At 37.8% G+C, this 144,179-nt stretch overlaps 3 protein-coding genes and 2 long non-coding RNA genes across 5 annotated transcripts in view; 3 read left to right on the forward strand and 2 right to left on the reverse strand.

Annotated features, from left to right (window-relative positions):
- The window catches only part of LOC115439290 (uncharacterized), a 5,214-nt gene extending 4,069 nt beyond the window's left edge, over positions 1 to 1,145 (reverse strand). The window contains exon 1 of the long non-coding RNA XR_003938237.1: positions 776 to 1,145. This is a non-coding gene — a long non-coding RNA (uncharacterized LOC115439290). The remainder of the gene's footprint in view (positions 1 to 775) is intronic.
- Positions 1,146 to 12,813: 11,668 nt separating this feature from the next.
- On the forward strand, positions 12,814 to 14,991 carry LOC115439292 (uncharacterized). The gene is made up of 3 exons (XR_003938239.1): positions 12,814 to 12,850; positions 13,548 to 14,669; positions 14,765 to 14,991. It is a non-coding gene; the product is annotated as an uncharacterized LOC115439292 (long non-coding RNA).
- Positions 14,992 to 46,884: 31,893 nt separating this feature from the next.
- LOC115410451 (NLR family CARD domain-containing protein 3-like) lies at positions 46,885 to 87,394 on the forward strand. Its single transcript, XM_030122107.1, has 14 exons — positions 46,885 to 46,951; positions 52,040 to 52,325; positions 54,727 to 55,118; positions 57,125 to 57,208; positions 57,306 to 57,524; positions 57,617 to 57,639; positions 60,139 to 60,257; positions 60,345 to 60,452; positions 78,137 to 79,913; positions 81,692 to 81,853; positions 83,375 to 83,548; positions 84,496 to 84,663; positions 86,134 to 86,180; positions 86,880 to 87,394. The coding sequence occupies exons 2-14, from the start codon at positions 52,058 to 52,060 to the stop codon at positions 87,392 to 87,394; spliced, it is 4,056 nt and encodes a 1,351-aa protein (XP_029977967.1). The 5' UTR covers positions 46,885 to 46,951; positions 52,040 to 52,057.
- Positions 87,395 to 91,748: 4,354 nt separating this feature from the next.
- Positions 91,749 to 114,452, reverse strand: LOC115439275 (protein transport protein Sec24C-like). Its single transcript, XM_030163094.1, has 18 exons — positions 113,974 to 114,452; positions 111,161 to 111,269; positions 108,236 to 108,363; positions 106,595 to 106,733; positions 104,795 to 104,910; positions 102,852 to 102,976; positions 101,335 to 101,526; positions 101,169 to 101,262; positions 99,763 to 99,879; positions 99,447 to 99,617; positions 99,034 to 99,130; positions 97,954 to 98,099; positions 96,253 to 96,391; positions 95,561 to 95,679; positions 94,769 to 94,948; positions 94,453 to 94,638; positions 93,539 to 93,628; positions 91,749 to 92,303 (listed from the first exon to the last, which is right to left on the reverse strand). The coding sequence occupies exons 1-18, from the start codon at positions 114,106 to 114,108 to the stop codon at positions 92,163 to 92,165; spliced, it is 2,424 nt and encodes an 807-aa protein (XP_030018954.1). The 5' UTR covers positions 114,109 to 114,452; the 3' UTR covers positions 91,749 to 92,162.
- A 29,132-nt stretch (positions 114,453 to 143,584) lies between these two features.
- LOC115410452 (NLR family CARD domain-containing protein 3-like) overlaps positions 143,585 to 144,179 on the forward strand; it is a 21,562-nt gene continuing 20,967 nt past the window's right edge. Inside the window, 1 exon segment of the mRNA XM_030122109.1 lies at positions 143,585 to 143,657. Coding sequence (XP_029977969.1) covers positions 143,585 to 143,657 — 73 coding nt within the window.

The raw sequence follows: 144,179 nt of genomic DNA on the forward strand, positions 1-144,179 counted from the left end.
AAACCCTGCCTTTGTGTACGGTCCGCCAAGAGGTGGTCCACCTACAGGGAGCTGCAGTTTCTTTCAACATCTCACCAGCTCATGCACCTAAGACCAGATATAACATCGACCATGCATTCACAGCTGATGAGCTGAGTCTGTCCGAACATAGCTATCCTGTTAAGTTACTCATGCGCAGACACCCTCATCTGCAAGAACTTCCTCTCCCATTGGTGGACAAAGTTCAACCCTTACTCCTCATTGGATCGGATTATCCACATCTACTCATTCCTAAACAACCAGTCCGATCTGGCCCCCCTGGGAGTCCCTTAGCAGTGTGCACCGCTTTAGGATGGGCGTTGCAAGGCCCAGCCAATCTCAGTCAATTTCCTGATGACCACTCACACTGCTACTTTGTTACATCCCCCACTTCAGAGCTACAGCGACATGTAGAGCGTCTTTGGGAAGTTGACATACTCCCCTATGCTAATACTAAATATATCAACCTTTGGGAATAAATGACTCCTGAACCAACTCTCTGACCGGAGTTTCTCTTCAGTGACATCCTATCTGATCTGAACTAGCCATCCAGAGTTCCATACTCTTTCACAATAATAATAATAATAACGAACGAAAAAAAAGCTTAACATAGATGAAAATGTCCTCAAACTGTGCTCAGTTCTCTCCACAGTTCATGTGTTCATCTGTAGTCCACATCTCTAATATATATGCTTTAAATGTCTAATAATGAACCGGTTCCTGGATCTGAACAGGATTAAATTCATGTATTTCTGACCTCCTGGGTCCGGAAATAAGTCTTCATCGGCTGATGAATCCTGGTGTTTGTCAGTTGTGTTCTTGTCAGTGCCATGTTAACACACATCTGCTCCCTCCACCGGAGATTCCTCCGCTGGTAAACATCTGCCTGTCTCACTGCTCGGTTCAACTCCAAGTGTCGGTCTTCGCGATACTCCAGAAGAGTGTCATCGTGTAGGATCCGTGTATGGTCACATGGATGGTTTAAGTAGTCAAGCAGAAAACTGGATCATTCTCCTCTTCCTGGTGTAGCAGCGCGAGGAGCGAGACTTTATAGCAAACCAACTTTGTCACTATTAACCACTCCCACAAGCTCATATGACTGAACCGTATGGGCGGGCACAAGTACAGGTTTGGCATCACTGCAGTTGGAAACATCAGTGGACTGGTCAGGAGAAGGAACAAGAGTAAGTTCTTTCACTGTTATCAGTACTGTAGTACACAGTGTGACATCTTTTTTCTTCTTCTGTTGAACTTATCACCTTCAATATTTTTGGAGTGTTCTGTTTAAATTTGCAGTTTGTTTTTTCCTTTTGTTCATCTTTATATTTTATTCCTACTTGTGTTTGACCTAAAGTTTATCATCATCATCATCTTTCTGTTGGATCTGTCAGAATCAGCTGTTTTGTGGTCAAATAACCTGGTCCTACTGTACATTCATCCCTTTTCTCTTGCACTTTTTTGGGACCAGAAAGTTGTGGATACATCAGTGTCAGATTTACCCAAGATGAACCATGACATGAAGTCAGCAGAAGGTAAGTGTTTTATATCACCACACTGAACTATTTCATGTCAGTAGATTTAGAAGGTAACGTTATAGAAGCCAATAATGTATTAACAACCGAAAATGTAATAAATTTGGCATTTTTAAAATGTAACAGGTCAATAACGTAATAAAAAATCCTGATCCGATAACATAATAACTTACATTATTGGCCTAGAAAAAAAAATTCTTTGCAAGTGTAAGAACTGAGCCAACAACCTAAAAATATATTAATATCACTGTATTTAAGATTCATTTATTAGATATAACTGTGATCATCTCTCTCTCTCTCATATGAAATATGTGTGACATGTAACTTACTCTTGAAGACAGTAACTTACAGCAGTGGTGTGAACATTTTGAGAAAGTCAGGTCCATGGCCCTGTTGAAGAAAGTCAATCACACACCAGTGCCATGTAAGTCCTTCTCTCAGAATGTTCATACCATAAATAACCACTAGAAGGCAGTGGTGTGATACTTTCTTTAACAGGGCCATGGAACTCACTTTCTCAAAATGTTCACACCACTGCTGTACAACAACATTATCTTCAAGAGTGAGTTACATGTCATACATGTTTCATATGAGTGTGTGTGGGGGGGGGGGCACAGACAGACAGAGAGAGAGAGAGAGAGACAGAGGCAGTATGCATTTTCAAAGTTATATCCAATAATAAAAAGTTAAATACAGTGATATTAGTATATTATTACGTTATTGGCTCAGTTATTACATTTGCAAATTTTTTTTTTTTTTTTACCAGGCCAATGACATAATACGTTTTTATGTTATCAGTTCAGGACTTTTATTACGTTATTGGCTTATTACATTTTTAAAATGGCAGATTTATAACATTATTGGTTGTTATTACATTATTGGCTTCTACAAACGTTGATACTTGACGGTTTTTTTCAGGGAACTCCAAGGCCGAGGTTAAAACCACGGATTATCAATCCCAGATGAATAACACTGCAGTGAATGGATCAACTGTGGTTGCTCCCCACGTCAGAGACTCTCAAATTGGCAACTTCAACATCAACGTCAACTTACACGTCACAATTCAAGGTGAGACTGATGGAAGTGGAAATAATACTGAGTATTTAGTCCTCCACAAATTCTGGTCCATCATTAAATCCATCAGAGCCAGGAATCCCAGAGTTGACCTTTGACCCATTGGGCTCCATGGATTGCTTTTGTCCCATAGAGGTTAATCAGTGAATGTTCATGGTTCCATCCAGTCCATCTAGAGCACTACACTGTCAACATGCAGGCTTACTGCTGCTCCTCCAGCATCATTCTTCATGTATCCATATAGTTGTGATAGTGTTTATTCTATAGTTCCATAGATGGTACAGGTTTATAGTATTTGTACTAACAGGTGCAGTAGTAGTATATCCACTGGTAGTACTAGTATTTGGAGTAGTACTAGTAACAGTTATGGACATTTGTTCTAGTTATTGGTAGTTATACTAGTAACAGCAGTTCTAGTTCAGTTTACTGTGCATCCATGTGCCCCCCCCCCCCCCCTCTTAACCCTTTAACTGGTCCTGTCAGTGGTCCATCCTCCACAGTCGGGTCTACTCCAGGTTTCTACCTGTTCAAGGTAGTTTTTCCTTCCACTGTCACAAGTGTTTACTCCTGGAGGATTCTGTTGGTTCTGTGAATTGGTTTCAGAGTCTGGTTTAGACCAGCTCTAAATGGAAAGTGTCATCAGATAACTTTGGTTTGGATTTGGTGTGATATAAATAAAATGAGTTTTGCTTTAGCAGTAGTGTTTGTGTGTTTGTTTCAGGTGGTAGTTTCTTTCTACCGTCCTCTGAATGACCCCTGTCTGCGTTCCCACAGGAGGTGTGTGGGGTTCAGAACGACCAGAATGGATGACTGGACAACAGTGACCAGTTTCTGCTCAGGTTGAAGGAGCTCCTGAAAACACTTGACGTCCGAATAATATCAGCGACAAAGACCTTCAAGATGAAACTTCAATCACTGTTCAACTCAGATCCTCAGTGAAACAGTCACAGAACCAAATAAATGTCTGTAATCTTCCAACACTGTGTATCATTGTGTTTTAGGATGTAACAGGTTTTATGAACACAAAATAATCCACAACATGTGTAACCAATAACCTGAGGGTGGAAATAATGGCAGAGTCCGACCGTCACAGATCTGGCACTTTTCAAAAGTTGCTGGTGACCTAAACTACACTGCACCTAAAAAAACAATTGAGACACTCTTATTATTTTGTTTTACTACTAAATTATTGTCAGTTTGTGTTTTTTTCATTCTCACTGATCTTTGACCCTGTTTTTTCATTGTTCTATGGTGTGTGCTGCTGACCTCTGGACCAGGTCGTCCTTGTAATAGAGATCATTTTATCTGGTTAAATAAAGGTTCACATTAGTGATGGGACAAATGAACTGAGGCTTCGATGTGCGTCTGGAACAAAAGTGGGCGTGTCCAATGAAGACTCGACTCGAGGGTTGAATTGCTGATGAGAAAATCCTGTGACCGACGACAAACATCCAGAGCCTCCTGCTGTTGGATTTCATCTGTACAGGCCATTCTTGACTTCTAACCTGAAACAGAACAAAATAAAGGGAAAAAAGTGCAAGACACAAGGAATGATTCTAATGTAGGACTAGATTATTTGACCACAAAACAGCTGATTCTGACAGATACATCAGAAAGATGATGATGATGAACTGTATGTCAAACAGAAGTAGGAATAAAATATAAAGGTGAACAAAAGGCAAAAACAAACTGCAAATTTAAACGGAACACTCCAAAATATTGAAGACAAAAAGTTCAACAGAAGAAGAAAAAAGATGTCACACCATGTACAACTATTTCATTGTGTCTTCAACAACAGTTCATGTCCTAAACAGGAGGAAGCTGAGCTTATATTGTCCAACCCCAAATGTATACGACTAATGTATGCAATCCATAAAAAACAATAAGTTATTTATTCAAATAGTGAAAAACAGAACCAATGATAACATACTATCAATAACTATTCTGTTATGCCCCGCCCACTGGTACCAACGGACCCACCCAGAGGAAAAAGTCTGCGCATGTCTGTGGATGAGGCCTTTAGTCTGGCACTGACACCCAGTATCCAGGTAGAACCAGGTCTAAGTCAGACCAGAGTCATATTCAGCATTAGGTACAAAGGCCAGCTGGTCATTTGGTCCTGGAACCAACTCAAAAAGTACTGATTCTGATAAAACCTCTAAATAAGATTTATCCCCTTGTCATTTACTTAAATTAATACATTTACTGGAATTGAAACCACTTCAAACCAAACTGAATGTCTTAGATTTGATTGAATGTTACGACGGTATATTAGGACCACATAGGACAAAGAAAAACACCTGGCACTACAAGAATAAAGCTGGAGTATTTCCAGAATAAAGCCAGAATATTATGACAGTAAAGTGGTAGTTAAAAAAAATTATAATCTAACGAAAATAATGTACTTTTATGAGATTAAAGTCGTAATATTTTTAAAAAATAAATTCGCAATAGTGTGATAAAAAGTCATAATTTAGAAACTGTAAGACACAAAAGAGGCAGTTTGGTCCAAATCTGTTTGGTTCTTTATGATAAAACTAGTTCTCCATTCAGTGGGTACGGCTTCATTTTGGTCAAATTTCGGGTTTTATCTCATATTTTACGACTTTATTCTGTAGTGACAAGTGTTTTTTATTTTCTTCTGTGGCCCTAATTCACCGTCTTAGAACAGAATGACACTTGAACTGAAGAGGAAAAAGTGTTGAATGTTGTATTAGTTGTAACAGTTGTTCTATTGCACTGGGAGGTTCCACTGTATGTATGTGTGGACATATGAGCCACATCAACTAATCAACCATCAAATCCACTGGACTAATGTTTACACTGGGATCAGTTTGGATAAGAACAGACTGGAGACAAATATGTGAATACGAGCCTTAATAGTACGGAGGGAGTCCGACCGAACACATTCAACACATTCACTATAAAATAATAATAATAATAATAATAATAATAATAATAATAATGCCTAATGATGCATATAAGTTATTCACTCCTTTGGCAAAGTTCAAGAAAAAAAAGAGTACTTTAAGTTTAAATTATTCAGAAATATTGAATTGAGATGGTAGATTTTTAAATTTATTTTTAAATTTTTTAAATTGGTAATTATTATGGTGTGAATGCTCGATGCTATACACATTTAAATTGATGTAAATAGTGTATTAATTGATAAGGATAGACTAAAAAATAAGCTTTTTCTTCTAGCCTATTCCTTTTTTGGTTTTTATGTTTATTACGATTGATGTACTGAGTACAATGATTGATGTAAAACCAAAATAAATTCATTCATTCATTTACTTCTGTGAGTGTTTCAGTGAGTACCTGAGTTGAACGGTGCTTTAAGTATCATTTTAAGGATCTTTATCATTATCTCTGACCTTGTTCGGACATCAAGTGTTTTCAGGCGCTCCTTCAACATGAGCAGAAATAGATCATCGTTGTCCAGTCGTCCATTCTGGTCGTTCTGAACCCTACACACCTCCTGTGGGAACCCAGACAGGGGTCCTTCAGAGGACGGTAGAAAGAAACTACCACCTGAAACAAACGAACAAACAAACACGTTAATAAACAACCACTACGACTAAATCAAAACTCATTTTATTTATATTACACCAAATCATAACATAACAAAATATTTCCACTACCATCAGTCTCACCTTGAACTGTGATGTTGTTGTTGATGTTGAAGTTGCCGATTTGACAGTCCCTGATGTGGGGAGAAATCACAGTTGATGCATTCATTGCTGTGTTATTCGTCTGGGATTGATAGTCCATGGTCTTACTACAGCCCTTGGAGTTCACTGAAAAAAAAAAAAAAGTCAGATTAGATTATTTGACCACAAAACAGCTGATTCTGACAGATACAACAGAAAGATGACGATGAACTTTAGGTCAAACAGAAATAGGAATAAAATATGAAGGTGAACAAAAGGAAAAAACAAACTGCAAATTTAAACAGAACACTCCAAAAATGTTGAAGGCAGTGAGTTCAACAAAAGAAGAAAAAAGATGTCACACCGTGTTCTACGGTACTTACTTTGATGCAAGAACTGCCATGCTCCCATTTTCATCTGCCGCTTTTTATACTATTGGAGGCAGGGAACTGGCATATGGCATATTGTAAATTTCATATTGACACATATTGCATATTTGCATATTGGCATATTGCAAATCTGCCATCAGTGTCTGCAGAGCACCCTAGAGTGAATCCCTAGACGTCTGAACGCGGAAGCAGCGTGAGAAAGTAGTTCTTATATTCTACACAAATATTAACTACAGATTTAACTTTTTAATTTTTTTTATAACTGATGACAGATTCTGTGTCATAAATGTTTTAATATTTCTTGTGAAAGCGGACTTGTGATGGATATTTTGATGTGAAGATTGATTCTAAAAAACACACGTCAAGACTCACTTCAGAACTGGGGGGGGGGGATGAATTAATGTATCGCATGAGCAACCATGAACATGTGAATGTATACAAATGTGTCCACAGACAGTGACTATGAGAATGACCTTTATTGGCTCCAAAACAACACTAACATGCAGAGAAAACACCGCTGCCTCAGAAGATGATCTGAACTCTTGTACAAAATGCTACATTTCTGTAGAAAGTGTAAAGTGTGGTTCTTTCATTCAGATGACCGACTGTTAGTTCAATGTTCTGTTCAGTGTTTGTCCCTATAAAACAATAATGGTAAAAATAAATATAAAATAATTATTTGGGCATAAAATAAGACATTTCAGAAGTTGAACACTATGGCTGATACTTTTCAGTCCTCCTCATGTGGGGCATATTTTTCAGAGGAATCTGTGAAAGCCTTTCTTAACAGGTCAGATGTTCAGTCCACTGAGCTGTAGCTTTGGTGGTGTTGAACTGCAGAAAACACAGAGTCTGCAGCAGGAACAGCAGCACTCCTGGTTTCACGAATAAAAAAAATCCCTCGCCGCCGTTTTTGAGCAGTTTTTTTGCAGATGCCGGACACATGAGCTGTGCGGATGCTAAACAAGGAAGTTGCTCTATTGGGGCAAGTAGTGCTCGCTGCAGAACCAAAAAGGTGGAGCTGTACCAGTGTTAACCCCACCCACCACCAGAGTCAGCCACACCCACCAGCTCCGAAGCGGCATTTCAGAAAGCACAATTAGGGGACACACTCACTGCCAGGCCCGGACTGGCTAATCGGGAGGACCGGGACAATTCCCGGTGGGCCGCGAGGGCTGGAGTTCACTTAAAAAAAGTAAATAAATAAATAAATAAATGCTATTATTTATTTATTTATTTTTTTTTTTTTTGGGGGGGGGGGCTCACTCATAGCACTGGGTTGATCATATAAACCACATAAACTGCGAATGCAGCACATAAACTTCAAAAATGCAACACATAAACCACATAAACTGCAAATGCAACACATAAACCACATAAACTGCAAATGCAAAACATAAACCACATAAACTGCAAATGCAAAACATAAACTGCAAATGCAAAACATAAACTGCAAATGCAAAACATAAACCACATAAACTGCAAATGCAAAACATAAACTGCAAATGCAAAACATAAACTGCAAATGCAAAACATAAACCACATAAACTGCAAATGCAAAACATAAACTGCAAATGCAAAACATAAACCACATAAACTGCAAATGCAAAACATAAACTGCAAATGCAAAACATAAACTGCAAATGCAAAACATAAACTGCAAATGCAAAACATAAACTGCAAATGCAAAACATAAACCACATAAACTGCAAATGCAAAACATAAACTGCAAATGCAAAACATAAACTGCAAAACATAAACTGCAAATGCAAAACATAAACTGCAAATGCAAAACATAAACCACATAAACTGCAAATGCAAAACATAAACTGCAAATGCAAAACATAAACCACATAAACTGCAAATGCAAAACATAAACTGCAAATGCAAAACATAAACTGCAAATGCAAAACATAAACCACATAAACTGCAAATGCAAAACATAAACTGCAAATGCAAAACATAAACTGCAAATGCAAAACATAAACTGCAAATGCAAAACATAAACCACATAAACTGCAAATGCAAAACATAAACCACATAAACTGCAAATGCAAAACATAAACCACATAAACTGCAAATGCAAAACATAAACTGCAAATGCAAAACATAAACCACATAAACTGCAAATGCAAAACATAAACCACATAAACTGCAAATGCAAAACATAAACCACATAAACTGCAAATGCAAAACATAAACTGCAAATGCAAAACATAAACCACATAAACTGCAAATGCAAAACATAAACCACATAAACTGCAAATGCAAAACATAAACCACATAAACTGCAAATGCAAAACATAAACTGCAAATGCAAAACATAAACCACATAAACTGCAAATGCAAAACATAAACCACATAAACTGCAAATGCAAAACATAAACTGCAAATGCAAAACATAAACCACATAAACTGCAAATGCTGTTCCTGGGCCACCACCCCCTCTACTAGCAAGCTGACGCAGATGCACTGTAACGGAATCTGTCCTTACATACAGTGAGTAGCTCTATACTGTAGCTGTGGAGCATATATGATCTGTGCTCTGTAGGCTGTGGATGCTCAGCTGTGTTTGCTGTTTGAAACATGGAGAATAGAAAGAGCAAGGGTGGTGTGGAGAAGGCAAGAATTAAAAAGAGGAAAGCTCTGGAAGCAAACGCAGCCAAATGGGACAAAATCTGCAACTTTTTCACTAAAACGACCTCCCGGTTGGAAACAACTAATGAGGACGATGAACCGGGTAAAGCACCTTTAAAGTTAATTATAGTCGGTGAATCATGTGGCATTGTGGCGTGGAACACAACGTTATGTAATTTAAATAATAGTATGATGCGAGGCCACAGAACTGGGAAACTTTGTCTTGTAGCTCCTCAGAGTCTGAAAGCAGATCCAGCAGCAGACACCAGCCATGAGCCCACAAGTCCAGAGTGGACAGGTAGGACTGCTCAGAGAGGGAAGAGGATTAGAAGAAATAGACTCCAATGAAGAGTATGGTGTAGGCCTGTTCAGTATGAAAGGTATCTGAGATGATTCAGCACTACATGAATGAAACTGACACCAAGGCTTTGAAAATGGAAGATTTGTGCTGAGAATTCTGAGCATTTTTAAAATATGCTTTAGTGTCAGAAGCAGAGCCAGTAGTGATGAGGGGATTGTTCCTGTCAGGATGGAAGGAAAAGGTGAGCTGTTGGAACAGACTGTGTGAACAAGCATTAGTTCCACTAAAACCACTTTCTAGACCCAAACAATAGTCCTGACTTATTTTAGTTTTTATTATTAAAAGTGAGACAGTGAATACACAAAGCCCACAACTGAAAGGCAATAGTATAAAGTTATATTAAATAAACCTGCATATTTAGCCAGTGTAAATATCTTAATTGGTTCAGTAAGTCCAAATGTCTGTAGATATTATTTTTTATTGTGATCCAGGTGCAGGTGAGTCTAGAGAAACAGGAGGAAGTGTGAAAGGGAGAGCAGAGTCTACTGATGACAGAGGAGCAGCTCAGCAGCACAACCCTGAACCACTAGGCACCAGGGCCGTGCAGAGAGCTATAAAGGGGCAGGGGCTCAAACTTCCAAAAGGGCACATGAAAACGAACAACCACCAATCACAATGTTCGCATTTAGCAACAAGCAACATTATTAATCCACAGCAAGTCAAAGATTGACCAAATGGTCCAGATCAATGTCCTCAGTCCTGGGTGTGTCCTCCTGAGCCCTAACACAGGCTGTGCACCTTCTGCACACACTCTGGATGAACCTCCTGATCCTATCTGGGGGATGTTGTCCCACTCTTCCTGAAGGGCCTGGATGAACATCTGGCAGTTGCCAGGATCTGAACGCCTAGCATACACGGATCTACCAAGAATATCCCACAGATGTTCAATGGGATTGAGATCTTTGACTTGCTGTGGATTAATAATGTTGTTTGTTGCTAAATGTGAACTTTGTTGAACTCCCCTTTGTCATATTTTACATTATCCTCTGGATACTCATCCACTGTTTTGTTGTTTGTTGTATTTTGTTATTTAATTCAATGTTTGTTTGTTTGTTTGTTTGTTTTAAGAACAAGAAAGAATTTCTTTTCATATTTAATAAAATGGTGTGAAATGGCATCACATAGAATATGTGATAAGTTTCTTTTGATGTTCAGTTTCTATATAAGTGGAAATAAAGATGTAATGTGTAGAAGTTTTGTGTGTTAATACCCTGCACAAATCTAAATCTTACCAGGTGTATTTTTCTCATTTCTAGTCCAAATATCTCATCACACTTAAAATAAGACAAAATCAGCTAAAGAGGAACTTTTCAGTGAGATATAAGAACTTGGTTTTAGACAACAGATCTGGAAAATCTGATTTCAAGAAATCTTAGTAAGATAATTTTCACTTGTTCCACTGGCAGATTTTTTTGCTTAATTCAAGATTTTTTTTTGCTCAATTCACCAAAAAAATCTCCCAATGGAACAAGTCAAAATTATCTCTGTAAGATTTCTTGAAATAAGATTTTCTAGATCTATTGTCTAAAAATAAGTTCTTTTATCTCCCTTACAAGTTCCTCTGTAGGTGATTCTGTCTTATTTTAAGTGTGATAAGATAGTTTGACTAGTAAATGAGAATAATACACAAGATTTGGATTTTTGCAGTGTAAGTCCAAGACAAATTCTTAAAAACAGATGTTAAATTATGTATATATGTATGTATATATTTGAGGCGAACACAGATATTACGATAATCGATCCAGCAGTTTCTGAAACAAAACCAGAAATGTCAAAGTGTTGGCCCTGATGACCGAGTCGGGGGATTTTACATAAGTTTTATGACTCTTGTACACCAAAAGGGCCGGATTTAGGTATTGGATGAGATGAAGACTTGGATGCGTTTTCTTTTTATGCAATTTTATATCGGTTTAGCAGAATTTAATTACTTCAGCACATTTTAACCCATTCAGACCCAGTGGTACTTTTATGGCAGCTTCTAAATGATTTTTTTCTCTCTTTTTAACATTTCTCATGTGATTTATCACCATTTATTATAATAAACACCTCTGTGTTTTGCATTTTTCAGTGTAAATCACTTCCTTTACCCTATATTTAATTCACTGATCATGTAGCTGTTCATGAAATCTTAGAGTAAACTTAAAGGTATTTTGCAAAAACAGAGAAAACTGAAGATAAAGGGACTGTTTCAGCAAGTGAGGACTATTACCATGTGTTACAATTTTGCAGTTAAAACTCCACAGTTTATGGAAGTCCAACAGAAGCAGATGTGTGTGAGTGCTTCAGCAGGACTCAGACTCAGGTGGACACCCAGCTGTTAGAGTGTGCTAGTCTGGGAGCTAATGCCATGATGTGACCATGATATTGAATTATTTAGTCACCATCGGTTTTTGGCCCCAAAACTAGAGTTGTTGAAGAATAGGACCAGGACCAAAAGGGAAAAGTCAATGTTTTGGGCAGATAGTGGGTGGACTCTCACGTGCCTCGAATCGCGGCTCTCCCCTCCTCCTCATTCATTCTCCAGACCGCATGACGCGCGCGCGCGTGCGCGGTGTGACAGATGAAAGGGCACCATGACCAGGTCCAGTGACAGCCACTCTTAACAGTTATTATCATTGATCAAAATTTTAGTCACGAAAATTTTAGTCATACAGTTTTTTGCGCAAAAAAAAAAAACCCGAATAAAAAGGGCACTTGTAGGCAGAGGATCAAAGCGGCAGGGGCTCAAGCACCCCCCCCCCCCCCCCCCCGGCCCCCTGCTTTGCACGTGCCAGCTAGGCACAAATGAGACAGATGAAGAGGAGTCTGCTCAATCCAAGTATCATTCGTTCATTCGTTTTTCAATTTAAAACCAAAAATGAAAAAACAAAAAAACGACTTGTTTTTTTGCTTTTCATTTTCAAAACCAGAATGAAAAACGGATAACGGTTCGTTTTTCCATTTCCCGATTTTGTGCTCAAATGAAAAATGGAAAAAACGGATAACAACCGTTTCATCCGATTTTGCTATTTTCAATATAGTTAAGTTGCCTGACCCGGAAGTAGTCGTTATCAGGGAAAAATAAACAAACGGAATCGTGGCCGGTGTCCTGTCTACCTGTCGAGTTGAGCTACTGACCCCTAAACGTTTTCACAGTTTAAATGCCCATCGATTTGTGCTCCCCCAGGCAGAAGTGAGTCATATTTTGTAAGTATATTTCTTTTATAGTGCCTTTTGAGCAGTAAGCACGGAAGCAATTATGTGCATGTGCACGAAAGATAGACGTAGAATATTGACGTGAGATGATGATAGCGTAAGGAAGTTCTCATTGTATATTAGAGTTAAGTACGTGGGTCAGGTGGGTGTTAACGGTGTTAAGATTATTGTTTAAGTTAGTTCAACAGACGCCAATAATGGTAGCCTACCATTTACCATGTCTAAATCTGTGTTAACAATTCCTGTAAGCAATTACATGTGCACGAAGGATAGACGTAGAATACTGAAGTGAGATGATAATAGCGTAAGGAAGTTCTCATTGTATGATATTAGCCTTAAGTACGTGGGTCACCTCGGTGTTAATGGCGTTTAGATAATTGTCTGTTAGTTCAACGAACGAGAACAATGGTAGCCTACTAGTTAACTGACTAAATCTATGTGAACAGTTCCCTTCACTACCCACACTTGTGTGAATTCAGTTATAATTCCATACACGCTGAGGACGAGTAGGCTAGGTTTGGAAAACCAAAGAAATGCCTGACTGTACAAATACCTCCATACCTAGTTCCCCAGTCTGTCTTATTTGTCATTTATCATACACAAATCTCTAACTTGTGTGGGTGTACGTGTATTAAAATGGCTGAATGTGGCTTTTTACAAAAAATGTGTTTTGTTGTGTGTTCTCTAGTTTTTCCATTTGTGAAGGCTCATAGGTATGGAACAGAGGTGACAGGAGAATCTACATGACCTGTCTGAGAGGAAACACCCAGACAGGTCAAAGAAATCTCAAAAATTAAGCTGAAGGAGATATGCTGAGAGGTTTAGACTAAGGGTGAGTCGGCAAAGGTGTATTCAAATATATCTATGTTTTGGTAAAATGTCTTTGTTTATATGTACTTTATGAATGTTCAGTGCAGGACAGCTCTTCTATGGGAACACAAAGATGATCCAGTCCCCCACAGAAGCCAGATCACTGGCTGGCTGATGACATAAGTGACAATTCAAACAAAGTATTACCAAACCACAATGTGTTTTTTTCCCTATTACTGATTTTTTGTGTGTGTGTTTGTTTTTGTAATAAAGGTAATTGATGCATACATTCATATCCTTGCTGAAAAACAGCAGGCAAATGCTGGATGTAAAACTATATTGTTCTCAATGCATGTGTACTTAATACACTATACACTCAGTACACACGAACTAACACACACTTAATGTTTTTTAACAGGAATCCATTCATCAGCTCTGTGCTGTGGTAGCTGGAAGTTTGTTTTCCAGAAGATTTCGGCCTCTTAGAAAAGCAATCTTTTTGTTTGTTTTTATCTAGCCATATCACCTAACACCAGTAACCTGAATTAACAATAATTTGATATGAAACCCATTCTTCAGATGAAATTTCCAGTGTTAAAAAGATGGATTTGTCCTGTAAATGTAGGTGCTCACTGGATTTTAGTGGTTTTCTTCTATTTTCCTCAGACCTATTTCTGATATATATATGCATTTCAGTTGACCTGATGCAACAGAAGTAAATTTTCATAAAAGGCTTTGCTACACAAATATGTCATAGTGTGATGGAATAACAAATACAGTCATCATTTATAGATTGTCACCATGTCACAGAGGACACTGCTACTTGTTGATCCAGACAAGTATATTCTGTATTTCGTATGCTTGTTATGCTTTTTAAACAATAATTAGGAATTTCTTGAGGATGGTGGGCCATGAAGTCCAAGGAGATAAATGGACTTTAAAAACTGTTCACCACAACAAGCAGCAAGATGCCAGTAGCTGTGGGATTTAGGTGTTAAAGGTAAAGATTTTAATTCAGACTGTTTGTAGTAAACTTTTTTTTCCCTTATGTTAGCCAGTCATATGTAACTGAATGCCTAAAATGCCATTTTGCAGTTTGCAGAAGGGTTTCTCAACAATGGAGACATCGCAAGCATCCAGACACATCCTGCAGAGGTTTTAAAGGCTCAATGGGAAGCAGCATGTGCCCTCCTACAGGTGGGAGGTCTGTGGAAAGAAACATGAAGCCACCACGGATGGGATAAATACGGACACCGAATTTCCCTCACAAGATCAAAATAGTGAATATAGTGTATATATCAAATAAAGTTGACTTGATTTGAATGTAATGTTTCTTCTGTTGTCCCATGTTCAATGTGTCGAGTATCACAAAGGTGAGGTGTGTTACCTGTAGTAGTAGCTGTATTTAATAGAAGTTATAAGTGTCTAAATGAGCTACTTTTACCCATATTCATATGAATAAGTAAATAATGATGTTTCTATAGTAGGAGCTTTATTTAATAGAAGTTATAAGCTTGTCTAAATGAGCTACCTTTACCCACATTCATATGAATAAGTAAATAGTGGTGTTTATATAGTAGGAGCTTTATTTAATAGAAATTATAAGTGTCTAAATGAACTACCATCACCCATATTCATATGAATAAGTAAATAATGGTGTTTATATAGTAGGAGCTTTATTTAATAGAAGTTATAAGCCTGTCTAAATGAGCTACCTTTACCCATATTCAAATGAATAAGTAAATAATGGTGTTTATATAGTAGGAGCTTTATTTAATAGAAGTTATAAGCCTGTCTAAATGAACTACCTTTACTTATATTCATATGAATAAGTAAATAATGGTGTTTATATAGTAGGAGCTTAATTTAATAGAAGTTATAAGCCTGCATAAATATGTTACCTGTAGTGGGAGCTTTATTTGATAGAAGTTATAGGCCTGTCAAAATGAGCTTCCTCTACCCATATTCATACGAATAAGTAAATTATGGTGTTTTTCTGCAGTAGAAGCATTATTTCATTTTCAAATAGGCGTGTCGAAACATAAGGTCGCATGTTTTGACGGGGTAGCGTCAATTGCTAGACGTCGCTGTCGATATAAGCTACTGGTAGCTGCTCGAAGGAGCAGGATGGCTTGATACGTACGCGAAGCGGGGAGCACAGCTCGGTTCTGAGTTTTGTAAGCGAAACCAGTTCCATGTTCCTCAAAGGGAACTGATTCCGACATCCTTAAAACGGAACGGGTTCCTTAAACGGAGCTCCAGTCTGGATCAGCCACTACTGGCCCACTGACTGAGAAACTCAGAGCCGAATTTTTATTTCGTCATAGTACAGTATAAAATTAGTTTTTAAAAATTGGCTCTGTGTTTCCTAATTAACGAGATACTGTTTTCTAAAAAAAAAAAAAAAAAAAAAAAAAAAAAAAAAAAAAAAAAAGAAATTCAAAATTGTTTATTTTTCCCAAGTAACGACTACTTCCGGGTCAGACAACTTAACTATATTGAAAATAGCAAAATCGGATGAAACGGTTGTTATCCGTTTTTTCCATTTTTCATTTGAGCACAAAATCGGGAAATGGAAAAACGAACCGTTATCCGTTTTTCATTCTGGTTTTGAAAATGAAAAACACAAAAACAAGTCGTTTTTTTGTTTTTTCATTTTTGGTTTTAAATTGAAAAACGACTGAACGAATGATACTTGGATTCCTGCTGGTATTTGTGGTTCCTCTGCTCGCCCTCAACCACAGGATATACATCCTCGTCAAACCCCTAATATCACTACACCAAAAGTTGTCAGTAGCAAAGATGGAACAAACCCCTAAGTGGCTGACTTACTGTGAAAAAAATCAGTCTCTCTACTGCTCAGTTTGTCTCAGGCTTTGCAGAACAGTGTGTAGACCTAACATGATTTTTAATAATAATTGGTCGTGATCTAAAGTGGGCCGGTCTGAGGTATGAAACTCCAGGGCTGAAAATGAGTAGTTTCAGTTCGGCCCTGTTCACGAACAAACTTACGTCTGCACTATTAGCCTGACTCCCATTCTATAACCAACAAACAGATGTACTTCATGCCTGGCTTCAAAGTCCGTATAGTCGTATGATGCGGTAGCCTTTGTAAACTTCTCTGTACCAACAGAACAGTGGCAGCGGTACCACAGCCACCGGAAGTGCCACAGACTACAGCGGCGCCTCAGGCACCGGTGCCGCAGGTCACAGTGAGATCTCGTCCCTACTGGTTTGTTTTGGGGCAAATAAAGGTCATTATCATAGTCACTATGTCTGTGGACACAGACCGCTGAAGTTCTGAAGTGAATCTAGACGTGTGTTGTTTTTAGAATCAATCTTCACATCAAAATATCCATCACAAGTCCGCTTTCACAAGAAATATTAAAACATTCATGACACAGAATCTGTCATCAGTTCTAAAAAAAGTCCAGAGTTAAATCTCAGTGTAGAATATGTGTAGGCCATAAGAACTACCTTCCCACACTGCTTCCGCGCTCCGTGTGGGTGGAGCTGTTCACTCTAGCAGGTGCTCGGTGCAGACATATCGAACTAACCCTAAAGTCAGCAATTCACTTTTCGCCACTTCCACTATGAAATACATCCAGCGCTTGTGGTCGCGAGAGCTCAATCGCTTTTTTCGCTGACCGCAGTGTAAAAAGCGGCTGAAAGAAAAAAGAGCGACAGTTGAAGTTCTTTAAGTACTGTTGTTCACGGTGTGACATCTTTTTTCTTCTTTTGTTGAACTTATTGTCTTCAATATTTTTGGAGTGTTCCGTTTAAATTTGCAGTTTGTTTATTCCTTTTGTTCACCTTCATATTTTATTCCTACTTCCGTTTGACAAAGTTTATCATCATCGTATTTCTGGTGTATCAGTCAGAATCAGCTGTTTTATGGTCAAATAACCTAGTCCTGAAAAGACACATCATATCACAACTGTACAAAAGTCTCCAGAACTTTAACAAACACTCAACAAGATTCTAACAAGATCAACAGACCTCCTCTGTCTGTGTTTTTTACGACGGCGGATTAGAGCCACATAAGGACAAAAAAACACTTGTCACTACGAGAATAAAGTCATTATTTAACGAAAATAAATTCGTAATTTAGGCAAGGCAAGGCAAGTTTATTTGTATAGCACATTTCAGCAACAAGGCAATTCAAGGTGCTTCACACAGGACATTGAAATAAAACACATTTAAAACATTATTAAAAAAAATAAAATAAAAATAAATAAATAAATAAATAAATAAATAAAAATAAAAATAAAAATAAAATAGAATAAAATAAAATAAAATAAAAATAAAAACACACACATATCAAAGTAAAAGTTGCAGTGCAGAATTTAACGAAAATAAATTCGTTATTTAACGAGAATAAATTCATTATTTAACGAGAATAAAGTCGTTATATTTCGAGAATAAAGTCATAATATAATGAGCAGTTGTACCTACTCATTGATGTAGAACTGTGAACTGTTCAGTTCTTCTTTCATTTGGGGGGTTCGGCACAAAGGCCAAATACTGAGTCTGTCCTCCACCAACACATTCGTTTAAGGACTTTGAAGACAGTTTGCACACATTTGGGTCTGTTGTCAGAACTGAACTGAGTTGTAGTAAATTTCCTCTTTTGTGGAGGACAAACTGCTGCAGTGTTCATCTGCAGGACTATCAGTGGAAACAGCAGAACTAAACACAGAGGGTTTGTGTTTCTGAACAAACTGTGAGGATTCTGCTGTGAGTTTTTGAGTCCAACAGAAGGGAAAGGTGCTGCTTCACTTGTTGCCTTCGCTGTAGAACCGGGAACTGTCGAATTTTCAAAATATTACGAGTTTAATCTCATAAAAGTACGACTTTATTATCGTTAAATAATGAGTTAAAAAAAACAAAACAAAACAAAAAAACTACTACTTTATTCTCGTTAAATAACGACTTTATTGTCGTAGTGACAAGCGTTTTGTTTTTTTTTTTTGTGTGTGTGCCCTAATACCCCGCCGTAGTTTTTAAACCCCTTCTTCAAACCCATCTTTTCTCCTTGGCTTTGAAACCATGTGAGATGTTTGAAGGTACTATCTTTATCAGGCACGTGCATACATAGGGCCCAAAGGGGGTTTGAGCCCGTGCCCTTTTTGCATCGTCGAAAAAGTGCCTTTTTTACTTTTAAAAGAAAATGGCTGTATAAAAACGCCACGGTTATCTACCGTACGCATTTCCTTGTCATAGCGCGTACGTGTGTTGAGTCTGATGACGCTTCTCTGTCCGCTGTCTCAGAGGCGGGGCTTCTCTATGCTACACAGACAGACAGACAGACAGACAGACAGACAGACAGACAGACAGAGAGAGAGAGAGAGAGAGAGAGAGAGGAGAGAGAGAGAGAGAGAGAGAGAGAGAGAGAGAGAGAGAGAGAGAGAGAGAGAGAGAGAGAGAGAGAGAGAGAGAGAGAGAGAGAGAGAGAGAGAGAGAGAGAGAGAGAGAGAGAGAGAGAGAGAGAGAGAGAGAGAGAGAGAGAGAGAGAGAGAGAGAAGCCGCGGTCACATCTCCACTGTGTAGTTCCTGCACAGATGAGACAGGACAGTGGATAGACATCAACCTTTGTGGCTTATCAAGCCCCCCCCTCTCTAAAATTACTTGAATGTATTGAATCACAGAAACAAGAGGAATCATTCACTCCACTTGATTTTACTGACAATTTACATTTGTTTCCAGATATTCAGTTTCTTGTGCCTCTGCTGCTGTGAATGTTTCTACAGTAGGAACAGGAAACTCCAACAGCAGTCACAGTAGGACTGTTTAATGTGTAGCCTGGACTATGTTTTTTTTTAATGAAAGCTGCATTAATGTGCACCTTGGGAAAAATATCATATTAGCCTTATCTTACCAGTTTGGAAGTTATGACTCGATTTTGGGGAGTCAGGAAATTGTTGTAGTTTATTGTGTAGCTATCTCAGGTCTCAGACTGTGTTAGCTATGCTATACCAACAACAAATCATTGAGATCCACATGTAGACTGCAGTCCTGTAGGCATGCAGGCTGAACTACAGACTAAACAGGACTGTTATTCTAGTATTTATTTCTATATTTTTGTCAGTGTTCAATGTTTCACAGTTGAATGTTCATGTGGTACAATCTTTATCTTCAACAATATATACCCTGATAATAAGCCAATGTTTTACTGCTTTTTACAATTGCAGCTGAATCGCATGTCCTCCAAACCTCAGTATTATGATACATTTTGACAACAATTCGTTGACACAAGAGAAACAGCAATTGCATCACTCACAGCTACACAATATACACAGCTATGTTGTTTTTGTTGTTGTTATCTATGGCTACTTTATTAATTTTACATTAAGCCACATATTGTGTTAAGGCCTGAAAAAAAATTTGGCGCATACATACTGCCCTTTTGTGACTTTGAGCCCCTGCCCCTCTATAATCCTGTGCACGTCCCTGATCTTTATTCTATTGTTTTTATTTGGTAGTGGTTTATTGTTCTTATTTATCCATTTTATTTATTTTGTTGTTTTTAATTGTGTGGCTTTTTAATCTACTCTTGTATTTTATTCTTTTTTGGGGATTTATTTATTCTTCTGTATAGCACTTTTTTCTTTTTTGTACAGTTTCTATGTCTTTAAATCTATTCTGTATTTTATTCTTCTGTTTTTGGTTTTAATGATTCTTCTGTACAGCACTTTGGTCCACTGCGGGGTTTTTAAAGTGCTTTACAAATAAAGTTGGATTGGATTGGATAAATGAGAAAAAGAGGCAAGCTTAACAATAACGGACAAAGAGTGGTAAAACATCTGCCAGTTTCAATGAAAGAGTACAAAATCTCACTCATGGAAATAATTCTATTGGAAAAATGTAACTGTTTTTTTTTTTTTTTGTTACCCTTAGCCATAAGTCACACTACACAAATGGGAATTCACAGTGCTGGAGGAACTGTGGCTGCCACACTGCACATCATTACCACATATTCTGGGAATGCCTTAAATTAACCATTATTGGACAGAATTACATAAAGCCATAGAAGTCATTGTTAATACCCATCTACCCTTTGATTTCAAAACCATTTATTTGGGATACATTTCCCCAGAGGTTAAAAACCTAAATAGATGCTTCTTCAGCATATTACTAGCTGCAGGAAAAAAAAAAAGCAAGAACTAAACGATGGATGACACAAGAAGAACAGACAATAAATAATTGGAATGACAAAACCATGGGAATTTATACAGGGTGGGGAAGCAAAATTTACAAAGAACATTTAGTTGTTTTTTCTCAGTAGGCACTACGTCAATTGTTTTGAAACCAAACATATACTGATGTCATAATCATACCTAACACTATTATCCATACCTTTTCACAAACTTTTGCCCATATGAGTAATCAGGAAAGCAAACGTCAAAGAGTGTGTGATTTGCTGAATGCACTCGTCACACCAAAGGAGATTTCAAAAATAGTTGGAGTGTCCATAAAGACTGTTTATAATGGAAAGAAGAGAATGACTATGAGCGAAACTATTACCAGAAAGTCTGGAAGATACTATTAAAGAAGAATGGGAGAAGTTGTTACCCCAATATTTGAGGAACACTTGCGCAAGTTTCAGGAAGCGTGTGAAGGCAGTTATTGAGAAAGAAGGAGGACAAATAGAAGAAAAACATTTTCTATTATGTCCATTTTCTTGTGGCAAAGAAATTCTCATGACTTTCAATAAACTAATTGGTCATACACTGTCTTTCAATCCCTGCCTCAAAATATTGTAAATTTTGCTTCCCCACCCTGTAGGATGGAAGGAATAACCTTCACTGTAAATTTGAAGATGGATTCTTTTGTGCAACACTGGGAAAGATGGGTGAGATATGTGAGGCCTTTGAGACTCGATTTTGCTGAGATGAATGCATGAATATGGACTCAAAATCCTCTGACTGAAGGAAATATATTTTTGTGTTTTTATTTATTTTTATCTTGACATTGATTCTTCACCCTGAAATCCTGTATGCCAAGAAAATAATGAGCTGCTGTAAATGTTTTTTTTTTTCCATCTACTCTCTGGATGTATATAGTTTATGTATCTGTCTGATTTTTCAATGTTTGTAAAAACCTAAATTCTTTCAATAAAAAGGAAATTAAAAAACAAACAAACAAGGAGCCAAGTCCTACTTTATAATAATCTCGCACTTTTTGCCTTTATTTTGTGCTGAACCACTGTGTCATCACTAGTATGGCATCCTCTCTTTCAGGCTCGGTACAAATGTCTGTGTAAGTTTAGTTTATAGTATAGTTTAATAAAGAGCTTAGCAACAGGTAAACTGAGAAATACTGTTTTAAATAAATCCAGTGAGGAGACCGACAGCGGTACATCTAACCTCCTCGGAGCATCATGTGACCCCCAATTTCACTTGTTCTGAGTCCCCTTTTTCCTCAGATTTAGTGATTTTATATTCCACACCTCTTTTTTTTTGCAGTGTACCATCTGTCTTTGACTTCCCTTCTCATTTACAAAAGGTATAAATGCCATTTGGCTAAATAATCCAAGTCTGTGATTCATATATTTTTGTAAGTATTTGATAACTACTTCATGCCACACATTTCTAAACTTTTTCTTGTCTGCATGTTTAGGAATAAAGTACAGTACGCTTCCTGATGCTTAAAACTTTTCTTAATTTTTGTATTATGTTTCTTACCTTTTAGCATTTAGCACCATGAAGGACCACAAAAGCTTGGAGGAAACCTGAAGAGAAGTGGACTTACTTCAGCATCTGAATGACCGTCAGGCAAATGTTGTATTTGCACAGAATTCATGACAGCCTCAAACCTGCATCACAGTTGTTTTTTAGTACGATGAGTGGCACAAAACAATTGTGTGTGTCTAAAATGATTGTAGACGCACTCAAATACACATGAGCATACATTTAAACCTACTTTAGTCGTAGAGTGGAGAGTCTGGAGCAGGAGAAGAGGAGCAGCATAATCTGGGAGCGAAGGCCTTCTTGAGGATCTGAGGGAGAAGAACCTCAATGAAGAGCTGAAGGACAGACTGGGAAGTTACTCTGGTCAAATGGAAATACTTATTTGAATATTTCATACAGGTGTTTAATGTTTACACTCTGCTAGACTCCTTCTTCCTTATTATTTAAAGGGGTCTTACTAGTCAGTTTGTGCTAACTTTATTTCAAACTTGTTTGTGTGATATCCATGCACTTTTGTGATTTTCATATGTTTTGAAAATGTTTGTCGGTAAAACTTAACTTACTGTGAATTATGCATTCATTCGTTCATTTATTAAAATTAACTTTTCTACTACACACAATAGGTACAATCTCAACCTAAAAAGTAGGCACGCAAGTATAAAAATAAAACTGCATAAAGAAAATAGCAGTTTTGAAAAAGTCTGGAATTTTTATTTGGAAAAAGAGCAAGCACCTTGTAGGGGGATTCTTTATGTTCTTGCGCTTATATTAAATATTTGAAAGTTATAATACTACAACTACTACTACTATTACTACTACTAATAATAATAATAATAATAATATGGCAGTGATGATAGCAATATTAATTATGATTGTGGTTGTAATATTAGTACCAATATTATTTATGATAGTGATAATAATAGCATTTTGATGATAATTATAATGATAATCAAACGCAATACAGAAGTGGAAAAAAATGATTCGACCATCAAAAGTCATCAAAAATAATGGTTATGCAATCCAGTACTAACCCCTGTGTGTATCATGTGACTAAAATAGACAAAAGAAAACATGGAATGAATAAAAGCACTGCTTTTGTCAGTACAATGCCATAGATACTGATGTAAGAACTGAAGTGATTTTGGTTATTATAAAGAAAACATGTTAAATGCATAGATATCAGCTCTGAAATTAAACTACTATGAGCTATTTTTGTTGATATATTTGTCCAAACAAATGTAGCTTTAGTTGGACCAGGCATTAAAATGAACAAGAAACTGAAGAAAACTAGGGTGGTCTAATAATTTTTTCCACGACTGTATATACCTTTAAAGCTACACCATATGATGTGGCATTTTGACACTTTTCTTTTTTCATCTTAAAATGCTCCTAATAAGCATGTGTCAAACTAAAATGTAAAAGAAATCCACTAGGTATTGAAACTCAAAAATGTTTAATTCTCACATATTGCTCATATTTCTGATAAAATTCTGACCAATCATTTTGAAATGAAATAATGAAATAATTGGCTGAACCTGACTGAGCCTCCTGTCAATCATCCATTACCGCCGTCCCACATCCTATATGTGTACCTCTGAATCTGACACTTCACTCGCACTGCTTTGACCACAGTCTCCTCTCTAGGATGTGAATGGATAGAACTGAAAAGCACATGTGGAAAGAAAAACACAGATTTATTAACAGAAACAACAACCAAGGGGAACAAACAGGAGTCCGGTGAATGAAGGATGGAGATAAAAGTCCGGAGGGCTGATGTACTGGACTGAACAGACAGGTCTGCACAAAGCTCAGCTTCCCAGGATGGTGGTTTAATGATTCATACAGGTGCATGTACTTGGTGTTACACAGTGTAGAGTACATAAATGCATGGACTCTGAAACCTCAAATGTCCTTGCCTGGGCACCAGCTGATGAGGAACAGTGAAGACACTGACCCAGCGCTGCACAGACCACACCTTAAATACAGGGTCTACTGATGGAACAGGAGCAGCAGAGGGTCATAGAGATGTGACGTTCACGAACAAATCAAATCTTTTGAACGGCTCTTTGAAATGAACAATGGGAACCGAGTCTCTGCAAAGAGCCACTCATTTTTTTTCATCCTTGGCCCGTTTCCCCTCACTGAGGATGGGAACCGTTACGTCCTAGCGGCCATGGACTATTTTACTAAGTGGCCGGAGGCGTATGCGGTTCCTGACCAGAGTGCCACAACCACAGCTGAGAGACTGGTGTGCGAGATGTTCTGCCGATTCAGTGTGCCTGAGGAGCTGCACAGTGATCAGGGGCGGAACTTTGAAGCGCAGGTGTTCACTGAGGTCTGCAAGCGCATGGGGGTGACGAAGACCCAGACAACCCCCCTTCACCCCCAGAGTGACGGACTGGTGGAGCGCTTCAACCGGACATTGTCCACACAGTTGGCCATCGTGGTTGAGCGACATCAGCGCGATTGGGACCGTCACCTGCCCCTGATCATGATGGCGTACCGATCGGCAGTACAAGAGAGCACTGGGTGTACACCAGCCGCTCTCATGTTTGGGAGGGAGCTTCGGACTCCTGTGGACTTAGCCTTTGGCCGACCCCCTAGCACCGACCTTCCTGAACAGCCTGGCATGGAGTACCTACACAGCCTTCGGCAGCGGCTGGCGGAGGCTCATGACTTTGCCCGTCGGCGCCAGGATCAGGCTGGGGGGAAACAGAAACGGGCTTACGACGTCTACTGCCGGGGCAGCCCCTTCTTGCCTGGGGAGAAAGTGTGGGTCTACAACCCCGCCCGGAAGAAAGGGGTTTCACCTAAACTGGCTAGTAAGTGGGTGGGCCCCTGTGAGGTGCTGGGGCAGCTCTCCGATGTGGTATACCGGGTGAGGATGTCTGCCCGAGGTCGGGTGGTGGTGCTACACCAGGACCGTCTGGCACCCTATCAGCCCCATGTAAAATCAGGCGAAAGTGATAACGTTCTCGTCTCACCCGGGGCCTCTTCTTCCCCCGCAAATTCACCCTGCCCTGCAGATGATGAGATGAACAGTGGGGGGGAAGGGCCTGTGCGAATAAGGACTGGGCAGCGGCAGAGGCTGCCTCCCCGTCGCTATGTGGACTATGTGTTGAGCTTGTAGTCGCTGGGACGGGCGACACGCTGGTGGGGGCAATGTAGCGACTTGGGATTGTGATGTTAAAAACGGACTGTTCCACTTTAAGAGATGTCCCAGAATGCACTGATATTTAGGGAAGTGTGCGGGAGTTTGTTTTGTTTTTGTTAGATGTTACCGACTGCGTGCGTGTGTTCTTACCTGCCGACCAGTCTCCTACATGTGCTTTTTCTGATTCCGCCATGAGTTTAAGTGTTATCTACCGTTGTTCTAACTAGTTAATACGGCCGTGGAATGCTGTACGTTTGCAGAACCCATGTTTGTGAAGGAATAATTAAAAAGAAACAGTAAGAACGAGAAAATCTGTCCTACCTTTCTCTGTGTTGCTGGCTTCGCCACAATATATATATACACGAGGGCTATTCAATAAGTTCATGGCCTCACCCAGAACAGAACAACACAGACTGATAATTTATATTTTATTTTTCAACTTAATCTCCATTTACAGCAATGCACTTGGTCCATCGATGTTCAAGCATCACTATCCCATCACGAAAGAATGTAACATCCTGTATTATAACAACCAGTATTTCTGGGTGAGGCCATGAACTTATTGAACAGCCCTCGTATAAGTGAGAGAACTTCTGATGTTTTATCATTTTGATATTTACATCAGAGATATCAGGTATTCTGCAATGTTACTTGAAGTATTTTATTTGCACTACAGTTTGTTGGGTATTTAAGTAATGTAACTGTAGTGATTAATCACTTGTGTTTTGTGCAATTTTTTTTCCCGTTTGTTTACACACATTTATTGTTCTTGTTTTGAGGAGAATAAAATGTTATTTCATAATAAAATGTTTTATTTTCTTCATTTTTAGCCTACAGACTAGCCCACATAATGTACTGTGATGTTTTTTGTCAAATTCCAGCATTTGTCTAATGTCACCTCTCATGTCATGGATTTAGTCCACACATTTTAACTAACTATTCTTTTTTACAGTAAGATAATATTTACTGCTGCGCCAATTAAACACCTTTAAAATGTAATGTCAATCATCACATGTAGCCTATTTACTCAATAAAACATTGGTGTTTCAAAAGAATGCCAAAAACATGACAGAGCCAATCTTTTGAACGGCTCTTTTCAGTGAACGGCTCCCTTCAAAGAGCCAACAGCCCCATCACTACAGGTGGATGATGTATCCGATTACTGAGGGAGGGGGTCTGCGGACATGCCGAAGCGGACTGGACCTCCACCTCTGCTTCCACCAGCATCAGGTGAGAGGAGGGAGCGTCAGAGCTCCGGCAGGGGGAAGCGGGCTGGGCTTTGGAGGGAGGGGGTGGTTCAGATTCAGATTTTTACTAAGTGCTGTGAGAAATGCCACATCAGTAAGTAGAACTTTAGGAGAGTCCTGGACCGTGGGATCCTGGTTCACCAGTTGTCATTCCTCCTCCGGACCTAACAAAGCATTGGTTGATGTGCAGAAGATCAGCTGCAGCAGCGGAGCAGGAAAAACACATCATGGATTTAAGGAACCTCCACTCACTAGTCTGAACCCAGATCAAAGAGTCTACTACTCTTCAGTTGTTTCTGTTAAATGACAGGTCCTGGAACAGACGCTTGTGTTAAAGGACTTCTTCTGGTCTCAGGAGCTGGACTGGATGCTTCTGTCTTTGACTTGGTGAGTGACTGGCTTTATCAGGGCTTCTTCCTCTGAATTACTCTTTTCTTTGCTCCCCTTTAACCTGGTAAAGGCGGCGGGCTCGGAACTATTTTTAATGCATGGCATGCGTGGCATGTTTCCTTATTTTTGGCACTGTTTGTGTCTGGAGGGATTGAGTGGAAATTACTGTTCAGATGTCACTGAACTGACTAGCACATGACTGAAGCACCCCACTACTGATGTTGTCAGGGCTGGGACTTTTCCTAACCTTGGAGTGCTTAAATAAATTTTCAACCTTAGAGACGTCAATTTCCAAAGCTGAAGAGTCACTAACGAATTCCCTCCTCATATTATTAATTCTCTCACTAAAATCACTGTTAGAAAATCTTACATAAAAACTGTTTAATTCATTAGCTAGCTGCTCATCTGAATTAAATCCATTTAAAAACAAAGTGCTGCTGCCTTTATTTAGGCCGCTCATCATTTTCATGCTGTTCCACACAGATCTGAGGTCTGACTCACTGAATTTGGCCTCAGTTTTATTCTTATACTAGAGTTTAGCCTTCCCAATTTCAGCCCGCACAACCTTCCTAATTCCAGCATATGCAATCTTATCACCACTATTAAAAGTAGCTCTCTTTTTCCTTCAGAGGTTTTTCAGTTCTTTGGATATCCAGGCTTATTATTGGGGTAGGAAAGTCCGAAGGCACAGAGGTGTACATGTTCTCTGCGAGGCAGGGCCAGATTAACACTTCATTGTACCCTGGGCAACAATATTCAAGGGCCCCATCATCACAACCCCAAGATCCCTATAATCTGGCAAAATACAGAATAAGTTCCAGGAATATATGTAAATATACCCCATACTTCAATATCTAACTATCATCAAATGCATTTTGATGTACAAATGTGTAAATGCTCGTAGAACTACAAGTGCACCACTACAGCCTCTTGTCAAGGCCACTCACTTGCATATGATGATATGAAAACAAAACACATTAGCATCAGTATAATCTAAAATTGATCCACTACATTAGAAAGAGAGGGAAGTGTCCTCCATTTTCACAAAAAATAAATAAGAAACCATTTCCAAAGTATCCAGTATATATTTAAGAACACTTTTTGCCAACACAAATGTATTGAATCGTCAGGAAAAAGCCCACAGACAAAACACAAACATAATCTGATAGACTCAGATATGAATTTTAACTCTTTCCCTGCCAGAGCATTTTCCAGTGAGTTGGTAGCCAGTGCCAGCCTTTTTGGTCATTTTCACTAATCTTTGGAGGCTCACTGAAAATGTTGTGTTAGGAGTATGAACACTGAATACATCAAAAGAAAGAACAGAACTTCAACGGTTTTATTCTATCTTCATTCGTTCGTGAGATATGAATATTTGAATATTGGTCATTTTCAGGAAAAAAATGAATTTAGAGCAAAAAACTGAGAAAATTGAATTTTTTCGAAGACATTGATTTTCAAGATAAAATTGATTTCCTATTTACATTTTTGACTCTTTCTTCTTTACCAACAGTAACACTGTATTCAAAATTACAAAATAAAATAATTATAACAACAATAATAATAACAAACAGCTCTAACATATCTAATCATTCCACAAAATGTTAGTGGAATCCACACCAACCTTTAGACCAAACATCTTCTAAAGCACCAGGTTCCTTCTAAACTTTACACTTTGACATACATCAGTTATAAGTAACAACATATTAGTTTAGCTTTTTGATATAAACACTTCAATATTCCTCATTTTCAAGAAAAAAAGAAACAAATTCATTAAATACTGTAGATTTCTGGCCTTTCCTTGGCTGCACCACATCCTCCTGTTGGACCACCTGCTGTGTTTGATCTGGAAATAATTATATGGACATGTAGTTATTTATCTTTGCATGAATATATGTATTTATTTATTTATTTCATACAAAAGCTAAATCAAACAGTGTCTTACCTCTGTCCCCACTGACATTATACAGCTGAACCACATCTGTGTCCTCAGTCTGAATCTGAACTCACTCTAACAGATGAACACTAGCTGTCCTTTGTCTTGTCCCACGTCTGTGTGTCTGTCTTCTCCTTGAATGTCCTCTATAAATGTCTCTTCTCTCTTCCTCCTGTCCGTCATTGTCTACGTGTCGCTCCGTGCCCCCCCCCCCACTTCGTGTCGGACCTGAGCCGCTCCGTGTTTCCCGTGTTCCGTCTCCCTCACCTTCCATTTCTCCCTTCCTGTCTCTAAATGGTTCCTCTGTAACTCCATCATATATATAATTGTCAGACTCTGTCTCCATAATCATCTTTAAGGCTTTTGAAACTGTGTGCGGTTCCTGCACAGTCTGCATTTCCTCATTCAGTGACTGCCGCTGGATGCGTTGCCATGGGATACGGAGACTCTGGTGCAAAAACGTTAAACCCGGTCCTTCATTTTTCCGAAAAAACTGCTTAATTGTTTGTTTTTGGACTAAGGAAAGTATTTCACATGATCCGCAACACCTCCAACTATAGCATAACAGTGAAAACACGGATTGACGGAAAATCTCGTCATTGGCGAAGAAAGAGTTAAACAGAAATCCACTTGTCACCTCAGAATTCAACAAGAGTTAAAGTAAGTGCAATGTAAACATCGTTTTGATTCGCGTACGTATGTCGCATAGTTCTTGACGTCTCACATCCCGCTCAGTGCACGCACATTGATTTGCGTCACAGCTGATTTGCTTTTTGGACTGACCAATGAGGAGAGGGTCTCAGCTCACGGTCACAGACAGCAGGAGCAGGGTTTGTGTGCAGTGCAATAGCTCCGGACAGCGGACAGTTTCATTTATAAGCAAAAGATAACCAGATATTTTCGTTATGCCCGAGCTACCCAGGGCCCTTCAGACATCGCGGGCCCCTGGGCAATTGCCCAGTTGCCCATATGGTTCATCCGGGCTTGCTGCGAGGCCACACCAAACCAAACCTGTCTGTGTTAATCAACCTCAAAGGTGGTTTTAGGTCACATGATGTAACTGTCTATTTACAGATAAAGGTTTGGACGCTGTTGTGTTTGTGTTTTTGTTCTTGTTGTTAAAGTTTACGTGTTGTTTGGATGAAATAATTTACCTCACAATAATTTTATCAAATATTCACAAAGTGCCAAAAGTGGAGATAAGATCAAAATATTTTTCAGAAATAAACTAAAGCCCCACTTAAAACCTTACGCATGGATGAAGTGCTTTATTTGCATTCAGAGCGGTGGGTTATGGATTTTTTTTCTCTCTCTCTCTCTCTCTCTCATGAGGCCTTAGTCTCTTGACCCTGACCGAATAAGTTTGTTTCCTATTAACAGAAAAAGAGTAAAATAAAAACGACGACCCTTCAGATAACCCCTCTAAAAAGAAACGGCTGCGGCGGCAGAGGACTCACTTCACCAGCCAGCAGCTGCAGGGACTGGAGGCCAAGTTCCAGAGGAACCGCTACCCGGACATGAGGACCAGGGAGGAGACAGCCGTGTGGACCAGTCTGACAGAGGCCCGGGTCAGGGTAAGAATTCCCTTCAGCGTAAACAAAAACAATTCCTGTGTCTAATTTTGGAGAATTATTGCCAATCCAATGGTTTGCCTTAATAACATTATGCGCATTAATATTTTTACGCACGAACGCCAAACTTCACACAGTTGAAATTGCAATAAAACAACATTTAACACCGCATTTATCTGTGAAACAAATAATCAGACTCTTGTTTTAATATGCAGCCTGTTGAAACCTCATTAAATTACGCTTTACATGTTTGTATTATCAGACTAAATATAATTACTGTCTTTACGCGCAATTTAAAATGATCCATTTTATAATAATAATCCAATAATTTATTTGTTATTTGGATATCACCTGTAATTACACTTTAACCCTTTCATGCATAAGTCACTCCAGTGGACAGTTCTTCTCCAGCTGTTCTCTTGTATATTCATGGGTTTAGTTGTTTTAGTTCCATATCAGCCAACACAGTGGACACCTATGCATCATCACATACCCTGACATTCAGACCATTACTGTAACTTTGCTGTTCTTGATAAACCTGATCTGCACTAACATGTTTGAGTGTAAATCAATTGTTATTTGTTAGACAAGAAGGGTTTTTTTTTGCACATTATCCCAATAAAGTGAGGAATTAATAGCATTAGAATATGTTAAAATGTGAGAAGACATCAGATTAGCAGCATTAAACATATTTTTATTTCATTGTTTTCATATCCCTCTCTGATATTTGGTTTAAACACGTTTCTTTACTTCAAAAATTAAATATATGGATATTTTTGTAACTCCACAGAAAAAAAAACTCTATCACATTGTTTTTTTCATGCCTAAGGAGGAATAAAAACACTGAAGAAAAAAATCTTGACTAAGGTTCTCACAATTAATGCATGAAAGGGTTAATGAGGTTAACATCACAGTCTAATGACATTTGTCGGTGACAGATACCAGTCGCGTTCTCCTCTTCGTGTGACAGAAGTGTAAAGCTTGTATTTTGTGATTGTCGCCCTGGCGTTGTGTGATTCAGTGTGTTTGTGGAAGCCTGTAGAGCAACACACATCCTCTGTCCATGAAGATGCAGTGACAGACCAGCGTGTATTCAGCTCAGATAAAGACGGAGTCAAAGTGGGCGTGAAAACAGGACTGTCTGCGTAAAAGCACTTCAACAAATGTTTGGGAAGGAATGCTTCTCGGACCAAAAAAGAGTCTGTTCGAGGTGCTCTTCGGAAAAAGGGATTCAAAAAGTATTAATCACACAGGAAGGAAAATCCAAGGCACTCTCTTTAAACATTAAAATGCATTTATTATCATGGCATGGTCATATCTAGACCGAAAAACTTCAACGCGTTTCGGCTTCAGGCCATCAAATCCAAGGCACCTTCAAAACCAAAACGTGATATTCATCAGAAAGTCTGGAGTTGTAAGTAGATCACTTTGAGAAAATAAGTGGTTTTGACATCATCAGCAGCTCCTTCCGCTGCACATAAACACAAAGTGGATTTGAGGAGCCTGTACTCACTAGTCCAACAGTTTCAATAACAGAAAGACACAATGTGGTTGACGGTTGACACTTCATGTTTACTGGTCTTCATCAGGTTAAAAAAAGGGAAAAAGCCCTGATGAAGACCAGTGGTCGCAAAGCGTTGGCTGTATTTTAAAGAGTGCCATGAATTAATAAAGGCATTTTATTTTTACAAAAATCCTACAGTGTGCCTTGGATCTATTTTTTGAAATCTTGCATGCTAATTAATGCAGATTTTTTTGATCTCACATTTCTGTGTTGAAACACAACAAGAACCTGCGCTCCAAACACCGTCAACTACAGGATGTGTAGTGTTCAACCACAGGAGCTGAAATTTCACTAAGAGACCGCAAGAGAGGTAACAGCTGCAGTTACATCGCCATAGTTCTTGCACAGATGAAACGGAACAGCAGATTGACTGGCTGGGGTTTACCCAGGGCTAGACTGAGCCTCATTTTCAGCCCTGGAGTTTCATACCTCACACCGGCCCACTTTAGATCACGACCAACTATTATTAAAATCATGTAATTCTAACCTTACATGTTCTCTTCATCAGTGTCATCTGTCCCTAGTGGTTCAGGGTTGTGCTGCTGAGCTGCTCCTCTGTCATCAGTAGACTCTGCTCTCCCTTTCACACTTCCTCCAGTTTCCCTAGACTCGCCTGCACCTGGATCACAATAAAATATAATATCTACAGACATTTGGACTTACTGAACCAATTAAGATATTTACATTGACAAAATATGCTGGCTTATTTAATGTTACTTTATGCTATTGCCTTTCAGTTGTGGGCTTTGTGTATTTACTGTCTCACTTTTAATGATAAAAAAATAAAATAGGTCAGGTCCTGACCTATTTTATATTCCTGACCGTCAGGACTATTGTTTGGGTCTAGAAAGTGGTTTTACTGGAACTGATGTCAAGCCTATCCCCAGACGATAGTCTGGTTTTGTCTGTCTTTTTTGTTGTCTGTCATTTCCTGTTTTATTTTGTTAAGTTTCCCTCGTGTGTCATGTCTGGTGTCTTTACTTCCTTTCCCTGATTGTGTCCACCTGCTCTTGATTACCTGACTCCGCCCTAATTTGTTCCACCTCTGTCTCATTGTCTTCCCTCCCTTTTGTGTATTTAAGTCCTGTCTTTTCCCCTTGTCAGTCGCCAGTTCATATTTTCCTAATGAAGTACTTACCAGCGTTTTGATCCTGTCTGTCTGCCTGTTTTTTGACCCGGTTTGCCATCTTGTTTTTGCCTGTCTGCTTTATCCCTGTCGGTTTTGTCTGCCTCATTCTGACCTCCTGGTTTTTGATCTTCCCACCTGATTTTTTACGGTATGTGAGCTAGCCTGATCCCTATGTCCTGTTGCCTGTCTGACTGCTTTCCCGTGTATGACCTGTTTCCGCCACTGACCTCCCTCTCTGCTTCTCCCTAGTTGGAGTACCGACGCGTACAACCGAACCGGACGGAGGGTTCTCATCCCCAGTCCGGAGTTCTAACCAGGGCCGGACTGAGACTCATTTTCAGCCCTGGAGTTTCATATCTCAGACCGGTCCACTTTAGATCACGACCAATTATTATTAAAATTATGGAATTCTAACCTTACATGTTAGGTCTACACACTGTTCTGCAAAGCCTTGTAATTCAGTGTATTTTCTAAAATATTTCCAATTCAGCGCAAGTAAAGGTTGCTTCACAATGTGGATTTATTTCAACAGTGAGTGCACATCCACATCTCCAACATTATTATTCCTCACAACACAACAATAACAGAATCTATATTTTTGTTCTTATAAGTGTTAACATTTTTCAAACCTTTAAAATGTTTGAAATGAAATAAAAGAATATATAAAAATATTAAATAAAAAAAATATTAAAAAAAATAAAGCTTGCTGCACTTTCTAATAACTCTATCATTTTTTTATCCTCTGCAACAAAAGATTTCCATCACAACTTACTTGCGGTTTGTTCCATCTTTGCTATTGAAAACTTTTGGTATAGTGATATTAGGGGTTTGATGAGGATGATAAGAAAAAAATGTCTGTATATCCTGTGACTGAGGGCGAGCAGAGGAACCACAGCTAACAACAGACTCCTCTTCATCTGTGTCATTTGTGCCTAGTGGTTCAGGGTTGTGCTGCTGAGCTGCTCCTCTGTCATCAGTAGACTCTGCTCTCCCTTTCACACTTCCTCCAGTTTCTCTAGACTCTCCTGCACCTGCACCACAATAAAAAATAATATCTACAGACATTTGGACTTACTGAACCAATTCAGATATTTTCATTGGCAAAATATGCAGGTTTATTTAATATTACTTTATGCTATTGCCTTTCAGTTGTGGGCTTTGTGTATTTACTGTCTCACTTTTAATAATAAAAAATAAAATAGGTCAGGACTATTGTTTGGGTCTAGAAAGTGGTTTTAGTGGAAGTAATGCAACGACAGATTACGGCAGGTCACGGTGCGTCTGCAAAAAAGAGGAACAAAAACAAACAAACAAACAAACCCTTGCTACTAGAGGGGGTGGGGCCCAGGAACAGCGGTTGCAGTTTACGTGATCAACCCAATGCTATGAGTGACCCCCCCTAAATAAATAAATAAATAAATAATAGGCCTCGCGGCCTAAATATTATACCGGCCCACCGGGAATTGTCCCGGTCCTCCCGATTAGCCAGTCCGGGCCTGGTTCTAACCCAGAGAAGAACTCAGCGTCCATTGTCCTCAAGATTTTGTTCTTTATTATATTCATTGATCTGTCAGTGAGCTGGGTGTTCAATAAACAGTGAACTTTTACTTCTGTCTCTGGGTCCTGCATCTGGGTTCAGTTTTCGTACACTGAGCATTACAACTAATGCTTGTTCACACAGTCTGTTCCAACAGCTCACCTTTTCCTTCCATCCTGACAGGAACAATCCCCTCATCACTACTGGCTCCTGGCTCTGCTTCTGACACTAAAGCACAAAATGGTCAGAATTCTCAGCACAAATCTTCCATTTTCAAAGCCTTGGTGTCAGTTTCATTCATGTAGTGCTGAATCCTGGTGCATCTCAGAGCCCCTTTCATACTGAACAGGCCTACACCATACTCTTCATTGGAGCCTATTTCTTCTAATCCTCTTCCCTCTCTGAGCAGTCCTACCTGCCCACTCTGGACTTGTGGGCTCATGGCTGGTGTCTGCTGTCTGACTGTGAGGAGCTACAGACAAAGTTTCCCAGTTCTGTGGCCTCGCATCATATTATTATTTAAATTACATAACGTTATGTTACACGCCACAATGCCACACAATGCATTGACTCGATAATAAAGTACCTTGAAAGGTGGTTTACCCGGTTCATCGTCCTCATTAGTTGTTTCCAACCGGAGGTCGTTTTTGTGAAAAAGCTGCCGATTTTGTCCCATTTGGCTGCGTTTGCTTCCAGATCTTTCCTCTTTTTAATTCTTGCTTCTTCACACCACCCTTGCTCTTTCTATTCTCCATGTTTCAAACAGTAAACACAGCTGAGCATCCACAGCCTACAGAGCACAGATCATATATGCTCCACAGATACAGTACAGAGCTACTAACTGTATGTAAGGACAGGTTATGTCAGGTCACGGTGCATCTGCAAACAAGAGGAAGAGAAAAAAACAGTTTGCAAGCAGAGGGGGTGGCAGCCCAGGAACAGCGGCTGCAGATTACATGATCAACTCAGTGCTATGACTAAACACCAGCCCCCAAATAAATAAATAAATAAATAAAATATTAAATGCATATTTAAAGTGAACTCCAGCCCTCGCGGCCTAAATATTATACCAGCCCACCGGGAATTGTCCCGGTCCACCCGATTAGCCAGTCCGGGCCTGGACAATGGTGACCTGTTTCTGGTCCTTGTAAAGGAGCCCTTGAAAAAGTTTGACGTCCGAATAAAATCAGCGACAAAGACCCTCAAGATCAAAATTAAAGTCACTGTTCAACTCAGATACTCAGTGAAATACTAACAGAAGCAAATGTTTGTCATCTTCAAACACTGTATCATTGTGTTTTAGGACGTACTGGGTGTAGTGACTATTTGTCATCAAATTTAAACCAACTTAAAAGTGACTGAACTTTAGACTTTAAAGGTCCCGTATTATGCTATTTTTCAGTCACGTCATATAGGTCTCAGAAGCCCAAAAACATAGTATTTAAGTTTGTTCGCCCCAAAATCATCCTTTGTTCTGAGTTTCAGCGGTCGAAAAAGTCCCTCTCACCAGCCCTCCTCAAAACAGGCTGTTTCTGGGCCTGCTTCCGGGTATGCAAATGAACGCATCTGTCCACGCCCACCCCCCCTCCCCTCTCTGGGAGAGGACGCGGCTTCCGCTAGCGGTACTACGCGCTAATGTTGACTGAAGCCATGGCTCTCTCGTCTACAATACACATGTCTCAGACAGAACGTCTTTCCAAACACTGGCTTTCTTTGCCTTGAGGCGTGATTGAGCCCCGACGGAAAACGGCGGTGTTGTGTCGGGTTCGTGGACCTGACACGGAAAGACGCCTGCCGCCACTAATGCAGGCAGCTGCTAACAAGCTTTATGCTAACTATACTGATGCCAACCACAAAAGGCCCGTGTTCAAAGTAGTTCTGTTGAATGTCTCTGGATATTATCAGCTCTTGCATGTTAACGGGGACGCAAACGTTAGCAGCAGTAACCGAGCTATGTTAGCTGCCATGCTAACGTTAGACGTACACATCAACACCCACCAGCTTATCCGTAATGTAGGGGTATGCAGTAAAGATACAAAAAATGAGAAGAACTTCCATCTCCCACACTTGTACTTGGGTCACGAAGTATTGGTACTGCGTCCTTCTTGATTCGGAGTCTTTGTGCTAAGCCGGAGCTGTATGGGCCCATGTTAAAAAAACACTCGTCCGTGAAATGCCAGGCACACACATACAAGCGTTTGGGAATGTTGTTTGGTCCATGACCATCACAGATAGAATCCAGACACTTTTTACGGAGAGGCTCGGAAGTGGGGAGCAAAAATAAACTATGGTGTTGGTGTGTGCAGCCAACAACACCACAACTTGCGTGTCTCGCCTTCGCCATGTTTGTTGTCCAAGAGGTACTTTGCCAGGGTGGGGCTTACCTTTTCATGCAGGGTGGGGGCACAGTCAGGGGGAGGAGTTAAATCCGCTTATGTCGTCATAAGTGGACCCAACTCAAACTCTGCCGTTTGAGCATTTTCACAAAATGTGGTGTAGCAAGGCAGGGAGGAAACAGACAGTTTTCAAATTCAAACCTCATAATGAGGCTACTGCAACACACACTACTGTAAGAAAACTGTCACAAAGTGACATTTGCATAATACGGGACCTTTACCACAACTCAAATAACACCTAGATGCACCATGGGTTTGTGGTTTATACAGTCCAAAACACAATGTCACAACCACAGAATGTGTTTCAGGTGGTTTATTGTAAGGTTTTGCAGTCAAACAACAACTAAGACCTATTTGCTGCCTCTGCTGCTGATCCTGACTGACTGGTAATAAACCATAGGCCCACCAGGTGCATGCTGGTCTCCCTTGGTGCTGAATATTTATACCCAGGTGCCCACGGTCTAAACCAGTGTTTTTTTTGGCTCGTGCCCCCATTTTAACCCTTTCACGCATTGTGGTCACTACAGTGGACAGCTATTTAAAACTGTTCTCTTGTATATTCATGAATTTTATTATTTTAGTTCCATATCAGCCAACACAGTGGACGCCTACACATCATCCTATACACTGCAGATCAGACCATTACAGTAACTTTGCTCCTCTTGATAAACCTGACCTGCACTAACATGTTTGAGTGTAAATCAATTGCTTGTTATTGTTATTGGACTGTAAATATCCTTTTTTCTTAAACAAAAAAGTTTTTTTTGCATATTATCTCCATAAAGTGAGTAATAACTAATATTAGAGTATGTTAAAATGTGACAAAACATCAGATTAGTAGCATTAAAAAAATGTTTTTCATAGTTTTCACACAGTATATCAGTAAATACATGTTTCTTTGCTTTGAAATTTAAATGCATGGTGTCCAGCTGAGTGGACATTTTTGCAACTCCATGAAAAATAGATTCATAAAATCTTAAGGTTCTCATAATTCATGCATGAAAGGGTTAACATCACAAATTTGTGGCCACCCCAGACACTCAACACAGACTCTTCTGCCTGCACATTGGAGTGAACAGAACAGTATGACTGTATTCATTTGTAGTTGTTTGGTGCCCTCTTGTGGTAAGTTTTTGCACAGAACGCTCAGCTCATATGCAGGGAATGTGATGAAGAAGCGGGTTTGTGCAGAACTTAGTACTTTTGTCTCAACAGTTGTCCCCTTGGACATCATTTGTCTTTTTACTCGTTCCAAAAGTCATCACTCATGCACAGGAATAAAACTTCCATTAACTCAAATGCACAGGCAGAAGAGTGTGTGTTAAATGTCTGGAGACCCCACACAAACATTTGTTCTGTCTCTGAACTTGTAGCACTAACAGTCTTGTTGCTCCACACACTATTGTTAAATCACACACCAAGGCTGTCAGTTCAGTTCAACCTAAATATAGTTGTAGTAGAACATCACAAGCATCACAGCAAAATGTGACACATGTCAGAGTTAGAACCTGTCTACTGAACCTTAGGCCTGTTTTCATGACATGCACAGTTATATGGAGAGAACATCTGCATACCTTTATCTGCTGCTTGTTTCTCCTCTTCTTCTAAACTGAACACCTGACAGACCCACAGGTGAACGAGCATCATACGTGCGCGCGCCGCAATCAAAGCAAGCAGGAGCGCGTGCACACCAGAGGGGGCGCTATTGTGTCAGTTCCCTGGCACACCGAGATAGATGGACCCAATGATTTTTTGGAGCTCGTGCCCCCCCAGGAAATGCCACCCTGGGCAACTGCCCACTTTACCCACATGAGAAACCACCCCTGGGTCCAGCTACTGGGGGACAGGGGCAGTAAATAAGAAAAAAAACAATAATTCAAGTTTAAGGGAAGGGAATGAAAATACTGAAGTAATTTACAGTATACAAAAACAAAATAAGACAAAAAACCAAATATTTACAACACTGGTACCAAATAAATCCTTGTGCACAATTCAAAGTCAGCGATAGTTCCACAAGTTTGATTTGTCAATGTCAGTTCATCAAACTACCACAAAACAAAACCCAGTGGTCCAGTTCTCCAGTCCTTGCTTGATACATAAATCGACAGATGGGCCACAGAATTGAGTTTAAGAGTTATTAATTCAGGATGCAATGTTCAAGAAGCACAAATTGTCCAGAAAAGGAATTCAGAGAAGGTGGAAGAATATAAAGGCCAGGCTGTGGGCCTCCTACCAGACCATAGGCCATCTGAGAAACAGTGGACATCTGCAGACTCCTGCCTTTGATTCTTCACTCGTCATCAAAGGATCGGATCCAAAGGCAGAGCACCTGGCCTGTACGGACCAAACAGTAAATAAAAAAAACTACGTTAGCGGTAATGCTAAGCTAACATTAGCATGTAAGTGAATTCATGAAAAGTGTTCAGTTACATTTAAACCTTCAAACCAAGCCAGGATAAAACAGCTGACAGTGACACGTCACAGGAACAAGTGACCCTTCTGAGGAAGGCTACAGGTTATAGCCAAAACATGTCAAAGATAAAAGAATTCACTCTTTTTCCATCTGCCTGACAAATAAGAAAAGGAAATCTGTACATTTAAACCTGTTTTACAGTTAAAGAAAAATGCTAAAGTAATATTAATAATGCTAAGCTAACATTAGCACATCAATGTGGTGGTGACTGTTTAGTCCCATCCAAGACTCAGAGACAATGCCAAGGCTGATTAGCACATGCTAAGCTAACATTAGCATAACTCTAGTGAGGTTACGCTTGAAGCAGACACTCAACTCCGTGTCCAGGTTTCAATACAGAAGTATCGCGACAGGATGTTTCGATTCCTCGCTTCATCAGGCAAAAAAAAAAAAAAAAAAAAAGTCACCTGACTCCCTAAATGAAGATTTGTTTCATCACACACATATCGGCCGTCACCGCTGATGTGCCAGTCCAGCTTTGAATGAAAGGAGGAGCTGGCAAACTCAAAAAACTTATAATGGACACAATCTTTCAAAAGGTTGTGGGTTTTTGAGAAGAGGAGAGTTTTACTTGCATTCCATAGTTTCACTGATTTGAACAAGAGAGAGTGAGGTTTAAGGTCAGATGAGTAGAACATTAGATGAACTAACAGTGGGACATAAACATTCACACACTATACACTCATTTATACGCCTGCATACACACACTGTCATTACAGTCACTAGTTGCACAAGCATTTCACTTTTTGAATTTTGTAAATATATTTTGGTATTTGTATCACTCTTACTAAAACATATCTAAAACGCACAGTTTAATATGATGGCACAATCACACAAGTATATTATTATTATTTTCTATAAAAGAAAAAAAAAAACCCAAGTATTTCAAAATGCACATACTGTAGATCCTTTATTGTTAAACACAACCATGGTTATAATAGTTCTGGATTTTTCATTATAGTATAGTTTTATTTAGTTTTGACTTTTTTTCTCCAGTTCAGTTAGTTTTAATTAGTTTTTAGAGCAGGTTTGCTAGGTTTTATTAGTCTTTTTTTTTCTAAATGCTTAGTTTTAGTTTTTTTCATATCTTTTATCTTCTTCACCCTCGTATTCATAGAAATCCCAAACAGAACTCTTTAGTCTCCATGTTTCTAGGTAGAGTGGGGACGAGAGGACGACTCTAAATGACCAATGACAAGAAGTGCCGGACCACGAAGTGCCGTTCGGTGCCATTAGCTAAAATTGTTCGACTGAAATAAATTGATTTTGCATCAATCTGACATTGACAAAGAAAGGAATTTTATCCATAATTTTTATATGTTTTAGTTAGTTTTGTAAGCACACAATACAGTTTGAGTTAGTTATCGTTTTTTTATTTTAGTTATAGTTTATATTTATTTCAGTTCACGAAAATGTTTTTTCAATTCTAGTTTTCGTCATTTCAATACTTTTCGTCAACGATAATAACCTTGAACACAACAGTGCCTCACTGTTTCACGGCCCTTTGCCCTTTGTTTAATGTGAATGCAATGTATAATTTTCTCCAGCAGATGTCACCATATTTAATTGTATCAAATGCTTTGAAACACTGAACCATTTCAACAGAACTGCTTCAGATTGATTCAGTGGTTCAAAAAGCTTCGGTTTCTCCATCATGACATAACTCAAACATTCAAAAACTCAAAGACAAAACCATGCTAAGCTAACATTAGCATAACTCAAACGTTCAAAAACTCAAAGACAAAACCATGCTAAGCTAACATTAGCATAACTCAAACATTCAAAAACTCAAAGACAACACCATGCTATGCTAACATTAGCATAACTCAAACATTCAAAAACTCAAAGACAAAACCATGCTAAGCTAACATTAGCATAACTCAAACATTCAAAAACTCAAAGACAAAACCATGCTAAGCTAACATTAGCATAACTCAAACATTCAAAAACTCTGAGACAAAACCATGCTAAGCTAACATTAGCATAACTCAAACATTCAAAAACTCAAAGACAAAACCATTCTAAGCTAACATTAGCATAACTCAAACATTCAAAAACTCTGAGACAAAACCAATGCTAAGCTAACATTAGCATAACTCAAACATTCAAAAACTCAAAGACAAAACCATGCTAAGCTAACATTAGCATAACTCAAACATTCAAAAACTCTGAGACAAAACCATGCTAAGCTAACATTAGCATAACTCAAACATTCAAAAACTCAAAGACAAAACCATTCTAAGCTAACATTAGCATAACTCAAACATTCAAAAACTCTGAGACAAAACCAATGCTAAGCTAACATTAGCATAACTCAAACATTCAAAACTCACTAGTTCAGTAGATTCACAAAACACATGTGAAAAACAGATCCCCAGCAAAAAGGCAACGGTGAACAGGTTCTGCAGCTGCTGACCCTCAGCTCCTCTGACTCACAACTGAGGAGAATGAAGTCAGGGCAGCTTCTACAGCACCTTGATTACCCAACTGACAACATATGTGCAGGTCATGCTGCATTCAAAGATCAGAGAGAGTGCTGGGAAAACCACAAATTACACATTTTAACCCTGGTTACATTTGTGTGTTTGCTAAAGCCCACCAAAGACATCAGCCATGACCTGGGAACAGGGGCCACGAAGATCTGCACCATCAGCACCTTCAAAAACTTCAACGTGGACTTCCAAATCGGATAAGACTTCACCAAAGACCTGGGGCCGGTGGACGGTGGTCGTACCTGTCAGACCACAATGAGCTGGTGTGTGTACAGCGAGGTGAGGAAGAGGGAGGAGGGTGGACACACTGGAAGGAGATAAACTGCATCTGGAGACGAGAGGTCAAGGAGTGGTTACCAAGAAAGAATAATGTGTGGAGTCATCTGAAGACACTGGAGACATCTGAAACTCTGCAGATGAAAGAATGGGTCTGTGCAATGACCGAAGGGGACTGAGGGGAGGGGGTGACCCTTTGGGATTACATAAAGGTAGACAGGTGTGCATGTATGAATGTGTGTGTGTGTGTGTGTGTGTGTGTGTGTGTACAGATACAGATGAGTTGATATTATTGTGTATCCACCTTCTTTTTTCTTTGCCGCTTGTCTTTTATCTTTGATCTTTTATGTTTGTAGGAGCTATTTGTCGGTTTAGTTTTTTGTGTAACCCTTTCATGCATTAATTATGATTACCTAAATCACAGGTGTCAAACATGCGGCCCGGGGGCCAAATCTGGCCCGCCAAAGGGTTCAATCCGGTGTGGGAAAAAATACGGACCTTGTAAAATTTGGACCTATTTGGAATTTGCACATGCGCGAGCGCAGCCTTACCGGATGTCAGGTTCAGCGACCCCTAACCCCTAACCCTAACCCTAACCCTAACCCCTAATCCTAACCCTAACCCTAACCCAAAAGTGCACAATTCTACTCGCAAGGTACTTATTTCATAAGCCTCGCTGAACCTGACATCCGGTAAGGCTGTGCTCGCGCATGCGCAAATTCCAAATAGGTCCATATTTTACAAGGTCCGTATTTTATGCCACACCGGCCCCTGGGATGAATTTGTGAAATACAAAAAGGACATTGAAGATATTAATAATCAAGAATGTTGAAATAATTTTAGGTCAATTCAGTCTAAAGTGGATCAGACTAGTAAAATATTATCATGATAACCTATAAATAATGAAAACTGCAAATTTTCCTCTTTGTTTTAGTATAAAAAAAGTAAAATTAGGAAAAAAAAAAAGTTACATTTACAGACTATCCTTTTACAAAAAATATGAATATCCTGAACAAATAGGAACAATCTGAAATGTCTTAAGAGAAGTATGTGGAATTTTAACAATATTCTGCCTTTTACTAAATCTTTAAGTTGTGATGCACATGTATAAATTATCAATGTAGGCATAATATTAACATTGCACTCTTTTTCTGAAGAACTTTCAGGTTGTTCATATTTGTTCATGTTATGTTAAAGTACAGTTCGTAGGTGTAAACATTTTCATAATGGAATTTTACTTTTTTCACTCAAAAACATACTGAAAACTTTGGAGTTGACATTATTTATAAGTTCTTATCCTATTATTTATATTATTTCTCTGGTCTGGCCCACTTTAGATCATATTAGGCTGAATGTGGCCCCTGAACTGAAATGAGTTTGACACCCCTGACCTAAATCAAATTTTTTTTTTTCCCTGAATGTTTTTATTCCTCTTTCAGCATGAAAAAAAACAATGTGATTGAAATTTTTTTATGAATCAATTTTTCATGGAGTTACAAAAATGTCCTCTCAGCTGGACACCATGTGTTTAATTTTTGAAGCAAAGGAAAATGTATTTACTGGCATACTGTGTGAAAACTATGAAATAAAATCATTTTTAATGCTGTGAATCTGATGTTTCCTCACATTTTAACTTACTAAAATATCAGTTATTACTCCCTCAAATATGCAACAAAAAAACCCACATTTTTGTTTTAAAAGAAATTTAATTTACAGTCTAATAACAATTAGCAATTGATTTAAACTCAAATATGTTACTACAGATCAGGTTTAGCAAGAACAGGAACACTAATGGTATGAATTGTAATGGATGGGGTGTTGCATAAGTGTCCACTGTGTTGGCTGATATGGAACTAAAACAAAATTCATGAATATACAAGAGAACAGCTGGAGAATAACTGTCCACTGGAGTGACCACTATGCATGAAAGGGTTAAAGTTAATTTACCTTTTTTGTTTACTGATTTAGTATTTTTGCTAATTGTTTATTTTGATTTGTTTATTTTTTGTTTGTTTAATTTTTTTTTTTTTTTTATGGTTATTGTTTTCATTCTTTGGTATTTACCACCTGTTTGTTTTGTGTTTTCTTATTGGCTTAGACCGTGGGCACCTGGGTATAAATAGGGAACACAAAGATAGACCAGCATGCACCTGGGTGGGCCGATGGTTTTATACCAGTCACAGTCACACAGAAGATCAGACAGGATGAGCAGGAGAGACGTCACAAAAGCCCTTAGTTGTTGTTTGCCTGTGAAATCTTGAAAATAAACCATTTGAACTACATCTGTGATATGGACTTTGTGTTTTGACTGCGTAAACCACAAACCCATGGTGCATCGAGTGGTTGTTCGAGTTATTTTAAAGTCTTAAGTTCAGTCACCTTTAAGTTGATTTAATTTTCATGACGAATAGCTGCTACAACAATATTTATGAGAGAAAAAATATGTTGAGTCTATCACCAGAGTTACTTGTTAATTGGGTGCGTCCATGAAACTGAGTTTATTTTAGTATCTGACACTTTTCCAGCTTTTTTAGACCCAATAATAAAAGGTAAATGTAGACAGATTTCCCCCCAGGATGGACCTAATGATGACCTCAGAGAAATGCAAAAAAAATCTACTCTTGCTCTTAGCCATCTCATAATTAATGAATGTTTTTTTTAAATCAAATATTAGGTCTAAAAATAGGACCCAAATATGGACATTAAATCTCCCTTGGTGTCAGTGCATTAGATGTGTAAACATGTGTGTAAATGCTCTTCTATAGACTCTAAATACAGACACTGTGTTCAATGTGTGGGTCCTAGTGGTTTTTCTAATCCACACATGTGAGTTTTTCATCAGTCTCATTCCAGGTTTGGTGTGGAACCCATCGTGTCCACTAGTGTTACATACAGAACCTGAACATTTAAATACAAATAAATCACAAGTGATTTTGCAACAGTGGTCATTTTCGTCAAACACTCTGCCTTGAATATTTACTTTGATTCCCAAAATGCACCTGTGAGAGAATAAAGAGATATTTAAAAAAAATAAATAAATAATAATAATAATAATAATAATAGTTGTGCATAATTTTCGTGTCCTTTTGATTGTGTTACATCTAGATTTTTGTATTAAATATAATGTAGAATAATATAAAAATATGTTTTATCTGAAAAATAGTTTCTCTTTTATCTCAGTAAGTATTTATTTTTAAAACAGACCCAAAGTGCTTCCAAACTTGCTTCATAATATTAGTCTAATTCTGGTTTGAATTTTTTGCCCCATGTTCTGTTTTTAGGACCAGTTTCATAGAAGAACCCATTTATATACTACCTGTTCTATTTATATACTACCTGTTCTTGTATGGAGAAACATATTAAGTCTGCCATGTACGAAGCCTTTGCAAAGTTCAATAAAAACTGGAATTCCAACAAAGAAAGAATAATCTCAATTTATTCTATGTAGAAAACAAGCAACGACCTGGAACAACAACTGAGTTTTCGTTCTCTCTTTTTTATTTATTTATTTATTTATTTATATATTTTTATATTAATCCACTATAAACTGAAACAATGTAAGCTGAATATCTGTCATGTACATGTGCTTATTGTTCATTTGTGATGAACTGTGAGATATGATCAGCAGAGCAGACTTGTGTAAACATTCCCAACATAAGATAAGATACTTTATTGTCATTTATACAGAATGTACAATGAAATTTAGGTGCACTATCAGGATACGGACTCATAAATAGTAATAGTAATAAATAATAGTAATAACTATGAAATATAAAATATATAATAAAAACAAACTATGCATCACTCACATATCAACATCCATACATTCATTCCCTCACACATCCACCTCCTCCTTTGTCACACAGCAGTATGTCTCACACACACACACACACACACACACACACACACACACACACACACACACACACACACACACACACACATCCTGTCAGTGCCAGTGTATACAGAGCTATGTATAAAATAGTGCAATTAAGAAAAATCTATGCTTTAGTGGTTGAGTTCATTGTTCAGTGGAGTTATGGCTGTGAGGCTTCATCATATTGCACTATCTGTCCTCACTATGTCAAAAACAAACCAGACGTCTGTCTCTGTAAAAAATAAAGATGACAAACTGTATTTTACACCCATTATTTAAATGGATTGACAGGTTTAATGGATCAACGGGTATTAAACAGTTTGATTTGCTGTAGACATCGAGTGAAGGTGGACTGAGGACGTTCCATCAGTTCTTGGTCCATAATGGTCATACATGTTGGACTGAGGCGGAGTTGAGAAGGGTTTTATTACACTGTTTGTCATTCTAAAGTTGAGGCTGAAGTTGAAACTATAAACAGACCTGGGCTGAGTTTGGAAACTCCACACCTCAGTCCTGGACACCAAGACATCTGTTCAACTGAAACATTCAGGTGGGTGGAAAACTAAAGGAATAATATCCTGGTCATCTGTTTGGTTCTTCTACCTACATATGGACATATTAGAACCAATCTAACATAGTATATTGACTTTATTTTTCTCCTTACTTTCACTTTCACTTTTATGGATCATGTATTTTCTGGTTATATTCAGTTTAATTTACTATAGTTTTAATCTTTAACTCAAGCATTTGTTAAACACAAGTATCGTCATGTTAAATGACTGAAGTTTGAAGGGCGAAGTTATTTTTTCTGTTGTCTGTCATCAATTTTTGTTTTGTTTTTGTCTCATATAGTACAACCTAGAAATATATGCAGTAGTTTATACCAAAGCTACATGGACAAAGTCAAAAAGAATGAAAATAAACAAGAAAAAGAGTGTTTTTAGTGGGAAATAAGATGCAGAAGCACCAGCCAAATTAAAATAAATAAATAAAATATTACATTATTACAAATAAATCGTTATATTTTGAGGAATCTTTATGATAAATGATTGAAGTTTGAAGGGTGAAGTTAGTTTTTTCTGTTGTTTGTCATCAATTTTTGCTTCGTTTTTGTCTAATATGGTATAACCCAGTGTTTCCCAACCAGTGTGCCCATTAACACATTAGTGTGCTGTAAAAACTCGTCAGGTGTGCCGTGGAAGATGATCCAATTTGACCTGACTGGTACTGGAAGAACAGCGTGATATAGATCCATATGACTGCACGCACTAATGATCCACTCAACCACAACAGTCTCCTGTTTGACTTTGCAAAAATAAAAGTGAAAGTGAACCAGCCCCGATGCGCTGCGTTCTGCTGATAAAGCCCCGCGCACCCCAACCCCCCCACCCCACACACACACACACACACACACACACACACACAAACCCCAGGTATCAGGCTGGGGCAGGGGGGATATGCCTCCCATACTGTTACACATCAGACTTCAATCTGGGGGTTCCTCTGAGGGGTCACTGACGAACCGCTCTCAGCTTTCTTGTGCCAAACGCTCCGTGACAATGTGCCCCAGTGTGCCCCCCCCACATACACACCGAAAAAATAGAGACTCAGAGCTGTTGAGGAATATTTGTGTGTGTCTTTCTTCAATTCCTGCAAGAATATGAGCTTTGTGTTCAACTAAACAGGTCCAGGTTTCACACCGAGTAAGTACACTGAGACTAGATTTGTATAATATTTCAGTAAATACACTTTTTGTGACATTTTTGTTTGGTGGTGTGCCTCGTGATTTTTCTAAAGAAAATATGTGCCGTGGCTCAAAAAAGGCTGGGAAACACTGGTATAACCTACAGTAATTTATACCAAAGCTACATGGACAAAGTCAAAAAGAATGAGGATAAACAAGAAAAAAAGTGTTTTTAATGGGAAATAAGATGCAGAATCACCAGCCGAATTAAAATAAATAAATAAAATATTACATTATTACAAATAAATCGTTATATTTTGAGGAATCTTTATGTTAAATGATTGAAGCTTAAAGGGTGAATTTAGTTTATTTTTGTTGTTTGTCGTCAATTTTTGTTTCATTTTTGTCTCATATAGTATAACCTACAAATATATACGGTAGTTTATACCAAAGCTACATGGACAAAGTCAAAAAGTAGGAAAATAAACAAGAAAGAGAGTGTTTTTAAAGGGAAATAAGCTGCAGAAGCACCAGCCGAACTAAAATAATGACAGTGGATGGACACACTGGGTTTGTGTTCAGTTAAAGAGAGATTTGACAGAAAAACTCTGTTTTTCTGCAGTTTTCTGTTTTGATATAATAACCTTCAAATCTTCTTTGAGTTGTCAAGACCATCTACATGATCAGTGAATTAAATGTAGGACAAATACATGGTGTATACTGAAAAATGGGAAAAGGGGGGGGGGGGGGGGTACTATTCTAATAAATGGTGATAAATTATTTAAGAAAGGTTAAATAAAGAGAAAAATTCATTTGGGAACTGACACTGACACTGACACTGGGTCTTTATGGGTTAAACTTTTCCATTGGATATAATCACACAATCCCAGAAGGAAGTAAAAAAAAAATCCCAGTGTGAAACCATCAACATGTGACACAGTAACTGATCTAAAATCAGTTTGTGAAAGGATTAAGATCTGAGTAACAGCTGACGACATGTTAGACTTACCTTAAATGTACACAATATATAATATAAAACAGACCAGGTTTATTTCTGTAGATTTAGGAGGTTAGATCCTGTTGAATTCACGATCTGCCTCATTATTAATCATTAACCATTAATCACAGCTTCACTGCAGGTAAACATGAAACTGAAGGAATTGGTTTGTTTTAATCCATTCAAAGTCATTTTAAATCAATGGGAAAAAAACAAATGTGGTTGTAGATGCTTTTCTAATTGACTGAATTGGGTTTGGCTTTGAGATACTTTTAAGGAACATTGTTTTTATAGTTTTAGTACCTTTTAAAATAGCAGAGATGTTTTATATGTATTTTCTTATCAGTTTTAGGTTTGTTTTTAGGATGGGCTTTCTTTGTTTTTATTTTTAGTGTGGTTGTATGGCTGTGTCTTGGCCCGGACACTCTTGAAAAAGACATTTTTAATCTCAATGAGCTTTTTTTCCTGCTTAAATAAAGGTAAGATAAGGTTGAGGTTAACGCAGTTGGACTCATGTCTTGTCACTGGCAGCGAGTGTTTAATTTGGTAGAAGACATATATAAATAATGTGCATTATAATGCAAAAATAACAAAATAAACAGCAAAAACAGCATTTCACTGTACAAATAGTTCAGATCCTTCCACTGGGTGGCACTGATCTATCTCTTCTTTTTTTCTTTTTTTATTTATTTACAGTATTTTCACATTTTTCATATTGTAGTAGATGACTGGACGATTATGGACTCAAACTCCTCTAACTGAAGGAATGGTGAATACACCATTGTACCTAACAGGAATCAAGTCACAAGTTTCATAAAGTGTGCTTACCAATCTTATTTTGGTATTAATTATTATATTTTGTGAGAAGATCAAATTTTTCAAAATCAAATTAGCAAAAAAACCTGACCTGACTGAGAAAAACAGATGTCATTTTTGGATTTAGCGGTGCAAAATGGTCCTAATTCAGTTGAAAAAACCTAGACAACTTGTAAAAAACATTTTTTGTAACCCAGTGTAATCAATTAAAACAAAGTAAAAGAGGAGAGTGCAGACAGAACCCTTTCAGTCGTTCTATGCACAGTTGAACAGCTGTTTTCAGCCTGGACTGAAACACTGTCACAGTTCAGCTCTGTCTCACTTCATCAGGAAAACTGTTCCAGAGTTCAGCTGCATAGAACTGAAACACATAGAACTGAAACACATGGAACTGAAACACATAGAACTGAAACACAGCTGCACCTGTTTAGTCCTGACTCTGGACACCAGCAAAAGACCAGTTCCTGAGGTTCTCAGGGTCCGAGATAGTTCATATGAGACCCACATATCCCAGGTGTTCTTTGGTGCTAGACCATGGACAGACTTATAAACCAGCAGAGCCGTTTTAAAGTCTAGTCTCTGAGCGACAGGAAGCCAGTGCACAGATCTGAGCGCAGGACTAAAACGGTCGTACTTCCTGGTTCTAGTCAGAAGTCGAGCAGCAGCGTTCTGGATGGACTTCAGCTGTCTGACAGCTGGTTTAGGGAGTCCAGTGAGAAGGCCGTCCCAGTAGTCTAACCTGCTACAGATAAATGCATGGGTAAGTCTGTCTAAGTCTGGTTTAGACCGCAAACCTTTGATTCTGACCATGTTTCTGAGCTGGTAAAAGGCTGATGATGTTATTGATTTAATGTGTCTGTTAAAGTTTAGGTCTGAGTCCAGTATTAGCCCTAGATTTCTAACCTGATCTGTAGCTTTTAGAGGAACAGATTCCAGATGACTGCTGACACTTTCTCTGGGTTTTTGTGGCTCGAAGACAATGACTTCAGTCTTGTCTGAGTTTAGTGCCTACAGTGTTAAGGTGTGGGTTTAGCTGACAGTAACCCCATACCTTAAAAAAGACAGGGAAACCAAACTGAAAAAATGGTTAAAATAAACTAAAATACAATAAAACAAACAAAGAAATGGTTAAAAGTGGGTAAAATCAGTATAGAAGGTGGTTCAAGTAAGTGTAAAAGAGACAAATTAAGTGATTACCCATCATGCCTTGTGCCTGCAGTACAAGCCGGTTGGGCACAGGGCCTTGGCACGCTGACAGATGATCGATAACGAGGTAGCTTGGGATTCTGTCTTGCACCAGGTAAAAGCTCTATTATTGATTAATGATTAATGCTCGATGCTGATTAAAGTTTGTTTGTTGAGAACATGAAAATGGTTATTTTTGCTTAGAAGAATTGCTATATTGTTGCATAAAATGATGTTTGCGCTGACATATTGTTTTAAACTGTCTTGAAAGGCCAAGTATGTGCAACAACTCTGGGGTGCATTGTGCAAGTTCCCAGAGCGTGAACACTTTGGGGACTTTCTGTGGTTAATATGCAGAACATGAACTTCCTATGTAGGTGCGACAACAAAAACACATGAACTGTGATCGTACTTTCAGATGTATATGTGTTTGCTTTCACACACAGCTGTTCTACCCCATGTGAGATTCAAGCTTTGATTGTGATTGGTTGCCCCCACATGGGGCAAATATGTGTTTTTGCCTAGTAACAAAGTTGACCAATAATGTGTACACATGAAATTTATGAAACCGAAAGGAAAACCTCTCCAAGTTCAGTTCGCTGAGGAGTACCTTAGTCTTACTGATTACTGTGCTGCATGTCGACAAACCTATGGGGGCATTGTTCAGGTCTAGGTTCAGTAACATTCCGTGTCCATAATATGAGTCCAGCTGAACCTGAATTAACTGAAAGACCAGAATGAACATCAGAGGATTTCATTCTATGCCAATGACGCCTCCATATTCCAACACGAAAACACCTGGATTCTTCAGGGTCAGACTGTCAAAGAGACGTAATTTAACACATGGGTCAGACACCACAGAGTCCAGACCTGAACCACAATGGAAATCAATGAGATATGATGGAGAGGACTCCATCCTCCAGTTTTTGACTTGATTTTTTCTGCTTTCCATTCAGATTCTCTGAAAGACCAGAATGAGCATCCCTGAGCAAACTGAAAAATTCCTGAAGGAGTATCTGGACGAGCTGAATGACGCAGATCTACAGACGTTCCAATGGTACCTGGCCAAGCATCAGAGGGATGGAGTTCGACTCATCCGCAGGGCCCAGCTGCAGAACGGTACCAGAGAAGAAACTGCAGACAAACTCGTACAGGTTCATGGAGAAGTTGAAGCCGTGGCGGTCACAGTGGATATTTTACAGAGAATGAATCACAATGACCTTGTGATAAAACTGACTGAAGGTAAGACAAAAAAAAGAAAGTTACTGACAGACATGATTGAATTAAACCCCATACTGACTAAAATTATTTGCATTTGGAGGAAAAAAAAAACTATTTGTGTTTTTGCTACGATGCAGATCTTAAATTAAGTGGAGACTGTTCATTTGAATATAGCACCTACAATAACGATGATGCAAATTAGTGACATTGGACATAATTAGCATAACTGGCATTAATTAAACACATTTTCCAATCTCAGGTAGGTAGATTATTTTATTGATGCTGCTATTGATCAGTTAGTCCAGTCAACAATCTAAACCAAACAAACGTCATCCAAAAATCTGTATAATTGAATAAAATTACTAAAACTGTTACAGAAACAGAGTATTGAAGTTGATCCATGAACATCAGGGATCATAGATAAACCAGGTCACATATTGTCACTTTCTTAAAATAATCGCCCAAATCAGGCTTCAGATTTTTTTAGGAAAAACTAAAAACTTAATCAGAAATCGAGTATTTGATAGCAAATTTTCATCAAAAATAACTTGGCCTGTTAAACCCTGGTCCATTTGTTTTCAGTGGGAGTCATTTCAATGTAACACAACTGGCTCGTCAAAGGCTCCAGTCCAGCCCATGGGATGAACTTATGAAATGCAAAAGTTAAACTGAAGCATTCGTCTTCAGTCAGCTTGATTATTGTAACAGTGCTTACAGGTCGACCTAAAAAATCCATTCGACAACTGCAGCTGATTCAGAACTCTGCTGCTAGAGTCCTCACTAAGACCAGAACAGTGGACCATGTTAGTCCAACTCTGAGCTCCTTCCACTGGCTGCCTGTCCGTCAGAGGATCGACTTTCCAGTTCTGTTGCTGGTCTATAAAGCTCTGAATGGTTTAGGACCAAAATCCATCAGTGACCCCCTGACCCAGTATGAACCCACCAGACCCCTCAGGTCATCTGGATCCGGTCTGTTGTCAGTTCCCAGAGTCAGAACCAGACACAGAGAAGCTGCGTTCAGCTTCTGTTCAACACATGTCTGGAACAAACTCCCAGAAAACCTCAGATCAGCTGAAACACTCAGTTTATTTAAATCCAGGTTAAAGACCCGCCTGTTCTCAGCTGCATTTGAATAGAGTTTATTTTCAGTAGTTTTTTTAAGCTTAAAGTTTTTATCTGTTTATCTGTTTTATCTGTTGTTTTTTCTTTTCTTCTTTTTTTCTCTCATGCCTATACTTTTTATTGCTTCCCTGCTGTAATGCTTTTAATGTTTTAAATAAAGCACTTTGAATTGTCTTGTACATGAAACATGCTATATAACTACACCTGTTTTGCCATGAAGATATTAACAATCATGATGCTCAGATATTTTTGTTGAGGTTCCATATACAGACCAATAAGATCTAAAGTGGATCAGCATGGATCCAGATGCCCAGTCTGACAGCGCCCTCAGACTGTTTACATATTTGTCCATTTCAGTGCTTGTTGTTTGAAATGAGTTCTGTTTTCTGAAAATTGGCTTTGTTGAGTTTTTATCTGACGTTCTTCTGGTTATGTGGATGTATAGAATGTACAAACATTGCATAGTGTTACCATGGCAAGCAGGACCTCATTATGAAAACAGTGGAATATTGGGGTGAATTCACAACAGTGGTGTACAAGGGGTTAAGAACTTATATACTCAGTGCCAATGAAAACGCAACACTTTAAGATTCTTATATTTTTTTAAATCAACGAGGATTTTTTATTCCATAAGCTCTTTGGAATTAATCATAGGCCATTTCTATACAGTAAAAATAAAAAATCACATCCAAATTTGTTGACAAAAAATAAGGATAAAGAAAGAAACTCAAGGACCCCTAAAACCAAAAGTCACAAAGCGGTCCTGGAGGTTCTGCAGCTCAGTGTAGCGGTCCTGCTGTGGCGTGGTCACACGTGCTGGTCCAGGACCAGGTCTGTCTGCAGTTGTCCAGTTTCTTCATGCCTCTGTTGCATCCTGACTATGGTGGACACATTGCATCCAAAACGGCACGCCACCTGCCGAGCAGAGATTCCGGCCTCCAGGAGCCCCATAGCATGGCATCTGTGGTCACGTGTCAGTCTAGGCATCGCTGAGTTATTGCAAATGATTTTGGTGCTTTTCAGCTCGTCTTTACATACAGAACATGAGCACTCCTGAACTGACCACAGCTCCTTAAGTTGAGCAGTTCATTGCTGAGCAATGACAAAAACTAGTCTTATGAATGCAGACAAGTTCATTCAAGCGTGACAATAGCTCAACCCGTGTCAGGTTGTTAAGAAACTGTCTGGGATTATCTTCTACAGGTGAAACTGAAACATACTGATGCAGCTCAGGAACAATAAAACACATTCAAGTGTGTTTTCATTGGCACTGAGTATACTTGTTCTATGCTTTTTGTAGCCAACGCTGGAAGGAATGGAGAAGAACACATGTCCATCACTGTCCAGGACACATCTACTCCATTGCCCACCACTGGTCAGGAGATATCTGAGCAGACGTCCAATACTATCCAGGACACATCTACTCAGACGTCCACGGCTGCTGTGGAGTCACCTCCAGACCTTTCTTGTGCCGTTTGCTTCAATATTTACACTGATCCCGTCACGCTGCAGTGTGGACATAACTTCTGTAAGACCTGTGTTCAAGACCACTGGAGGAGGAAGGCCAGTCGTAAATGTCCTCTTTGCAGAGGCGTCACCCAACATGATCCTCCAACTAATTTTGATTTGAGGAGAATGTGCGAACGGGAGAAAAGTGGGGGCTGCCAATCAAGATGGAGGGACTCGCATCAGGTGAGGTCATCTTAGAGTTATAGTGTCGACATGTTCTCAGACGGAAGAACCTCCATTAATCAGAGTTTATTGTGTCTTGTTTCAGTTTCATCCTCACTTTTTAGTTTGGTTTGGTTTTCCCTGATAAACCCATTGGACCATATCTTTACTTAGTTTGACCCTCAAAGACCTAAACAGACCAAAACCATCGACTGATCTAGACTGTTAACACCCGCTGATCCATTTATCCTATCAATACATGTGAATAATTAGTGTAAAATACAGTTCCTCATCTTTTCATGGTCATCAGATATGACCCATTTGGACGTTCAGAGGCTTCGCAGTTACCCTGGAAACACCGTCATCTTCTACAACATTGATTCACCAGTAAAGCCCACAGAGTTGGACCAGTGACAGTGGATGGACACACTGGGTTTATGTTCAGTGAATGATTTATTTTGGTGAAAAAAGTCAGTTTTCTCTGTTTTGATATAATAACCTTTGAATTTACTCTGAGCTTTTATGAACATCTACATGATCAGAGAAATTAATGATAGTACAGAGTGTCCCAAAAAAATCTGACATCATCTCATCACCTAATAATTTGTTTAAAATTCATCTTATTTTAACGAGAATCTGTCAGGAACATGGATTGGATGTGCTAATGGTGGAGACAATGTGCTATTGAAATGGCCCCCACACTCAGCTGACCTAACACTGTGTGAGTTCTTTCTGTGGGGTTATGTGATGGGACTGGTCCTCATCCCACCACATGTAAGAGGAGAATCACTGAGGCTCTGGAGAATGTTACACACCACATGCTGCAGCGAGTGTGGCACGAACTCCACTGCACACGTTGAACATTTCTAATAACTTTGGAATATTAGTAAAATACCATCCTCCAGAATTTTTCAGTTGAAAATTATGTCCAAAATATATCCTATTAAGTATCATTTCTCCTGACCATGTAGTCACTCTGATATCAACACCTCAAATGATGTACATTTTTTGGGACACCCTGTATATAGTCTAGGATTTGAATTATTGTTCCAAATGCTCTATATGTTGTTTTATGGGGTTCTTGTTTTGTGCAGTCAGTGAGGCTGGAGAAGGTGGGCGGAGCTACATGTTAGATGCAACAGTGTGCCATGTGACTTCTCAGTTCTGTGACAGTTCAGTGTATTTGGTGCTGTGGTTCAAATTCTGCACTCTGAACGCTGTCCCAGTGGCTGATTTATGTCAATGTCGGATTTACCTACGTTGAACAAATCATTAGACTGAATGCTGAAAAAATAAATAAATTAATTAATTAATTAATTAAAAAAATAAATAAAATAAAATATATATATATATATATATATATATATATATATATATATATATATATATGTATGTATGTATGTATACACACACATATACAGGATGGGGAAGAAAAATTTACAATGAACATTTAGTTGTTTTTTCTCAGCAGGCACTACGTCAATTGTTTTGAAACCAAACATATATTGATGTCATAATCATACCTAACACTATTATCCATACCTTTTCAGAAACTTTTGCCCATATGAGTAATCAGGAAAGCAAACGTCAAAGAGTGTGTGATTTGCTGAATGCACTCGTCACACCAAAGGAGATTTCAAAAATAGTTGGAGTGTCCATAAAGACTGTTTATAATGGAAAGAAGAGAATGACTATGAGCAAAACTATTACCAGAAAGTCTGGAAGATACTATTAAAGAAGAATGGGAGAAGTTGTCACCCCAATATTTGAGGAACACTTGCACAAGTTTCAGGAAGCGTGTGAAGGCAGTTATTGAGAAAGAAGGAGGACACATAGAATAAAAACATTTTCTATTATGTACATTTTCTTGTGGCAAATAAATTCTCAGGACTTTCAATAAACTAATTGGTCATACACTGTCTTTCAATCCCTGCCTCAAAATATTGTACATTTTGCTTCCCCACCCTGTATATATATATATATATATATATATATATATATATATTTTTTTTTTTTTATTATTCCAGGTTTTGTCGAAGGAGGTCCAAGAGAAGCATGAAGATTTCGACAAAGTGAAACAGTTCTGTAGTCCATCGATTGACCTCATTAAAGTAAGGAAATCACACTCCTTAAATTGACTCCTACAACAAAGTAAGAGGTGGAGATGGTGAGGTTTTTTTTTTACTTTTTTCTTTGCATTATCCACAGGTTCAGAGCCAGAACATGGAGAAGAAGATTAAAGAGGACTTTGAGAAGCTTCGTCTGTTCCTCAGAGAAGAGGAAGCCACCAGAGTAGCAGCAGTGAAAGAAGAAGAAAGGCATAAAATTAGCCGGATGGAAAAGATCATGAAGCTCAGAAGAGACACTCTGATGCTCTCTGACACCGTGAAGGACCTGGAAGACTTAGGAGACGGTCCGTTACTGTCGGTAAGTAACAGAACGAAAGAACACCATCAGTGGGTAAAGGTTTTCCTCAGTTAATCTGGATCTTTCTCATGCTTTTACTTTGTCATTTGCAGAAATTCAAAGCTGATATGGAGAGGTGAGAATCCTGTTTTTATTTGACATTAGATGTTTAAATCCAACCAAGATCAGTTCAAACATTATGTAGAAAAAAAACATATGGATTATTTCATTCCAGTGGGACCTGTCACTGGGTTGGATGTATTAGGCAGCAAGTGAACATTTACTCGTCAACAGTGTTGGGAGTAACGCATTACAAAAGTAATGCATTACAGTAACAGATTACTTTTTTGCTGTAACACAGTAGTGTAAGGCATTACTAATCAGTTTTCAGTCATATTTTACTCGGCACATGTTCAATAGCACTTGTGTTATTACACACTTTTCGCCCATAATTTAATTGTTAAAATGAAAAAAAACAAAACAAAACAGCAAGACTGTGAGACCTTAAAGCAGCGTCTGACTTTGATCACAGATGTTTGTTCAAATGTGTCCAACCCCAGTCATATCCAAATTATTACCAACCCATGTTTATGCACCTGAATCACTTCCCTCACAGTGAACAACTTCGTAGATGACTCCATCATAAACACAGTCCACTTGTTTACGAAACAAACCCAAACACCACACGGGCCTTTTCGGAAATTTCATTACAAAGTGCATTGTGGGAATGTGAGTTCCCTGCAGCAGCAGTTTGTCTCTTGGTGAAGTTGAACCCAAATGTGGCCTTTCCCTCCATCCACCATCAGACTAAGGCTGTATTCACACCTGAAAAGTCCTTTGGTCCGCTTATTTGATTCGGATCAAATGCGGACTTTATTTTTTTCATTTGGGTCAGATCGTATTCACATTGCACTTTTTGCTAGTGGACCAAAATGCGTGAACAGAAGCATGCATGTGACAAACTGTGCTGGCATTGGACAGAAAAGTCGGGGGCGGGGTGAACCAGAGACGGCCGGTGTTGATGAGAATAGACGTGGTGCTCCTACATACAGTTATCATTTTCGGAATATAAATTGTTTTTTTACAGACACAAATTTTCGAAAATAATGTTAACACTCATGAAAAGCTCAGTCGGAGCCAGTTTCGTAATACAGGCATCTGACCAAATGTCAGTGGCACATTCAGTTTCCTCATTGATCCACGTCTGTCCACAGCTCATGTCTGCTGCTGTTAGCTCTGAACACCGTAAACCTCAGCTACTTCAGCGGCTACGGTGGCTCGTCAAGCACAAAAAGGCTCAAGATTCCTTGGTTTGGTTCGGTTTGAGGTCGGTTATATTCACACCAGAAGTGAACCGGCCCAGAGTTCATTCGGAAGCGGTCCGAGAGTCCGCTTGTTTGGTTCAAATCAGAGTTCGCATGTTTGTATTCACACCTAAAAAAAAAAGTCTGGACTTTCTGGGGAAACGAACTCTGGTCCGGACCAAACGTGGTGGGTGTGAATACACCCTCATTCTGTAACACCACCCTGGTGGACTGGAGAAGTTTACGTTGGAACAACCTGGATTGTTTTCTACCTGAATCTGTGAGAGACTGCTTTGGCTTCCTGTGTTTGTATTCACAACTAAGAAAAAGTCCAGACTTTCCAGGGAAACAAACTGTGGTCTGTTTTAAACAGTAGTAGGTCTGAAGTAGGTCTAAATACACAGTTAAGGTTAACATCTCGTCAAAAAAATTGAATTATAATAATCTTCACCAAACTTCTGTTTTTGGGTTGGTAATTACTTATATTTTCAGGAAAATGTGTTTTGAAATGGGAAAAAATTTGAGGACTTTTATGAGTGTGAATGTTTGTAAAGTGACACAGTTTTGTGTCGTCATTCTGGGTTCATTTTATAAACTCTATAAATAAACTACATTTATTCCAAATACATTGATATTTGACTATTATATTATTTATGTCATATTCTAAACACAATGTTTAAAATTAATAAATGCATATATCGATGCAAAATACATTTGAATATAATGTTATTATTTGTATGTTGTAAATATTGTTTAAAAAGTATATGATATTGATAATTGAAATAAAAATATTTACATCTGTGACGCTCGTTCGTCAAAACTCTTTCTATTTTGGTTTGATCTCATTTTTCCTCTATAAACATATAAATAATTATTCGGTTGTAAAATAGAGGGTTTAAGGTTTACACTGAATACATTTGAGGATGAAAATGTCACAGGAACTTTACTTCAGAGAACTTTGGAATTCTTGCAAAAAATTGACGTTAATTTTTTGTCCATCTGTGACACAGTAGTTTTTGATATTTTTCATTTAAAAATATTTGAAACTAAATTTTGCCCTTTGAGTCTGTGTCAGATGGTATTTAGACTTTTACAATTATGCAGAATATTTGTCTGAAACTTGTCTGGTTCAAAAGTTATGAATCAAACAGTAGTGGGCGGTCCATCTGGGACGCCCTTGACCACGCCCACACCCTAATCCCTCCGCCCACTGACTGGTCCCATTGGTTTGACTGAATCAACATTAACCCCACGTTTCCTGCCAGTGTCAGAAGGTTCTGTCTGATCCGGGTAAATTCATCTGTATCAGAATAATGTGAAATTATCTGCAGAGCTCAGAACTCGCTGCCGGATCTACAGCAACTTCCAGAGGCTCGGATCGATGAAGGCCGACACCTGGACAACCTTCAGTTCAGGATCTGTGAGAAGATGATGAACATGACGAACCCCAGTCAGTTCTGCCCTTCATCCACATGGTCCTGCCTCAGCCAGGGGCTGCTTTTGTCTGCACTGAACTACTCTGCTCTCATTTTTCCAGCATCTGCAGATCAGGACTCCACCACATCTACAAGGAGGTCTACGCCTTTAAGCCTGAGGATGTCAGAGGAGAAGGAGGAGGTGGTGAAGGTGGTGAAAGTGGGTGAAGGTGGTGGTGGAGGAGGAGGAAGAGGAAGAGGAGGAGGAGGAGGAGGAGGAGTAGGTGGAGGAGGAGGAGGAATAGGTGGAGGAGGAGGAGGAATAGGTGGAGGAGGAGTAAATGGAGGGGTAGGTGGAGGAGGAGGAGGGGTGGGTGGAGGAGGAGTAGGTGAAGGAGGAGGAGGAGGAGGAGGAGTAGGTGAAGGAGGAGGAATAGGTGGAGGAAGAGGAGTAGGTGGAGGAGGAGGAGGAGGAATGGGTGGAGGGGGAGGAGGAGTAAATGGAGGAGTAGGTGGAGGAGTCGGTGGAGGAGGAGTAAATGGAGGAGGAGGGGTAGGTGGAGGAGGAGGAGTAAATGGAGAAGTAGGTGGAGGGGGAGGAGGAGGTGGAGGAGGAGGAAGAGGTGGAGGAAGAGGAGGAGGTGGAGGAGGAGACATCTCCATGGATGGAAATGACAGTCATCAGAAGACAAAGCAGAGGGTTTACAGAGTTAAACCCTTTCTAATCAGACTAATGAGCCCCATGGTCAGTGTGTACCATGTGTTAAAGGTGCACAGGCGAGGAGCGCCACGTCACAAACACAAAACATCGCAGATGAAATGTGGGGGAGCAGATCCAGGTCCAGCCCAGGTGCCAAACCCGATGATGTTCAGACCAAAACGGCGAGTGGGGTCTTGACATTTTGAAACGCCAACCCCCCCCAACATACCGAATATGGACGGTGGTATGTCTCTGAACTGCAGCGGAGATCAGGACGAGGAATTCCAAACTCTTGTTCGGCCGATTCCAGTTCTATTTTTGTATCTTGTTTCTTATTTGTCTGAACTCTCTTTTTAATTCATGTGCTGGAATAAGTTGTTTTTTTCGGGTGTGTGTTGTCATCAGGCCAGAGGAGGCATGTTGGCTAAAGCTGCCCTGTTTACTGTTACTGATACGTTTAAAGCAGTGATGGTTATCTGTTTTCAGTGGAATTCTTCCTTTTCCCACGTTTCCCTGTGGTCTCCATAAACTGTCAATGCTCTGCTTGGCTCTGAACTCTTCATTCATTCAACTCCATCTTCAACCCTATTTCTGACTAATGACACCAGAAAGGTGGTTTGGAGCGCTGGCCCTTTAAGTGCACATGAGACACTTCAGGCCCCGCCCCCTCCAGGTTGTTGGCTGTGCTGCTCTGTCCTGAACCCCCCGCCCCCGGCCCCGCCCTCGCCCTCACCCCCACCCACCCCCGCCCCCCTCAGAGCTCCACAGTCACTGGACTCTTTCAAAAATGGATTGAAGACATTTGTGTTCCAGCAGGTTTTTCATGGCCCGCCATGATGCTGTTTTATTTGGTTAGTATTTTATCTCAGTATATTTTATTTTTTATTGGACTGTCTTTTCTCTGTGTCCGCTGAATGAAAATTGCTTCTTTGATTATTTTGTTGATTTTTTTTTCCGTCATTTTTTTGATTATCTTGTTCATTTTGGTGATTATTTTGTTCATTTTTTATTATTTTGTTCATTTTGGTGATTATTCTCTATATTTTTGTTTATTTTGTTGATTATTTTGTTTATACTGTTAATTATTTTGTTCATTTTGGTGATTATTTTTTCTCTTTTTTTTTGGATTATTTTGTTCATTTTGGTGATTATTCTCTATATTTTTGTTTATTTTGTTGATTATTTTGTGCATTTTGTTGATAACTGTTTTGTTTATTTTTTTGATTATTTTGTTCATTTTGGTGATTATTCTCTGTATTTTTGTTTATTTTGTTGATTGCTTTGTTCATTTTGTTAATTAATTTTTCATTTTTTGGATTATTTTGCTCATATTGGTGATTATTTTTAAACATTTTTTGGGATTATTTTGTTCATTTTGGTGATTATTATCTATATTTTGTTTATTTTGTTATATATTTTGTTCATTTAGTTGATTAATTTTTCTTTTTTTATTATTTTGTTCATTTTGGTGGTTATTTTTTTTCTTTTTTTGGATTATTTTGTTCATTTTGTTGATTATTCTCTATATTTTGTTCATTTTGTTGATCATTTTCTACTTTTTTATTTTGTTGATTATTTTGTTCATTCCTTTATTCATTTTGTTGATTATTTTCACATTTTTTGTTCATTTTGATTGATAGATTTTTTTTTGGTCACTCTATTGATTGTTTTATTCATTTTCTGTTCATTTTTGTTTATTTTGTTGATTATTTTGTTCATTTTGTTGATAACTTTTTTATTTTTTTGATTATTTTGTTCATTTTGGTGATTATTCTCTGTATTTTTGTTTATTTTGTTGATTGCTTTGCTCATTTTGTTAATTTTTTGGATTATTTTGCTCATATTGGTGATTATCTTTTAAAAATTTTTGGAATTATTTTGTTCATTTTAGTGATTATTCTCTATATTTTTTTATTTATTTTGTTGTATATTTTGTTCATTTAGTTGATCAGTCTTTCTTTTTTTATTATTTTGTTCATTTGGGTGGTTTTTTTTTCATTTTTTTTGGATTATTTTGTTCATTTTGGGGATTATTCTCTATATTTTTGTTCATTTTGTTGATCATTTTCTACTTCTTTTATTTTGTTGATTATTTTGTTCATTTTGTTGATTTTTTTTCCACATTTTTTGTTCATTTTGATTGATAGATTTTTTTATTTTATTTTTTTTGGTCACTCTATTGATTGTTTTATTCATTTTCTGTTCATTTTTGTGACTTTGTTGATTATCTTGATCATTTTTGTTTATATTTTTGAAACCTGTACAAATTTCAGTCTGTAAATCCCCCATAAATGTTGCAGTTAGTAAGTTATTTTGCCTGCAGGAAACTCATTAGCAGGTTAGAAAAACAGAGCAAACAGGTGGATTTTAAATGGGTCATTTTAACCAGGGGCTTGTTTATGTATACACACACACACACACACACACATAGAGCAGAACTTTGGTTGGTGGTTGTGATCAGAATGAATATACGCCCTTTTTACTAAAGTCAGACTTCCACTGAAGTGAAGAACATTTCATCTGTTACATTAAAACAGTCAGGTGTTGGTTCTAGAATGAGAAGAAATCAGAGAAAACATTGATGAAATGGCTTAATCTGAAGGAGAAAGGTGAGTATGCCGACATGCTTTTATGTACAGTCATGGAAAAAATTATTAGACCGTCAAAAGTCGTCAAAAAAAGGGGTTATGCAATCCAGTCCTACCTCCTGTGTGTGTCATGTGACTAAAACAGGCAGAAAAGAAAACAGAATGTCTAAAAGCACTGTTTTTGTCAGTAAATGACATAGAAGAACTGAAGTGATTTTGGTTTTTGTCAAGAAAACATGTTAAATGCATAGATATCAGCTCTGAAATTAAACTACTATGAGTTATTTTTGTTGTTATCATTATATCTGTCCAAACAAATGTAGCTTTAGTTGGACCAGGCATTAAAATGAACAAGAAATTCAGGAAAACAAGGCAAGTATTTGTATCGCACATTTCAGCAAGAAGGCAATTCAAGGTGCTTCACACAGGACATTGAAATACGACAGGGAAAAGAAACACATTTAAAACATTATAAAAGCAACCTGTAAAAGGTGATTAACCCTTTCATGCAATTATGAGAACCTTGGTCACAATATTTGTGTGTTTTTATTGCTCTTTAGGCATGAAAAAAACATGCGATTTAGTTTTGGGGTTTTTTTTGTTTTTTTTAAGGAGTTACAAAACTGTCCCCTCAGCTGGACCCCATGCATTTAATTTTTCAAGCAAAGAAACATGTATTTAAAACCTAATATCAGAAAGTGATATGGAAAAGTATGCAATAAAAACTTTTTTCATGTTGCTAATCAGATATTTTCCCACGTTTTAACATACTCTAATACTAGTTATTATTCATTTCATGGAGATAACATGCAAAAAAAAAACTGTTTTGTTTGTGGATTTACACTAAAACATGTCACTGCAGATCAGGTTTATCAAGAACAGCATAGTTACAGTAACAGTATGAAATGCACTGTATGGGATGATGCATAAGTGTCCACTGTGTTGGCTGATACGGAACTAAAACAATAAAACTCATGAATATAAGAGAACAGCTGGAGAAGAACTGTCCACTGTAGTGACCTCTGTGCATGAAAGGGTTAAAAAACAGCAAGTAAGAAAACAACACATAAAAACACACACATATTAAAGTCAGAGGTGGTCTAAGAATTTTTTCCACGACTACATTCAAACTAAAGGAACTGTAAGTGTTTCAGAAAGTATTGAGGTCCAGAGTATCTGTTGTTCATCTTTGCATCGACGAGTGTCTGAACCCTTTAACCCTGGGCTGTCAGACTCATGTCAGTTCAGGGGTCACATACAGCCCAGTATGACCTGCAGTGGGCCGGGGATGATTCAAATAATAACACAATAATACAGAAATAATGTCAATTCCAAAATTTGTATGTCTAATTTCTATTTTTTAGAGTGAAAAAAGTAAAATTACTGTATACTATCAAAACTTTTACACCTACAAACTATCCTTAAAAAATGTGGAAAAACATGAACAACCATGACCAAAATCAAATTTATTAATAAAAAAGTGCAATTTTAACAATTTATGCCATTATTTGGCCTCAGCTTCTCATTTTCACATGTTCATTACAACGTACAGATCACAGTGGATCTACAAATACACTAAACATTTCATAACAGACAGAATATTGGTACAATTACACTTAATTCTCTTAAGACATTTCAGGTTTTTCATATTTGTTCAGGTTTTTCACATTTTTTGTAAAAGGCTAGTCTGTAAATGTTAACATTTGTGTAATTTTAACTTTTTTTTTACACTAAAACAAAGAGAAAACTTTGTAGTTTTCATTATTTATAGTTTATTATCATAGTATTTTCCTGGTCTGACCCACTTCAGATAAAATTGACTTAAAATTATTTGAACATCCTTGGTTGTTCATATCTTCAGTGTAATTTTTGCATTTCACAAATTCATCCCGCGGGCCAGATTGGACCCTTTGGCGGGCCAGATTTGGCCCCCGGGCCGCATGTTTGACACCCCTGCTTTAACCCCTGACGTGTCTGTGGTGAGCGTTCTGAATGTGTGATTTATTTTAAATATTCATAAAATTCAACTGTTTACTCAACAGGAAACATTCCAAAACCTGTCGATAGAATAGACCTGGTTCTTTTAATAGACATCTGAGCATGCTCAGTTCACTTCCTGCCACCAGTGGAATGGGGGGGGGGGGGGGGGGGGGGTAAAACACAGAGCAGTGAGTGAGACTGACTCACTATAAAAATACACAATTTGGGCTTTTTTTTTTTTTCCACTTACTGGTCGATCGGCTGTAAGCTCTTGTCGGCCTCCGGCGTCATTGTCGTCTGTCGTCCGTTACAAAACTTCAATCGTCTTCTCCTCTGAAACTATAATTCTGATTGACTTCAAACTTGGTATACAGCTTCTGTATGATGATGTCAACACAAGTTAATGAAATTATTTGGATCCGGCTCTGATTCTGGATTTGGTGCCACTTTGAAATATTTCCCCATTATAAGAGATAGGAAGTGCCAGAAAGCTACAGGTCCATTGGTCCTATTTTTTTTTTTTTTTTTTTTTTTGCACCGTTTTCTTTGTTACTTCTGCCAGGAGGTATTGTGATCACTTTGTTTTGTGTGTTTGCGTGTTTGTTTGTTTGTTAGCAAGATAACTCAAAAAGTTACGGAAGGATTTTCATGAACTTTTCAGGAAATGTTGATACTGGCACAAGGAAGAAATGATTACATTTTGGTGATGAGTGGGGGGGTGGGGGGGGCTGATCTGTCTTGGCGGAGGTCTGCGCTCTCTGAGTACTTTTCTTGTTGTTTTTTGTTTTAACTATTTGCAGTGTTTTGGGGAATTCCCTTTACCTTATAGCACACACATCAGACATCAGCGACAGAATCTCCGTCTTCTGTTTATGGTCCTGGTCAGAATAATGGTTCCACCTCCACAGTCGTAGCCTCTTTAATTCTACCTCCATCGCTGAAGAACTGTTTGTGTTGGTCCAGGATGTGAACCACTTTAATGATGTCTTGGTTTAAGCGCTGCCTTCTTGGTTGGTTTAGTTTAGTGGTTCATATTGGACCAACACAGTGGTTTCCAACCTTTTTTGGCTCCTGAACCCATTTTAACTTCACAAATTTCTGGCGACCCCACACATTCAAAACGGTGACTTTTTTTTTTTTTTTTTTTTTATAAAACTAATTTGTTTTTGATCATGGAAAGGTTTGCTATACTATGCTGGAAATAAATGTTAATTTTAGAGGACATTTAGTCTGTATAATGTATATGATTGTGGACAGAGGCAGTAAATCCAGGTGTAGATTACTGCACAAAGGGAGAATTGGATTTTCCTTGGTCAGGATATGTCCAGTCAGTCCAACTGTGATTTACAAGGAGGACAATTAATACTGAACAAACAAGAACTGAAACTATGAATTATGAAAGAGCTGCAGCATCTGAAACTGACCACAATGAACATTTGACAGATAAACAGAACCACAGCGCTGCAGTTTCACAACCACAGTTTGTCTGTTATGGATTGGGATCATCTCTGTCAACTCAACATATATTTTTTTATTTGTAAGTTTTTTATTTTTATCAATAACTAGAAATTTCAGGTGACCCCATTTGAATTCCAGGCGACCCCAAGTGGGGACCGCACCCCAAGGTTGAAAAACACTCAACCAACATGTCCCAGATGTTCTTTGGTGCTAGACCACGGACAGACTTACAGACCAGCAGAACAGTTTTAAAGTCTATTCCACAGGTGTCAAACATGCGGCCCGGGGGCCAAATCTGGCCCACCAAAGGGTCCAGTCCGGCCCTTTGGATGAATGTGTGAAATGCAAAAATTACACTGAAGATATTAACAACCATTTTAGTTCAGGTTCCACATTCAGACCAGTATGATCTAAAGTGGGTTGGATCAGTAAAATACTGTTGCAATAACCTATAAATACTCACAACTCAATGTAAACATTTTCATGTATTTACACTAAAACAAAGTATAATTTCACAAAAACTGTGAATAACCTGAAATGCCTTAAGAGAAATAAGTGCAATTTTAACAATATTATGTCTGTAAATGATAAACTGAAGCATAATATTGTGAAAATTGCACTTACTTATTCAGTTTGTTCATGTTATTCACATTGTTTTAAAGGATAGTTTGTAGATGTAAACATTTTCGTAATGTAATTTTACTTGTTTCACTCTAAAACATAGAGAAAAGTTTGGAGTTGACATTATTTTTATAATATTATGTTATTATTTCACTGGTCCGGCCCACTTCTGATCAAATTTAGCTGAATGTGGCCCCTGAACTAAAATGAGTTTGACAGCCCTGGTGTATTCTTTGAGCGACAGGAAGCCAGTGCACAGATCTGAGCGCAGGACTAATACAGTCGTACTTCCTGGTTCTAGTCTGGACCCCAGCAGCAGCGTTCTGGATGGACTGCAGCTGTCTACAACTGGTTTAGACAGTCCAGTGAGAAGGCTGTTCCAGTAGTCTAACCACTACAGATAAATGCATGGAGAACTAGAAGCACTCGGAGAGCGCAGACCTCCGCCAAGGCTGATCAGTGGCCCCCCCACCCCCGATCACCACCAAAATTTAATCATTTCTTCCTTATCCCATTTCCAACAAACCCTGAAAATTTCATCCAAATCGGTCCATAACTTTTTGAGTTATGTTGCACACTAACGGACAGACAAACAAACAGACAGACAAACAAAAAAACAAACAAACAAACAAACCCTGGCAAACACATAACCTCCTTGGCGGAGGTAAATAAGAATACATCACACTTATATAGCACTTTTTTAGACACTCAAAGACACTTCAAAAACAAACAAAACAAGAGAAAAAAAAGAGGCTGGAGAAAATGCAAGTTTGAACAGCTGAGTTTTCAGTAGTGATCTGAAGTTTTGTATTGAGTCCAAGTTCCTGATGTTTTGTGGAAGTCAAGGTTGTAATAGTTTTAGGTTTTTCATTATAGTCTAATATAACCTAATGTAATCTAATGTAATGTAATCTAATATAATGTAATGTAATGTAATCTAAGTGCATTTATATATATATATATATATATATATATATATATATATATATATATTTATTAACTTCTTTCTTGAGTCTGTTCATGCAAAATGAAACACAATTAATATAGATTAAAAATGAATGATATTTAATCGTGATTAATCAAAATAAATCCACAGCAACCCTGTGATTAATCTGATTAAAAACTTTAACTGTTTGACAGCACTAGTTCTTATATTATTGACCCTTTGGTGAGTGACATGTTGGAGACACAGGACAAAACTAATTTGATGCCATATGAACAAGATGAAAAACAGAGTAAAGTGAAGTCCATTATCCCTTTAAGAACTGTTTAATAAGTGTGTTTCCTGTTCAGTCCTGGACCTTTAATATAATATTTTGGGGTTTAACAGAATAAATGTAACAACATTATGTACGACACTACAGAACACAGATGTGCTCCAATAAAATAATCTTTTCATTCATTTCCTGTTTAGTGGAAAACCTTCCTTTACAGGGACGTGTGCACCAACTATTGAAACCTGTTATTAAGTTTAAAGTTGGATGGACTTTTGTATCACCAGGTTAAAAACCATAGACGATTCAACCAGCAGAGATCTGAGGAGAAACATGGAAGTACAGGAGGTGACTGATGGAACACACAAGGAGTCTGAAGGTAAGAGGATCCAACAGAACAGAAGAGAACAGAAGAGAACAGAAAAGAAAAGAACAGAAAAGAAAAGAACAGAACAGAACAGAAGAGAACAGAAAAGAACCGATTCTGCAACTGTAAGATATTAAAGCAGTAAAAAAAAAAAAGATTACAAAAAAGAAACATAAACAAACTGCTGTGAGATGAACAGGGTTGATGCGAAAAGTCCGATTTCTCAACCATGTTCATACAACATTGTTTCCATCCATCCGTCCATCCATCCATTTGTCTGTTCATCCATCCGTCCATTCATTTGTCTATTCATCTGTCCATCCATCCATCCATGGTGGGGTCCCAGTCGTACTTAGGGGCGTGTATCCATTCTCTTGGTTTCTTCGGAGTTGCTCTCAGTTTAACCTAAACCAGTTTGCATCAGGAGATTACACTCGGTTACAGATTACACAACACCTCCTGGAATCATCTCAGAATTAAAACTCCTCCACAACGACGAGGTGGAATTTCAGAAATGACTTTCATTGTCTAAGTGTTTATGTCATTCATTTACGGTTCACTTATCACTTGAAACAGACTTTAATTGTGCGACACAAATATTCAGATTGACTTCATTCTTTCAGCGATTCCAAATATCGACGCAAAGGTTGATCATTTCTCTCCAAACTACACTGCAACGACTGGAGGAAATGTGGTCGCTCCCTCCATCACTGGTTGTCAAACTGTCAACTTATACAACAGTATCTGTTCCAAAACTCCAGGTAGATGCAGTCGATTAAACTGAAACAATTCAATCATGTGAGTGTATTACTTTAAATTAACAACGTCTAATCCTTTCATTCCATCAAAAGAACCTTCAAAACATCGCAACGCAGAGACAAGTGTTCCTGTGGAGCCCAAAAGTAAGTATTGTCAGTATCCACTGGCCTGATCCTAATTCACCCCTTGGCCCTTACACTTGCCACTACCTCTTTAACTCTTTTCAAGGGTTAGGGGTTGAACCGTTCCCCTATGAAATGGTAGACCTGTAACAGCACACGTACCGAACTGAACCGTCTCAGCACACACCTGTTCGGTTCAGTACACAGCTGTACTGAAACGGCACAGTATGATGAGAAAAAGAAAAAGGAATGAAAGACGTCGTTCGATCCCGAACTTGAAATTCGCACAAGTTTCACACGGACATATTGAAGGAGCGCACATTGACCCAAAATATGAAATAGCAGCTGATATAAGGTTAAAAAAAAAACAAAAAAACCCAACAAATATGATGTGAACCTGGAAGGAAGAGACTGCAGACCCTCCAGCATCAGTCCAGTCCAGTTTGGATCAGTTCAGGTTCAGGTGAAAGACAACAACCAGGAAAGAGACGTTAATAAGACGGATGTTGTTTGGCCCCTAGGAACTACGGTAGTTCTACAACACTGACACTAGCTCTGTCTGTCTGTCTGTCTGTCTGTCTGTCTGTCACACACACTGTATAATAGAGGAATAAATAGAATGTTGAAAGTATGTAAAGTTGCACTTTCGTTTCACAACAGCGTTCGTTATGTTAGTTATGGAGGTATATAACTGCGCACCCCCCCTACCCCGACAAAAAAAAAATAAAAAATATATATATATATATATATATAAATAAAAAAAATCCCCCGTGCACACAGGCACACACAAACACACAGTGACGTAAACAGTTTGTTCTCTGTCCTAAAATAAATCATTTGGTTCATTGTGTTGTCAGTGTTTCTCTTCAGTTTGTTCCAACAGAATACCAGTTTACCTTCTTGTTAATGTTGCACTTCATGTGGAATTTTTTTGTTATTTTTCTGCGGAATGTGAACTGACAGAACTGTGATTGGATTTTTCTTGTTTGTTCGAAACTACCTTTCAGGGAAAAGTGCAAAACTAATGTTTAAAATACATTTAGTAATATTAATAATTTATTTTATTTTCTATTCCTGCTTTTCTATATTCTATTGTCTCCAAAAATTGGGGGAAAAATGTAAAAAATTCATAAATGCATTAATAGACATTTTGAGGGGTTTTCTTTCTTCCCGTACCAAACCGAAAAAAAAAAACAACCGTGGCTTTGAAAACCGAAAACGTACCGAACCGAAAATTTTGTGTACCGTTCCAGGCCTATGAAATGGGACAACCCTTCCTGACCTGTTACGTCATCGGCAGTCATCGATGCCGCTATTGAGGACTTGCAACTGACGTCACTGGTCATGTGATTGTTGTTCACACCACCATATTGGTGGGCACACTATCTGGATCCAGAATGTGACGCACCGCCCTCAGCAGCGCTCGTATTTCTGTTAGTAGTTTTCTTTCATTTCCTGTTTTATTTTGGTGGGGGGCTTTGTTCGTCTGTGTGCACTGTGTCTGTCTTGTGTGCGTCCTCCCTGATTCCTGATCGTCTTCACCTGGGGCTCATGACCTCTCCGCCCTTTAACCCTTTCATGGATAGTGGTCACTCCAGTGGTCACTCCAGTGGTCACTCCAGTGGACAGTTCTTCTCCAGCTGTTCTCTTGTATGTTCATGGATTTTATTGTTTCAGTTCCATATCAGCCAACACAGTGGACGCCTGTGCACCATCCCATACACTGTAGTTCATACGATTACTGTAACTTTGCTGTTCTTGATAAACCTGATCTGCACTAACATGTTTTAGAGCAAATCAATTGCTTGTTATTGTTAACAGATTGTAATTAACCATTTTTCTTAAACAAAAAGTTTTTTATTTATTTATTTTTTGCATATTATTTCCATACAGTGAATAATAACTAATATTAGAGTATGTTAAAATGTGACAAAACATCAGATTAGCGGCATTAAAAAAATTGATTTCGTACTTTTCACACAGTGTCTCAGTAAATACATGTTTCTTTGCTACAAGAATTAAATGCATGATGTCCAGCTGAGTGAGTATTTTTTGCAACTCCATGAAAAATAGGTTCATAAAAATTTTTTCAATCGCATAGTTTTTTTCAGGCCTAAAGAGGAATAAAAACACTCCAGAAAAATAACTTGATTAGGGTCAAAAAACGGTATTCAAAATCTCTCTGAAGGGACATTTTAGAGACAATTTGACCCACATTTTTAGTTTTAAATTCATTTTTGCTTTAGTTGGACCATAAGGGATTATCCAAAACAAGGAGTTACTTTATACTGAAATAAATGTTGGAATGGTAATCAGTTCAAATTCGCTCTGTGACTGGACATGACTGTTTTGACCCATTAAGGTTCTCATAATTCATGCATGAAAGGGTTAAATACCCTCCTCTCCTTGTGTCTGTTGTCAGTGTGTCTTTCATGTTCAGCCAAGACAAGATCTCCATGACGTTCTCCTGTGCTGCTACACTTTGTAAGTTTTTTGAAACCACATATTGTGAAGAACTTCTAGTTAGATTTTTGATACTTCGCAAACCAGTGGAAAACTGCTAACTCTCTCTTTTGGAGGGAGTATGGATGGAAGAACATAATTAGGTTTTTCTTGACTCCTGCACAGAGAAAGTATGCACATACCAAATGTTGGAGGTCTGGTGGTGCTCTAAAAGCGGATCACTTTCACATCTTTTGGGGGTGCCCCCTAATAAAGGAATATTGGAGGGAAATAAAAAAGGTTTTAGATGAAGTAACAGGTATTGAAACCCCCTTAATATTTGAAATTTTGTATTTGGGAATTATTGATTCTGTAAATCTGTTAAGAAGGGATGACTACAGATTGACTAGAATAATGCTGGTGGCCAGTACCACCAGTCTGGTGGCCAGTACCACCAGTCTGGTGGCCAGTACCACCAGTCTGGTGGCCAACATCCAGGAATGGGAGGATGTTCTGCTCAATATTTATATAATGGAGAAAGTTACTGCATATGTTAGGTTGGAAGTCGATAAGTTCAGAGATATATGGGAAGGATGGCTACATTATGTGAGACAACATAGATCAGATTTTGTAGGGGAAGTAATTTGACTGTTGGTTATGTAGGGTACTGTTCAGTAGGCTTTAGTACCTACCAACATTTTACATGCACCTTGGTGAGAGACCAACTGAAGGAAATTGATTTTGTTTTTACATCCTGGTTCAATGCTACAAAGTTTGTGAATTTTTTTGTTTTTATTTTATTTTATTTATTTTTTTATTTCTATATATTATTTTACATGCTTGTTGGCAGGTTTGATTTTGATTTGATTGATTGATTGATTGATTTCGAACATGCAAAAAAACAAAAAAAATAAAATAAAATAAAAACAAAATAAAACATTCAAATGGACAGAATCTATCTCCAAGCACATATAAGTCTGAATTTTGCATGGTCGAAAAGGAGTAGGAAGAAGTATGAACTTATTTAATCCTACCCCTCACTGCTTTTACGTCTCTATCGCTAACTTGATACAAGAGTCAAGCAATATTTTCCTAATTTTAACATCAAACCACAACAAACAGATAATGCAGCAACTGAATTTCACCCAACAATATGTTCATGTCAGTACAGTCACACAAACAGACTCAACAATTCAACCATTTTCTTCAATAATTCCAGCATGTTTATCAGTACATCATCCATAAACAAACAGTCCTTATTGTCATTATTAAAAACTGTACCTCTCAAGAACCTTTCTTTTTATATCTTTTTTTAAACTGAATTATGTTTGATATCTGTTTTATCTCCACACACAATTTGTTCCACAATTTTCCTCCACAGGTGGTGATACAGAAACTTTTTAACGTAGTGCGTACTTTATGAATCCTTAAATTTAACTTTCCCCTTAAATCACAACCTCCCTCTCTTTCACTAAACATTTGTTGAATATTGCCCGGCAGTCAGTTATTCTTTGCTTTGTACATTATTTGAATAGTTTTGAATTCCACAAGGTCAATGAGTTTTAAAGTTTTAGATCGGAAAAATAGTGGATTTGTGTGTTCACGGTTACATGAGTATGTGGAGGAATATCTCTGATATGGAAACATCTGCATTGAAAAAGGTAATTTTCCAAATGTAAAGGAATTTCTTTTTTGTAAAAGTGAAATAATATACAAATTTAAAAAAAAAAAAAAGATTTTTGATACTTCGTGAGAGAAGACCTTTTTGTTAATCTTTTGATACCACGTTTTGTGAAGAACTTTTAGTTAGATTTTTATACCTCTATAGTGAAGACTTTTTTGTAAAATTTTTGATTCCACGCATGTGAAGATCTTTTTGTTGGACTTTGATTCCTCGATTGACAAGACTTTTGTGTTCATTTTTGATTCCACGATTGTGTAGAGATTTTGTTACTTTTATTCCTTGCGTTAATAAATACTCAAACTAAGCTCTTTTTGTCTCAGTCTCGTGCATTTGGGTCCTAGCCTTGTGTTTTCGTAGCACAGAAAGTCAGAACTGTTGCTTTATATCGTGTTTTTCTTTGGACTGGTGTTTGCGTGTTTTGTTATTTGCGAGTATGTCTGCTTGTGATAAAGGCACCATAGATGAGTTTACATGTTTACTAACAACAGTGATGGACGCGCAACTCGGAGGCAAAAACACCAGTACCAGCTCCAGCCGGCTGGCACAGGCCGCGTACACCTGCAGGCTCTGCCCCGGAACTCGTGAACGAGCCGGTATGTTAGCTTTAAAACGGTCTAGTAACTGTCTGTGTCCAAAAGCCCATCCCATCTTCTCTTTCACGGCCGCATAATTTGACTTGAGCGCATGGGGAAGGTTGTCCCACAGTAGAAAAGCAGACTGTCACAGACGGGTGGGGGGTATTGTCACCAACCCACCGGTGGGTGTCACTCGCCGTAACTCCGACTGCCACTTCCAGCTGAGGAAACTCTGGCTGCCATCGCCGGCAAAGGGAGCAGGTAGATCAGGGGTGTCAAAGTCATTTTAGTTCAGGGGCCACATTCAGCCTGATCTGATCTGCAGTGGACCAGTGAAATAATAACAGAATAACATATAAATAATGACAACTCCAAATGTTTGTCTTTGTTTAAGTGTAAAAAGAAAAAAAAAACCCATTAAATTATGAAAATACTTACTTTTATAAACTATCCAAAAAAAAAAAAAAAAACCCTGAAAAAACAAATTTAAATTAAAAAATGAAAGAAAATTTAATGCAATTTTAACAATATTCTGCCTCAACTTATTATTTCTACATGTGCATTATGGATCAGATCTACAAAGACACTAAATACTTAGGAACAGGCAGAAAACTGTTCAAATTGTACTGAATTTTCTTTAGACATTTCAGGTTGTTCATATTTGTTCAGGTTATTCACATTTAACTGTTTCAGGATAGTTTGTAAATGTAAATATTTTCATAATTGAATGTTATTTTCTGCACCAAAACAAAGGAAAAAAAATTAAGTTGATAAGTCTAGATTTTGGGGCGGCTTAATTCAAGATTTTTTTACTTAATTGAAGATTTTTTTTTTTTCCTTAATTCAAGATTTTTTTTTACTTAATTGAATTTTTTTTTTTTTTTTTTTTTGGCTTAATTCAAGATTTTCTTATTTACTTAATTGAAGATTTTTTTTTTTTTGGCTATATTCAAGATTTTTTGCTAAATTTGGGATTTTTTTTGGCTTAGTTGAAGATTTTTTTTTTTTACTTAATTGAAGTTTTTTTTTTTTGGCTTATTTCAAGATTTTTTTACTCAATTCAAGCTAATTTTTCTTTTCTTTTTTTTTTGTTGCTTAATTCAATTCAAGACTGTTGAATTTTTGCACTTGGCAAAAACATCCCATGGGCCGGATTGGAACCTTTGGCGGGCCGCATTTGGCCCCCGGGCCGCATGTTTGACACCCCTGAAGTAGATCCACAATCACTCTGTCTCTATTGGACAGGGGTGTCAAACTCATTTTAGTTCAGGGGCCACATTAAGCCAGATTCGATCTGAAGTGGGCTGGACCAGTGAAATTATAACATAATAACATGCAAATAATGCCAATTTCAAACTTTCCTCTGTTTTAGAACAAAAAAAGTAAAATTATGCGATGAAAATGTTTACATCTACCAACCATCCTTTAAAATACTGTGAATAACATGAACAAATGAAGTTTTTTTAAGAAAACTAAGTGCAATTTCAACAATATTATGTCTCAGTTTATAAATTACACTTGTAAATTACAACATACAAATCACAGTGGATCAACAAATACACAAAACATTTAATAACAGGTAGAATATGGTTAAAATTATACACTTCAGACATTTCAAAATGTTCATATTTGTTGAGGTTGTTTGTGTTTTTGTGAAAATTTAGTTTGTTTTAGTGTAAATACAGTAAAATGACATGAAAATATTTACATGTACTAAGGGAAAAATTTGGAGTTGTGAGTATTTATAGGTTATTACCTCCGCCAAGGAGGTTATGTTTTTGCCAGGGTTTGTTTGTTTGTTTGTCTGTCTGTTTGTCTGTCCGTTAGTGTGCAACATAACTCAAAAAGTTATGGACAGATTTTGATGAAATTTTCAGGGTTTGTTGGAAATGGGATAAGGAAGAAATGATTAAATTTTGGTGGTGATCGGGGGTGGGGGGGCCCACAGGGGGGCCCATTTCCAACAAACCCTGAAAATTTAATCAAAATCTGTCCATAACTTTTTGAGTTATGTTGCACACTAACGGACAGACAAACAGACAGACAGACAGACAAACAAACAAACCCTGGCAAAAACATAACCTCCTTGGCATGGGGGGGCCCACAGGGGGGGCCACTGATCAGCCTTGGTGGAGGTCTGCGCTCTCCGAGTGCTTTTCTAGTTATGATAGTATTTGACTGATCCAACCCACTGGAGATTAAAGCGGTCTGTTTGTGGTCCCTGAACTTAAATGATTAATGTCTTCAGTGTAATTTTTGCATTTCACAGCTTCAGCCCAGGGGCCAGACTGGACCCTTTGGCGGGCCACATTTGGCCCCCGGGCCGCATGTTTGACACCTGTGCTATAGGGTGATAGGTCAGGGGAAGCCCTCCTGGTAGGTTTAAAGGGGTCTTCATCACCAAACCACATGATGACTATTCTTTTTTTCCACACCGCTAAGCACAACAGGCACGCAGGCTAACTATACTGAGAAGCTAGGCTAACTGCGGTAATACCTCTAAACAGCGGTGGGCAGAACAGAACCACCGCTGACACCAATGGAACCCAGCGGTCTTTCTGCCGAACTTATACTTGGTGAAAGTTAAGTAATAAACGGCACACAGGAGTTTAGCAGGTCCATCTTTTAACACGCTACAAACTTGGCGTGACTTCCTCCTCCAAGACTTAATGTATGCATACGTCACATGAAACTCATCTATTGCAACCAACTGCAACACATGGTTACCATGACCACACTGCTTAAAGCTTTACGTTATTGTAGAGCTACACAGGAGAAAGAGAAATATCACCAACAATGGGCAATTGTACGATCCAAGGAAAGCTTGTCTACCAATATGACGTCGTAAACAGAAGACCACGTGATCATGTGACATATGTGCAAAACCTCAATAAACAGAGGCAACAACTTTGTTTCTGACAGAATTCCCCATGCCGTCAGCAGCTGTAACCGTCTCTATTCCACGGGCTTTGGGCATGTTTTTGTCACTATCAACTGCAAACCACAGAAATGCGATCTGTAACACATTAAACAGTCGATCAAATGGTTTAGTTGTTTACGAAGAAAATATGGACATTTGTGTTTCTTTCGTCACTGCTGCACTTTTTTGCTGTGTTTACCTCCATCTTGCCGATGATTCAAACAGAATTATGGAAGATTTCTCCAACCCTTCCGTTTGTAGTGTGGCCCTGAAAAATCCCAGTTTGGAGGGCCAAACAGCCCCTCCCCCTTAGCCCTTCCCCTCCGACTCATTGAGAATCGGGACACCCCTACCCCTTCGCATGACCGCACAATATAGGGGGTGGGGCCAAGGGGTGAAATGGGATTGGGCCATTGAATTGATTTGGGAATGCGACATTCTCACTCTTCATATCTCTCCTCTTAAAATGATTTTTATCCTTTAGGTACCATCTTGGAATGTCAGCAGAAACTGAAAGCTTCTCTTAAAAGGAAGTTCCACTTTGTGCCTGAGGGCATGACGACAGAGGAAAACCAAATCCCGCTCAATAGCATCTACACTGAGCTCTTTATCACTGAAGGACGAGGTGGGGAAGTCTGTCAGGAACATGAGATGAGACAGATCGAGAAGTTCACCATGACAAGGGTGGCCCAAGAGAAGTCAATCGATTGCAACTGTCTTTTCGATCCTCTGCCGGGTCAAGGCCACCAGATAAGAAGAGTGATCACAACGGGAGTCGCTGGCATCGGTAAAACTGTGTCTGTAAATAAATTCACACTGGACTGGGCTGACGACTGGGCAAATAAAAACCTACAATTTGTATTTCCCCTCAGTTTTCGAGAGCTGAATCTGATGAGTAAGCAAACCTTTAGTCTAGAGCAGCTTCTACACGTCTTCTTCCCTGAAGTAAAAGACTTGGACATCCTCACCAACGATAAACACAACATACTGTTCATCTTGGACGGTCTGGATGAGAGTCGCCCCCCTTTAAACTTGGACAGTGAAATACTGTCTGACGTGACAAAACCATCCAAGATAGACGTGCTTCTGGTGAACCTCTTCAAGAGAAAGCTTGTTCCTTGGGCTCTTGTTTGGGTAACGTCACGTCCAGTAGCTTCCATTCAGATCCTACTCGAGTGTTTTGATCTGTTTACAGAGGTACGAGGCTTCAACGACGCCCAGAAAGACGAGTACTTCAGGAGGAAAATCCGAAATGAGACCGTAGCAAACAGGATAATCACACATGTGAAATCCTGCAGGAGTCTCCACATCATGTGCCACATCCCTGTTTTCTGCCGGATGACCGCAAATGCTCTTAACAAGAATCTGTCATTGACAGACATGATCAACGCACCAAACACTCTTACAGAAATGTACTTACGCTTTTTGGCCTTTTCCGTGGAAACAATGAAGAAAAGGTTACCTAAAACAATAGACTCACATGTCGACTTCATAAGAGAGAACCTGATGTCACTGGGTAAACTGGCCTTCAATGAACTGGAGAAGGGAAACCTGGTCTTCTACAAGAGAGACCTGAAGGCCAATGGTATAGATGTTTCACAGGCTTCATTGTTCTCATTCTACACACAGATCTTCAAAGAAGAACCTACAGTCTGTGGTGAGAAGACGTTCTGCTTTGTGCATCTCAGTGTTCATGAGTTTTTTGCTGCGTTGTACGTCTTTCTTAGCTTCCACAACGACAACAAAAATGTCCTCTTGAAAAAGTCTTCTGCTTCACGTTTTCCAATGAGAGACAAATCAGAATTCATCCTCTACAGAGAAGCTGTCAAAAAGGCTTTGCAGTACGAGAATGGACATTTTGACATGTTTCTCCGTTTTCTCCTGGGTCTGTCTCTGGAAACCAATAAGATTCTGTTGAAACATCTGATGACCAGTGACAGAACAAAACCAAAGACAAGACAAGAGATCATAAAGTACATCAAGGAGAAGATCAGAGCGAGTCCATCCCCAGACAGATGTCTCAATCTGTTCCACTGTCTGAATGAGTTGCATGACCACTCTCTTATGGAGGAGATCCAGAATTTCTTCAGCTCAGGTGGTCTGAACAGAGCTGAACTCTCACCTGCTCAGTGGGCCATCCTGTCCTATGTGTTACTGACATCAGAGGAAAAGTTGGATGTGTTTGAGCTGAGCAAGTACACTAGGTCCGAGAAAGGTCTTCATGGGCTTCTGGATGTTGTCAAAGCAGCTCGAGTTGCAAAGTAAGTGTTTTTCCAAAAGCAGGATGGCAGATGGCAAGATGTTTCCTTTGAGTATTTTCAGAAAATGTAGGATGTTTTCACTAAACTGTGTTTTCTACATATAGACAAATTTAGATTTTGATGCCTGCAACACAAATGTTCTGCTAGCTGGAGGGTGAGGGTATCATGAGTGGGAGTATCCCATCTCCCTGATCTGCTGAGTCGCTCTGAACTGGCAGCCAAGTTGAACACCTGACTTGTGTCCAACAGTGTTAGAACAACAGGAAACACTGGGCAACTGATAGTGTTACTTCTAACACTATCCAAAGATATTAGACCACACACAACAAAGCTACCATCAGCATGAACTGGAATTTTAAAGAGATATGCTTCCCTAAAGTCCACGTCATTTCCTTGAAAGTCCGTGGTTATCCAAGTAGGACCATGTCAAACTTTAATTGTATTTTAAATTGTATTTTAAACTGTATTTTAATTGTCTTGCACGGTGAAGTACTTTGTGACTCCCTGTCTGTGAATAAAATTTACTTACTTACTTAAACCTCATTCGGCATGAATTCCAACAGTAGTCGCTTATTTAGTAAATGTCCAAAAAACAGAAGTGCGTAAAGTTGTTTTTTCCATTAAAGCACAAATGCGATGATTTGTTTATTTACTGTCATGAGATGACACAAGAAGTCATTCCATAAACATGGTGATCAAGATAAATATGATGATTGGATGGTGTTTTTTCAGTCCTGTCCATTCTACAGGTGACTAAAATTTTTTTTATTTTTGTGTTAGAACCATTAATTAATTGGTTGTAATCGGGGTGTGAAGGGGATTTTAAGCAATATAGTAAAAAAGCTCCAGGAAAACTTCTCCCACCCCACCTTTTAAGTGTTGTGAAGGCATCAAAATCTAAATATTTTATATTTTACAAAATTTAACTAAAGTGAACAGTGACAACAACGACAAAGGTTGTACCAAACGATCAAATGCAAGATTTGAGTTTTAATTATATTTTAGGAAACACCACAACTTTTCTGGAAGTGGGGTTTGTATGTTCAAGAATAACTTAAAAGAGGAACATGACATTTATTACTGTTCTTACATCGCAAGGCGTGATATAATGTAAAAACGGCAAGATTAAACTTGTTTTCTGATACGAAGTAGGGCTAGGAAATGGACCAGGTGAGCAGACGTGGACTGGAGAAGGGCTACGAACTGGGATTTTCAAGTTATTGATGAAACCACTTTACACCAACTGTCCTTGTATTGATCGTTGTTATAATCTGCATTTTTTTTTTACTTGATGTTTTAATCCTAAAGTCTAAATGAGCCAGTGGCCACTTGTAGTTTCACATCGATGGCCAAAATACAAAACCTCCGATCTGAAAAAAATACTTTTTTTAGGAAATAAAAAAAACGTGGATCCTGGAGGATTCTGTTGGATTCTGTAAACTGGCTGAGAGTCTGGTTTTGACCAACTCTATATGTAAAGTGTCATGAGATAACTTTTGTTATGATTTGGTGCTATATAAATAAAATTTGATTGATTGATTGATGGTTTAGTTTTATTATAGTACGGTCTTTGTTGTTGTTGTCAGGTGACCTTCATGTCAAAAGAAAGGGCGGGATTATCTTGCAGATAGACTGAAATTGTGGCGTCGTCCTTGTTCTCACCATTCAATGTGAAAACTCAAAATCTAAAAAACTGCAGATAGGAGGTTTTGTTTTTTGGCCATCGACATGATCTACTGTATGTCCAGAGATCATTTGTCAAACTTTTTCTCTTCCAGTCTGAATGCTTGTAAGCTCACTGTGAACTGCTGCGAGAAGCTGTCAAGTGTCATCAGCTCTTCACAAATCCAAGAGCTTGACTTGAGTAACAACAACCTGAGAGATGAAGGACTAATACTGCTCTGTGGTGGACTCATGAACAGCAAACTGGAGACGCTTCGGTAAAATCCCGACACTTTTTCCCTCATACAGTTTGGATTTGTGTCTCACTAGATCAGGGGTGTCAAACTCATTTGAGTTCAGGGGCCACATTCAGCCTAGTATGATCTAAAGTGGGCCGGACCAGTAAAATAATATAAATAACAGGATAAGAACTGATAAATAATGTCAACTCCAAAGTTTTTTTTTCTGTTTTTGAGTGAAAAAAGTCAAATTCTGTAATGAAAATGTTTACATCTATGAACCGTACTTGAACGTAACATGAACAAATATGAACCTGATAAATTCTTAAGAAAAATAAGTGCAATTTTAACAATATTACGCCTTAGTTCATCATTTATACATATTCATCAAAACTTACAGATCACAGTGGATCTACAAATACACAAAACATTTAGTAACAGGCAGATTAATGGGACAATTCCGTACTTCTCTGAAGAAATTTCAGGTTATTCACATTTTTTGTAAAAGGCTAGTCTGTAAATGTAAACATTTTTGTGTAATTTTACTTTTCTTAACACTGCAACAAAGAGAAAAGTTTGTAGTTTTCACTATTTACAGGTTATTATGACAGTATTTTACTGGTTCTGCTCCACTTGAGATTGAATTGACCTAAAATGATTTTGACATCCTTGATTGTTCATATCTTCAGTGTAAATTCTGGATGTCACAAATTCATCCCAGGGGCTGGATTGGACCCTTTGGCGGGCCGGTTTTGGGCCCCGGGCCGTATGTTTGACACCTGTGCACTAGATGAAATAAGCCTGTTTGTCCATGTATTTATTATGTTTCTTTGTGTTTTTGTCTTAGGATTTTATCTTTTATCTTGTTTTTATTGTGTTTATTTTATTGTACAGCACTTTAGAAACCTTTGTGTTCGTTACCTAACACCTATTGGGAGGTATTGGGATCACTTTGCTTTGTGTTTGTTTGTTTGCGTGTTTGTTTGTTAGCAATTTTACGGGAAATCTATTCCACCCATCTTTCCCAAATCTTCCCACAGATAGGCCTAGGCCCTGGGACCAACCCGTTAAATTTTGGGCCAAGTAGGCCAAAGTTCAAGGTCACAGCAAGGTCACAACATCTACAATTTTCCTATCTCTCATCACTGAGCAATTTTCAAAAATTCATTAAAAAAAATTCAAAACGACTCCAATTGGATCCACCTGTAGCTTAGAACAATATCTTGTATCTGGCACAAAATTGTCCACATCCACTGTGGAATGTGGACTCTGTGGACATTTACATTTAACACTGAAAATCCCATTTCCCACACATTTAAAATTAGAACTCAGCAAATATTGATGTGAATTGAATCTAATTGGACAGACACATGACTGGTACCAAGCTTCAACTGTTTCTGCTGGATGGAACAACCTGGAAACTGTTGAATTTAAACTGAAATAGTCGATCCACACATGCACAGTGTTCGGGGTGTTTGGCGGAGGTTTGCGTTCTCTGAACACTTGTTTAAATTTGTGGTTTATATAAAAATGGATTGGATTATTTTTCTGTTGGTCTAGACTGAGGAGCTGCAACCTAACAGAGAAAAGCTGCGACGCTCTTTCCTCAGTCGTCAAATCGGTCTCCGGCCTCCTGAAAGAACTAGATCTCACCGACAACGACTTTGAGGATGTGGGAGTCAAAAAGCTTTGTGTTGGACTGGGGAGTCCTCACTGTAAACTGGAAATACTCAAGTGAGTGAAGTGTGTACCAGCAGGATAAAGTACTGAGCTTGGATGTGGTCTCACTAGTCGCTTTTCCATTGGACATACGCACAAAACTTTACCGATATTTACTAAATGTCGAAAAAACATAAGTGCATAATTTTGGTTTTTCCATCAAATCACAAATGCCATGATTTGTTTATTTATTATCGAGAAGTCATTCCATAAACATGGAGACCAACGTAAATATGGTGTTAAATTACAGATATATTCATTTTACCCCTCTATCCTGTAAAGGGATATGCTTCCCTAAAGTCCACGTCATTTCCTTGAAAGTCGATGGTTATTCAAGTAGGACAATGTCAAACCTCATTCCTTCCAACAGTAGTCACTTTTCCATTGGACAAACGCGCAAAACTTTACCGATATTTACTAAATGTCCAAAAAACAGAAGTGCGTAAAGTCGGTTTTTCCATTAAATCACAAACGCGATGATTTGTTTATTTATTATTGTGAGATGACACAAGAAATCATACCATAAACATGGCGAAGAACATAAATATGGTGTTAATTTACAGATATATTCATTATTATTATATATTACCCCTCTATTTTGTACTAAATTAAAAAAATTATCGGGTTTCCTGGTGTGTCCACACCGTGTTTCTTCAAAAACTCTTCTTCTTCTCTTGTTGTAACATCCGTCAACACCTGTTTGTTTTTTTTATTGATCTGACTAGTTGTGAAGAACGGTCTTTCCATTGCAGTTTTGTGTGATATACCAATTGCGCTACGCCCGAAAAACCACCTCTTGCCAGAGCAAAAACTTTTAATCAAAAAATGAGAGTTTTGTCCAAATGGTCGTTTTTTCCATCAGGTCAATTTTTATGCACAAGTTATATTTGTGCAATTTGAGGGTCAACGGAAAAGTGACTACTGTGGCTGTCACTGAAGTCTGTCTGCTTTTGTTGTTGAAGTTTGTCCATGTGCAGAGTCACCGAAGAAGGGTGCACATTCTTGGTTTCTGCTCTGAACTCCTGCAGTCTGAGACAGTTGGACCTGAGCTACAACCACCCAGGAGACGACGGCCTAAAACTGTTGAAGACGATGGAGAGAGACCCTCAGTGCAAGCTGGAGAAACTCTGGTAATAGCTCAGAGTTTGTACATCACATGTAGCTTTTAGAACATAAGGTTAAACCAGGGTTCCTGCAGGGTCTGAAAAAGTCTGGAAATTAAAAACCTGAATCAAGGTTTCAACAGTTTTGGATTTTTCATTATAGTTTTGTTTGATTTAGTTTTGACTTTTTTTTCTCTAATTCAGTTCGTTTTAATTAGGTTTTAGAGCAGGTTTGCTAGTTTTAGGGTTGTTTTTTTTTTTCTAAATGCTTAGTTTTAGTTTACTTTTAGCTTCTGTATGATGATGTCAACACAAGGTATTGAAATTATTTCGATCCGGATCTGATTCTGGATTTGGTGTGACTTTGACACATTTTCCCATTAGAAGAGATATGAAGGGGATTGATCCAATAAATCAGTATCAATGATATCAAGTTGGAATTTGAAGTTTTTACAGATCTGATTGGAATAGACAGACAGACAGACAGACAGACAGATAGACAGATAGACAGATAGATAGATAGATAGATAGATAGATAGATACTTTATTGATCCCAGAGGGAAATTCAAGGTTGTTGTTTTTTTAAGATAGATACTTATGACTAAAACATGGGCTATTTCTGTAATAGAATAAATACACAGATTAGATTGGTGGTTGGGGGGGGGGGGGGGGGGGGGGGGCAGGTCTGTCTTGGCGGAGGTCTGCGCTCTCCAAGTGCTTTTCTTGTTTCTTTGTGTATTTGGACCATAATAGTTCAGACAGTTTGAATTTGAACCCTCCAGCTGCTGCAAAACTATCTTTAGATTCATTTGGGCAAAAATCCAGTGGATTTCTACAACCTGTTTGAATTCCTGCTTAATTTGTTGTGTCTATAACGAGTTACGTCACGATATTTATTGTTTATTCTTCATTGAGGATCCCCATTAGCCGACGCAAAAACGCCAGGCTAGCCTTCCTGGGGTCCTCTCAATAATAATAATTTTTTTAAAAAAAGGTCTGGGATGCAAAATGACAACACACAGATCCAGTTACAATACATAGAGATTCAGTTCCGTCTCCACATTTGCTCATATCAGCTCCAGACTTCAGACGAACATTTCTCCGAATACGACATAATTGTTTGTCAGCAGCAGCGGTTGTAGTCCAGACTGAAAATATGCCCAAACTTGGAGCCCATTACCTCAAATGTTCAGTTGTTGGTTGAACGGGACAGAGCAGCACAGCCAATAACCTGGAGGGGGCGGGGCCTGAAGTGTCTCCTGTGCATTTAAAGGGCCAGCGCTCCAAACCACCTTTCTGGTGTCACTACTGAGAAATAGTGTTGAAGATGGATCTGTGGAGTTGAATGAATGAAGAATTCAGAGCCAAGCAGAGCATTTACAGTTTATGGAGACCACAGGGAAATGTGGGAAAAGGAAGAATTCCATTTAAAAAAAAAAAAAAAAAAAAAAGCTTAAATATGACTGTTAAATGTAAGGTCTTCTGTTTTTGTTCTAGTGCGGAACAATGCGGTGAATCCAGGGTTCAGCCAGGTTTGAGGAAATGTAAGTCAAAGGGGTACTTATTTTCAATTAAAGCAACTTTTCGGGATGTGTTTAAAGGTGCTGGAGACTTTTGTGACCAATTTTTCATCCAATCTGTCAAACCTCAGTCACATCGTCAGTATCATGAATCTGTAAGTCCTTCTGTCATTACTCACCTGAATCTCTTGCATGAACAGTTTCTTAGTGCCATCCACCAGAAACAGACCATGTGTTTGCAAACAGAGTCAGGGGGTCTCTTGGGCATCTTCGGAATTTTGTTGCGACGTGCCTTGTAAGAAGCAAAGGCTCGCGCCGCCGAAATTATATGGATGAAAAAAACACGACGCGGAAACAGCTGAAACTCAGAAACAGCTGGAGGAATATGCATAGAGGGAAGGGAGCTCCTGCCGTTTCCACCTCTTGTCTGAAGCAGCTGCTGCCAGACAGTGGAGTGAACCGGCATTTCCCACAATGCACGTTGCAACAAAATTCCAAAGATGCCCAAGTTACCTACTGGCTCTGTTTGTAAACATACAGTCTGTTTCTGGTGGATGGAACTAAGAAACTGTTAATGCAAGAGATTCAGGTGAGTAATGACCGAAGGACTTACAGGTTCATGATTCTGAGGATATGACTGAGGTTTGACAGATCTGACAAAAAACTGGTAACGAAAGTCTCCCGCACCTTTAAGTGTCATTAACTCCCTGTTGGCTTCATCAGATACAGTTCAACTCACCCTGGACCCGAACACCGCACACAGAGACCTTCAGTTGTCCGAGGGGAACAAAAAGGCAACCCGACCGCCCAAGCGTACCAGCGACCAAGACAGAGCCGACTTCCAGACCCAGGTGTCGTGTTCCCAGGGTCTGACCGGACGCTGTTACTGGGAGACGGAATGGAGAGGGATGGCTTCGATGGGAGTGGCCTACAGACGGACGTCCACCAAGGGTGAGGGTGGGGACATCAGGACGGGCCAGAACGACTCCTTCTGGGGTCTGAACTGCACCAAAGGCAAATACCAGGTTCAGCACAAAGGTACCAGCACCCCAATAGAAGACCAAGAGCCCTCCCACAAAGTAGGAGTCTTCCTGGACTGGTCTGCAGGGACGTTGTCTTTCTACAGTGTCTCCTGTGGTGACCGGAGCCACATTCGCACCCTCAACATCGCCTTCACGGAGCCTGTTTACCCAGAATTCCACCTGGCCTGGAAGAATTCCTCAGTCTATCTGAACTGAGGATCTGACACAAACCTCTGTGGTGGTGTTGAACGGCTTCTGGAACACATGGCAAGGTTTATGTACCTCCTCACGTCTGTTTTAGTCACCTTTTTATGATCTTCCTGTTTAAATGAAGGATAAAGAAAAAAAAAATAGACCTCAATTTGAGATATCGCTTACACCTGATATGTACGCTGAACAAAAATATAAACACCCGAAAAGAAAATGGTGAATTAAAATGGATTTTCTTTTATTACGAGTTTATTCTCGTAAGTGACAAGCGTTTTTATTTTCTTATTTAGCCCCAATACGCTGTCGTACTGCAACAACAAATCAATTAAATCAATCCAAATCTATTCTTACAAGGGCTGGCAACGAATTCGGCCGTCGATTCAATGGGTTTTGGGTCCTGCACGCTGGTCGCTTCTCAGTGAGGGTTTTTTTTTTTAAACTACAACTTTATTCTTATCTCAAAATATTACGACTTTAATCTCATAAAAGTACATTTTTGTTAAATGAGGGTTTTTTTCCCAACTACAACTTAAATCTCATATTATGACTTTATTCTCAAAATATTATGACTTTATTCTCATAAACCTATGCGATGGCCAGAAAACAAAACCTCCTTTCTGCAAATTTTTGGATTTTGAGTTTTCACATTAATTGGTGAGAACAAGGATGACTCCACATTTTCAGTCCATCTGCAAGATAATCCCGCCCTTTCTTATGACATGGTCACCTGACAACACCAACAAAGACCATACTATAATAAAACTAAACATTTTTGTTTCCTGAAAAAAGTGATTTTTTTTTTCAGATAGGTTTTGTATTCTGGCCATTGTAGACATTATTTTTGTTAATGATTTTTTTGTAACTACAACTTTATTCTCATAATATTATGGCTTTTTTTCTCAAAATATCACAACTTTAACTTTATAAGTACATTATTTTTGTAAAATGAGTTTTACACAGTGACGGCTGCTCGTCTTTCAGACAGGGGAAGCTCATTGTCGACTTACATCAAAAAAAATTGTCAAGTTATTTAAACATAAATTCGTCCCTCCGTTCCTTTATTAAGAAAATGCTCAGTGACCTTATCGTACCAAGTAAACAAGAAAACATTGAAATTATATTAAATTGAAACAAGAAGTACAAGTTTGTTTTATTTGCAGTGCAAGAAATGAATACGTAATTTGGTAGTGGTTTCTCTGATTTCACAGCAGAATGTGTGACGGTATTAAACTGAACTGTGTCAGTGAAGGAGCAGATCTGAAAATAGCTGTCAATCAAACGGGGTCAGCGTCCAGCCCGGCCGAGCTCCGCCCACAGCTCCATTCACCCCCAGAGACGCTGAGCGTCCGAGGGCGGGACAACATCGCGGCATTTATCCAATTACCGTCCACTCAGTCCCATTGAAGTGCATGGACGCTGAGCGTCTACGGACAAATGCACTGAGCAGAGATGGAGGAGAAAACACAGACACGGGAATGGAGGAGAAGTGAACAACATCCAGTCTGATGATTTGGGATCAAACTGAATCTGAATGAACATATTCTAACTCATTTGTAGTCAATGAAATGTCAACACAACCGTACAGATTTGACCATTTAATTTTCGTAGTTTTAGGGGAAGCTGAGCTTCCACTGCAGTCTGAGAGAAATCGCCTCTGGTTTAAAACTACAACTTTATTCTCATTCCAATATGGCGTTATTCTCAAAATATTAATACTTTAATCTTATAAAAGTACAACATTTTTTGTTAAATTAGTTTTTTTTTTTAAACTTTGACTTTATTCTCATAATATTATGACTTAATTCTCAAAATATTACAACTTTATTCTCGTAGTGACCGGTGCTTTTATTTATTTACGTGGCCCTAATACGCCGTCGTATTGCAGCACTAACTATAATAAAAATGTTTTGTCGTATTGCGTTAAACAAAATAAATGGACAGAAGCAAAACAGAGTCATCTTTAACAATCATTTTATTAGCAGTCCCAAGAGGCAATGAAAAAAAAAAGAAAAAATCAAAGAAAAAAGGAACAGAAACGAAGGTTACAGTCAAGACGGTGGGTCAATCAAAGAGAGTGAACGTAAAGACGGAACAGAGGGCGGCACACACACCAAACACAAAGTCACGTTGTTAAAAAAGGAACAGAAAGTGATAAATGAAGACTGGATTGAATCTCATGGAAAGTGTGTGCGGTGGCCGATCCCTCTGTTCCTCTGAAGAAATTCACCAGGACCGACCGCACAATCACAACACACACACTCCCATCCTCACGATCATTCATACAACACACACACGCACACGCACACACACACACACACAGAGACGTATCAAAAAGCCCGCGGAGGCGTCGTCTCTCTTCGGTAAAAGCCGCGATTTTAGGCCGTCCGCGATTGAGAAACCAACCATCGACAAACCATGGCTGTTCAGGCAGGTCTTTAAAACGGCGTTATTATCCTCTATTAATTCTGTACATTATATATTTTATTTACACACCGAAGGTCTTCAGTGCGGAGACAACGCAAAAAAAAAAAAAAAACAAAGTCACTATAATGTCTCGTGTCCACGTGTCTGCTGTCAATCCACACAGATGGAAAAGCAATTTTTCTTCACGTCTGGACATCGGAACGTTCAACGGCTATAAAGTTTCGCAGCACCGGACGTCGGGGGGGAAAGAGTCGGGAAAAAAAAAAAAAAAAAAGCGTTGAAATGCACATCTGGAGCTTCATCGGAGGTTCTGCTGGAGCCAGATGTTAAGAATAAAACAAAAAAAATGACTCGATCAAATGTGGATTAAAGCGATAATAGTAAGAACTGGTGAGTCTTAACAGTCAGACGTAGAACAGATTTTCAGATTGGAGGATTATTAACGAATATTCTGCAGGAATGTACAAAAGCCAGGTTGTAATGATCGTATATGTGCATTTCGCTACTTTGATATATTGAGATACAACAGGGAAATACAGGAAAAACGCATTAAAATCCAAAATAAATCAGCAAAAAACCATTTTTTACACACAAAAGTGGAAAGGTTATTTAATGTGACCCATGTTTGGACTCAGCGCATCTTCAACTTGACATTTAACGCAACAATTTAACCTAATTTTTGTCTTTTATTTCACTCTCGTGTTGTGTTTTTTTGTTATTTTTGTTTCGTTGTGTGGTTTTACATATTTTTTTACCCTTTTATGTTAGTTTGTATTTTGTCTCTTACGTTGATTTCAGCCCATGTTTTTTGCTTCTTGTGAATTAAACACAGTTTTTGTCTGTTGTATCTCTTACTTTTACTTGTCGCATATTTTATTTTGCAAAACGATGTATTTCCGTCTTATCAGCTTCATCCTCTTCTGTATCGTCTCATGTAAAATGACAGTGTTTTATAATAAATAAAATATGTGGACAGAAGTATGTGGACACGTTGAATTCAGGTGTTTCTGTTCTAACAGGGGTCTGGGATATAAAATAATAATGACTAATGTCAGAATATAGTTTTATATTGGGATAAATATCATTGCATTGAACACAGAGTGAATGTTTTATGGGCTGAAGGAAAGTGAACCAGAAACAGGAAATAACCACTTACCACACACGGTTTCCTTGTGTTTTAACCCATAAAGACCCAAACCATCTACTGATCTAAACTGTTTAATACCAGCCGATCCACTAATTCTATCAATCCATGTCAATAATTGGTGTAAAATACAGTTATTTGTCTTTTCATGGTCATCAGATATGACCCATGTGGACGTTAAGTGGCTCTGTGGTTACCGTGGAAACACCATTATCTTCTACAACATTGATTCACCAGTAAAACCCATGGAGTTGGATCAATGACAGTGGATGGACACACTGGGTTTATGTTCAGTTAATGAGAGATTTGACTGAAAAAGACACGTTTTCTCTGTTTTTGATAAAATACCCCTCAACTTTAACCGGAGCTTTTATGAACATCTACATGATCAGCGACTTAAATACAGGAAAATACCTGATTTATACTGATAAAGCAGAAAATACAGGAGATAATATTACAATAAATGGGGATAAATCAGTTAAGACAGGTTAGATATAGAGAAAATTTAATTTGGGAACTGACATAAAAGTAGTTCTGGGTTTTTATGGGTTCAAGACGAGACGGAGAAATGATTTACAGACCTGAGTGAGAGGTTTGTACAGTTCTGCAGATGTTAATATGGATCCTGATGCATGATTGAAGCAGCGTTCAGGAAGAGGAGGAGGAGGGGGGCGGGGTTTACTAAGGCCATGACAGACATGTGGGGTGGGGGGTGGGGGTCAGCATTTCTTTAACTCCAGTGACGTCCTTCACTCTAATAGGGTTCCATCATATAAAACAGTTTGCTATTGGAGGGTTGTTTATTCACCCTAACCAGCCTTTCAGTGCTAATACAGACAGAACACACACACACCTCCCACATTCACACACACACACACACACACACACACACACTTGTATATATACACCACCCTCCCTCGTCAGTTATTCCGCCGGTGCCGTGTCCAAGCAGCGGGTTGGAGGCAGATTCTCTCGCGCATTCACACGACGACGACAAATGACGACGACCGCGTCCGTGGCCTCGACCGACGGCGAACAGAGCTTTAGTTTATCAGGTTAAAAAAAAAAAAAAAAAAAACAAAGGAAAAAAAAAATTAACAAAAACAAAAAGATAAAGCGCTTTCTTCCACGAGAAAATGGGTGAAAGGTGACCGGGCGGTGAGGGAGGGGTGGGCGGGGTCATACGGGTGTGTTTTTCGGGGGGGCCTAGCTCAGGAGCTGGCGGATCTCCTTGTGCATGTGACACAGGAAGTCGACGTACGACGCCCCCCCGCTGGCGCTCTTATCCTCCACCAGGAAGTGTCTGAATATCAGCTCGGCTCTGTCCTCCTGCTTCACCACCATCAGCTGTGGGGAGACAAACACACGCAGGTCACCATGGTTACCCCATCCGCACCGGGCATGTGTGACCATACCACTTTCTGTCGCTCGTGTTTCAAAATAACATACACAAAACATTCTGCAGTTGATTATCACGTTCCAGTGGGACGTCATTACCGTATTCATTTTCTATATTTTGTTCATTTTCATCATTAGTTTTGTCATTTTCCTAATTATTTTGTTGACTGAGTTTACACTCAGCTTATTTAAATCCAGGTTAAAGACCCACCTGTTCTCAGCTGTATTTGAATAGAGTTTTTAGTCTTCAGTTCAGATCTGCACTGTTCCTTTTAAGCTAAAAGTTTCTATCTTTTTTATCTGCTTGTCTGTTTAATCTGTTTATCTGTTTTATCTATTTATCTGATTTTTGTTTGTTTTTCTCATGCCTTCTGCTGTAATGCTTTTAATGTTTCATGTAAAGCACTTGGAATTGTCTTGTACATGAAATGTGTTATATAAATAAACCTGCCTTGCCTTATTTCCCTCATTATTTCATGTATTTTCCAAAGTATTTTGTTCATTTCCATCATTATTTCGTTCATTTTCATCATTATTTTGTTCATCTCACTCGTTATTTCATGTATTTTCCACATTATTTTGTTCATTCTCACTTTCATAAATCTGTCTTGTATACCAGTTTTGTTTTTTTTTTTTCCTTTTGTGGTATCTTTTGTTTCTTTCCGCACTGAAATAAGAATAAAAATGGCATATACTCACTGGAACTGCTCTACATGTTCACTATTCCAACTAAAGTTACAGTGAAAATGTCTTTAAAAGGAACATAGTTAAGTTTATGTTCTAATATATTGGCTGTTGTGGTTTTACACCACAAGAGGGCAGCGCATCACAGGTTTATGTTGCCAATTTTTCCACACTTTTCCTCATGGAAGCGAAGGCAACATGGTTTTAATTTTTCCATGATTGTTGTATGGTGGTTCATACAAGAAGGAAAACCTGAATAAACCGATGACTTTTATGGAATAAAGTGAACACATTTTATATGGTACGGCGCTTTTTCTAAGGAGTAAAACTAAGAATATTCAATACTAAAAACTGAATTCCACCAGAAAACCTGCTTTAAAAATAAATAAAACTTATTTAACAACCATCAACTAATGTCTTTTGTCAAAACATTAAAAATACACAGTGATGAGAGACAGTATTGGCCGCAGATGAGGACATTTACGTGAAAATAGCTTTACCTTCATGTATCGTGAACGCTGTGCTCTGAAGGACTCGATGATTTCTCTAAGTCTCTGTGAGAACGGGTTCTCCAACACTGGTAAACTGGTCTGAAATCAGACAGAAACTGTAAGAAACGGCACCAGCAGACCTCAAACACATCATTAATTCACAAAAAAAAAACAAAAAACAAATGGTAAAATAAATGAACAGAGTAAATGACAGTATCTGTGTTCTATTATCTGCCCTCTGTGTTTTATAAAGTGCCCTAAAACACACAAAAAATATGCAAAAAAAAGCTAAAAATACACAAAAATATACAAAAAGTACACTAAAATATCCAAAATATATGCTACAATACACTAAAACAAACTAAAATACACACAAATACATAAAAATACTAAAAAAGAAAAAAAAGAAAAAAATGTGCCCTGAAATATCAAAAAATATGCTACAATACACTAAAATACACAATATACAGAAAAAACACAAAACAGGTGCCCTAAAATATTCAAAAATATGCTAAAATACACACAAAAAAATGATACGATACACTAAAATAAGCTAAAAATATACAACAATATACAAAAAAAGTACCCTACAATATCAAAAAAATATGCGAAAATACACTAAAAAACTAAAATACACTGAAATACATAAAAAATACAAAAAAACAACAACACAGGACAGTGCCCTGAAATATAAAACACTATGCTAAAATACACTAAAATACACAAAATATACAAAAAACACAAAAAAGTGTCCTAAAATATCCAAGAAATATGCTGAAATATACCAAAATCAGCTGAAATACATGAAAATACACCGAACCCCCCTAAAATACCCAAACATCATTTGGATCTTGATGTGTGACCTGTTGCATTAAAACACCGTCAGTTAATCTAAACTGGGCCGACGCTGACGCGTCTCTCACCGTTGCCGGGTCGATCTGGCTAAAGCTCTGCGTCCCGAAGATATTGAGCAGCAGCTCCTGCTGAGCGCTGGCGCCCACCCACAGGAAGAGGTGGAGCCCCGTCTCCAGGAGATAGACTCCGCCTTTCGACAGCCGCTCCTCCGAGTCTCTCACGGCCACCGGCAACGAACCGCTTTCCAACTTGGTCTGAAATATTAGAAGAGGATGAAGACGAGGGCAGTTTACTAGTGTCACTGTGTGATTCTATACTAACTATTACAATTAAAATAAAAACCCTCGTCTTCAATGTTTCCAGTAAAGGCCATGAGCGTCTCACCAGCGGCAGCAGACGGGGGTAGAAGAAGACGTGGGTCTCTGCCACGTCCATGCAGCTGATCAGTTGTCTCAGGTACGCCCGGTCGTCCAATGAGACGTCGGCGCCAGGCAGGAGCACGTCGCTCTTCAGCACGCAGTTCAGGTAGACCGGTAACAGCTTCATGCACTCAGGGAGGATGAGCTGCAGACACACAAAAGAGACGACTGTTGGCTTTGGTCTGTAGAATGAGGCTAATAACGCCTGCGTTAGCATTAGCATGAGCTACAGGCACACAAATGAGACACCAGTTGGCTTTGGTCTGTAGAATGAGGATAATAGCACCTGAGTTAGCATTAGCATGAGCTGCAGACACACAAAAGAGACGACTGTTGGCTTTGGTCCGTAGAATGAGGATAATAGCACCTAGCATTAGCATGAGCTGCAGACACACAATTGAGACAACTGGTCTGTAGAATGAGGCTAATAGCACCTATCATTAGCATTAGCATGAGCTGCAGACACACAAATGAGACAAATGTTGGCTTTGGTCTGTAGAATGGAGCTAACAGAACCTGCGTTAGCATTAGCATGAGCTGCAGACACACAAATGAGACACCAGTTGGCTTTGGTCTGTAGAATGAAGTCAATACCACCTAGCGTTACCATTTGCTGCCATTGAAGGCACTTGGACCGACTTAAGTGGAACATTAGGGTGAATGTTAACACACCTACTGACATTGTAACCCGTGTTTTTGTGTTGTACGAGATATTTCCCATAATGCTGCTGGGTGTGGTGTGTGTGGTTTTCAGTACCTGACCGGCTGATGAAGGGCTGGCACAGTTCTTGCGGTAACAGGCCAGAATCTGAGCGCACTGGTTGACCAGAGTGTCTCTGACCGCCTTCGTGGGGTTGTTCAGGATGCCACGGAAAGCTGCACAAACACAAACATCAGCATAACAGCATGCTATCCATTCAGTATGTAAAATATGACCAGTAGAAGAAAAGGCACATTTTTAATGCTTGAAAAATTTATCAAGAATGAAAAAAAATAAAAATAAAAATTCTGAAAACTGAACAAACGTTGTCGACATTGTCCCAAGAAAGATACATACAAAATTTGAAAATAATCTGGCCAGTAGTTTCAGAGAAGACTGTTGACATGTAGACGTTGGTGACCTTTAGTTTGACCCTTCAAGGTCACTCTAGGTCAAAGGTCACGGACCCAAATGACTTCCTATCAGTGATCAATAGTAACTATATTGAAATCTGTAACCATTTACATGTTATAAACCATCAAAATATTAACTATTAGAAGGAAAGTCACATTTTTAATGTTTCAAAAATTCGTCAAAAATTGAAAAACAATGAAACTTTGTCAACATTGTTCCAAGGAAGATATAATATAAAATTTGAAATGAATCCAAGCAGCAGTTTCACCAGAGAAGATGTTTGAAGAACTTGCTAACGAAGACGACACTGAACACAGCTCTGATCTGTTTCTCACCGTATTTGGAGAAGAAGTTGATGATTGTGTCGGTCTCACAGTTGCGGTAGAGGTCGGCCAGCTGAGAGCAGCAGTTGACAGCCATGTTGTGGATGCGGAGACGCCTCTGGCCGCTGCAGCTGGTGTACAGCACCGCGCACTGCAAAGACACATGGGAAATTCAACCGGAGATGCAGGATCTATTTACAGTTTACTTCCATGTATGTTTGGCATTGGTCCTGAACACACCTGCTGCTGCATCACTGACACTTTACTGGAGTATTTCAGCTTTATACAACTTTATAATCCACTACTATCTATAGGCAAATATACATTTCACTTCAATACATTTATCTGACACCTTTAATTAATATTATTTCTGTTGGTTGCACTGATGTTGGCTTGTTACTACCTCCCACCAATAGGGGACAGACATGTGCCCCTTCAATCCTAACACCATTTCAGGACATGTTTCTATTCAAAGTGAAGAAGAAAATCCGGTTTAAAGGTGTGATCCTGAACTGGTTGAGTAAGTAAAGTTTATTACCCCGCCCCCGAAGAAGAGGCAAGGGGTACTGTTTTTGGTTTGGTTTGTTTCTTTGATTGTTAACACTTTATCACCAAAACTACTGGTTGAATTCATACCAGACTGGGTTTATAGATCACCAGGTACCCAGAATAGATGTGATTACATTTTGGGAAAAGTAGGTCAAAGTTCAAATTTTTTATGAATCTTTCAAATTTAATTTTTTCCCCATTTACTTATAATAGATGAAATTTGTCTATGCTAACATCAGCACATGCATAGACAAGATGACATCAGCTGGATTGATGCCAAAATAAGCTATGATACGTGCGAGAGGCGGGGTTTGTTGTGCCTGGAACCACTTGTTTAGTTTTATTTTGGATAAATAAAGACAGATTTGACCATAAAGATACAAAAACTTACTATATCTGACTTTCTACTAAAGTTTAAATTCATTTACTTTAAGGATAAGATGACAAAAACATAACATGCTCGCCCTCAGCTTTCAGTCCACACCAAAGGTTTTCCACAAACATACGGACAACGAACTGATGAAAATATGCTGCAGCGAGGGCTGACAGTAAAAACCAAAAACACAAAGAAAACTTCCATGTAAATATGTTCAAAAAGTTCAATTTTACGAAAAGTTACACAATCCAATATGGCCCCCACCATGTGGCGTTACAACATGCAAATTAGATGAGTACATTTACTCCTATCATAAACTTTCAGACTCAATATTTTTCTCATTTCCAGTATGACTTTAATAAAAATATATCTTTTAAATTTTATTGAATATTTGTCAATTTTGTCGATTATTTTGATGTTTTTGTTGGTAATTTTGTCCATTTTGTTGATTATTTTGTCAATTTTGTCAATTATTTTGACGTTTTTGTTAATAATTTTGTTGATTTGTTTCTGTGCACTTTTGTTTATATTATTATATTTACGCTATTCTTATTTTCAGAATTATTATTTTTTAAAATTATTAATATTGTTGCACTGACTTTGGTAGCTCTCCTAATTCCACTGTCCACAAAATCACAATAAAGGCTATTCTCTATTCTCTATATACAGCAGGAAAATGACTCAAAACCATCTGATATAAGAGTAAAACCACCGACAGGGACCCTTATATATTTTTCAGACTTTGTGGAGTGTGTTTGAATTGATGTGCATGTGCGTTTTCCTTCTACCTGCATCAGCGCCCCCGTCTCTTCGCTGAGTTTGTCGTCGTGCTTGAACTCCACAGTGATGGCCTTGTCGCAGTCCAGACCCGCCAGCTCCACGTCCGTAGTGTTACTCATGAAGAAGGAGCCAAAGAAGTCTGTCGCCCGGATTCCTGAAGAGGGGGGCGGAGTCAGAAGGAGGCAATGGTGTCAAAGTCATTTTAGTTCAGGGGCCACGTACAGCCCAATGTACAACATATGGACAAAAATATGTGGACATGTTGAATTTTTCTTGTTTTGAGTTAATTTCCCTCAACATTGTTTTGTTTATTTGTTTTTTTTTATCCATGACTATGATCTTAAATGTTCTGCCTCTAAATTTTGAAAATATTTTTCATGCTCTGACTGTAAATAATAATTTTCTTCCACAACTAACCATCTACTTTCATCACATCTCCCTGAAGAAGAAAAATCTACCATTAAACTTTGAGGAAATATTGATGTTAATAAACTATATGGATAGATATGAACATCAGTGATATTTATCCCAATATAAAACTATATTCTGACATTAGTCATTATTGTTTTATATCCCAGACCCCTGTTAGAAAAGAAACACCTGAATTCAAAGTGTCCACGTACTTTTGTCCATATTGTCCATGTCATTGCCACATTTACAGAGCACAGTACATTTACAAATACACAAAACATTTAGTAATAGGCAGAATATTGTTAAAATTGCACTTATTTCTCTTAAGACGTTTCATGTTGGTCATTCTTGTTCAGGTTATTCACATTTTTTGCTAAAGAATAGATTGTAAATGTAATATTTTGAATTGATTTAACTTTTTTACGCTAAAACAAAGAAACATTTGTAGCTGTCATTATTTATCGGTTACTCTGTTATTATTTTACTGGTCTGATCCACTTTAGATCATATTGGTCTGTATGTGGAACCTTAAGTAAAATCATTGTTAATATCTTCAGTGTAATTTCCACATTTCACAAATTCATCCCATGGGTCAGAATGGACCCTTTGATGGGCTGGCTTGGCCCACAGGCCACATGTTGGACATCCCTAGTGTTGACTGTGGAATAGAGTCTCACCTGTGCTTGTGCGAACCCTCATGACTGCGTCAAACCCGACCGGTTTCTGAATGTCTCGCCTGAGATCGTTTAAGAAGCGCTCCTGGTCAGACTGAGCCTGAAACACAGAAAACACCGTCTATTACACATGTACGACCGCTGGAAGGTTCACCACACCTCTGGATCCTCAACCCATGGACATCCCAAGGATCAGCAGCGACCCCTCTAAGCATGAGTACAGCCTTTTCATGGTCATCAGATATGACCCATTGTTACCATGGAAACACAATCATCTTCTACAACACACACAGGATAGGAGGGGGGAAAAAATCATGAAAAAGCTCTGACGTATAGGCACATACTCCACTCTGACATTTTTATTCATTTTCTTTCCATCCATCCATCCATCCATAGCAGTCTGGACCCAGACTCACCTGAAAGTATGTATATTTGTAGACGGACCCCCCAGTGGAGACGGGGACCACCCCTAATGTGGCGACGTCTACGTACTGGTTGGGGAACAGGAACAGGTCCACACAGCAGCCCTGGGCCACACAGTCCTTTGCCAGACTGTTGTAGAAACTGGCCTGAGGCTGAAACAGGGACTGGAGGAAACAGGGAGTCAGTTTGGACTCTGTATACTAGTTACTGTGAACAGGGGTGTGTCATCATCTGTATCCAGTGTTTTCAGATTAAACAGGTAGAACTGAGTACATAATCCAACACATATGTATATAATCAGACACACACCTTCTCCTTGTCTGTGCCGATCAGCTTCTTATCCTCTCTGTTTTTCAGTTTTCCAGGCGCCTCGGCGATGGGTAAAGATGTGTGAAAGACAAAGAGCTTCCCTGCACAGTCTGCAGCCTGAGACAAAAAAAAAAACAACATTAACCAATACAGCCCGACTGACAAACGGACCCAGAGTCAAGGTAGTAGGATCTATATGGACAAAAGTATGTGGACACGTTGAATTCAGGTGTTTCTTTTTTAACAGAGGTCTGGGATACAAAACAATAATGATGAATGTCAGAATATAGTTTTATATTGGGATAGGGGTGGTTACCTTTAGGAGGCTAAAATAAAGGTGTGGTTACCTTTAGGGGGTTAAAGTGAAGGGGCGGTTACCTTTAGGGGGTTACAGTAAAGGGGTGGTTACCTTTAGGGGGTTAAAGTAAAGGGGTGGTTACCTTTAGGGGGTGGTTACCTTTAGGGGGTTACAGTAAAGGGGTGGTTACCTTTAGGGGGTTAAAGTAAAGGGGTGGTTACCTTTAGGGGGTGGTTACCTTTAGGGGGTTACAGTAAAGGGGTGGTTACCTTTAGGGGGTGGTTACCTTTAGGGGGTTACAGTAAAGGGGTGGTTACCTTTAGGGGGTTAAAGTAAAGGGGTGGTTACCTTTAGGGGGTTAAAAGTAAAGGGGTGGTTACCTTTAGGGGGTGGTTACCTTTAGGGGGTTACAGTAAAGGGGTGGTTACCTTTAGGGGGTTAAAAGTAAAGGGGTGGTTACCTTTAGGGGGTGGTTACCTTTAGGGGGTTACAGTAAAGGGGTGGTTACCTTTAGGGGGTTAAAGTAAAGGGGTGGTTACCTTTAGGGGTGGTTACCTTTAGGGGGTTACAGTAAAGGGGTGGTTACCTTTAGGGGGTTACAGTAAAGGGGTGGTTACCTTTAGGGGGTTAAAGTAAAGGGGTGGTTACCTTTAGGGGGTGGTTACCTTTAGGGGGTTAAAATAAAGGGGTGGTTACCTTTAGGGGGTGGTTACCTTTAGGGGGTTAAAGTAAAGGGGTGGTTACCTTTAGGGGGTGGTTACCTTTAGGGGGTTACAGTAAAGGGGTGGTTACCTTTAGGGGGTTAAAGTAAAGGGGTGGTTACCTTTAGGGGGTGGTTACCTTTAGGGGGTTACAGTAAAGGGGTGGTTACCTTTAGGGGGTTAAAGTAAAGGGGTGGTTACCTTTAGGGGGTGGTTACCTTTAGGGGGTTACAGTAAAGGGGTGGTTACCTTTAGGGGGTTAAAGTAAAGGGGTGGTTACCTTTAGGGGGTGGTTACCTTTAGGGGGTTAAAATAAAGGGGTGGTTACCTTTAGGGGGTGGTTACCTTAAGGGGGTTTAAGTAAAGGGGTGGTTACCTTTAGGGGGTTAAAGTAAAGGGGTGGTTACCTTTAGCGCCTCCAGTCCTGCCTGAATGACGGGTCCAAAGACTGTCTCCGTCTCCCTCGTGTCTGCAAACATCTCTGGTATCTGGTCCAACAAACTGTAAAAGACAGCGTTAGCGTCCGCACATACACACCACATGTCACCAATGTCAGCGTCGGCTCATTGTCACCTCTCTATGACCAGACGACTGTCGTTGACGTTGACCAGGAACCCGTCCAGCAGAGGCACGAACATGTCCGATACGTCTGACACCACCAGCATCTGGGGCTGGGCCAGGCTGCCTTTGACGTTGTAGAAGTGCAAAACCTTGTTGTAGGTGACGAAGCCGACCCGCACCACAGAGTCCATGTCCGGGTTCTCCCTGGATGACAAAGAGGAGATGATTAAATCTGCATCTGCAGGCAGCTGCGAAAACTGTATGAATGTGTACATGTGGTGGATGTTTTATTACTATAATTATTATTATTATTACAATCATCATCATTATTATTATTATTGTTGTTATTATCACTCTTACCAGTATTATTATTGTTATTATTATCAATATTTTCATCATTACTATTATCACTTTATTATAATTATCATTAGTAACTCTCCTATTATTAAACTCTACAATTTAATAGGGAAGAAATATTATTTTTTATAAACTACATTGACATAAATATCGGGACACATGTCTACAGCTGTCAGATGTGCTGTTCATGATGACTTAAGATAAAAACCTCAATATAAGTTCAATGGTAAATTTTTCTTCCTCAGTGAGATTTGAACAAAGTAGATGGTTAGTTGTGGTTGAAAATTATTATTTATAGTCAGAGCATGAAAAATATTTTAGAAATTTAGAGGAAGACCATTTAAAATCATACATAAGTCAACGTTGAGAGAAATTAAATCAAAACCATCTCTGAGGCATTTTGGAAGCAAAGATGACAATTTAAACCAAACTAACCAATGCAATATTTATCCCATAATATAAAACTATATTCTGACATTAGTCATTATAGTTTTGTATCCCAGACCCCTGTTAGAAAAGAAACACCTGAATTCAAAGTGTTCACATACTTTTGTCCATATAGTGTATAAACAGTCATGGAAAAAATTATTAGACCATCAAAACTCATCAAAAACAATGGTTATGCTATCCAGTACTAACTCCTGTGTGTATCATGTGACTAAAACAGACTGAAAAGAAAACATGGAATGCCTAAAAGCACTGTTTTTGTCAGAACAATGCCATAGATATTGATGTAAGAACTGAAGTGATTTTGGTTATTATCAAGAAAACATGGGAAATGAATAGATATCAGCCCTGAAATTAAACTACTATGAGCTATTTTTCTTATCATCATTATATTTGTCCAAACAAATGTACCTGTAGTTGGACCAGGCATTAAAATGAACAAGAAACTGAAGAAAACAAGGGTGGTCTGAGAATTTTTTCCACAATTTTACATACACACACATACTGTGCATATTATAATCCAACAAAATTATTTTTTGTTATTATATTCTTAAGTTATTAAAAGCAATAAAGTATTATAATTACTCTATTATTTACACTAGTACTTTCTAATGTGTAACTGCCTCTTTCACTACTGTTTTTATAGTTATTGTTATATTTCTTATGTGTGTACATTTGATGCTGTGCTTCTACTGGAACTGTAAATCTAATGTAATGTAATCTACCTGGGCAGATAGTCCAGCAGGGTCTTGAGTTCCTGGCAGACGATGCTGACCATACCGCTCTTCACAGCGTTGTAGGACACATCGATGAGGAAGATGAAGGCTGGAGGCTGAGGAAGCTTGTTGTTCTGTCAGAAAAGACGACATATTAGAAATACAGCTGTGACCTGAGGATTTATGTTTGTTTTAATTAATGTTTTAATTCCCTTTATTCTAATTCTTTTAATTTTTATTTGAAAAAGAAACGAAGACAACGACAGACACAGAACCTTCACAATCCCGCAGCACTATAGTAATATTTCTGCTTTATACAAGTCTGATCAGAATAAAAACATGTCAAAAATGTCTAAATTCAGATAAATAAATTCTGGTAAACCTAACACATCATAAAATAAACATTATTTTACTGGTTAGAAGAACTGGCATGAAAACTCACAGATGGGCAAAGTCAAGGGAAGGTTCACATCTGGTCAAAAAAGTTAAATTATAATAAACTACACCAAACTTATACTTTTGGGTAGGTAATTACTTATATTTTCAGAAAAATGTATTTTGAAATGAGAAAAATTTGAGAAGTTTTCTGAGTGTGAATGTTTGTAAAGTGACACAGTTTAGTGCCGTCATTCTGGGTTCATTTTATAAACTTTCATAAATTAACTCTCATACATTTATTCCAAATACATTGATATTTTACTATTATATTATTTATGTCATATTCTAAACACTGTTTAAAACTAATATATGCATATACATATGCAAAATACATTTGAATATAATGTTAATATTATTTGTATGTTGTAAATATTGTAAAAATAAATGTATATGGTATTGATAACTGAAATAAAAACAATGTTTAATTTGATATTTACTTCTGTTGTCCATCTGTGACACTGACATTTGTCTAAACTCTTTCTATTTAGGTTTGATCTAATTTTTTTTTCTCTCTATAACCAGTTATTAGGTTGTAAAATAGAGGGTTTAAGGCTTACGCTGAATACATTTGAGGATGAAAATGTCACAGGAACTTCACTTTGGAGAACTTTGGAATTCTTGCAAAAAATAGACGTTAATTTTTTGTCCATCCATGACGCAGTAGTTGTTGATTTTTATCATTTAAAAATATCTGAAACTAAATTTTGCCCTTTGAGTCTGTTTAAGATGGCATTTAGACCTTTACAGTTATGTGGAATATTTGTCTTCAACTTGTCTGGTTCAAAAGTTATGAATCCAAAAGTAGTGGGTGGTCCATCAACAGTTGCTTTTCCATTGGACATCTGCGCAAAACTTTACTGATATTTACCAAATGTCCAAAAAACAGAAGTGCATAATGTCGGTTTTTCCATTAAATCATAAATGCGATGATATGTTTATTTATTCTCGTGAGATGACATGAGAAATCATTTCATAAACATGAAGGTAAATATGGTGTTGATTTACAGATATATTCATTATTATTATATATTACTCCTTTATCTCGTACTAAATTAAAAAATGATTGGGTTTCCTGGTGTGTCCACACATACCGACACGTTTCTTCTTCTTCGCTTGTTGTAACATCCGTCAACATCTGTTTTTTTAATTCACCTGACTCTAGTTGCGAAAAAAAAGTCTTTCCATTGCAGTTTTGCATGATATACCAATTGCACTATGCCCGAAAAACCACCTCTTGCCAGCGCAAAAACTTTTAATGGAAAAATGAGACTTTTAGCGAAATTGTCGTTTTACTAATAGGTACATTTTTATGTGCAAGTTATATTTGCGCAATTTGAGGGTCAATGGAAAAGTGACTTGTGACGCCCTTGACTTCGCACAGAGGCTGTTCCTATGTTTATGGTTTTCTGATGCATTTTCAGGTCGTGAACTCCAGGACGACTGATACGACAGAACCTGCTGATGGTCTGAATAAACACCAAACCTCAGTCCGGCCTGTGTGCTGTGGTTTTTACCTTACAGTAGTCGACCGTGGCCAGAAACTCGTAGCTGCCCAGAGAAAGCTCCGGCCGGTCGTAGCAGTCCACCCTCTTCCCAGTGTGGTCCAGATGCTGGAAGTAATGTGGAGGCACTGAGGGAAAACACAAACAAGTCAGATTCAGCCTAAATCTGTGCGGTTTTCAGGTTCAAAAGGAACAAACTGATTTATTTCTTGTTCTTTTTTTCTTTACATACAATAAAAAAAATACAGGAAATATGTGCGCAGCCTTAAAACACATAAAAAACTGAACTAAATGGATTTTAAAGTCACTATTTAATGTGACCTTTGACCCCATGAAATGAAACCTGATTTTTTTTTCCCCTTTTGTTGATAGTTTTGTGCTTTTTGTAGTTGTTTTTTCATTTTCTTGCTCATTTTGTTCAATTTATTGATTATTTTGTTCATTCTGTTATTTATTTTGGAAATTTTTGTTCATTTTGTTTATTTTCTTCATTTCTATCCATTTTATTTACTCTGTTCATTCTGTTGATTATCTTGTTATTTTTTCTTCAACATCTTGATTATTTCTGTTCAATCTGTTGATTATTTTGGAAATTTTTGTTCTTTTGTTTGTTATTTTCATCATTTCTGTTCATGTTATTTTTTTCTGTTCATTTTGATGATTATTTTTGTCAATTTTTTTCTTCATTTTCTTGATTATTTTGTTCAATCTGTTGATTATTTTGGAAGTTTTGTTCATTTTGTTTGTCTAACTTTTTCTTCTTTTCGTGCATTACTTTGTTGATCATTTTCATTTCTGTTCATTTTGTAGACAGTTTTGGTTATTTCTGTTCATTTGTTGATTATTGTGTTCATTCTGTTGATGATTCTGGAAATTTGTGTTAATTTTGTTTGTTATTTTCTTTATTTTGTGCATTATTCTGTTCATTCCGTTCCTTTCAGTTCATTTCGCCAATTATTTTATTCATTTTGTTGGTTTTGTTCTTAATTTTCTTGCTTATTTTGTTCAATTTGTTGAGTATATTCTACATTCTGTAATAATTTTGTAAATTTTTGTTCATTTTGTTTATTTTCTTCATTTTTGTTAATTTTGTGCATTATTCTGTTGATTAGTTTGTGCATTCTGTTGATTCTGTTGATTATTTTGTGCATTTTTGCTCAATTTGTGCATTATTTTATTCATTTCTGTTCATTCTTTTGTTTATTTTGTACATTTTTGCTCATTTTGTGTCATTTTTCTTCATTTTGTGCATTGTTTTGTTCATTTTATTCATTTCTATTCATTCTGTTTATTTTGTACATTTTTGCTCATTTTGTGTGTCATTTGTCTTCATTTTGTGCATTATTTTGTTCATTTTATTCATTTGTTCATTCTGTTGATTATTTTGTACATTTTTGCTCATTTTGTGTGTCATTTTTACCTCCGCCAGGAGGTATTGTGATCGCTTTGCTTTGTGTGCGAGCGTGCGTGTTTGTTTGTTTGTTTGTTTGTTAGCAAGATAACTCAAAAAGTTATGGACGGATTTTCATGAAATTTTCAGGAAATGTTGATACTGGCACAAGGAAGAAATGATTAAACTTTAGTGATGACTGGGGGGGGCACTGATCTGCCTTGGTGGAGGTCTGCGCTCTCCTTTTCTTGTTCACTTATGTTCATTCTGTTGATTATTTTGTACATTTTTGCTCATTTTGTTTGTCATTTTTGTTCATTTTGTTCATTTCTGTTCATTCTGTTGATTATTTTGTACATTTTTGCTCATTTTGTGGGTCATTTTTCTTCATTTGAACGCATGGTTGTGGATGTAAAACTCACCCTCTGTGACGCAGCTGCAAAACCCACACTGGAACCGACGTCCTCCCTCGATGAACTGCATGTAGGGACACATGTAGGCCTTGCAGCGGTTGCAGCGGATCGGACCGGTCTCGCCGTGGTCCACCAGGTATGGAGGGGTCTGAGGACAACATTAACTGACTGAGACCATACATCGACACTTACGTGAAAATATGACATAAATGAGTCGGTGCAACAGAGGAAAATGTACAGTATGAACCAAACCAAACCCAGTCCAAATGGATGTTGGTTACACATGAGAGGAAACCAGGTCATGCAGTGGCTTCCACCTGTGATTGGGGAAAAGATAATCCACCAACATCACAGGCTTTACTCTGAAAACTAATCTTTTATTTCCAGTTCCAGTCGGACTGTTATTAAAATCTCTGCAGAGGTGAAGGGGGTGAAATGCAGAGTGAGCTGCACAGTGGATGAGATTAACATTAATATTAACATCCACTCCAGCAGCATGTTCTGTTCTCCTAAATTCGACCACTACATTGATAATACAGTGTGGTTTAGAGTCAGTGAAATCAGTGTTATATCTAATGTACAGGCTACAAATAATGACTGGTTTTTGTCTTAAAATTAAACATTTCCTGAAACCAGGTCTCCCCCACATAGCATTTGGATTTAGAATCTGAGGGAATCAATCAGATGGAGCAAATTACTCATGTACTTAGAATTTAGGGGGAGCTATTACTGAAGAGATGGAGTCCCATGAGTAAACTTTTAATGCAATAACCATTCAGAATTATGATCATATACATGTATACATTTTTTTTTTCTTTCCTCCCCTTATTTTGTTTGCAATTTTGATTTCTTTTTAGTGTCATTCATGTTTCATTTGTAACTAATTGTAATCAATATCTACTACTGATATCCATATTTTTTCATATATGCCACATAGAGATGTTTGATTAGATACGTTTATGTATGTAAAATACCTGGTATATTTGTATGAGTAAAATTAAATAAAAAATTAAGTAAAAAATAAAAAATATATAGATTAAAAAAAAACTAAACATTTCCTTATTAGATGTCCTGAAAATAACCTGCAAATCAGACAAAACCATGTAAAAAAAAAGGCTTTTCATAATTTATAATGGCACAGAAAATTAGTTAAGACACAATAACCTTAAGGTTAACCCACTTTATTACTTGGTTTCTGCATTTTTTTTCAAATTCAAAACACTCAATCATGAATGTTTTTCACTTTAACCCAGTGTTACTGTTACATTTAATTTTGATGTTTATAAACTATATGAATAGATACAAACATCAACTTCGACCCAGTATTTTTGTCCACATAGTTTATAAACATCAATATTTCTTTACAGTTTAATGGTAGATTTTTCTTCCTCAGTGAGATGTGAAGAAAGTAGATGGTTAGTTGTGGTAGAAAATTATTATTTACAGTCAGAGCAGGAAAAATGTTTTAGAAATTTAAAGGAAGAACATTTAAAATCGTCATGTATTAAAAAAATAAAATCAATGTTGAGAGAAATTAAGTCCAAACCATCTCTGAGGCATTTTAGAAGGACAGATAACAATTTAAATCAAACTAACCAATGCCATGATATTCATCCCAATCTAAAACTATATTATGGGTGGGGTTCTTACCTCGTCTGGGGGCAGGGTGGCGAGGGGCTTGATGACGGCGGCCAGGGGCACCTGAGACTGCTTGGCCATATCGGCTGTGCAAGGCATGTTATAGGCCGTACAGCGGATGAACCTGGGACTGGCGTTCCCTGAACACATACACAAGGGTTTATCAGGATACGCTCACTCTCAGGTTAAAAAAAGTCAACCCTTTAAATCAGGGGTGTCAAAGTCATTTTAGTTCAGGTTCCACATTCAACCCAAAATGATCTACAACAGGTCAGATCAGTAAAATAACAAAATAATAACCTATAAATAATGACAACTATAAACTATTCTCTGTGTTTTAGAGTGAAAAGAGTAAAATAACATTATGAAAATGTTTATCTATACAAACTATCCTTTAAAAAACATGAATAAAATGAACAAACGAAAATTTCATGAGAAAAAAAAGTGCAGTTTTAACAATATTCTGCCTCAGTTCATCATTTACACATGTACATTATAACTCACAGATCACAGTGGATCTACAAATACACAAAACATTAATAACAGGCTGAAGATTAAAAAAAACTACACTTATTTTTCTTAAAATATTTCGGGTTGTTCATATTTGTTCAGGATATGTTTTTTTTAAATGTAGTATTTCTGTACTACGTTACTTTAACATAGTTCATATTTCTTTACGACTCTTATGCGTGTATATTTAATATCTTTTTACATTTACTTATGTGCATTTTTACTCTTCCTTTTTATCAAGTAAAGTGTGAGACTTGTTTCTTTTTTCCCCTTGAATTCAAGCACAATGCAACAGAAATTCCACTGTACTTCTACTGTAAATGAACCTGTGCAACTGGCAATTAAACTGTCTTTACTTTTTATTTGCATTTTTTGTGAAATTATAGTTTGTAAATGTAAACATTTTCATGTAATTTTACTGTTTACACTAAAACAAAGAGGACAAATTTGGACAACCATGAACAAGTTGAAACCTTTTATGAAAAGTAAGTGCAGTTTTAACAATATTCTGCCTCAGTTTATTATTTACACATGTGTATTATAACTTACAGATCACAGTGGATCTACAAATACACAAAAACATTTAATAACAGGCAAAATATTGGTACAATTACACTTTTTCTAGGAAATGTCAGGCTATTCATGTTTTTTAACTCTCTTTTTATTGGACATTTTTGCATTTTAATTATATAAAGAAACAATAATACAGTAAAAAAGACTGACTAAACATGAGAAAGAGAGAGAAAAAGTAAACAGGCCATGTTGTTAGAGGTGAGAAAGTCTTCACCAGATCCAAATTATAGAACAAATAATTACAGTTAACACTGGGAGTAAAAAAGGAATGCAGCCAGTAGCTAATGTAAACTCTGATTCAGGAAATATTTCCAGTTTTTCCAGTATCTTTCATATTTGTCAGAAGAAAGTCTCAAAGAAAAGCTTCTCCTCTCCTTAATGTAAACTTCATGTATCATTTCTGTCCGTTCTGAAAGTATGTGTCCTGTTGGTAAGTTATTCAAATAAAAAACACTGAAACTCCTCCAGTTATAACCCAGTCATTAGTTTAGTCCTTCCTATCAAGTCTGTCCAGTAGGGGGAGACAGTCCCTCCAACATTTACCATATCTGGCATTCTTACTTTGGAGGTTTTTCATATTTGTTCAGGTTATTCACAATTTTTGTATCAGTATAGCTTGTAAATATGAATACTTTCAAGTCATTCTATGTTTTTAGACAAAAACTGCTATTAGGCAGACCAGTTCAGGTTCCAGATTCAGCCAAATATGATCACAACGGGTTCGAACCAGTAAAATAATAACAGCGAAAAAAGTCAAAGTATATTACGGAAATGTTTACATCCACAAAGTCTCCTTAAAAATGGGAATAACACATCACCCCATTGACACCAGATTTAACTTAACTGGAAATGACAAGTTATCTGTATTGGACGATGACAATAAAGACTATTCTATTCTATTCTATTATGACTGAACTGGTTGAATGTACTGGGGCTGAAACCTGTGTGGATTTTGGAATAAGAATAATGAAAATAAGGGGAAAATGTGACATCTTTTTGTTCTAAGGTATGTTTTTTTCACAAAATATAACAAAAAAAAGGGAAGACTTACTTTAAGAAGAGTTGTTTTTGTTTTGTTTTTTTCTAAACAGAGAACTTACATGGAATGTGTGCATGTTAAATTTCATGCTTTACCATTGTTGATTTTTCAGACATGACATACAAATGTGCTTAGCTGTCTGTTGTAAAGTATCTTTCCAAATGAAAAAATAAAAATTCTTAAAAAAAAAAAAAACATGAACCTGAAATGTCTTAAGAAAAATAAGTCCAATTTTAACAATATTCTGCCTCAGTTTATCATTTCCACATGTACATTACAACTTCTACAAATACACAAAACATTTAACAACAGGCAGAATATTGTTAAAATTACATTTACTTCTCTTTACACATTTCAGGTTGTTCATATTTGTTCAGGTTATTCACATTTTGTGTGGAAGGATAGTTTGCCAATATAAACATTTACATGTAATTTTCCCTTTTTTACACTAAAACAGAGAAACATTTGGAGTTGTCATTATTTATAAGTTATTATGATGGTATTCTACTGGTCTGATCCACTTTAGATCATATTGGTCTGCATGTGGAACCTGAATTAAAATGATTTTAACATCTTTAATTATTTACATCTTCAGTGTAATTTTTTAATTTCACAAATTCATCCCCAGGACTGGATTGGACCCTTTTGGAGGCCAGTTTTGGGCCACAGGCCTAATATTTGACACCCCTGCTTTAGATACTTCCAGAAAGTTTGACTGGAACCACATTCATTTACAGTATAACAGCACAGGAGACAGAGGAAAGATGCTTCCCCAGAGCTGCCAAGTGTTAATGTGTCCATAAAGTGTGAAGTACCTTGGTCTTTGACCTGGAAGTTGGTGGTGACAAGGGGCGGAGCTTGACCTCTGACCCCTGTGGTGAATGGCTCATTGCACTTTGCCTTGTCGTCCTCTATAACTTGGATCTGAAAGGAGAGAGAAAGAAAATATGAAGACGTCTGTTTGTTTTCTTTTATGACCCGCCATGAAAACTCATCCCCGGGTGTGAAATCATCTAGAGGAGGAACATCGAACGCCCATGCAGGAGAAGACTTTCACACAAACACACACATCTGTAGGAAGGAAAACAGAAACCCATGAAGATCTGGGGGTGTGTTTTAAGTGTGTGTCAGGTTATGGCCCGAGGAGGAACGACCGGTAATGTGTGTTTATGACAAAGCATATGAGAGGAAAAAAGAAAAACACATCCCCTAAAACAGGCCAGGACGACTGAACACATGCCATTAACGCAGGGAAATGGGGGGGGGGGGGTTCAGATGCACATGCAGGGCATAAAGCAGGGTTAGAAGAAGCTGCAGGGTTGAGCTTCCCAGAGCGATGGAAACCCTGAAACATTCCATGGATTTCCAGAAGACTAAGATGGGCTGCCTCATATGGTCAAGGGTTCAGAGCAGGAGCTTCTGCTTGATTGTGTTTTCCATCCAATTCTAATATTAACAGGTTTTGGTTTGTACGTCAGCGTCAGGTTCTATCAGAATGTGTGAGGTTGTCAGGTTCTGTTCTATGTTCCAGATGCAGGTGATCCATCTAACAATAGAAGTGGGTGGTACTTTCACCGGAGGAGAACTCAACTAATTCAGTTGAAGTCCATATATGACTTCTATCAGTAATCAAAAGAAACGATATCGATATGTGTGACCATTTACATGTTATAAACCATCAAAACATGGACCATTAGAAGGAAAGGCACACTTTCAATATTTGAAAAATGTGTCAAGAACCTAAAAATGTAAACATCTAAAAACTGTGAACAAACTTTGTAGACATTGTCCCAAAGAAGTAACATAAAAAATTTGAAATGAATTTGACCAGTAGTTTCAGAGAAGAAAATGGCTGAAATGTAGACATTGGTGACCTTGAGTTTGACCCTTCAAAGTCGTTCAAGGTCAAAGGTCATGAACCCAAATGAAAGTCCATATATGACTTCCAATCAGTGATCAATAGGAACTATATTGATATCTGTAACCATTTATATGTTATAAACCATCAAAAATATGGACCAATATATATTTTTCAAATCTTTCAAAAATTTGTCAAAAATTTTAAAATCTAAATTTCTCAAAACTGTGTAATTTGAAATTAATCCAACCAGTAGTTTTGGAGAAGAAAATGTTTGAAGAAACTGCAAACGAAGATGATGATGGACACAGCACCTTCACAATTCAGAGAGATTAAAAAAAAACACGTTTCCTTTCCTAGTCTGGGTCTACCCAATCAGCATCGAGTAAACCTTTAAGCTCCGCCCAGGAGTTTTCAGGGCCATTTGGAGTACATACCCCGAAGCAGGCACTCTGTTGGACTCAGTAAAGTTTCCTATAATTTGATCCATGGGGGTGGTTCCTGTAGTGAAGATACAAAACAATGTCCCCGCCCCCCAAAAACTACCCCACAGTTCCTGCAGTGGAAACATCACTAATGTTCTAATGTTTTCACGTTTTTCGGAATATCTGGAAGATGAAATAAACAGGTGATCGCTCATTTGTGTCGTTGATCTTTACTTTTTTCAATATTTTAAACCTCTTTGCACCGGCTTTTAATACAAGTGTGTGACTTTTATTGTTTTGTTGTTGTAGATGCTATTTATCCTATTATTGTGTATGTGTTTTTGTCAGTTTTAATCGATTTTATCTTATACATCTATTTATTTTTACTAGTTTTATCATCATATCTTGTATTTTTACTTACATCTTTGTATAGCACTTTGGCCACAAAAAGTAAAAGAGGAAACTGAAAAACAGTTTTTTTTTTTAGCAAACACTGAACTTGCATGAACTTTTTTTCACAACATTTTAGATTTTACTCTTGTTTTTAACCCATAAAGACCCAGCACTACTTTTTTGGCAGTTCTCAAATGAATTTTTCTTTATTTTTAACCTTTCTTAAGTGATTAATCACCATTTACTCTATATTATGCTCTGTATTTAGCATTTTAAGTAAAAATCAGGCGTTTTTCTATATTTAATTCACTGATCATGTCGATGTTCATTAAAGCTCAAATTTAAGTTGAGGGTTATTATATCAGAACAGAGAAAATTTTAGAAAAATATGTTTTTTCTGCAAATATATTCTTAACTAGATACAAAATAAGTGTCTCCAACTATTGTCATTGATCCAACTCTGTAGGTTTTACTGGTGAATGAATGTTGTAGAAGATGACGGTGTTCCCATGGTAACTACGGAGCCTCTGAACGTCCAAATAGGTCATATCTGATGACCACGAAAAGACGAGTAACTGTATTTTACACCAATTATTTACATGCATTGATAGGATTAGTGGATCAGCAGGTATTAAACATTTCATATCAGTGAATGGTTTTGGTCACTAGTGGATGTTTGGGTCTTTATGGGTTAAACTCTGACACCGATATATAATGCATATTAATACATTTATGGAAACCCACCAATCGGACCCTGACTCGTGCATTTTATTCAATGTGGTTTGATGGTGGAAGAGTCTGTTGAAAGGACTATTAGCATAAAATACAAGTAAGCCATCTTTTGCAGCGTGGATGTGTTGGCGTTGGAGGTTAGGATGAGGTGAAGCTGTGTTAGTGGTGGACAGAGGACAGGGTGAAGCAGAGGAAACAGGAAGGCACACAGGAGACTTACTGGGCTGGGGATAGCGTCTGGATCTATTCTATGTCTTGATTTCTGCACAGGTGGCAGGTCAGACGCTTGCTTTACATTCAAAAGTTTGTCCAGCAAATTGTGCAAAAACAGACGACAACAACAAAATAAATACATACAAAAGAGTGAAAGATAAAAGGCAGTGTGAGAGGAGGAAACCCAGCAGGACTGTACTGAGTAGCAGGCAGCATCGTCTTTGTTATTCAGATTACAGATTAGTGCTAATTAAGACTATGTGACAGTCAAGCGTGAGTACATGTAGCCTTACACTATCAGCCTGCTGGATGCACATGCTAAGCAGCTCTATGTGTGAAGGTTACGTTCAATTACTCCTGTTAGAACTGCTGTGGTGCAAAACAAGGAAAATGTCTTTATAATGTGTCCACTGCAAAAAATGCCCTGCAAGAAATAAGCCTAATATTCCGAAATCTGGTCAAAATGGCTTGTATTGAGCAAAAAAAAGAAAATGCTGTCAATAGTCACTTTTCCATTGGACATCTGCGCAAAACTTTACCGATACTGACTAAATGTTCAAAAAACAGAAGTGTGTAATGTCAGTTTTAACATTAAATCACAAATGCGATGATTTGTTTATTTATCATCGCAAGATGACAACGAGAAGTCATTCGATAAACATGGTGATGAACATAATAGGGTGTTCATTTACAGATATATTCATTATTATATATTATCCCTCTATCTCATACTAAATTAAAAATGATTGGGTTTCCTGGTGTGTCCATGTTTGTTTTTTAAAAACTCTTCTTCTTCGCTTGTTGTAACATTCGTCAACATCCCTTTTTTTTTTTTTTTTTTTTTTAAATCACTTGACTGTAGTTGCGGAACAAGGTCTTTCCATTGCAGTTTTGTGTGATATACCATTTGCGCTATGCCCCAAAAACCACCTTTTGCCAGCGCAAAAACTTGTAATCAAAAAATTTGAGCTTTGGCAAGATTGTCATTTTCTCATAGGTAAATTTTTATGCGCAAATTAAATTCACACATTTGAGGGACAATGGAAAAGCGACTAATGGGGTAAGAAAAAAAATTCTTGGCTAGAATTCTTAAAACAAGCCTAAAAAGTGTATCAACTAGAAAAGCATAATGTGCCTTCAAACAAGACAAAATGCTAGAATTTTTAGCAAACAGTGCTTAGTACAAGAAATGAAATCACTTCAATATTATATACAACATATATATTACATATATATATATATATATATATCTATATACTATATATATATAATATATAACATATATATAACATATATATATATATATATATATATTATATATTATATATATATATCTATATATATATTATATATATAAATTTTTATTATTATTTTTTTTAATAAGAATATTTTTCTTACATCAAATTTTCTTGGCCCTATTTAGATGAAAATTGAGATAAATGTTCTAGAAATAAGGCACTTTCCCTCAGAATCATTTTTTGCAGTGTGCAGGACACTTCAGTACATATACACACACACCATACAGACAAAAGTATGTGGACACACTGAATTCAGATGTTTCTTTTCTAACAGGGGTCTGGGATACAAAACAATAATGACTAAGGTCAGAATATAGTTTTATATTGGGACTAAATGTCATTGCATTGGTTAGTTTTAGTTTAAATTGTTTATCTTTGCTTCCAAAATGCCTCAGAGATTTACTTAATTCAGGGTTCACACACATTTTTCAAGGTTCAACATTGAAGCACTTTCAGGGTCATTTTCACCTTATCGCTGGAGTAAAATGCATATACTCAAGATTATTTTTTCACTTTTTATCACAATGATGTACATTGTATTATGCTATAAACATCTAAATTATGTTTCATTATAGCAAAAAGTTTCTAAAATTATCGGAGAACACAAGGTTTATCCAAAAAAAGGGAAGTCACTTGGTGTTCTTCAGGTACACTCACACACTGACAAAGATTCAGATAAAAGTCTACCTGGAGTCGACCTGAGAACACCAGGGAATTTTCTTTTTTTAATGAAGTTTTATTTTCTAAATGTATCACCTGTGTGTAAGTAGCTCTGGCTTGAGTTAATATTAAAAATAAATAAGTAAATCACATCACAGAGTTATAATTGCAAGCACGTAAACTAAAAATTCGGGGCATTTTTCAGACCTTGAAAACACCAGATAAAATTCAAGCATTTTCAAGAATTTCAAGCACCCGTACAAACCCTGATCATTTCTCTCAACATTATTATTTGTTTTTTAATCCATGACTATGATTTGAAATGTTCTACCTCTAACTTCTAAAATATTTCTCCTGCTCTGACTGTAAATAATAATTTTCTACCACAACTAACCATCTACTTTCATCCCATCTTACTGAGGAACAAAATCTACCATTAAACTTAACGGAAATATTGATGTTTTATCTTAAATCCTCATGAACAGGACATCTGACAGCTGTAGACATGATGTGTCCAAATACTTTGTCCATATAGTTTATATATACGTATCATGTATCATAATCTTCTAGTGTATTTAACTGTGTCAAAAGAGGAAAAACAGCATTACAGTACAAGTCAAAATACAACACAGTAAAGAGCAGAGAAAACATCTTAAGTGGATAACACACAACAGAAAGTCATCACGGCAATGAACAGAAGAACAATTTAGGATTAAGTTCAACAGGGTTTGAAGACCATTATGAGTGCAGTTTAATTTAATTTAAGATCTGTTTCAGGAGTTTTTCAATTGTTTCCACAACATTGGGTGCATCTACTTTAATGTTTCTACACAACATTAGTCTAGCTTGCTCTACTGAGTAAAAAGGAACACAACGATTGGATAATTCTCAGCTAATTCTGATACTTTCAGAATCAATATCATATTCTATAAAAAACAGACTGATCGACATGACGTGTGGTAAAAGTAACAGTGGAGGGTGAGAGTCACTGTGGTGGTTTCGTGTCTGCTTACCGGGCTGGGGATGGCGTCCGGGTCCAGTCTTTTCTGTGCAGGGGGGCGGGAGCCGGCGCTGGGGCCCCGTAGTTGGGTTGACCGGGGTAGGGCCCGCGTAGCCAGGCTGAGGGCCTCTCACCTGCCCGAACGCACCTGGGACAGGAAGGAAACAGCAGACAGTCAGTGTAATGCACTTAGAGATGGGTTTACGAGTGTGTTTAATGTGTTTGCACTGATCAAACGGAGGACTTTTACTTTCATTGTACTAGCTCAGGGTTTCTGCAGGGAACAGCAAATCTAATTTAATGCTTTTTAATGCCCTTTTTAAAGCCACTTTAGACTAATTTAATGCCCAAGTCCAACTGCAGATAAAGTTTTATTTATAGTTTTATGACAGTTTACCGTCCACAGGCTTTCATCAGGTTCTGAATAGTTCTTCCTCCAAACACTTCTGCTGAAACTTGCATTTTCCCATTTTGCCGACATTTGCTAATATTCCTTTCCGCTCTTTCACCACAGTATGAGCATGCTCACAGCATGCTGTATTCCAAGCATCTGGTGTTGTGACTTCATGTATCGGCCATAAACAATCGTCAATTAAAGGGTTCCACCTGTCCATCATCACACTATACTCCAGTCAATATTATTCAATGTTTACAGAATCCAAATAAATCCTGAATAACAATGCTTTTCTTCCCATCAAGTGTATTTACTTTTTGAATGCCTCTCGACATTAAATTTAATGCTTTTTAATGCCATTTAAGGCCTTAATTTTCACAAAATCTATTGAATGACTTTAAATGCTTTTAATGACCTGCATAACCCTGTACCAGTAAAAACATGTATGTACAAATACTTGTCTTTAAACCTGTATGCTTTCATGGTATGTGCTGCTGACCACTTGGCTGGGTCGCCCTTCTAATAATAATAATAATAATGATAATAATAATAATAATAATAATAATAATAATAATAATAATAAACAGAAAAGGTATCTGAAAAAACTGTTGCATTATGCTGTTTCCAATCAAGACAATTATTATTTATAATAAGGCATAATATTGTTAAAATTGCACTGGTTTTTCTAAAGAAATTTCAGTATTTTCAGATAGTTTGTAAATGTAAATATTTTCTGAATGCAATGTTAAGTTTTTGCATTCAAATAAAGACAATATTTAAAGGTTATAAATAACATAACATTGTGTTAATAACAAACTAATTTTAATTCCAAACTCTAAAATTATGCCTGTTACCAAATGTTTGTGTAACGTTGTGAGTAATGCACATGTATAAATAAGTTGAGGCATAATATTGTCAAACTTGCACTTGTTTTTCTTACAAAATTTCAGTTTTTTCAGGTTATTCAGCCCTTTCTTGTGAAAAAATAGCTTGTAAATGTAAATACATTCATGGTTTAATGTTTTTATTGCTCTACAACAAAAAGAAAAACTTGGAATTGTCATTATTTATAGGTTATTGTGTTATTTCCTGGTCCTGCCGACTGGACTGAAGGTGGAACCTGAACTAAAATGACTTGACATCTCTGATAAAACGTCTTAAAGTCAGATGATTTGTTTTAGACTCTTCAGGTCAGCAGAAAAACATATAAAGCTTCTTCTCACGTTCTGCTGTGGGGGTATCCTGCCGGCATGCCAGGCTGAGGTGGAGGCTGCTGCAGGGGCCCGGGGGACCTGGGGGGCTGGAGGACCTGGGGGGCCTGTGGTCCTGGAGGCAGGTGGTTGGCCTGTGCCATGGACGTAGGAGGCATCTGGGCTCTGGGAGGGGGGGGGCCTGCGTGGTAGGGGGCGGTCTGGGCAGGAAGGGGGGCTGAGGTGGCATCGGGCCCGGGTACTGGCCGGAGGGGAGCTGACCGTGGGAGGGGGTCCGGGAGGGGAAAAGACCCTGCCTGGGAAGATGGAAGGGGGGCACGAGGTGGGAAGGAGCCCTGGGGCGGCGGGAGGAGGCGGCCAGGGGCGAAGGCGGGGGCTGGTTATTGGTGGGGGGGCGAGGAGAACGGGGGCTGGGACGGGGGGGAAAGGCTGCTGAGGCTGGGGACACCGGTGGAACCGGACCCAGACCTGGACCCGACCTGGACCTGGACCTGGAGCCGAGGCCGGAGCTTGACTGGGTGGAGGCACAGGACCCGAGTAGGAGGAGGGGGGGAAGGACTGCTGGGAGGGGGGAGGGGCGGGGGCAGAAGAGGTGAACTGCGGCTGAGAGGTAGGGGTCCAGAGGAGTTGAATGGCTGTTGTGAAGGAGGCGGGGCTCCGTAGTATTGCTGAGGAGGGGCGGGACGCTGGTAGGGCGGCGGCGGTGTGTCTGAGCGAGACCGCGGGAGGCGGGGCTTGGGTGTAGGAGGGCGGGGGAGCAGCTGAGTAGGCGGTGCTACTGGCGGCTGACTGCTATGATGCGGAGCTAAAGGGGAAGCAACACAGTGATTGGATACAGATGTTAAAATACAGTGTGGACAAAAGTATTGGACACAACATGCATTTGTGATAAACTGCAGTTTCCCAGATTAATGAAGTCAATAAAGGATCAATAAGTTTATCTATATCACATAAATAATCAGGCTTAAGTCACTGAACCTGTACCCAGTATTGTTCAGTTCTCCAAACCCACATTTCCCTTTCTACATTTTTCACTTACATTATGATAAATTAACAAACCAAACATTTATATAATATGTATAAGATGACACCAAAACAAAACATGTTCTATTGATTATATGTGTTGTTTCGGATATAACATCATCTCAGATTTTGTGATATAGTGTTGGATTTGTCCAGAAAATGACTGCGGTGCTAAGATCTTTGTCAACACAAATGAAAATAATGATGGTTATTTGTGGTTTGAAACTCTCTAAAACAAGAAAATCTTGAAATATACTGAGGTTTTATCTGCAAAAACATTCATGATAATCATTACTACAGACTGATATGTGTTTGTTCACTCCATGCATTTGTGTCATATTACATACAGGATCACTCTGAAGTCACTGAACTCGGCCAAGTATTATTACAGTCTATTTTAATATGTATATTTGGAAAAAATATATAAATAAAGCAGTTTTACAGCAGCAAAAAATGACCCAAATCTTATCGTCTTTGTCAACATAACACTACTTAAAGATATGTAAAAGCTGTTCAAATATGTTTATTTTCTGAACATTGCTGCTACATTTTTTGGTTTAGACACGTTTATAATGAGACTTTTGATGTCAACAACAAAAACAGTCGCTGATTAATTTAATAGCTGACAAGACACTGACTAATAGATTGTTACAGCTCCGGTAATGAAAGTTATGACAACTTGCACTGGAAAAAATCTAAATCTTACCAAGTGTAATTTTCTCATTTCAAGTCAAAATATCTCATCACACTTAAAATAAGATAGAATCACCAAAAGAGGAACTTTCAGTGAGATATAAGAACTAAGTTTTAGACAACAGATCTGGAAAACCTTATTTCAAGAAATGTTACCAAGATAATTTTCACTTGTTCCATTGGCAGATTTTTTTGCTCGAGTTAAACAAAAAAAATCTTGAATTAAGCAAAAAAAAAAAAAAAAACAATCTTGAATTTAAAAAAAAAAAACAAAAAAACATCTGCCAATGGAACAAGTGAAAATTATTTTTGGTAAGATTTCTTGAAATCAGATTTTCAAGCTCTATTGTCTAAAAATCAGCTCTTATATATATATATCTTAAAGTTCCTCTTTAGATGATTATGTCTCATTTTAAGTGTGATGAGATATTTGGACTAGAAATGAGAAAAAATGCACTTGGTAAGATTTAGGTTTTTCCCTGTGTGAACATTCCCTTAAACTGAATCGTTTGTTTTTCCTGCTGTTCATACTTCATATCTATCAGATTAGATCTAAATATACAGACAAATAATATGTGGACATTAGAAGTTTATAAATCAACTAGGACTTTTACACACTTGGCTGTACATCTGATCACCAGCCAATCAATGCAACGACAGGATCATTACCTTCTGTTATTTTAATTCTTATGAACTATGTCTCATTTAGCAGAACTTAGTGTGTAGAGTGAATTCAGACTTAGGACCAAATGCAGCACATATTTACCGTATCCTGGCCCTGCAGGGGTGGGCGGTCCAGAGCCGATCTGCATCCCGGTCATCTGATTGGTGACCTGTTGCATTGTGGGTGGAGGCCCGTAGTGCTGAGGGTAGGGGTGTGGCCCTGACAGGTTCATGGCTCCCTGGTTGTATGGTTGAGACACAGCAGGCCTGGAAACATAAAAAACAACAACAACCTGCGTGAAACTACATCTGCTACTGCGCCCATCCTCAAGTTTTCTGTAGCTTCATCATATAGTCCACACTGCAAAAAAGGGGTGTCAAAAACAAAATAAAAACACTAAATCTGAAGAAACAGGTACTCAAACAAGTGAAATATCTGTCCATGGAGCAAGAGAATTTCACTGGACAAGATTTCTTTAAGATTGTTAAATGTAGAAATAAGCATGTCTACTGATGTATGAACACTTCAAAAAAGAAATTAACTCCTAAAACGAGACAAATTATCTAAATCTTAGTCTAATCTAATAATCTAATCAAATAATGATAATAATTAATAGTGCTGCCGTGATTAGTCGATGTAAGTGACCATTAAAATTAGTCATTATCATTAGTCAGTTATCATTGAGCGAGAGCGAGAGAGAGAGAGAGAGAGAGAGAGAGAGAGAGTGAGAGTGAGTCCCGTCTTAAAAGCATCTTAAGTTTCATTCCCCTGTTCTCACAAAAGAGGTCCTGACATAATATGTGACCACGCAGACACACACTGTGTTTATGGAAGTAAATATGTTTTAAATGCCACTCCTCCTCCTGGGACGCAGAATTACAATGTTTGTCACAATTCAAAGACAGAAAGGTCTGATAAATGCGACTTGGCCGTTCAGACTGAAGTCGCATCGCAAAATATCAGATACGTATCAGATTCAGGACCACATATGAAAGTGGTCTGGGTTGGATTTATGCAGTTCAAACTGTCTGTAACAGATCGGATACAGGTCATACATGTGGGGGATCGGATTTGGACCCACATAAAATTTATGAAGAATAAATCACATTGTCACCATCATTTCATGAGAAACAGTCCAAAAATGTTATTCCAACTTTACAGCGTAAAAACCTAAAACCTGCAACATAATGACAACAAATGTTCAACTGGTTTAATGTGAGAAAGTAAAATTATAAATGTCTTAATTAAAATAAGTGTAATTTTACCAATATTCTGCCTGTTACTAAATGTTTTGTCTATTTGCAGATCCACTGTGATCTGTAAATTGTGTTAATAATACTAATCTGAGATGTAATATTGTAGAGATTGTTCTTATTTTAGTTCCAAACGCCAAAATTTAACAATATTACGCCTGTTACCAATGTTTGTGTAACATTGTATGTAACACACATGTATAAAGAGTGGAGGAATAACATTGTTAAAACTGCACTTATTTTCTTATAAAATTTCATTTTTTTTTCAGGTTATTCCCATCTTTTTTGTGAAAAGACACTCTAAAAACCATTCATGCATAGGCTACATATACATGTAGCATGCAACATATAACATACAATAGATTTTGCAGTCAGTCAGTGAAAAAGTTAATATTTCAGGTAGTAAGCTAAAAGTAATAAATAAATCTCATAATTTCACTGTGTGGTTATATTGAACATCTTTATGCATGATTAACCTGTTGATATTCTTCTTGGAAAAGTATCAAGTATCAAGACTTCAGGCAGTTTTCATGGTGTCCTGTGATTAAATGATTATGTCACCTGCTTATATGATCCACTTTCTGCTGAAAATGCTTCATAACCTGAATAACCTCCTTCCAGTAAGAATACGACTACAGTATCTAGTGAGTAAAATGCAAATATGTCGCATTGCAATCAAAAATCACAACAGTTGTCAGCTTCATTTGCATGTTTTCAGCTAGTCTGATTTGGACACATGGGGGGGCAGCTGCAGAATGAAGAAGTCTATTTTTTCCATCAGTGTTATGAACAATTTCACCCCAAGCATCTTTACTTAACTAAAATAATTAACCCTTAAAGACCTAGAGCTATTTTTGTAGCTCGTTTATCACTTTCTTAAGTCATCTATCACCATTTATTATAACATCACCCTTTGAATTTTGCATTTTTCACTGAAAATCATGTATTTTTCTATATTTAATTCACTGATCATGTAGATGTTCAGAGTAAATTTAAAGGTTATTTTAACACAACAGAGAAAACTGATGAAAAAGTGAAAATATATCATTACCTGAACATAAAACCAGTGTGATTTATCAAACTATATGGGAAAAAACAACATTTCTCGTCCACATGTATCCTTTCCTACACTATTTATCAGCATTCATCATATTATAATTCTCTGCATTTTTTACGTTATTTTCCTGTACTTAGCTTACTGATCAGGTAAAATATAAGAATAATTCAAGGGTTATTACATGAAAACAGAGAAACCTGAAGAAAAAATGAGTTCTTATCCTCAAAACAAGCTTTTATAACCATGTCATTTGTCAAACTACATGAAAATATGATATTTCTTCTCTACATTTGACCTTTCTTTAGGGATTATTATCACCATTTATTATCATATTTTCCTATAAACTTCACATTTTTCAGTAATTCAAACAACAGGAACTTAAATGAGTGATTTCAAGCGGTTTATCAGCATTCATTATAATATAATCTTCTGCATTTTGCTTTTTTTAGGTATTTCCCTATATTTAACTTAACGATCTGGTAAAATATCAGAATAAATTCAAGGGTGATTGCATTAAAACAGACAAAACTGACAGAAGTAGAGGTCAACTGATATGGGTTTTTCTAGTGTCGATGCCGAGTTTAAAATCTGGTCAGCCGACGGCCAATTTCTGAGGCCAAATTTTTTTTTTTAAAGCACATTGACTGTAAAATACAACTGAAACAATCAGATAATTCAGATTTTTATGCAACAATATAAATTCAATTATTAATACATGTACACATTTACTCTTCACATTTATTGAACTTCTAGTGCTGCCCACACAGGTGCCTGATCAAATATCTTATAACATGTTTACTACTGGTCAATATCAGCTTTAAAAAATAAATAAATAAAGGCTGATGGCCGATATTGAAAAAAATTAATATATCGGCTGGCCAATATATGGGTCTAACTTTAGACAAAAGTTACGTTTTTCAGTAAAACAAATCATCAACTGAGCATAAAAACAAGCATCTACATCTATTGTCATTTGTCAAACTACATGAATAAATAATTTATTGCTATATTTAACCTTTCGAAGTGATTTATCAGCACTCATCATAATATAATCCTCTACATTTTGGATTTTTTTAGTTATTTCTCTGTATTTAACTTAATGATCTGGTGAAATATTAGAATAAATTCAAGGTTTATTACATTAAAACAGAGAAAACTGAAGAAAATGTGACTTTTTCAGCAAAACATATCAACTGAGCATGAAAACAAGCATCTACATCCACTGTCATTTGTTAAACTACAAGGATAAATTAATTTCTCTCTATATTTAACCTTTACTGCGTAGTTTATCACAACAGTTGTTGGCTTGATTTGCATGAGAAGAAATTACAAATCATTTCCACGCCGTTACACTGGGAGGAGCTTGTGTCATGGGTGGGGGTCCGTTCTGCATATCCCACCTGACTGGACTGTACTGGTTATAGGGCTGAGGCGCCGAGACTGGGTGGGGGGTCCGGAGGTCGGGGGGCCTCTGGTTGGACCTGGAGAACAGGGAGTGATGGTTAGATGAAAATACTGGGATTATTTCAGGCGTGTATCAGTTCTTCTACAGCAGGGGTGTCAACATGTGGCCCATGGGCCAAAACCAGCCCACCAAAGGTTCCCTCCTGAATTTACAAAGTGCAAAAATATTCCACTGAAGACAGTAAAAGGCAAGGATTTTAGTTCAGGTTCCACACAGAGGAGTAAAAGAACAGCATGATAACTAGTACCTATATATTTAATGACAACTACAAATTTACTTCTTGGTTTAATGTGAAAAATAACATTACACTAAGAAAATATTTACATTTACAAATGATCCTTTTATTATAAAATATGAAGAACCTGAACAAGTATGAACAACCTTAAATGTCTAAAAAGAAATAAATGCAATTTTACTAATATTCTACTAAATGTTACTAAATGTTTTGTGTATTTGTAATCCACTGTGATCTGTAAATTGTGTTAATAAGCTAATTTTACGTCCAAACTCCAATATCATTCCTGTTACCAATACTCGTGTAACATTGTATGTAATTCTACGGAGGAGGATAAGGGCCACTGGAAAAAAATAAATAAAAGAATTCTAACTTTTTCTTGGAATTCTGACTTTTTTCTCAGAATTCTGACTGTTTTAAATTTTTTTTTTATTATTATTCTGAGAAAAAGTCAGAATTCTGACTTCAATCTCAGAATTCTGACTTTTTTTTCTCAGAATAATAAAATATATATATATTGGACCTTAATTTTTTTCCAGTGGCCCTAATCCTCTTCTGTATGATGCACATGTATAATAAGTTGATATTACAATATTATTAAAATTGCCATTATTTTTCTTTTAAAATATCATATTTTTCCAGGTTTTTCACATCCTTTTGAGAAAACATAGTTTTTAAATATAAATATTTTCATAATTTTATGTTTTTATTGCACTAAAACATAGAGACAAGGTCGGAGTTCTCCTTATTTATGGGTTATTATATTTTTTTGTTTTGTTTTTGTGATTTATTTGTTTGCTTTTTTGGTATATGCGCAGAAAATGTACAAGCTAAAGTGTTACAGACATAAATGAGTCAATAGAAACAAGAACTATGTTATTATTTTATTGGTCTGATCCATATGAGATTAAATTGGGCTGAATGTGGAACCTGAACTAAAATAAGTGTCACACCCCTGTTCTATATGATGATGCTAGCGCAGAAACCTAAACATGGTTTGATGTCCATGTGTTGCCCTCGTGTAAATTTAGCAGTGGTTGGTTCCGTTCCCAGGTTTTGCCTCTGGGGTTAGAAACAGACTAGATACTGAAACTGGGTTAAAACAGGCAGAGATGGAAGTCATGAATTACAATGAATGGTGTAACTGTAACAAAGTAGATTGTGTTGGGTATGTGTACATGACTCTATCCTCCAGACACTGAAGAAAATGAAGTTTTGGCTTGGTTTTTTTTTTTACATTAATTAACTGTCTTGATTGGAAACAGCATGAGGTAACAGTTTTTTCAGATATATTTTGAATTTTTTTCATGGAGTCCTTTGCAGTGGACAGCATTTTTGTTTATTTTTTATGTAAAGCCGTAAAACTTGTGTCCCGTACAGAGGACAAAAATCAGGATATTTCAGAAAAATTTTACCTTACTGTTGTTTAAGTATTTTTATTTGACTGCAGTACATTTATTACAGAGGAAAAAGAGGTCTGACGATATGTTACACCAAGACAAGACGCTAAAATAATATATGATAATATAAGATAATTTTAGATAAGATAACATAAGATACGAATTTAAGATAATATGAGACAATTTAAGATAGGATAATAGGCTATAAGATATTATAAGATAAGAAAATATAAGGTAAGATAAGTTAGGATGATTTAAGATAAGATAAAATAAGTTAACTTAAAAAAATATATAAGATAAAATCATTCAAGACAAGAATTTAAGATAATATGAGATAATTTAAGATAAGATAGTATAGGATAATATGAGACAATTTAAGATAGGATAATATAAGATAAGAAAATATAAGGTAAGATCATTTAAGATAAGAATTTAATATAATATGAGATAATTTAAGATCAGATAATACGAGATAATAAGATAAGAATTTAAGACACTGTGAGATAATTTAAAATAAGATAATACAAGATATTATAAGATAAGATAAGATAAGATAAGATAAGATAACATAAGATAACATAAGATCATTCAGGATAAGACAGTAAGATAATATGAGATAATTTAATATTAGATTATACAAGATATTATCAGCTAAGATAAGATAAAACAAGAAGAAACAACTGAAAAGTGCATTACAATTAAAACAAGGGTTAAAAACATGTCACAAATAAAATAAATAGATCAATAAAAGGAAAATAATACTGGTGTACAGAACTTTAATATTTTTATGGATAAAGTCTCTTCGTTGTCGTGGATCAACAGTGCTTTTTCATCTGTTTACTCTGGTTTTAAGGCCCCTGGATCTCCTCCCATAAGGCATTGGGCTCACCAGGTGGCGTCCAGGATGGAGGAGGTCATTTATATATATATATATATATATATTTTTTTTTTTTTTTCTAGAGGTCATGTTTTAAGTGCATTGTGTTTCTATAGAAGTTCAGAATGTTCTTCCTCTTCATCTTTTCTCCATTTTATCATGAGTGGAGTCCAGACTTAAGTTGCATTACTGTTTTTAGAATTATTAACAAACAAACCCTAAAAAGGAAGCTTTGTCTTTTCTTTCTTCTTTCTGACCATAATTCCGTAACTACCTTTCAGGATATTGTCATTCAATGTTGTAGAGTTCGACCAATCACGTGCATTTTCAGACAGGTGGGGGTGGAGGGGAGGGTTGGATAAATGATTGACAGCTGTAACTACCATTTATGACTCGACTGCTCAAAAAGAAAGCTCAGAAAAGTGCTGTTTTCCTGACAGTGACAGGAAACAACAGTATGTCATCTGTATATATATTAATCCACCTGGTCTGATTTGGACACAGAGGAGACAGCTGCAGAACAAAGAGCTACAGTTTTTTCCACCAGCTTAAAGAACAGTTCACCTTCAGTACCTTTACTTGAGTAAAAACATTTAAGCCTTAAAGACCTAGAACTATTTTTGTGTCTCATTGATCACTTTTTTTTAGTCATCGAACACCATTTATCATAATATTATCCTCTGTATTTTGCATTTTTCTGTGAACATCAGGTATTTTCCTATATTTAGATCATTGATCATGTAGATGTTAAGAGTAAATTCAAAAGTTATTTTATCACAACAGAGAAAACTGATGAAAAAGTGAAAATATTATCATTAACTTACTGACTTTCTAAAGTCATCTATCACAATTTGCTAGAATTTTATCTCCAATTTGGATTTTTCAGTGAAAATTAGGTTTTTTCGTATATTTAATTGACTGATCATGTAGATGTTCATAAACGCTCAGAGTGAATTCATAGGTTATTAGATCAGAACAGAGAAAGTGACTTGTTTTTTTTTTGTTGTTTTTTTTTTTACAAAATATATCATGAACTGAGCATAAAAACAAGTGTCTACAAACTGTCATTTGTCAAATTACATGAAAAAATTAATTTCTCTCTACATTTAACCTTTACTAAGTGGTTTATTGGGATTTATCACAGTATAATTCTTTGCATTTTGCATTTTTGGGGGTATTTTCCTGTATTTAATTCACTGATCAGGTAAATATTAGAATAAATTAAAGGGTAATTACATTAAAAAGACAAAACTGAAGAAAACAGTGACTTTTTCAGCTAAATCTCTCATTAAGTGAACATAAACCCAGTGTGTCCATCCACTGTCATTGATCCAACTCCATGGGTTTACTGATGAATCAATGTTGTAGAAGATGACTGTGTTTCCATGGTAACTATAGAGCCTCTTAACGTCAAAATGGGTCATATCTGATGGCCATGAAAAGATAAATAGCTTGTATTTTACACAAATATTTACATGGATTGATAGGATTAGTGGATCAACAGGTATTAAACAGTTTAGATCAGTAGATGCTTTGGTCGCTGGAGGCTGTTTCAGTCTTTGAAGGTTTTTAAATTAAAACAGTCTTTCCACCTCATGAATGGACGTTGTAGGTTTTTTTCTCAGTTTTGTATGAGTTTTAAACACAGTCACTGGCTTTTTACAAGAGGAAACGGGCCGAAATAATAACCTATACTTGACTTAATTTGGAACATTAGTCACATTTTGAGTCAATATTAACAATATGTAATGAAATCGCTGGTACTAGATTAGATCAAATGCTGTGGCTAAATGTAATAAAGCAAAAATGATTCATTTCTCATTACGTTTAAGCATGATTTGATGATATCGAGAGGCAAGGAATACAGGTAAAAAAGGATCTCCAAGCCTGCGAGGCATGTGGAGTATGAAATGAGCAAGAAATAGAGAGGAGGCAGTTACCTAAGTCAAGAGGAGAGGAGAGGTCAGAAACTGGGTTGGCGTGCCACAGCCTTAGAGGGAAAGCTTGTGAAAGGAGAATAACCTGAAATGCAAGAGAAGAGGGGAAAGATACCAATACAGGGAGATGAAGGGGAAAGTGTGAAGGCAACGTGGAGAAATGAGATTCACATTAGTATGCACGGCAGTTCCCCCAACAGGTAGGACGTTCCAAGGTTATGGCTGTATGAACACTGGAGGAGGATCTGATCTCACCTGACATCTGGCACTTGGTTGGTTAACCCTTTAACCCCTGATGTGTCTGTGGTGAGCATTCTGTATGTATGAGTTATTTTAACTATTCCTAAAAATTCAACCGTTTGCTCAATAGGAACAATTTCAAAACGTGCTGACAGAATAGACCTTGTCCTTTCCATAGACATCCGAGCATGCTCAGTTCACCCCTCACCGCCTGTGTAATGGGAGGCAAAACACAGAGCATGAAGTGGAGACCAACTCACTATAAAATAGACAGTTTGGGCTTTATTTTTTTTTACACCATTTTCCTTGTTTTTTGTTTTTACTGTTTTTTACAGTATTGTTGTGATTTTCCTTTAATTTTTTCACTGTATTTTACTAAGTATTAAACATGTAACCTGCTTTATGGAGTTCAACCAGGTGCCAAAAAGCAGGCTCGACTGATTTAGGAAAAAAAAGAACCCCAGAAGAAAAACTATTGGGCCCAAATTCAAATCCTTGTCGTTGTTCAGTGTGTTCCAGTTCACAGTAGAGCCCAACTGATTAATTGGCCCGATAGCGTATCACTGATTAATCAACATCAGTCAATGCATACCGATGTAGTAACTTTTTGCTGTGGGGAGATTCTGCTGCTCGCTACTCCTTTGTGTCTGTGCTGCCCGGAAAGGTTATAGAGTTATTTCATATATTGGCTGATATATCTGTTATCAGCTTTTTTTTTTAGCCCCCAATATTTGTATCAGCTGAAGGAAAACCCATATCAATCAGGCTCTAGTTCACAGTTTATGTTCAACATCCTAAATCTCTTACTGATGTCCATTCTGAGTGCCTTATTTAGTAAAAACCTGTCAAACTTCAACTTTTTCTGTTATTCCACGCTGTTTTGACCCTAAACCACACAGTAAAGCAAAACCACTGAAGAAAAAGAACATGAGCACATACTCACAGCAGCTTTATAACACTTAAAACATAGTAGTTCTAAGTGGCTCTTTCATTGAAATAATGTCTCAGGAGTTAAAGGGTTAAGGGATAAAGTGGGCAGAGGCAGCTCTTTACCTTGTGGCGGAGGCCCCGGGCTGATAAGCTGATGCAGGGCCATTGTAGGGTGCGTAGGGCGCTGGGTACCCCCCATCCAGAGGGGCGTACGTGGGTTGGCCATAACCAGGCTGGGGCTGGCCATACGGAGAGGCCATTGGAGTGTGCTGGTTTACATTCATCCTCAGTTCATCCCTAAATCTGCATAAGATTACAATAGAGATTTTACAGACACCACTACAATCATCATTTCTGCATATCAGTCTGATTCTCTATTAATTCTCCTACTGTTATTTACAGATTTTCACTATCACAGCATTAGTTTTCATTTGTTGTAACTGTTTTAATCCTTGCAGCAGCATAGACACATCATGTTTTCATTTAGCAAAGTTCAATTATTAGAAAAAAGTGCCAGAAAGAACCGTGACCAGAGAGAACTGATCATCTAAAGTCATTGACTCAATTGGATTTGGCATTTAGGAAGTGGCTCTTAAATCCCATCATTAGACAGATTATGTAATACTATACCAGGTCAGGTCTGCTTTAAAGTTGGAGTATTCAGCTCAGTTTTATTATATGTTACTAAATCACAACAAAACAATCATCTCTAGGCACTTAAAGTAAGACCAAGATTGTATAATATGATCAAGAAAAGGTCCCTGAAAAGAAGACATTTCTCTGTACCCATAAGACAAAACTTCAAACCACCACAAATAACAAGTTTTGAGAATCTCCTCGAATTAGTTTCAAGTTCATTTAAAACCAGGCAGTTTGTACATGATCAAATATTGCTGTTAAACTAATAAGACAGAGGATGTGGCTGTTCCCAGCAGGACAGAACCACCCTGACACGAGCCGAGTTTGTCATCAAACTGCACCTGAACTAACAACCAAGCAGAGTCAAAGCCTGAAACGTCACTGGGTTCAACGTGTCTTACAGTCATTGTAAGAAAACCTTTACAGTCATTTGTAAGACACCTTACACCTGGAATTCTTCCTGGTTCAGTGTCAACACACCTTTATTGGGCTTTTGATGTTTAACTTGGCCACTCCCTCAGATTTCAACTCACTGACACATACAACTGAAGCAAAAGAAATCCCACCTGAAATCAACACAGGCAAAAAAAAAACAAATCCAGTAATCTGAGCGAACCAACCACCAGACCTGTAACTTATACACTGTCAGCTATGAGGAGGACTTTATATGGTTGACATACTATGTAATGTCTCCTGGTTATTGAAACTGTCTCAGCAAAGTGTTCCCAGCCACTTGTTCATCTTCGAAAAACCACAGAAAGTAACTTGGCAGGGCCATTAAACTTTCTACACACGATTATTCCTGCCTATCATGTGTCAGCTCCTCAGCTCTACCTTTCGAACAGATGTGGCGTTGTTTATTCTCTGGGTTTCTGGAGACTAGCCTAAGCCTAATATGACAGAGTGATGAGTATCATCTATCAGGACAAACACGGGCTAAACGAGCGGGCCCGCTGAATAATTCAACAGTCCAGGTGCCACAACGAGAAATCCAATCGCTGGAGCCGTGCAGCTAGTTAGTATGTCGGGCCTACGGACTGACCCACATCTGCTCCCGAGATGGGTTGCACAGTTAGGGAACTGGGTTAGCCTCTTCAGCTAAAGTTGAAAGAGTATACGAAACTGGCGAAATACCAAATCTTTAAAATTAGTACACACATAACATGACAGAGTAGCCACAGAGGGGTAAATGTGGTTAGAGACCGTAGCAGTTTGCTAACCTGAAACGGTAACAACCTCAGTGCCGCATTACAGTTAGCTTGCTCGCTAACTAGCTAATGTTAGCATGTTAACCATGTCAACGAAATCCTCCCAACACTCCTTTAATCTCATGAGACATCTAGTTGTTACAAGTATAGACAGTACAGCGGCAGGTAATATTAAACTATTAATAAAGCAGACTTCTGATATAGGGGGTTAACTCAGTTAGCTAACCTTTCGGTTCATGATGACAGCGGTGGTTCAATCAGCTGTCACTGAATCGCCACAGTAGCCGTTAGCACAGGTTAGCTAACTAGCTAAGCTAAAAACTCCAGTTTTCTCTCACAGCGGCGCTAGTACTGACTGCTAGCACTAGCATTAGCATTAGCTAACGGAGTGAAATCCTAGTTCCCTTATGAAGCCGGGGAGCGATGTCACACACTGCCGGCTGTTTAATCGGAACCTACCTCCGAAATGTTGTAAATAGTAAGGCTATTCTCTGGTCTGGGGCGAACAGTGGAACCCGGCGGCGGACCAAAACTATGGGGCCAATGTCGTCCCGGGTGTTTCTCACTAATCCCTTCTTGGTTTCACAGAAGCGGACATTCAGCGGAACTGCTGCAGCGCTGTGCCACGTCCACATCCGGCCTCCGCACAGCCACTTCCGCCCTCCAGGTCCTCCACGGACAGGGGAGCACAGCGGGGAACCCACGGCCACACACGGCGCTGCCACGGGCGTTTACCCACAGAAACACCCCTGGAGCTGTGTGATGAAGTCCGTCAGTTTACTGAAGGATCATTTTTAGTCATAGTTTATTCAGACTACTCACTTACATGTTAAAACAGGCCTGTCCAACTCACTCATATACTTTTTTTTTTACTTTGACCTACTTTATTAACATATTGGGCCAAAAATAAACAAAAACCCTAAAAATAAATGATCAACATCATTAGATCTGAATGTTGAAAATATAGGTCCTTATATTTAGGCCTATAACAATAAAACCACAAACATGCTCAGTGAACTAGAACATGAAAGTAAAAGTAAAACATGGTTGCACTCCTGAAAAAAGATAGAACTGAATATTTTATCCTATCAAATGAAATCTATCATATCTTTGGTTTTACAAGGTCTATCAACATCAAATAAAAACTGGGAGAGAGTGTCAAACATACGGCCCATGGGCCAAAACCGACCCACCAAAGGGTCCAATAGGAAATTCATGGATGAGTTTGTGAAATGCAAAAATTACACTGAATATATTTACAATCAAGAATATTAATATCATCTCAGTTCAGGTTCCACGAACAGACCAAATTGATCTCAAGTGGATCAAACCTGTAAACTACTATCATAAGGGCCTTAAAATACTAATCAAAAATGTTCTCTTTTAGTGTGAAAAAAGTTATATTACAGTATGAAAATGTGAATAACCTGAATAATGTACAACCTGAAAGTCTTTTTAAAAAGTAAATGCAATTTCAATAATATCATTTCAGCTTATTATGAACGCATTAAACTTACAGATCACAGTGGGTCTACAATGCACAGAACATTTAGTAACAGGCACAATATTGTGATTATATTTACACTTATTTCTCTTAAGACCTTTCAGGTTGTTTGTATTTATTCCAGTTGTTCACATTTTATTGTGTAAGGATAGTTTGTAAATGTTATATTTTCATAATGTAATTTTCACCTTGTAATAATTACACTGAAGGGCCAGAGTGGACTCTTTGGCGGGTTGGTTTTGACCTGTGGGCCCTAAGTTTGACACCCCTGTGTTAGAGTATATGTCTATATAAAATTTCACCCACCCATATACACACATTCAATAATGTTCAAAACACTTCAATTAAATTCAGGTTAATAAAACATAATTCACTGACTAAAATGACTTTAAAAAAAATAATAAAATGTACAATTAACAATAAATATAATGAGTAAAGTTAAATTAGGCAATTTAAATGAAATAAAATAGAATATATAATATAGTACATAAATAATAATAATAATAATAATAATAATAATAATAATAGCATAATAATAATAATAAGTGTTATGTGGTAATGCTAATGCTAAGTATTGTATGTACAGGGTTTGGAAGCAAAATTTACAATGAACATTTAGTTGTTTTTTCTCAGCAGGCACTACGTCAATTGTTTTGAAACCAAACATATACTGATGTCATAATCATACCTAACACTATTATCCATACCTTTTCACAAACTTTGGCCCATATGAGTAATCAGGAAAGCAAACGTCAAAGAGTGTGTGATTTGCTGAATGCACTCGTCACACCAAAGGAGATTTCAAAAATAGTTGGAGTGTCCATAAAGACTGTTTAGAATGGAAAGAAGAGAATGACTATGAGCAAAACTATTACGAGAAAGTCTGGAAGATACTATTAAAGAAGAATGGGAGAAGTTGTCACCTGAATATTTGAGGAACACTTGCGCAAGTTTCAGGAAGCGTGTGAAGGCAGTTATTGAGAAAGAAGGAGGACACATAGAATAAAAACATTTTCTATTATGTAAATGTTCTTGTGGCAAATAAATTCTCATGACTTTCAATAAACTAATTGGTCATACACTGTCTTTCAATCCCTGCCTCAAAATATTGTAAATTTTGCTTCCCCACCCTGTATATATACGGATGGGTGGGTGTATTCTAGTGCACTGTTGTCAATAATAATTTGTGCCTTTGTCAAAATGGCAATGTTAATGCAGTTTTAAAAATAGACCAAAAAAGTGAAAAAAACAAGACAGAAAAGAAGAAAAATGGGGAGGAAAATCAGTAAAATGAACAAAACTGAAAAAACAAAACAATAAACAAAGGGAACACAACTGAACTCATCTTAGTACATTTTTGTGTGAATTACTTTAAAATCTGACACCATCATTTCATTTTAACGTTAGTTTCCTTTTGACTCATTAATTGCATTGTTCAGTCCAGGAAAAACAATAATAAATCTGCAGCAGAAATGGTTGGAATTGAACCCGTAAGTGGGTCATCGGACCACAGCCCCCGTCAACATGACACGACTGTGAAGCTGTTGAACCACAAAACTCCTGCATGGATTCCTCACATGTTTTCCCTCACACCTGCCTCTTCTACTGGGATTGAAGTGGGGGGGGGGCTGAAGAGGGTGTGGGGGGGTTATGGTAGTTATTTCTGGAGTGTATATCAGCAAACATCCCCTGTGCAGAGTGACATGGCAAGTGTTGAGACAAGGGAGAATGAATAGTGGAGCCCCACCCCCCACCCCCTTACCCTCCCTTACTTCGACACTGCATTCCAGTGCAAGTAGATGAAAGCCAGCCCCCCCCTACCCCACCCACCCAGAGGAGGAGCGCACACCCACACTCATCTCCCAGTCTGTGATTCCAGGTCCGTGGATCTGGTCTGAGGAGCTCGGAGCTGGGATGGTGGCGGAGGAGATCGTGGTGTCCCTCTCAGGTGGGGCCCCCTGGGGCTTCAGGCTGCAGGGGGGGCCGAGCACCAGAAGCCTCTACAGGTGGCCAAGGTACGACCCCCAGTATGTGCATGTGCATGAAGGGAATGACTGTGGAGGAGGTGGCATGACGGTCAGTTTGGGCTCGGTGTGTTTGTAATATAGTCGCGGAAAAAAACAATTCGACCACCAAAGTCATCAGAAGCAATGGTTATGTAATCCAGTACTAACTCCTGTGTGGGTCATGTGACTAAAACAGACAGAAAAGAAAACATGGAATGCCTAAAAGCACTGTTTTTGTCGGTACAATGCCATAGATATTGATGTAAGAACTGAAGTTTTGGTTATTATCAAGAAAACATGTTAAATGCATAGATATCAGCTCTGAAATTAAACTACTATGAGCTATTTTGTTGTTACCATTATATTTGTCCAAACAAATGAACCTTTAGTTGGACCAGGCATTAAAATGAACAAGAAATTGAAGAAAACAAGGATGGTCTAATATTTTTTTCCGTGACTGTGTGGAGCTTTACTTACTTTATAGTTTAAATGTTTATTTCATTCATTAACTGTGAGATAATGTGGTATCTTTAAATGCTCAGCCTATTTCAATCCTTCTTTTTCTGCTTGTCATGACTCAGTTTGTGTTTCAGTGTCACTGTATGATCTGGACTTGTATTTCCTCATCATAACACACAGATTCTTTAGAATTTGATTAAAAGTTGTGTAGTTTGATGCATATACAGCAAGTTTTATGGTGGTTAATTGTTAGACTAGATTGAATTAGATTAGATAGAATTTATTTGACTCCTTGGGCAGAACCGTCAGGAAATTAACCCATAAAGACCCAAACAGCCACTGGTTACAAAAATCATCTACTGATCTAAAGTGTTTAATACCTGTTGATCCACTACTCCAATCAATATATGTAAATAATTGGTGTAAAATACAGTTGTTCATCTTTTCACGGTCATCAGATATGAACCATTTGGATGTTCAGAGGCGCCATAGTTACCATGGAAACACCGTCATCTTCTACAACATTGATTCACCAGTAAAACCCATGGAGTTGGATCAATGACAGTGGATGGACACACTGGGTTTACATTTAATTTGTTGATATCTTTGCTGAAGAAGTCACTTTTTCTTCAGGTTGGTCTGTTTTGATATAATAACCTTTGAATTTACTCTGAACTTTAATGAACTACAGAATCAATTAATTAAATATTTAAAAAAAAAAACATGATTTACGATGAAAAAACTCAAAATAAATAGGATAATATTATAATAAATGGTTATAAATCATCTTAGAATGGTCAAATAGAGAAAAAATTCATTTAGGAACTGACACAAAAGTAGCACTGGGTCTTCATGGGTTAAAGTTCTAATAGCAGCACAACACCAAATGTACATATAAAAGAAATATTACAAGAAAATATCAATAACAATAACTATAAAAACAAATGAAAAAGTAGAGAATTGCATATTAGAAAATATTAATAGAAATAACAAAAATAAAGTGGTAGTAATAAAATAAAAATGATATGTAACTAATTATGTTATACTATTAGAATATGCTAACAATACTATATATATGTGTGTGTGTGTGTGTATCCTGTGTTAATCCTATAAATACATGTAAATAATTGGTGTAAAATACAGTTCTTCATCTTTTCATGGTCATCAGATATGACCCATTTGGATGTTCACAGGCTCCATAGTTACCATGGAAACACCGTCATCTTCTACAACATTGATTCACCAGTAAAACCCACGGAGTTGGATCAATGACAGTGGATGGACACACTGGGTTTATGTTCAGTTAATGAAATTTAGCTGAAAAAGTCACTTTTTTCCATTTTCTGTGTTTTATTGTAATAGCCCATTCATTTACTAGGGCTAAAAACAAATTTTTTCATGTACTTTGATAAATGACACTTATGACAGTAGTTGGAGACACTTGCTTTATGTTAATTTTATGATTTTTTGCTGAAAAAGTCACTTTTTATTCCATTTTCTCAGTTTTGACACTTGAATATACTTTGATATTTTACCTGATCAGTAAGTTATATATAGGTAAAGAGCCAAAATATACAGAGGATTATATTATGATAAATGCTGATAATTCACTTAGGAAAGGCTAAAAATAGAGAGAATTTCCTTTTTTATGTAGTAGTGACAAATGACAGTGGTTGGAGATGCCATTTTTGTTCAGTTAATGACAGATTTTTCAGAAAATTTGGCTTTTCCTTCACTTTTCACTGATGTGACATTCTAACCTTTGAATTTACTCTGAGCTTTAATGAACATCTACATGATCAGTGAATTGAATATGAGAAAATACCTGATTTTAACTGAAAAAATGGTGATAAATAACTTAAATGTAGAGATGTTATATGACACAGAGTTTATTTCATGTACAGTAAATCTCACCGCTACATATTGTAACTCTACAGTCGGATTATTGTCTCGGTTTCTACAAATACTTCATCCATCTGCGTTTATATCTGTTGACAGACCAGAATGTTCTCTCTAATAAGAAAATCTATTCTGGAGGAGGCGGAATGCGACCCCGCTCACACCGGCTGACGTTAAAAGTTGGACGGCCCCTGGTGGAGCTGCTTTGGCTCCTCTTTCAGGGATTTTCAGGCAGATAAGGTCACCACAACGAGGGTTTGATCGCCTTCCACCCGCTTCCTCTGACCGATGACTTGGCATTTGCATGTACACGATATGGACAAAAGTATGTGGACACGTTGAATTCAGGTGTTTCTTTTCTAACAGGGTCTGGGATACAAAACAGTAATGACTATGAATAATAGAGTTTTATATTGGATAAATTTATACATTTGTTAGTTTGGTTTAAATTGTTATCTTTGTTTCTAAAATGCATCAGAGATGGTTTGGACTGAATTTCAACATTAATTTTGTTCTTTTTTTTTATCAATGACTATGATTTTAAATGTTCTACCTCTAAATTTCTGAATATTTTTCCTGCTCTGACTGTAAATAATCATTTTCTACCACAACTAACCATCTACTTTCTTCACATCTCACTAAGGAAGAAAAATCTCCCATCAAACTCTAAGGAAATATTGATGTTTATAAACTATATGGACAAAAGTATTGGGACATATTATCTCTACAGCTGTGAGATCTACTGTTCATGATGATTTGAGGTAAAGATATCAATATTTCCTTAAAGTCTAATGGTTTTTCTTCCTCAGTGAGATGTGAAGAAAGTAGATGGTTAGTTGTGGTAGAAAATTATTATTTACAATCAGAGCAGGAAAAATAGTTTAGAAATTTAGATGTAGAACATTTAAAATCATAGTCATGAATTTAAAAAAAAATCAATGTTGAGAGAAATTAAGTAAATTTAAACTAAACTGATTAATGAAATGATATTTATCCCAATATAAAACTATATTCTGACATTTATCATTATTGTTTTGTATCCCAGACCCCTGTTAGAAAAGAAACTCCTGAATTCAACGTGTCCACATACTTTTGTCCATATAGTGAATGTGTTAGGTGAGGCATAACTTCGATAAGCCTCGATGGGAACGGGACCCGACCTAGAGGATCAAAATAGCTCATCTAAGAGGAGCTGGAAGCCCAGGATGGAAAAAAGCTTCTAGTTCGTACTCATAACCCTCTCCTGTTGAATAATAAAGTGGTCAGTTCTGCTTCCCTGGCTTTGACTTTTCCACATTTCTCATCCCGGTTCCTCTTGTCTTCCCTCCGTCTGTCTAAGAATGTGCTTGATTTTGCTGCTGGGTTTTATTTTTGGGTATGTGAGGAACATATGGCGGATGACAAGCGTGCCCCCTGGTCCAGACCGGTGATGCAGCTGTTCAGACCCCCTCATGATGCTCATTTATGTGTCTGCAGGATGTAAAGTCTGCACATTCATTCTTGTGTGAGCTCACGGGTGTCATGATAGGAGATAAGAGGGGTCAAAGACGCAGATAAGAGGGAAACTGGTTAAGTAGGTGAGGGAACACTTAACATTTTTACCTCTGATAAATACGAGTGAGGAGCCAGAGGAGTGGGTTTTATCTACATCCTTTAGAGGAAACTGCAGTCTAAGAATACATGTATCCCCTCTGTCACCCCCTGCGACCCCCATAGACATACTTCCTGAAGGATCCCGTGACATCATCTCTCAGGGACGCCTCCGGGAACAGCTGCACGACTTCAGGGTTATTCTGATTCTAATGATCGGCCATTTGGACGCTTTTAAAACAACAACAAAGGCAGTTCAGACACAGAAAACACATGTCAATCTATGAAAAGAACATATTCAAAGAAATACATCCAGGTCGTCAAAGGTTAAAGGTTAATTCACTTTATTATACCCATGGGAAAGCTCAGTCTGTGTTTTACCCACATACACACAGAATCTAGCATTAGCATTAGCGATTAGCATTAGCACATTAAAGGTTAATTCACTTTATTATCCCTGTAGCAAAATGTATTGGTCTCTGCATTTTACCCATCCTAACACACATAGCACCTAGCTTTAGCGATTAGCATTAGCACATTAAAGGTAAACTCACTTTATTACCACTGTAGCGAAATTCTGTCTGCATTTTACCCAACCTAATGCACACAGCATCTAGCAATATCATTAGTGATTAGCATTAGCACATTAAAGTTTAACTCAAATTATTATTCCTGTCGCAAAATTTAGTCACTGCATTGTACTCATCCTAATTCAAACAGAACCTAGCATTAGCTTTAGCAATTGGCACACAAAATACTCACTTTATTATCCCTGTAGCAAAATTCAGTCTCTGCATTTTACTCATCCTAACACACACAGAATTTAGGATTTGCATTAGCGATTAGCATTAGCACATTAAAGGTTAATTCACTTTATTATCCCTGTAGCAAAATTTATTAGTCTCTGCATTTTACCTATCCTAACACACATAGCACCTAGCTTTAGCGATTAGCATTAGCACATTAAAGGTAAACTCACTTTATTACCTCTGTAGCGAAATTCCATCTGCATTTTACCCACCCTAATGCACACAGCATCTAGCATTATCATTAGTGATTAGCATTAGCACATTAAAGTTTAACTCACTTTATTTTTCCTGTCGCAAAATTTAGTCTTTGCACTGTATTCATCCTAATACAAACAGAATCTAGCATTAGCTTTAGCAGTTAGCACTCGCTCAATAAAGGTTAACTCACTTATTACCCTTGTAGCAAAATTTAGTCTCTACATTTTACTCATCCTAACACACAGAGAATTTAGGATTAGCGATTAGCATTAGCACATTAAAGGTTAATTCACTTTATTATCCCTGTAGCAAAATTCATCAGGCTCTGCGTTTTACCCATCCTAATACACATAGCACCTAGCATTAGCGATTAGCATTAGTACATTAAAGGTTAATTCACTTTATTATCCCTGTAACTAAATACAGTCTCTGTATTTTACCCATTCTAATATACACAGCATTAGCATTGGCGATTAGCATCAGCACAGTGAAGTTCAGTCTCTGCATTTACCCAACCTAACATATAACACCTAGCATTAGTGATTAGCATTAGCACATCAAAGGTTAACTCGCTTATTATCCTAGTAACGAAATTCAGTCTTCATTTTACCCATTCTAATATGCACACGGTACCGACTATTAGCATTAGATATTAGCACTAGCGTTAGCACATTAAGGGTTAAAGGTTAACTCACTTTATTTTTCCCTTAGAAAAACTCAGTCTGTGTTTTACCCATCCTGGCACACATAGCATCTAGCATTAATTAGCATTAGCCTGTGGAAGGTTCTAAACCTAAGTTTGAATGTGTTACTGTGCAGAAGTCTTCTTTAGTTTTGTTCTTTACAAATTAATATTAATTTACATACATATTAATTTGTCATATTAATTTGTGTGTATGCAGGTGTTGATTGAAAACGTAGAGAACAATGGTGTCATGTTACGTCTTTGTGTAGTTGAATGAAGTTGCACTTGAAACATAAAATCCATAAAGTTTATAAATTAGTGTATAGAATAGAAGAGAAGAATAGAATACAATAGAACAGAATCTTTATTGTTTTGCACAGTGCAACGAAAATGGACGCAATCCTTTGTGCAAAAATACAAGTGATAAAAGACTTAAAATGAATAATAAAATAGATTAAAACAATAAATAATAATACTAAAACTCTAAAACACACACACTTCTGAAACTATTGCACATCTCTTTAGTACCATTCATTATCTTCACATATTGCACCCTTCAGTTCAGTAGGATTCAGTGCAGCATTGGCTCTGGGATAAAAACTGTTCCTTCATCTGTTTGTTCTTGACTTCAGAGTCCTGCTAGAATAAAGAAAACACTTCCACAACCCCAACCAACACTTCCGCTGACTGACCTTTACAACTGAACCTGCTGTACCGTCTTTTCTTTGTGCAGGTTCGCAGACGTAGCAAAGCGTGTCGAGCTGGACTGAAGGAGCATGATGAGCTGGTTGCCATTGACGACCACATGTGTGCAGAACTCAGTCATGCCCAGGCCATGAGCCTCCTGGACACACAGTGCACCACACTCAACCTGAGGGTGAAGAGGTCAGAGGTCACCCAGGTCACATCCCACATAACACCAACACCTTACAAACGTTTCCACATCCTTTTAACTGGTTGTGTATGTTCGCAGGACGCCGCCTGGATTTCACTCCTCATCCTGCTCGGGTCGTTCTGTATCGCCCCACTCCCTCATGAGGGCCCTGTCTCCCCTGGATGCCCTACAGCCCCCCCACCACCATGGGGCGCCCACAGGCATCACCTCCCCCCAGACAGCGAGGCGTATTATGGAGAAACAGACAGTGACGCAGACACACAGTCCAACCACACCGCCGCCAACGCCGAACGCCTCATGCACGGTCACCTGCACGATATGACAACCAAGAAGAGGAGGAGGAAACTTCAGAGATGAGCGGGTACGTCCAAAACATCTAAGAAAACCTGGAGAAACTCTGGACAAATGTCTGTTTAGGACCAAAAATATGACACTAATATGGATAGTTTGGAAAATGCACAATTTCTTCTACATTTAGGCCTCACAAAAAACTGTATTCTACATTAAACAACAGATTTATAAAAAAAAAAAAAAAGAAAAACTCAGTTTCTTTTCCATTGTAATACACACTGCGCTTAGCAGTTGCATTAGCAATTAGCATTAGCACTGGCTAATGTCTGTTTAGGACAAAAAAGAAAAGAACTATATTTTTAACTTCTGCTTTTGTTTCCTTTAAAACCATGATGATAGTATACAGCAAAAAATAGTTTAAACAGTTCAGGAAAGTCAGCATGTTGTATTTTAGCCAATTGAGGCCGCAAACATTGATATTATTATTATTATTATCATTATTATTATTATCATCATTTTTATTATACAGGTAATAAATACAGATATTAGTAAGAGCCCAGGGTTTTTTAAAAATTAAATTTACTGTATATATCCCACTGAATCTGAATACATTAATACAATATGTGGATGGATGGATGGATGGATGGATGGACAGTCCCACTGAATCTAAATGCTTAAATACAGTCTCTGGAAGTCTAGATTTGATCTCCATGTCTGTGATGTTCAGGGATGTGAAATAAAATGCATTATTTGATATTTTTGACCAGTTCCATCTCTGATCTCAGGTATGAAAGCGCCACAGACGCCACCGTCACCCTTCAGAGGCAGTGGGAGGGTCAAACCCCCGTCGGCGTCCCCGTAGAGAGCTCATCTACCAGCCCCTGCAGACAGAGTGGGAAACACCGGCCCACACCCCCCACACCCTCACCCCCCACTCCCTGACCCCGACCCCGGACCAGGGCCTGGCGGAGGCAGAGGGGGAAGGAGACAGCGGCTTCCAGGAGGCAGGGGGCTGCGTGGGGCTCACCTGCCCCGTTGGTGTCTCCTGAGCGGGCAAAGGAGGCTCTGCTGCTGGGCTCTGGGAAGCAGCTGGTGCCCATGGTTGGGCCACAGCAGACACCGCTCAGCGATGAACTGACCACCACCTACATGGACAAAGCACGACAAGCAAGTGAGTAGAGGTCATTGAATGCATCATCACCTCAGAGACTGGAACTAATGTTAATGACACTGTCAGTCAGATCATTAGGTTTGAGAGTTTTTAAGTTATTAACCCATAAAGACCCAAACCTCCATCAACAACCAAAACCATCTACTGATCTAAAATGTTTAACAACTGATCCACTATTCCTATCAATACATGTAAATAATTGGTGTAAAATACAGTTCTTCATCTTTTCATGGTCATCAGATATGACCATTTGGATGTTCAGAGGCTCCGTAGTTACCATGGAAACACTGTCAACTTCTACAACGGTGATTCACCAGTAAAACCCATGGAGTTGGATCAATGACAGTGGATGGACACACTGGGTTTATGTTCAGTTATTGATATCTTAGCTGAAAAAGTCACTTTTTCTTGAGTTTTCTCTGTTTTTGATGTAATAAGCTTCAACTTTAAATGAAAACCTACATGATCAGTGAATTAAACATAGGAAAATACATGATTCACATTGAAAAAACGCAAAATAAG

This window comes from Sphaeramia orbicularis, chromosome 19 (genome assembly GCF_902148855.1).
Source record: "Sphaeramia orbicularis chromosome 19, fSphaOr1.1, whole genome shotgun sequence".
NCBI classification, from domain to species: Eukaryota; Metazoa; Chordata; class Actinopteri; order Kurtiformes; family Apogonidae; genus Sphaeramia; species Sphaeramia orbicularis.

Coding starts and splice junctions, on each gene's coding strand:
- LOC115410451 (XM_030122107.1), top strand. CDS start 52,058: ATGAGCATCCCTGAGCAAACTGAAAAATTCCTGAAGGAGTATCTGGAC. Junction 57,209..57,305: donor CATCGATTGACCTCATTAAA/GTAAGGAAATCA, acceptor CATTATCCACAG/GTTCAGAGCCAGAACATGGA. Junction 84,664..86,133: donor TGCAAGCTGGAGAAACTCTG/GTAATAGCTCAG, acceptor TTTTTGTTCTAG/TGCGGAACAATGCGGTGAAT.
- LOC115439275 (XM_030163094.1), bottom strand. CDS start 114,108: ATGTATTTATTTTGTTGTTGTCGTCTGTTTTTGCACAATTTGCTGGAC. Junction 101,527..102,851: donor CTGCTGGACTATCTGCCCAG/GTAGATTACATT, acceptor TTTGTCATCCAG/GGAGAACCCGGACATGGACT. Junction 99,618..99,762: donor TCGGCACAGACAAGGAGAAG/GTGTGTGTCTGA, acceptor TGTTTCCTCCAG/TCCCTGTTTCAGCCTCAGGC.